General features: G+C 45.6%; 3 protein-coding genes across 4 annotated transcripts; 1 reads left to right on the top strand and 2 right to left on the bottom strand.

Annotated features, from left to right (window-relative positions):
- Positions 1-1010: 1010 nt before the first annotated feature.
- Positions 1011-33252, bottom strand: PPP1CC (protein phosphatase 1 catalytic subunit gamma). The gene is made up of 7 exons (XM_074972482.1): positions 33044-33252; positions 12866-12997; positions 11291-11521; positions 6608-6712; positions 4654-4877; positions 4192-4326; positions 1011-3595 (listed from the first exon to the last, which is right to left on the bottom strand). The coding sequence occupies exons 1-7, from the start codon at positions 33096-33098 to the stop codon at positions 3506-3508; spliced, it is 972 nt and encodes a 323-aa protein (XP_074828583.1). The 5' UTR covers positions 33099-33252; the 3' UTR covers positions 1011-3505.
- Positions 33253-63499: 30247 nt separating this feature from the next.
- On the top strand, positions 63500-77961 carry CCDC63 (coiled-coil domain containing 63). 2 transcript variants are annotated; one of them, XM_074972453.1, is made up of 11 exons: positions 63500-63666; positions 64434-64600; positions 65320-65509; positions 66977-67096; positions 67660-67841; positions 68660-68841; positions 70201-70421; positions 73700-73774; positions 75018-75210; positions 76032-76229; positions 77307-77961. In XM_074972453.1, the coding sequence occupies exons 1-11, from the start codon at positions 63652-63654 to the stop codon at positions 77420-77422; spliced, it is 1659 nt and encodes a 552-aa protein (XP_074828554.1). In that variant the 5' UTR covers positions 63500-63651; the 3' UTR covers positions 77423-77961. The 2 variants fall into 2 exon arrangements, with proteins under 2 accessions (XP_074828554.1, XP_074828555.1); XM_074972454.1 differs by lacking the exon at positions 64434-64600 and having other exon boundaries at positions 77307-77960.
- A 1860-nt stretch (positions 77962-79821) lies between these two features.
- MYL2 (myosin light chain 2) lies at positions 79822-87281 on the bottom strand. The gene is made up of 7 exons (XM_074972346.1): positions 87052-87281; positions 85790-85879; positions 84264-84339; positions 83298-83402; positions 81866-81941; positions 81714-81762; positions 79822-80276 (listed from the first exon to the last, which is right to left on the bottom strand). The coding sequence occupies exons 1-7, from the start codon at positions 87052-87054 to the stop codon at positions 80178-80180; spliced, it is 498 nt and encodes a 165-aa protein (XP_074828447.1). The 5' UTR covers positions 87055-87281; the 3' UTR covers positions 79822-80177.
- Between the last annotated feature and the right edge of the window lie 37336 nt (positions 87282-124617).

The following is a 124617-nucleotide window of genomic DNA, read 5'->3' on the forward strand; positions in this document are numbered from 1 at the left end:
ACTTTTATCAAGCCACCTCAACTTTCTCTTTGCTAAGCTGCATAAATTGAGCTCCTTAAGCCTCACATTCTAAGACTTGTTTTCCAGGTCTTGGATAACATTTGTTATCCTCCTTTGAACTTTCTCCACTATTTCCAGGTTCTTCTTGAAGTCTTCTTGCAGCAGTCCTACCAGTGCTGTCACAGGCCTTCAAGAAGTCCATGTATACAACAATGTAACTACCTCTATCAACCAGACGTGTAATTTTGTCCAAAAAGACAAATGGATTTTCTACTCCCCTATTCAATGTGAGTAGAAAATAAGTTATAAATATTACAAGGTTAAAACACATGGTATGACAGGAACTTCACTGAGATCTTCCTAATCAAATCTCCATTCTGACTTGCGTTAACCCAGAGCTACATGACCCAACTCTACTGGAGGAAATCTGATCAGGCAAATGGTTCCCATCTGTGATGTTGTAAGGCTGTGTCTGATAAATAGGGCACTGTGGGGCCACTTAATGCAAAGATAGGAGCAAGCAGGCAAGAAACCTCCATTCCTGGTTCCCATCTGCTCTAGTAAGAGACGAGCTCACGTCTAAGTAACAAGGACATGCAATATTTAAGACTATATTTTAACTGTTTTAGCTAGTTAGTGCTCACCATATTACTTCAGTATTAACACTTTATCCCATTAGATGGGTGTAAAACAGATAGTGCTGAAGGGCATAACAGGGAGAAGAGATAAGCCTCAGTAGATGCAGATACTTACCATGATGGGCATGGCATAAGAACTGTGTCTTGCTACAAGTTCTCTTATACAAGGTTGATCAGGGAAAAAAAAATCCTTACTGCTTCTTGTTCCTTTTCATATGGAGACGGTATCTGGTACTAAAGCAGTGGTTCTTAACTTGGGGTGCGAGACATGCCAGGTTTTTTTTAGAAGGTAAATATCGAAAACACAAATTAAGTACAACTACTTTGTTTCATCAAACCTATGTATTTATTAACATACATTTTTAAACAATTACTGTAATACACAAACAAAATATATCTAGGTTTAAAGAACTGACCTACTTCAAATGATTTTTTATAAGGGGTGCAAGAAATATTTTGAGAACCAAAGGGGTGCAGGCTGCAGCAAAGGTTAAGAACCACTGTACTAAATGGATTTTTAATCTATCTGTAAGGCAGAACAAGAGCCAATGGCTAGAAGTTACAACCAGACAAATTAAAGTTAAAATCTTTTGCCTTATTGCTAACAGCTAGGGTGATTAGCTATTGGAACAAGCCATCAAGAAAGTGGTGGATGCTCAATCTGTTGTAGTCTTCAAATCAAGATTAGAGGACTCTCAGAGATAACCTGCATTTGAACAAAGCATATTGGGCTCAATGATCCCTTCAGTCCTATCTGAGTCCAGTCCCCTGCTATCACAGCCAACCCCCTCATATAATTCCTTTCATATTGAAGTAACAATGAAATTCTTTAGCCTGTGTTATACAAAAGAGTCAGACTGATGATTTAATGGTTCCTTCTGTCCTTAAAATCTATTAATTTAACATTCACAGTGATGGAGACTTGTTCTGTAATTACAATCAGATAACCATATACTTAGATATGAGATAAGAGTTCTTCCTGACAAAGCTGTTTGAAAGAAGGCTGGACAAACTACTTCATTCTACTTTTAAAATACTACTTTGCAAGGTCTTTCAGAAAAAATGTATAGTATTTTCCCCATTAGCATTCTTATCTGGGAACTTCATCACCAGGAACTTACTATCATTTAAAGCTTTTGGCTTTAAATATAAACTTACATTCCCTCTCACATTATACTGCTACTAAATGGAAGTACCACTATACTAGTAAAGCCTACTGAAGATATGAGACCAAGTTTTGGGTTGCAAAGGTGAAATTGGGGGAGGAGTATCAAAGAGTCTGAATTTTGAGGGGAAAGCAAAATAGCACAGTTCAAGGCTGCAGGAAGATCTTACAGCACATTCTTTCCCCATTCCAGCAGAAAGCAAACAGAACTGTCTAGGAGTTGTGTTGCAGCTATCTTGATATATGGAAGACAAATATTTAAGCTGCTGTATTTTCAGTGACAAATTCAGAACTTAAATTTACTTGTATACTATACTGGATCTACAGGAGTGTCTCTAGCAAGTTAGTCTGACAGCACAACTCTCCCATCTCACTTTTAATGGGGAGGCACTCAAGTTTTACAGGCAAGCATGATGGATCTATATCAAGACCTTCCCTTTAGAAACATACCTCAAGTGTGTGACGCGCCGACATAATTCCAAGATGAGTTTGTGCATTTCCAGATCAATATATTCATCTAATTTGGTCAAATCTTCTGACAATTCAGGTGTGTATTGTGCTGATAAATAGACACTGAGAAGATTTAACAATTTCTTCGTTTAATAAGTGAATTATTTTCACTACATGGTATTGTACACTGTCATCTGTTCAAAAAAAGATTAACAGTTTTGTTTTTAAAAACAAGAGACTTAGATTTGTATAAACTGGTGAACAGAAATAACTCCTGAGCTTGGTTGGCTTATCAAGTTATTGTCTAGCCTTCTTTGCAGAAGCAAGTCTTTAGGCCAGATATGGACAAATTCTCAGGCAGATCTAGAACCATTTCCACAAGTTACTGCTTTCTGGAACTGGCTGCCACAGGACAGCTGCAACTGTAAGAAGGTTCACTCAACAGAATATTGAAATTGTACAAAACATTGTTTACCTTTACCATTAATAGCACAAACAGCACAGCATTACAACTTGCTATTTAAAGTCAAAACTTCCTTTTATCTCCAAGAGAAAGGCTTGAATGTAAAGCCCTGCCAACTCATCTTGATGGGTTGTGTAGATACAGCTTTTTAAACAGAAACTTTGGCTTCAGGAAAGAGACACAAACATTTAAAATAATGGCTTTAATTTTCATTTAAAGCATATGGGAGGGGAAGTGTGCTTTAATTAAATATACATCATACCAGTGATGCTGGTCAGGTTGAGGGTTATTTCTTATGTTGACAGCAATAAAACTAATGTGTACATGACAAGACATTAAAAGAAAAGCAATCCCTTTAAAACAAATTTTTAAAGTAAAAAAAGTTCACAGTGGTTTGTATAAACAGTATGTAACTTCTGACAGTAACAAATTTCTAATCTCACAGCACACTAGTGCCCTCTTTAGTTCCTAAAGAAGAAAACAAGCATTTACACTACTCATTGTACAGATTCAAAAAAGTCAGTTGTACAATTACCCATAATGACAGGATAAGATGCTGTGGAGTGTACAGCTGTAACACCGACATAAGGGAAGTTTTAAAAACTCTTCTTGGGAAGGGAGAAAAGTCTTTCATTTGCTGTTACAACCAGCAAATGCCATTCATTAAATCAAAATGAAAAACCACAAACACATTATCTATTTTGAGCAAGCTGAACAGTACACGTTACAGTTTTAAAAATGGAGGTTATATACTATAATACAAGTCCCAACTAGGCAGTACCAAATTTACTATTTCTTCGCTTGTTTTGTGATCATACCCCTTGGTGGCGTTACAGGTCTGCTAGCATTAGGCTTCTTTTTCTCTGCAGGTTTCAAAATCTGAAAAGACAATTCAGTCATTTACTATGGTGATTTAGCCAGCAAATAAGCCAATCTGCTAATTTGCTTGTAAAAAACATCCTACAGGTGACCATGATGAGTAAAGTCAGCCAGCAGCTCTGCATGCTCAATGCTAGGAGTAGTGTGATCCCTGCCCACCCAGTTATGCTAGTACTAGACCAGACAATCTGGAGTCACGTGACAGTAAGATTCAGGAAAACAGACGAGACTTCAGTTGGAAAATCTAATTCAAGGTGAGAAGTGTGCTCTACTTTATGCCAACGTGGACAGCAACCTAAATCCTTTCTGAGAAGAGAATGAGTGACTGAACTGAATGTAGCCTTTCCAGCCACCTTTCCCATTTGTAAAAGTCTATTTGCAGTGAGAACTATTTCTACAATAGAGTTCAGAGTAGCAGCCGTGTTAGTCTGTATTCGCAAAAAGAAAAGGAGTACTTGTGGCACCTTAGAGACTAACCAATTTATTTGAGCATAAGCTAAGGTGCCACAAGTACTCCTTTTCTTATTTCTACAATAGTATGTTGGGTTTTTTTAAAGAGCAAATTTGTTAAAAATCAAAATCTTAAAATACTGTACCTGAAAAGAACACATGAGAGTTTCATCCACACTCATCATGGCACCAGCATTGTCAAATTCTCCACAGTAATTTGGGGCAGAAAATAGAGTTACCAATTGCCTTTTTGCAAAGAACTCATACCCATCTTCAACCACCTTTAACAGACAAATAGCTCTATTAGAGTGAACAGTTTCTTACTACACAGTCATATAACAGTATTTCTCAAATGACATGCACCTATGTTAGCCCACATACAGCTGTGAGATAGTATGACTGTCTAGCACAGACAGCTGTAGAAGAGCCATTTAAGCCTAGACAACAGACATTCTAAACTAAGTAGATCAAAACAATTAGGAATGGATACAGGGCCCAATCCTGCAGTGTGATCTATTAGCAATGAAGTTAATTGGACTCTGCTGAGGCACTAGGATCCCACTGGAAGGTCCGGACCATGGATTGTACTTGTAAAAAAATTAAAATACCTGATGAGCTCTACATATAAGATCCAAATCATGTTTATGGAGAAACTTTGCAACCACTTCAGCACCAAATGTGAAGGACACTCCTCTGTCATTTTCACCCCATCCTAAGACGTCTTTGTCAGGGTCGGACCATAACAGATCACAAAGAAGACCCTGATCTGGTACATCAGTGGGGCGCATAATTCGCCGAATCTGTTCCATTGACTGAAGGTCTGGCGACAGGCCTATTAGGAGTTTAAAGATGTATAAATGGTTAATGTTTTACTCAAAGTATGTTCCACACATTAACAAACATTTTGACTCATCTATTAAGACACAAAAAGCCTTAAAGTCCACCCTGTTGATTTGCTGGTGGTGATTAGTATTTATAAAGTTTTATGGCGATTCTTAATTTTTATTCACTTTTAAAAGCTTTCTGTAACAGGGTGGTCTCTCACCATCAAGAAGCAGTGGAGCCCACGGCCAGCCAACCCTATTCCATGACATGGCCCCATAAAGGAAAAAGTGCAAAGGAGTGACATGAAAGCTAGCTAATTGAGGGCCAGGTATTATACAGGACCTCTTGAACATGATAAAGCCCAACTCTTGGGGGAGTCGGGGGGGGGAGTGGAGAAGGGAAAAGAGAAAAAGAAGAGGGGAAAAAGCCTGGTGAGGAGAAGCCTGACTGCTGAAATATAGCACAGCTCAACAAGGAGGGTTAAAACCCCTTAATTAAGGGGAAGGAACTGAGTGGCCTACAAGCATGAACTGAAAGCCTCAAGTGGGACAGGTTGGGTCTGAAGGGCTAAGACACTATTGTATAACAACTTAACAAATTAAGACTCCAAGCAAGGGGACATTACTTTAAATACCCCAGGCTATAAATGAATTATGGGAGAATCAGGAAGGAACCGAGTGCATGGTACTCTGAAGGGCCACATCATGCCACAAAGAGGTGTTAGTGACTTGTCTTCACAGTTTTACGATTTAGCAGAAACAGTGGCCTATTGTGGAAGTTCACAAATTTAGGCAGAAGGATGAGAAAGGTCACTTCTGCATTTTACAGAACTGCAATACAACATTCTCACTGCTTAATATTTGTGAACACCTATAAAGTGTGCCTTTAAGACACAAACGGAAAGATATTTAAATAGAAAGAATACTGTACTTGTCTCATTGTTCAGGAATAGTAACATGAAATACTAAGATGGGGAGATACTAAGTTACCGTAACACTGAGGAATATTCATACTATTTTTCACCGTAGTGTCTAGCTAAGCTATAATTGTTGCAAATTATAGACCAATACCAAGAGTTACAATAAGCCACATGTCACTGCTGTGACACTTGGACTGTTTTATACATTAGACCCATTCAGTTACTGAAGTGGTATAAACAGCTGTTAAAAAACTTAACCTAAGTACACTTCAAAAAGGATAAGACTGACTTTTAGGCATAGGCTAACCCCCTGGCATGTCCTAGGGAGGTCCTTGGAATTTATTGTCCTTTTTAGAACCTATGTAAGTCTCTGAGGCCATCTATTTGGCAAATTGCATAGATTCTCTATTTGAAAGGAGATGTGAGTGCAGATGAACGTCTATGGAACAGGAAAAGCAGCCAGCCATATATCCCAAATGGTACTAGACTACTTGCTCAATTAAGTATTTCAATGTCTAAAAATATATGCAGCAAGTTCCAGAGTTTGACAACCCACTTAGGGTTGGTTTATTTAACTTACCCTTCAATATCCAGCTCAACCTCAACCTCAACCTTCAATATCCAGCTCAGTGCATGAATTGAGCCTCCCATATTCCCCCCGGGAGAACAGGTGTTCCAGAACTTCAGCAACGAGGATTAAGCCAACAGGGAGTCATTTTCCAACTATGGAAAATGCATAAACACAAACATGGAACTAGCACACCTAGAGGTAAGGGATTAGCAATCACTTGACTAACCACTAGAGAAGCACCACATACCTCCATGACAGCAGAATATTTTCTCATCCACAATGGCTGCAATTGGTAAACAGTTAAAACAGTCTGTAAAAGTTTTCCACAGCTTAATGTTATATCTTCTTTTACCTACAAAACAGTTTTAGAGGAAAAAAACACATATGGTCTCCAAATGAGAACTAGAAAGGATCCAACAATGTTACAATACTACCATTGCTGTCTTAACTTTGCCACAGTGTAGAAATGAAGTGCGAGCGCACACACACACTATCAGCTCCTCTTAGATGCAATGCATTTTACTGCTGATGAAAAAAAGGTCTGAATGAGTCTCAAACTGTAGCAAATTCAGAAAAGCCAAGTGTCTCTTAAAGGTTTCTTTTGGAGTCGTAGGAGTTTCCATGTGTAGAATGAGACTGACCTTTTACAGGTTAGGGCCAGATTCTCTGGCTTGTTCTACTTCCATTGCATTGCTCATACCTTCTCAAACAGGCACAGAGACAGTTCAACCAACTCCTATCCCCCCTCCCCGCCCACGCAGCCCCAGTACAGGGGCATTTGGGGAGTGTGCTGCACTCTGGAAATACGTAACTAAAAGACTGTCCCTTGGAAACCACTGTTGACTAGTGTTCAGAGCAGCCTTGAGGCGACTCTTAACTTAGCAGGTACTGTAGCAGATATAAGACCAGTCAGAGAATCAGGGAGTGCAACTGTCTCCCTAATACCCAGACTCTACTCAACTGTATCCAGTTGAAACTAAGCTCAGTAGAAAACCCGGACCTAAAATTTAAGCATATTTAAAAAAAAAAGTTGTCTTTATAAAAGTTATCCTAAGCAGCACCAGAGGTGCATGCTGTTTTATATAAAGACATCTATGACTAATCTATGTTGTTCAACAGTGAATATGTAGAAGATTTAGAAGCCTCATTAATTCATCCAAAGAACGTTCTGGATGAATCAATGTGAGATAAAGTTGGAAGAGACCCCCACTCCCATATGAAGTCTACTGTATTTTACATGTTCTCCCCCTATTTTCATTCAACTCTTTAAAAGTGAAGTTAACCAGCGTTAGGATTTTTTTTTTTAATTTCACCCCAGAAGGCTTTTAAACGTAACTTTAAGCACACTGAAGTTATGATTAACTGAGCACTTGTTTAGAGACACTTAGCATAGACCAAATGTATTCAGAGAGAGTGTATTTTGCTTACTGACCCCCCCCTAAAGTTGGGCAACTTGTGTATGGAATTATGTTAAGATTTACACTGTATACTTATGTAGTCTTTGTCCTAAAAGAGCCTAATTAATATAGGAATCAACACTTTCTCCCAGTGGCAAGTGGTAACAGTACATAGCAACACTGTATGTGGCTCAGAGTTTACCAAAAGCTACCCTCAACACCATGGTGGGATAATGGGTTCACACCAACACTCAGGAACAAGGGCCACCTATTGAATCAGCAATGTAATTTCATGGGGGACCTAGGTTTTCCTTTGAGGTCTTCCATCCATACACATACAATCCAAACTGCTCAGCATGCAATATCAAATTAGATCACAGCACAAGATAATATAGGACAAGGTACTAGAGCTATACTAACATTTTGGTATATAAACCTAAATTATCTTTTTCAGAGTTCAGAGGACACCAGTAACCCTCAACTGTATCAAAAATAGAGTGTTCTTTTGACTTTGAAAGTGTTTTAATAATGAAGGGTCATAAGTTATGAAGCCAGCTTTATAAAGTTTGGCAAAACAAAAAACTGTCTTAGTTTTCTGCACAATTCGTATCCTTATTCTCCCCATAGTATAAAAAGGGCTAAGGAATTTTAAAACTTAAAAGGTAATGGTTTTCCAAACAAAGTTTATATTTTGAAATAGCACAGCACTTTAAAAATCAAATGTGTATATTGTGGACAGCACATATGAAAAAAAACTGTCTTTATGCATGCTTTTAGTCCACACACAGCCAACAGTTAAGGTCACAAGGCACAATAACTAGGAAAGCGGCATTCATTTAATCAATTCCATTTGAAAGGTTGTGTAATTACTGATCATGTATTTGAAAAATAACGTTAAAGCAACAAGCGCATCACAGTGGGCTACTGCATGTCAGTTTCTATCCTGCTTTCATATAGTTTACATGAACATTCTTTTAAAGAGTATTATTGCTGGTTGCCAAATTGACTATGAAGACTTAAGTCCTCTTTGTAAAGGATTAGGTTCACCAATGTTTAGAAGACCAGAAGGTCTATGCGTCACAGTAGGGGTAATAGGAATTCAGCACTCTATACTGTATTAGAAGGTAATTCAGTCTTCATGAACCATTCACTCCTTGGCCCCTCTTCTGTCATCCATAGTAGCAACTGAATGATGTGGATACATTTATACTAAGACCACCAAGATCAAATTTACCAGTCTGATAGCTCTGAACAAGACATGAAAGATTCCTCATTCCATTGCCAAACTATGAATATTTAAATCTTAAGAGTTTTCTTTTAATAAGCCAGTAGTGAAGTGGAATCAAAACCATAAATAAGAGTCACTTGTCAGCAAGATTGTTTTTACCAAGAGACAAGAATGCCAGTTACAATTTTAGTTTAGAAGTAAAACTGCAAGCCGAAGTCAATTTTAGTATTTACTGTTCCATTAGGATGCACAAAGATAGCTTTAATTCTCCTCCTGCCCCCAAAATATATATGATATTTGAAATATATCAGGTCCTTACTGTCTTCCCTTTGTTGGAAGACAGTAACGTGATCTTTGGAAGAGATGTAACTGTCAACCCTGTAATCTGAGCTGCCTCTCTGTCTCCTCTAAAGAGTGGGGGCAGCAGAGGGTGGATAAAAGCTGGTAACTTTAAAAAAGTGGACTTATTTGAATTAAATACAAGTTTATTTAAAACCCCTAAAATTACAATTAAAATCATTTACATTAAATACAAAAAAATATTAAATAGTACAACATATTTGTTGCCAAGTTTTAAAGAAAGTCAAACCACTAAAGTGGTGGAAGTCACTGCCTAAGCAACTGGAACCAGATATTGCTGAAGTGCTAAACCAGCTTTTGGACAGCAGTAGCCACTTCTACAGGTGCAGAGAGATTTTTCCCTTCATTTCAGTTTATTCTGCTAATTGAGTTTTATTACTAGTTCATTTGAAATTAAGAAATCAACTGGAAGTTGAAAAAGCAGGGAAGCTTGTTTTGGTCTTCCAATCTATGAAAAAAATAGGCGTGAGGATGAGATCTACTAGGTTGAATCTTGAAAAGCATAGGACAGGATTGGATCCAGTATGTTTTAGCTCCACTGCAATCCACAAAACTTCTGCTGGCTGAACCCTGTAGGTGCCTACATTCATTTGGCTCTTAGGTTTTTGCTGTAAGAGTTCCCTAGGAGCTTACTATTTCTGCCTCTGGGAATGCACACTCCTGCCTTGTTCTCCCCGAGTTATTTATGAACCGGGTATCTGGCCACCTAAGTCATGTATATGGCCCAATCTGGTAGGCATGCTCAGATGCTGTTTACAGCATTGGGACTTATTCAAAATCCAGATGATGGAGGAGAAAATCCAGCCAACTGAGGTGGCACCTACCTTGTAGGTTTTAGCTAAGTAGTTAGAGCACTTGCCTGGGTTGTGGAAAACCCAGATTCAATTCCCCCATCCTGTCAGGACATAGAGGATTTGAACAGGGGTCTCCCACCTCTCAGGAAAATTCTTTAACCAGTGAGCTATGAGATATTCTGATATATGGCTCCCTCAGTCATGCTATTCCACTGTAGATAAATAATGAAAGTGTCTCTGGAGCAAGGGGGGGGGCGCGGCGCGCTAGTACTCTGGGCCAAAAGTTATTAGGTGGGCAGTACCATCACCATGTATGTTAAGTTATATCATTACTTAAATACATTTGTATAGATATAGTGTACCCTACTGGTTCATGAAAGAAAGCATCAAATTTAGTGTAAAGGCTATATTTAGTTACAAATGGTTACCAAAGGGGGAAAAAAACCACCGTTTTAGTTATTTTCCTAAAGAAAGTACAAATGCAAACATGATTAAAATAGACTGATTTAAATCAATGTTTCTTGCTTGTTGATTTAAAACTGCTTTAATTTAAATCAATCCACCCTGGTTAGTTCACATTACATCCTCATGCTATGTCACTATTCAGGTCCTCCTGAAAAGGGGAAGTAAGGATCAGCTATTTCTAATGTAAACAGTTTTGTAAAAAGTCAAATCTTGTATTTATTATCTGGTTAGCGGGGTATAGGATAAAGGACCATTTATTCTCTAAAGGATTTACAATGTAATTATACACACAAGTTTTATACTTCAGAGAAAAGGTAAATATTTTTGTACTGCAATTTAGAATTTCTATCTTATACAAGATTAGATAGGCTTACAATTTGAACTTTAACAGTGTACAGCAGTCAGAGCTGTTAATCACAGCAGTGATCAAACAGCAATAAAATTATACCAGTCATTCTACGCAGTAGTTTCTATTTTGCTGATCAGACCATAACTGGATCATTGAGGGTACAAATTTCACCTGCCAAAACAAGCCAAGAGGCCACCTGAGCTATGCAAGAGAGAAGCTGTAAGTTAGTACACAGTTCAAATAAAACCAGAGACCAGGAGAGAATTTTTGTAAGCTGGCATAATTAAGTGTATAACAACCCTCCTCTCCCATCCACCAAAAAACAAATGTTACTTACATTCGTCATAAAATCCATAAATTCTATTAATGCTGGCACATTCATGGTTCCCTCTAAGAAGGAAAAAATTCTCAGGATATTTGATTTTGTAGGCCAATAAGAGACAAATTGTTTCTAAAGACTGTTTTCCTCTATCAACATAGTCACCAAGAAATAGATAGTTGCTTTCTGGTGGAAAACCTCCATATTCAAAGAGTCGAAGTAAGTCATAGTATTGTCCATGGATGTCACCTTAAAAACAAAGGCATTCATAAGTGGTACATAAGCGAGAACTTCACTAAAATTGCTGATTGACTTACTAGCCAAGTAAAACTTGAGAAAAGTTACATCTAATTCTGATATCTCATGTAAAGCTACATGCTGCCCATCATAGATGTCTGAAGAATCAAACTGTCTCTAGTCTTAGTATGAAAATTATGCACATTCAGCAGTATACAGAGTCACTGAAGTTACATAACCCAGTACATTGTGCTGAATGACCAAAGAATTGCTATCTAAGAATATTCATACATATTTTTTAATACCTCAATCCAAAAGTTAAAGCTCTTTGTGCCCAATCCTGTAGTCTTTACTCAGGTAATCTCCAATTCGACTCCAATGTGAATTTTGCTTGAGAAAAGATTCTATGATCAAGACCCATTATTTTGGTCTTAATGCCTCCAGATGGCATCCATCTGCAGCTTTTCATTTCAGAATGCTGCATACGTAAGAATTAGAAGATCTCTCCCAGATATAAATCTTGAGTACCATTTATGGATGTGTTAAGAAAGTAACAAGATTATTCAAATCCTAGCTGCAAAGTTGGCTTGAAAGTGAATGCTACTTTCACTTCTGGTCTAGATTTTTTTTTTTTTTTTTTTTTTAAAAACAGAGCATGCCTAGCAGTCATACTTATAAAGACTACTAGACTTTAAACCAGCTGTGCAGTTATAAGATATAATGAACAAATTACTCTAAATTGAGGTAATCTTCAGTCTTAGAAAAGGATTTAATAAAACGACCTAATTTAAGAGCTATTTAAAAGAGTTATGTATTCTTACTGGAGTGGTTTCTATTTTGCCTTTCATCACAATATAAATTAGACAGGCTAGGAATCTATGCCCCAAATACCTTGCCTAGTACTACTGTGGGTCTCTGTTCTATCCCTAGATTCAGTCAGGACTGTGCTAAGGGCAGGGCTTGCTTCATACAAGGTCTTCTGTTCTGGGACTCCCCCGCCCGGAAGTAGCCCATCCATCCTTTTTTGGTAGTCTAGTTTCAGCCACCTTATCTTTGTCATTGGGGTTTCTGCTCCTCATCCCCCACTTTTTTACTTCTGTATTTGCTACCCTCTTTATTACTATTCTTTAGATTAACTGGACATTGGTTTGTTTATGCCCTTATGCTACAGCCTTTTGTTTAAATCAGCTGATTACAATTGATGTTTTACATTAGTTCTATTTTAGTTACATTTAAGACACCTATCGATAGGTATGTAAGAAACAAAATATTTCTGCAAAGATATTTCCAAGTTAACGCCTGTTCACTGAAAGTCAAGTGTCAACTGACCAATACACAGTAAGTCACAATACTTACCACATATTTTAAGTGGGGCTTCAAGTTCTAGTAGAATAGGCTGACTGAGAAAGATTTCTCTGGATTTCAAGCACAGTCCTCTAATTTCATTCTCTTGAAGTTGGACGTTTTTACCTGGTTTTGAGCCCCTCACTGTGGGAAGAAGTTAAAAATTGGTTAAATGAATCAAATGACTTGTTAAGTGCCAACCTGCCCCCAACCTCCAAGGTTGCAGTGCTGCTCAAGTTTAGTCTTGTCCCCCTGAGGAGGGAGCCATCCAGGCCAAATCTGTGAGAGTGGCATTGTGACTAGGTTTATGGGACTGTAGCACCACTCACTCAAATTTGACCCAGCCAGCCCTGTCATCATGAGAGGTGTGGCTGGGCCAAACCTGAGTAGCACTGTGACTCTGTGCAGCATGTCACAATGCCCAGAGCAGGGAGCCCAGCCCAGCGGGATTGAAGCCTTTGGAGTCTATGCTGCAGGGAGAGCTCTGCATTCCCCCAGTGTGCCCGCCCCCGCATTCTGGCTACCAAATTTTGATGATCACTTTGCAAAGCCGTAGTTTCATTCTGAACAAGACTGGTTCAAGATTACAAAGAATTGAATTGAATTTGAGAGGGAATCTACTCTACTCTTTTAGACAGCAGATTTTCTAGACTTTCCATTTGAGCTTTTGGGCTACCCGACTGATAGCCAAGAGAAACTCTTAAGATCCTCACTGTAACACAAAAACCAACAAAAAATACAACGCACCATTGTTTTTCCTAGCTTTCACCCTAGCCCTTTTGGATTTGGGTTTCTCACTATCTTGTTTCTTACCACCGGCCCACATATCCCAGCCTCAATTCTTTTCCTGCTTTTCCCCCATCCTCTACCCTTTCTGCTACTAACTGTTGGTATCATCAGTATTTTCTTCAGCCCTTGTATCCCAACATTTCTGCATCCCCACAAATAGCTCCCTCCCAATAATCAATACCAATAATACTGGTCAATGTCAATAATACTGGTACTTCAGTTTTTGAAGGGTGTTAAGTTTTTTTTTTTTTTTTAAATTGTCTCCAACCTTTGCTAAATTGACAGTAAAAACCCCAACTCTGTTCTGAGTAAGTATGCTACCAGTGCAGCTTTCCCCTCAATTTTACTGATCTCATCTCTCTCCCCTCTTTTGCCTCCCAGGGCTCTTTGCAAATAAGCATTAAAATGACACTATGATAGTAAGATCGCTCCTGCTAGGGATATGCCCTGTGCAGTAACAGCAGAGTGGAGACAATATTTGTCTCCTCCTTGCCCTATTAAATAGGAAAAAAGGGTGTGTGTTGTAAATGCCCCTCTTACGCAAAGTGTTTTACCTCAACAGTTGACTCATTACAGGCCCATCCCTCCAGATCTCAAATGGCAGTCCAGCGTGTCCTAGGGATTTTAATACCTTAAATCTAACAGTGGCAGTATCCAAGGCTGTGTCTTCACAAGAAAAGTTTACAAAAATCCCATCCACCATTCAAGCCAGCTCCATAGTGTTCATAAAGCTCAGGTGGTTTCTAAATTTTTAATCACTATTTTAGTCAGCAGGTTTAGCTAAAATATGAGAAGCCAGCAGAACTTGTCTATATTATTGCTCCCCTAGTTCAGCTGAACTAGTGAAAACTGTTGGGATCAACCCCCAAACATAATCAAGATCAAAGAGGTCTGAACTTCATGGACTTCAGTAAATTAAAAGCTATCATCAGTGGCTAGAATGGTGGTGGTGGGAGCTCAGAGACCTAACTTGCCAACTATAATTACAGCCCTGCACATATGAAAATTTATATCCGCAGAACCGCAGGGCTCACGGTGAAAGGAACAGAACATGGGTCCACCACTCCCAGAAGCTAGCACCCCATGCCAGCAGCTCCTCCAGCATGGCTGAACCACCCCCAGCCCTGCTGCCGTCCCTTCCACACTGCTGTCTGCGTGTCCCATCTGGGGGGTGTGCGCACCGCTTGGACAGAAAGGTGAGACCAGTAACAGTTGCCGGTGAGCCTGGTGCCTGCCCCAATGGGTGGGGTTGGGGGCGGTAGAGTCACACTGGAGGAGCTGACAGTACAGGACACTGGCCCCACAGTCTGCTCATTTCACTGCTGCAGTTCCATGGATACTGATTTATATCCACGGATACCCGCATCTGTGGATATAAATTTGTATCTGCACAGGGAGAGAGTTTGAATAAAAGAGGATCTTCACCTGGGCTGCAGCGTGGCCACAGAGAAGTGGGTTTTTAGTAATTGATGTCAAAGACCAATTACAATTCTGAGTTGTGAAGGCAGCTCTAGTAGTCTTCAAATGCTGCTCTCCTATGAGAGCATCTTTGATCACACACTAGATCTCAGTGGTGTTTGAGCAATCAGAGGCGCACCGAGAGAGTTATCTACATCCACTACATAGAAAAGGAAGTAGCTAGAAGCTCTGACAGTCTGCAGAAAAATACATCAGCTGGCAAATGGCCCAAGCTGTATATAATGCTGTCATACCAGGTACAGTCGCAATGGTAGTAGCAATGACCTAGCCACTAGTGTAGACACAGTTCCAGCATATGAGGCTTGCCTACACTTGTGGATTAGTAGTGTCAGTTGATGTCACGGGTACTGTTTTTTCCTAGTGTAGACAAGGCTGCAGAATCACAAATCTAGTTTTTTGAAGTTTTGAAATTGAACTTCAGTTCAAATTACAAAGTGTGAACTGTATGCAAATTAATTGCAGGTCAAAGGTGTAACAACATCACCACTCAAGGAATACATGCTTCACTATCTGTAATATTGTATGCAGCAATGTTGTAGCTCTGTCAGTCCCCGGATATTAGACACATAAGGTGGATGAGGTAATATCTTTCATTGGACCAACTTCTGTCTGTGACAGAGACAAGCTTTTGACGTTATACAGAACTCTTCTTCAGGTCAGGGAAATGTGTTTTTAATCTATTATATTTTGGACTGCCATGGATCACCACATATACCTTCAGAGATCCAGTAACTACCTAAACACTAAGTCTTAAGAAATCTATAGCCAGACACTCAGATAACAGAGTATGATTGGAGGAGTAAGTCTGGGATAAAAACGGTAACACACACACACACACCACACACTTACTTCAAAACAAGGACACTCCACAAGAGAAGTAGATCACATCATGGAACGGGCCACCCAAATATCCCAAGAGAACCTGCTTCACTACAGAAATAAAACCCAGTTGGACAGCACACCCCTAGCTGTCACCTACCACTTGACACAAACTCATATGAGGCATGGAACTACAGCCCATAATTAAGGCTTCAATTTTGTCACAGAGGTCAAGCAAGTCACAGAATCCGTGACTTCCTCCGTGACTTCAGCCCCAGTGGCTGAGAGCTACAGGGTCCCACTGCCTCCCACAGTGGCAGGGAGCTGAGACATACCCTGGCAGCTCCCCTGCTGCCGCCACAGGGCAGGGGGAGCCTGAAGCGCTGAGTCCCCACAGGTGGTGGGGGCTCCAGAGCTCCCAGCTACCCCACCCCTTCCCGTTTTATCATGGATATTTTTAGTAAAAGTCAGGGACAGGTTACAGGCTTCCATGAATTTCTCTTTACAGGGGTCCCCGGTATACGTCGGGGTTGCATTCCTGAAAAGGGTGATTAACACCGAAAAGAAGGATACCAGAGAATTTTTCTCCATAAGAAAGAATGGCCAGCCCCGCCTCCTCCTCCAAGCACACCCCATACTTGCTCTTCCCCCTTCCTTTCCCAACATCACCTGAACGCTGCGGGAAGCACCCAAAGAAAAGCCATGCAAAAGGTGAAGTGACAGATATGCGGATCAGGACTGACTGAATCAGAACACGTTCCCCTATTGATGAGCGATGGATACACGAAACGACAGATGAGGGGGAAACGTGTACCAGGGACCCCCCGGTATTGCCAGCGACCTGTCCAAGCCTTTATACTGCTTCTGAGGGGTGTGTGGAAAACGGTTCTGTACTGTAGTTTAAATGAATTACTCAGAGTTCTGTATGCCTAGTGAGGAATCTATTTGTCAAAAAACATTTCCTGAATCTTTTTTGTTGTCTGTATTGTTACAGGAATACTTGCTGACAGGTATTTTGAAATAAATTACCAAAAATAATTGAAACTGGTGTGATTACGTAGTGTTATTTTGACAAAAAATATGCAGAATTTTAAAATATTGTGCGCATCATTTTTAGGCACAGAATTCCCGCAGGTGTAGCTCTAGGTAAGCTTGAAAGCATTTCTCTCTCACCAACAAAGTTGATCCAATAAAAGATCTGACCTCACCCACAGTGTCTCTAATATCCTGGGACCAATATGGCTATAACACTGCATATCTTAATATCATCATGCATTGACATTACATGGCATTACCGGAATTGCCACCAAATTTCAAGTGTTCCATTAAAATGTTCAAAGCAAGTAATGAAGCATAGAAATGAAAGTTAAATCTTTATTTCATAATAGTTTATTGTGCATGAAGCTACTTAGCCATATAGCAATTTTCTAAACACTTTCTGAGCTGAGCAAGTTGTCCAAAATGCCAAATATCCAGCAGCAACTAACAAATCTATAGAAAAAGTGATCAAAGTTAATTGCATTATACGAGACACTCGAGAAAAATTAACATTTAAATATTAAAGTTAACCTTTGCTTTAAAGATTAACAAGTGTATGGGTTTATCTGTAATTTCTGTGCAGAGGAAAAAGATTTAATCTTGCATTAGTCAGTCTTATTAGGTACCACGACACTGAAACCCTGAATCCCACATTTTAAAAAAGCAAGGAGATTAAATAGGCTTAGAATGAGCAATATTATGCAGTCCACAGGCATTCCGTTATATTTGAAACTAGACCAACCAAAGATGGCACGAGTCTATTTTTCCTAGAAGTGATAATTTGAAGCAGAAATCAGTATTAAACTTTCTGGGATTGTCCTGTAGATGTCCATTGAAATGCCAGAATCTTGTTTTCATGTAAGAACAAGCAATTTCTAGTCCTTTGCATGCTGACAGTCTTGACAATATAAACTGATCGCTCTGTTTCCAGGGCACATTAAACTCATTGCCACAGAATGATAGAAGGAAAGAGAGAAGTACTTTTTTTTTCTTGCATGACTTGAAATGCTTTGATCCAAAGGTGTAACCAGGCCAGAGAATGGAAATTTTAGTTTTCTGTAGTCTTAATGACTCCTAAACTAGCAGATATGCATAATCTGCTTGAATTGCTGATGGAGATATGATACCTCTGTCCTGGTGTGTTGGAAAGGTACCTCCTGGCTTCAGAAATACAAGATGGTCAGCAGGACTGCCTGTGGTGGGAGAACTTGTCTATATTTTTGGAACAAGGATTCTCTCATCCACAATAAGAACTGGCCAGAGAAAGCAGCATATTCAGCCTGAATGAATCCTTAAGAGGCTGCTCTGAGGGATTCTCCAAATAGATCAGTCACACTAAAAGTCACAAATTATGTTACCATAATGATGTAAACTTCTGATTTTTCTTTGAACTTGAAGCAACATAAGGCAGCTTGGGCTGAGATCATGCAGGAAGATACCACCTGGCAGTTTGGCCATGTAATCACCTTTTTTTTTTTCCTTTTAGGTGTGCTTGATAGTATTGTACATATTAATTAATATTTTTCTAGAGGCACTGAAAGCACCATCTCTACATACAAGAACTGAAGTATTCTGGGATTGATAGTGGCTCAGGCTAAGGAGGATTCAGTTGAGAATAGAATAAAATAGTTCATCCCAAGTACTAATTGCACCTGATCTTTAGGGATATATTTATGATGCTGTCTTATTCTCCAATGTCAATAAAATACATTGACAGATTCTTTCCTCTTTTAGACAGAGATTCTCTTATAAAGAAGAAACTTGGATTAAGGCCTCTTGGTATAGTTGTTTCTCTTCGCAAGACAATCTTCTCCATTGTGGGAGATATGAGAAATTATGGAGAAACTCTGTGGCCAGAATGAAAGATATAAGGGAAAGATGATAATCCTCTGGGTCCTGTGCTACACCCCAGCTTTTGAATAGTCCCTTGGAGGAATCCTTTCAGTGTGCCACACCCCCAAGGGATCTCGCTCTTCCTTACAGGTAGGTGATTCAGTCTCCACACTTGAGACTGAGCCTCTGGACCCCAGCAGTGTATCATATGTGAGCTCTGCTCAGCAAGTCCAACTGTGCCAGACTCCTGATCAGAGACTTTTACACTCTTCAGGAACCAATGCACCTCAACAAGTGACACCAGGCAGTCTTTTCAAAAGGCAGGAGGATTTATTAGTCAACTGAAACACAGCACCAGGAAGTCTTTACATTAGCATAGAGAATCAAGGTTAAGACAGTCCATCCTGGCTAAGCTAGCATTCCATACAGCCAAGGAGACATGGAATCCATTTTTTTCCATCTCTCTGTCGTCCCAGGTGAGAGATTCCAAGTCTCTTCCAAAAGCCACACAGTCCTATCACCTCTTAGTCCTTTGTGTTCCTGCAGAGCCAGGTTGAGTTCACAAACTCCACTGCCTGCAGGAGTTTCACTGTTAGATGTTCACTGATCAGTTCTTGGTTGCTCCCATTGTCTTCCCAGATCCTCCATGGATATGGGTCGGTGTCAGCCAGTCCTCTAATGACACATTTGTTCCACCATAGACAGTTATGTAAGAACCCCTCATGTCTCCTGATCTGTCCCAAAAGTAGCTTTAACCCTTTTATACCCCCTGAGTAGCAACCCCTAGTCAAGAAAGTTACTGCCAGGCACATAATTTATGAAAGTATTACAGAAAATTCCCACTTCACCAGATGTCAACATTCTAATGCATGTACTTTTCTAAGGCTGCCTGAATTGGAAGCCACCATCACCTCTACATAGATCTGCTGCTGACGCAACCCAGGGCCATCTTGAAGTCAAATCAGAGGTTGAAGTCACGAGACTAAAAGAGCTAGCCAGAAGCACTAGTCTATTGGCAGTTTCCATGACTCTAAATTGCAATGTGTGAAGATAGCTGTGGGGAGACAAACAGAACCAATGGTGCCTTTGGAACTGTTTTTTCCCTTCATAATAACCTGCTACTGCACGATTGACCTCTGAAGACATGAAGATTCATCACAGAAGCCTCAAGCTGTCATAAAAGAAAGACTGACAGGTTCCAACTACTCAAATTCCCAGAAGTTGAAGGGGAAAAAAATCTCACTCTAAAACCCTGGACAGTAGTCAGCAATGCTTGATTAGAGGGCTGTGCACACAAAGGACAGAACTGCACCCTAAACAGAAAGGTCAGTGTGAGCACATTTTGTCATTGCTATCCCACTGGTTCAATAAGAAGCAGTACAATTCTCTAATGAAGATGGCCCTATGATGATAAAAGCTGCAAGAATAGATTATGTCGCTCAGGAATAAGGTGTAGAGGGAGAATAGGAAGGGACTCATGGACCAAGTCCTTTATACATACATTACTACTCAAAATATTCTTTCAAATATGAAACCAAATTTCTTCTTGTCCTTAGATTAGGTTAAAAGTGACACTTACAGAGCCGACAGCTAAAAAAAATGCTGGACTCATGTTTTCTTTACAAAAGCTTGTGTAAGATCATATCTACACTACAAACATCTGCCAGAACAGTTACGTCAGTCAGGGATATGAGATGTAAGCCCCTACTGACACAGCTGTGCCAGCAATAGCCCCTTCTGTAATGCAGTTACATAAGCAAAAGCACAGTTCACCAGGGCTTTTACCAGCACAGCTATGTTGATCAGGGATCATCTTTCTTACACCAGCAAAACTATGCTTCTGCCAGTATACCTTATTTTGCTCTTATGGCAGAGTTGCTCTCTCCTCCAGTGGAGAAGTTACATCTCCTGCCAAAAGCAAGTTTTGCTAGCATAAGAGGTGTCCACACTAGTACCACGTTGCCAGTACAATATACCGGCACAGCTATAATGGCAAAGCACTTCATGTAGACATGGCCCAAGACAACTTGGTCTAACAGCAACAGTACAGTTCAATACTAGATTAAACGATCTTTCCTGAGTTTTAACATGGTATCCAATAGTAAACAAGTAAGGCCAAACTAAAGGCATTTGCAGATCATTCCTATGACAATTTTATACTTAATTTTGTATCAAGGACATAAAAGGGATAAATAACTTGCGAATGGTTAAAATTCAACTATTAGCTGACTGAGCAGCAGCTATGTTGAGGTGGCCATTTCAGATTCAGAACTGGAACTGAAAAGATACTCCTAGATGCTGGAGCCTCTATGGGTATGTATACACAGCAATTAGACACCAGCTGACTCAGGCTCACAGAGCTTGGGCTAACTAGCTATTTAACTGTCATGCAGGTGTTTTGGATTGGGGTGCAACCCAAATTTAGGGACCCTCCCACCTCACAGGGTCCTAGAGCCCAAGTCAGCTGGCACAGGCCAGCTGTGGGTTTCTAATTGCAGTGTAGGCAACCTAAGGGTATAGCTATACTGCAACATAAACCCAGGATTAGCAGAACTTGAGTTAGCAGACCCTGGGTTTGTTAACCTAGGGCATGAGCATCTAAGCTCATTTGTAATCCCATGTTAGGAACCGCTGAACTGTGGATCCCAGCCTGAGGCTCCAGCATCTACACCACATCATGCAGGTCTAAGTCCAACCATCCATATCCCAGACTTCCTAATGTTATCCCAAAAAAATGTGGCTGCTCTAGCCCTCTGTTCACAGTGCAATGTGGGAAAACTTGACTGCCCAACAAACTTGACTGTCCAGAGCACAAAGTGTCGGCCTGTGGGATCTGTGGAATACTTTTGGCAGACTCCTAGAGCATGAATCCAAGGGGAGGGGAGGGGCATCTCCACTGCAGAACAGTAAGGTTTGAACTCTGGGTTCTGGCCTGACTCAGGCCCGGACCCTCCTCCCCCATGGGGTCCTGAGACCCTTTGTCTGCACACAAATTGCTCAGATATAAAGAGGGTTAGGCTGAGTGAGTTTGAACCCCGGGCTTACACTGCAGTGTATACATACCCCAAGGAGAGAAAACTCTAAGGCTATTAACTTTGATAAGACTAAAACTCACAGTAGCACCACCAAATTGAAAATGTGTACTTCACATATGACTGAAGAACAAAATAGCATTTTGTGTAATATTTACTCAGACTGTTGTAAGTAGTAATGTGCATTCACTGAGGTAGAGGTTATGAGGGGAGCCTGGGGGAACTGGGATTGCTTAGTCTGCGGAAGAGAAAAAGGAGGGCGAATTTGATAGCTGCTTTCAACTACCTGAAAGGGGGTTCCAAAGAGGATGGATCTAGACTGTTCTCAGTGGTAGCAGGTGACAGAACAAGGAGTAATGGTCTCAAGTTGCAGTGGGGGAGGTTTAGGTTGAATATTAGGGAAAAAAATTTCACTAGGAGGGTGGTGAAGCACTGGAAAGTGTTACCTAGGGAGGTGGTGGAATCTCCTTCCTTTGAGGTTTTTAAGGTCAGGCTTGACAAAGCCCTGGCTGGGATGATTTAGTCGGGGATCGGTCATGCTTCGAGCAGGGGGTTGGACTAGATGACCTCCTGAGGTCCCTTCCAACCCTGATATTCTATGACTTGCTCACATCAGTGACAGTGGTAGAAATAAATGTTGGAAGACCTAGATTCTAAGTATCTAATTCTATAAGACATTGCTGTATCCCTGCAGAATGTAGTTGACTAAAGGGTATGACCCATTCCAAACTAGAGGTTTCCAAACTAGTGAGCACTCCTTGTTAATTAGGGACACCATACGTCCCACATGCACCAGGCTTGCCCAATGAGCTTTGAAATAGGGTTACTTAAATAGCTTGTTTAATAAAATGCTCCTACAATTCTGTCAGCAGCATGGGATTTAAAAGAAAGCCAGAGAAGTCTCAGAACAAGCTGTCAGATCTGAGTGCAGTGAACTTTTAAAAAGACAGACGAGTTCATATTCAGCACGTAGCTGTTCAGACAGAGGTCAACATTTGTGCGCTCCATACAGCTGACCTAAATGCTACAAGAACATGTCTCCAAGCCCATTTTCAACAACTTCACCACGCTAGCTCCTTTGTGAAAGGAGGCTGACCATGGAGCAAACATGGAGACACCTCCACACACACACACACACTGTTGCAGTTTCAGTGATCACCACTATCACCTCAACTCACATCTCTGGCATTATGACCAGCTACGGGAGCACATGGGCAGTGGTTCTCCTTACAAGAACATGGTGGAGTGGCTGTATTTGTGAAAGACAACAATGATTGAACTTGGTGGCTTGTTTTGAGGAAGACTGCATTTCCACAACCGCATGAACCCTATAAGGATCTTCACAAAAACAAGGAAATGCTTCAAATGTTAGATGCAAAAGTATTTAGAACATATAGCTCAATTTTTCGAAAAACTATGAAAAATATTTGCATTTACTTCTAGAAAATGAAGGCCTTTTTACCTAAGGAAGAGTTAGGAAATAAGAATTCCATGTAATACTTTTCCTTTCCCACAAAAAGTTTTCTTCCCAAAGCGTACCTCAGAGTGCTTTGTAAGGTTAAAACATTGATTAGTAAGTTATTGTATATATTAGTTGCACCCGGAGGCTCCAATCAGCATCAGGGCCCTATTGTGCTAGGTACTGTACAAACATAGTAAGAAACAGTGCATGCCCTGAACACCTTCTAAACAGACAAAACATGGGAGAGCAGTATTATACATTCAAGCAGAAGGGTGGGAACAAGGCACAGAGAGGGTAAATGACTTGCCCAAGGTCACACAGGAAGTATGTAATAGGAGACTGGGTTCAATTCCTGGCTTTAAGTCCCAGCCCAATGCACTAACCGCTAGAAAATGCTTCCTTAAACTTTTGGTTAGGTAGGAATGAGTGGATGCAGTGTTAATAGGCTGGGGGTATGGGGTGGGGAGGAATTTTTTTTTTTAAAAAAAATCAAATTATTTGCTTTAGGAAAAAGGCAGAAAACTTTATAAACACTGCCTAGGCAAGTTTATCCATATTCCCTCCCACCCAAGGCCTCCCTTTCTAAGGCCCAGGAAATCCTCTTTCCCTATTTACAGAGATCAATAGATGTCTCCCCAAACGAACATGTAAGACGTATTATTACAAGGAACAGAAATCTGGGTGTAGAAAATGTGCATATTTGATTTGGAGTCTTTCTGAAGACTTTCATGTACTAGCCAGGATCTCAGCACTCGCGCTCTTGCGCTCTCAAGATTTTCAGAAACAGATGGTTTATGATAGGTTTAGGAGCCTACCCTTACATACCCATTTAAGATCTTGGTCAGCTATTTTAACATGTCAGTTAATCCTTTTTTCTGTGATTGTTTTCTTTTGCCACCTCAGTAAGCTGAGCAAGTTTCAATCTCATTTTCAAGACATTATTGTGGAGTCCAGCTGCATGAATAACCAATTTCTCAGTTTGCTGACCATTCCATAAAATTTAAAAACTCATTTTAAGTCAACCCAAAGCAATGTTTGGGTTTCTCAGCAAATGAAAGAGTAAAAAGATTTGTTCCAGGTCAAATTAAATGTTTTGTTCAAAAAAAGCAATGTTTCATTTAATCGTTAAGGTGTTTGGCTTTTTAAAATAAAACAAGTACATTCTGAATAAAAATATTGTTGCATTTGATTTAGAAAGTGTCAACACAAACTACCAAGTTCCATTTTTGATCAGCACCTACTCTTATACTGTATATAATAAGGGTAGTGTGATGCACTAAATGCTGGAAGCAGTTAGAAGGCTCAAGTTATAAAAAACAAAATATCAGAAGTGCACAAAGACTGGTATTTCAAAGCCATGCTCCAGCTTTGAAAATCCTGGAATATCTTGATTAAAAATCTCTGGCCCCAAAAATGGGAGTTTAGCCATTTCCTAGAACCCCTTTTCATGGCTATCTGATCACTACTGACTCTTCCCAGTGTAGGGGTCATTCTCTCAGAGGCATCTTTCCTAGCATACTGTTCTTGTAACTAACGCTTTTAATTTTACCAACAGGCAAATGCAATCTTGAAGTGGCCATTTCACAAGCTGACTGCTGCTGACTACATCTCCTTTCTTATTCTTATACAGCTGATATATGCTCAGGTATTGCTACACACATTTTTGTACATCTCATTCTATTACTATGGGGAATTTTAAGAAACTTCATTCTTCCGCGCAGCGTTCCTGTTACTTACTCCCCACTTCAAGTCTCGTTCTTCTATCAATGTATGCTGTGAAAATTACTGGAATATTCTGCAAATGGGAATAAGCAGAAAAAGTATATAAACTGTAAGTGTCCTCAGAACAAGAGAAGAGAAAGGGAGCATCAATTACAGACAGAGTTATCACTAAGTATTATATTTTCATTGAATTGTTCTTTAAGGTTGTGACCAGTCGAATGGCTTTGTACTATAAGAGTTTGAGGAATAAAGGAAGGGTCAAATATTTACATTACAATGAGGAAAGTTTAAAGTATGTCTGCAAGTCTTTAAAATCCAATCATACAGATTCATTTTTTAAAGTGTCAGCTACTTTGAAATGTGGTCTCCATGAAACTACTCAACTGCGGGTGTACAATTTGTTGAAAGATTGTACTCAGAGTAGTTATCAACGGTTTGTTCACGAACTGTAGAGCAATGAATCTAGTAGGGCACCGAAGGGTTCAGTTCTGGGTCCAGCACTATTCAATATTTTCATTAATGGCTTAGATAATAGATTGGAGAGTATGCTTCTAAAATCTGTGGATGACATCAAGCTGAGAGGGTTTGCATGCGCTTTGGAGGACAGGATTAGAATTCAAAAAGATCTTGACTATCTGGAGAATTGGTCTGAAATCAGTAAGACGACATTTAAGACAGACAAGTGAACCACTTGCACAAGGAAGGAAAAACCAAACTACAAAAGGGGGAATAACTGGTTAAGTAGTAGTACTGCTGAAAAGGATCTGGGGGTTATATTGGATCACAAATTGAATGAGTCAGTGTCATGCAGAGGCAAAGTGTATCTATAGAAGTGTTCGCAAAAAGAAAAGGAGTATTTGTGGCACCTTAGAGACTAACCAATTTATTTGAGCATAAGCTTTCGTGAGCTACAGCTCACTTCGTTGGACGCATACTGTGGAAAGTGTAGAAGATCTTTTTATTTAAGATTTTTTTAATCTTTTTATGGTGTGTATAAAAAGATCTTCTACACTTTCCACAGTATGCATCCAACGAAGTGAGCTGTAGCTCACGAAAGCTTATGCTCAAATAAATTGGTTAGTCTCTAAGGTGCCACAAGTACTCCTTTTCTTTTTGCAAATACAGACTAACACGGCTGTTACTCTGAAACCTATAGAAGTGTTGTATGTAAAACACAGGTGGCATTTGTCCCAATCTGTTCAACACTGGAGAAGCCTCAGCAGGAGTATTGTGTCCAATTCTGGGACCCCCTTTAGGAAAGATGTGGACGACCTCGAGTGACTCCAGAAGAGAGGAACAAAAATGACAAAAGATTTAGAAAATCTGCACTATGAGGAAGGTTAAAAAACTGGGGTATGTTTACTCTTGAGAAAAGAAGGGGGATGGGAATGGACCCGATAAGTGTCTTCAAATATGTTAAGGGCTGTTATAAAAAGAAGACTAATCAATTGTTCTCCAAGTTCACCGAAGGTAAGACAAGGCCTTAATCTGCAGCAAGGGAGATGTAGATTAGATATTAGGAAAATTTTTCTAAGCAAGCATAGTCAAACTCTACAATAGACTTCCAAGGAAGGTTGTGGAATCCCCATCACTGGAGGTTTGTAAGAACAGGTTAGACATAAATCTTTCAGGTTTACTTGGTGCTGCCTCAGCACAGAGGGCTGGACTTGATGACTGAGGTCCCTCCCTTCCAGCCCCACATTTCTATAGGTCTATGAACATGGGGTTAGATTATACCCCCTTTTTAAAAAATAAAAATAAAGTATAAGCAACTTTTTTTTTTAAACTGTCTTTAAAAATTTCAGCCCAAGAACTACAAATAATTTGCACTGAAATTAACCATAATCTGTTTAGATTTAAGTTTATTAATTTAACACATTTCACACTGAATCTTTCCTAGGTATCATATTAATGGGACATTTCAAATGGGTATTAAGAGTTGGACAAATTATATTTCTCTTTTACACATGAATCCATGTTTTGTCAACCGTAGTTCTTTCCTTTATATTTTGACGTTAAAAGTTATAGGTAACTGCACAATCACTACATTCAATTTCTACACTCTAAATTTTTAACGTAACTTATCCTTTTCATGAAAGTTCAATTACATTAACATTCTATTATTAAAACAAAGTAATTTACTCTTCACCATTTATTCACTTCATTCTGATTGGACAATGAAAATAGATTTTCTGGTTAGTTTCACTTTGAGTCTCCCGCAAAGAGAGTACAAGACTAAAAAGTATGTTGTAAATACGGAAGCAATGTTTAAATCCCAACACCTTCTCATTGATTTGAAGTGTTTCACAAGGAAATTTCCATTGATATTAGGTTTTGTTAGCTCCAAATTACCTGTCTAGATGCTTAAAATTTTATTAGCAAAACATTTAGAATGACTATTACCTACAAATGCAGGAGTATGTCGTTTCTAAGGACAGGTGTATTGAAATACAAGATAGCTCTAAAGATTAAGCCTTCACTAAAGAGTTTTAAGATTCAGTTTGAGAGATGTCCAGTTACGAAAAGATTTTTTTTTTTTGGTAATGTGCTAGTCCATCAGAGCCAACTTTTAATCAATGGAGAACTCAGTCTGAAGTGTTATTCGTTTGAGGGGAATTTGATTGAGATATAATTATATGAAGTTATGCAACAGTTTCAGACATATGCATAAAGAAAAGGAGTACTTGTGGCACCTTAGAGACTAACAAATCGAATGCATCCGATGAAGTGAGCTGTAGCTCACGAAAGCTTATGCTCAAATAAATTTGTTAGTCTCTAAGGTGCCACAAGTACTCCTTTTCTTTTTGCAAATACAGACTAACATGGCTGCTACTCTGAAACCTGTCATGTAGTTGATGGGGATGTCGGCATTCCCAAGTTTGGAAAAAAGTGTTGAGAAGATGTAAAAACTAAAATAGTTTCCACGGAACGCATCCGATGAAGTGAGCTGTAGCTCACGAAAGCTTATGCTCAAATAAATTTGTTAGTCTCTAAGGTGCCACAAGTCCTCCTTTTCTTTTTGCGGATACAGACTAACACAGCTGCTACTCTGAAACCTAAAATAGTATGGTGGGTTTTACATGTTATTTCCCTTTTAAGCTACACAAATCACAACTTAACACTTCTATTCAAAACACAGCTATTTACTTGAATGCAAGAATGGGTCTTTGGCCTTCGTTTGTAAAAAATGGTATTAAATGCAGAAGGCTACATTAATCCAATATCATTGAGATTTATAACAAAGTTTTTACTCCACATAGCAACTGACTGCTACAGCTCATATTAAAATAGGAGTAAATATATAATACACTAAATACATATAAAGGGGCAGAACTAGCTGATGTGGGAACGCTGTTAATATTTGTAACCAGTGTCATAAGTGATTTAAATCTAGAAAAACAATACCTGCCCCAAGCCGTTTAAAATCCTCTCTTGAATCTCTTGATTTTATATAAAGTTTCCATGTTAAAGCTTTGGCATTTAATCAATGCAACACTAGTTAATATTGCTAATTTTTGTAGTGACAAATACAGTGACTTGGCCATATCCTTTGAGTACCTTGTTAGTTAGTTCTTTAAAGTCCTATTTATGTAGTATTTCAAGTAGGGCTGTTGATTAATCGCAGTTAACTCACATGATTAATTCAAAAAATTTAATCGCAATTAATCTCTGTGACATAGCAGGGAGTGGGGAGTATTGACCTGGGAATGTTGCAGGGGAGTTTTACTGGGACTGTCTGCATTGGGGATGGGAGACTTTCCCTGAGAGAAGATACCTGAGCATGTAACATGAGAGCCCAGGATGGGGGTTGGGGCCATGTGACACCTTCTGCCCTGGAAACTGGACAAAGGCTGGAGGAGGAACCAGGGGGAAGGGGTGCAAGACAGCTGGAGGGGGTTTCAGTTTGGAGCTGGCTGGGGAAACGGAGGGAGCCCCAATACTGGGGTCTGAACTCCCTGCCCCCCAGAAGGAATTGACTGAGGGGTCCTGGTTGTACCTACAAGCCCTGTTTGGGACTGTGTTCCTGTCATCCAATAAATCTTCTATTTTACTGGCTGGCTGAGTGTCACGGTGAATTGCAGGTTAATTCAAAAAAATGAATAGCAATTAATCGCACTGCAAAACAGTAGAATATTAACTGAAATGTATTACATGTTTGGATGGTTTTTAAAAATATATTAATATATCAATTACGACAGAATAAAGTGTACACTGCTCACTTTTTTATTACAAATATTTACATTGTAAAAATGATGAAAAGAAATAGTATGAAGTGAACTGAAAAATACAAGTACTGTAGTGCAATCTCTTTTTTTTGTTACATAACTGCCCTCAAGAACAACAACGCAAAACTTTAGCGCCTACAAGTCCACTCAGTCCTATTCTTGTTCAGCCAATTGCGAAGACAATCAAGTTTGTTTACATTTACAGGACATAATGCTGCCCACTTATTTACAATGTCACCAGAAAGTGAGAACAGGCATTTGCATGGGACTTTTGTAGCTGGCATTGCAAGATATTTACATGCCAGGTATGCTAAACATTCGTATGCCCTTTCATGCTTCAGCCACCATGCCAGAGGACATGCTTCCATGCATCTGATGAAGTGAGCTGTAGCTCACAAAAGCTTAAATGCTCAAATAAATTTGTTAGTCTCTACGGTGCCACAACTACTCCTTTTCTTTTTGCGGATACAGATTAATACTGCTGCTACTCTGAAACCTTCCATGCTGATGACGCTCATTAAAAAAAAAAAAAGCATTAAAGTTGTGACTGAAGTCCTTGGAGGAGAATTGTATGTCTCCGGCTGTTTTACCCGCACTCTGCTATATATTTCATGTTATAGTAGTCTCAGATGACAACTTAGCACGTGTTGTTCATTTTAAGAACATTTTCACTGCAGATCTGACAAAACACAAAGAAGATACCAATGTGAGATTTCTAAAGATAACCACAGCACTTGACCCAAGGTTTAAGAATCTGAAGTACCTTCCAAAACCTGAGAGGGATGAGGTGTGTGGAGCATGCTTTCAGAAGTCTTAAAAGAGCAACACTCCGATGCAAAAACTACAGAACCCAACCAACCAAAAAAGAAAATCAACCTTCTGCTGGTGGCATCCTGACACAGATTACGAAAATGAACATGCGTCAGTCTGCACTGCTTTGGATTGTTATCAAGCAGAACCAGTCATCAGCATGGATGCAGGTCCTCTGGAATGGTGGATGAAACATGAAGGGACATATTTACATGCCAGATGTGCTAAAGATTCATATCTTGCAATTTGCAGAGTAACAGCCGTGTTAGTCTGTATTCACAAAAAGAAAAGGAGTACTTGTGGCACCTTAGAGGCTAACCAATTTGAGTATAAGCTTTCGTGAGCTACAGCTCACTTCATCCGATGCATACATCTTGCAATGCTGACTGCAACAGTGCCACGCGAATGCCTGTTCTCATTTTCAGGTGACATTGTGAACAGGAACCAGGCAGCATTATCTCCTGAAAACATAAACAAACTTGTCTGTCCAACCGATTGGCTGAACAAGAAATAGGACTGAGTGGACTGGTAGGCTCTAAAGTTTTACATTGTCATGAAAATTGAATTTACAAATGTAGAATTATGTACAAAAAATAACTGCATTCAAAAATAAAACAGATTGCAGTACAGTACTTGTATTAGGTGAACTGAAAAATACTATTTCTTTTGTTTTTTTACAGTGAAAATACTTGTAATCAAAAATAATATAAAGTGAGCACTGTACACTTTGTATTCTGTGTTATAATTGAAACAAACATATTTGGAAACTTAGAAAACATCCAAAAATATTTAAATAAATGGTATTCTGTTATTGTTTAACAGTGCGATTAATCACAATTAATGTTTTTAATCGCTTGACAACCCTAATTTCAAGATAGCAACCTTCACATTCCCACCCAATCCCAAAAAGTCTTAGACAGCAAATAAGCATTATATAAAATATCAAATACATCTTACTACTTGTTCTACCTTTTAACATTTCAACTACTTTTTCTTGTTAAAGAACTTTGACATATTTACGTTCTTTTCCTGGAAAATACTACTGACAGTTATGCTATAGCAAGGCAAACAACAACAACAGTAAGTAGCCACTATACAAACAACTTTTAAACTCTATTAAACACCAAACGCACTGAAACAAGGAGCTGACACCTGCAAAAAGCAGCAATTTTTCATGAACACTTCTGCCTAAACTTGTCAAAGACATGCAAAAAAATTTTTTTTCTTCAACACCCCCTAACAAGAGAGACAAGCGCTCTCTCTGTCTCTTTATATATAAGCAGCACAATCACAAACCAAATCCAGTGGATTTGTAAATCCTAATAGTTTCTATAGCAGCAAAATTGTCCCTTTGCCCTGGCCTTTCATTATCCAGGTCAAAGAAATCTCACAAAAAGGAAGAGATTAAAGGCATTTATCTACTATCTGGCTCAAAGTCCTAGATTACTTTGTGCCAAATGGGAAAAAAATTAAAACCCTGGCCAAGCTCTTCCAGGGTAAATCCAGACTTATGAGTGCATGGACAGACTTGAGACAGGCTGGATAAATCCAGTTTTCTTCTTTAAATAAATTATTTTGCTTTCTAGTCCAAGAAGAATATCCACTGGCTACTTCACAACCTTGTACCTTTGCCAAAGAAAAACAAACCATTTTAATCAGATGCTGACCAAATAAAAAAAATGAAACCCACCACAACCCCCATATTTATTTAGAAAAGACTGGACACTGGGTGCACCTCCCTATCTCCCACCCCCAAAGCATTACAGATGGACAGAACAAACCATTTCAATAAAATGGCATTTACAAGTGCAAAAGCAGCCCACTTCCACTTTAAAAAAATCAAATATGAGGCTTTATAAACTAAAACTCATAATTACACACCCACAGTCAGAGGTTTGTATTCCTACAAACAACAGATTACAATGTTCTAATTAAAAATGATAACCCTTCCCACCTGAAGAACCACACAGAAAATCCCACAGATTATTCTAAAAAGGCTACCACAACAGACTCAATCTCTGTCCTTTAGACCAAGGGTTCTCAACCTTTTTCCTTCTGAGCCCTCCTCCCGCTATAAAAATTCCATGGCCCACTTGTGCCACAACAACTGTTTTTCTGCATATAAAAGCCAGGGCATACATTAGTGGGTAGCAAGCAGGGCAACCGCCCACAGCCCCATGCCACAGGGGAAGCCATAAAGCTAAGTTGCTTTGGCTTCAGCCCTGGATGGCGGGGCTCCGGGGTTCAGCCCCACGCGGTTGGGCTTCGGCTTTCTGCCCCGGGCTCGACAAAGTCTAATGCCGGCCCTGCTTGGTGGATCCCCTGAAACCTGGCCGTGGCCCCCCAGGAGGTTGAGAACCACTGCTTTAGACAGAGACAAGCTGCAGCCCCCCCCCGCCCCGCTAACTGCCCAGCCAAGCATTCATCTACTGCGCATGTGTGCGGGGGGCAGGATACTGGACATTCAGCTTCTGAACCTCTCTCTACTCCCCCCCACCCCCCCAATCGCCCCCCGGTTGCAAAGGGGGCGGGGGGAGAGGAAGCGCACCGCAGCGCCGCTCAGGACACTGGTTTTCCACCAGGGCCGGCGCTGAAGGAAACTCCCGGCGTGACCACGCAGAGGCCGGCCAGAGGGGGCGAGACGGCAGGGCGGGCGAAGCCGGGAGGTCACCGGGGCACGGGCAAAGCGCCGCTCCGCGGCGGCCAGCCCTGTCGAGGGGGGCCGGGCACGGGCGAGCGGCGCGTATGGGGCAGGGGCCCCCTCACTGCCCGGCTGCCCCCGGACACACCGCGCCAGCCCCTGCCTTCGCGCCGAGCCCGCCCGCCCCCCTGCCGCCCCCAGGCTCCAGCCCTACCGGACCCTCCCTCGGCTGCAGTCGGCGGGGCCGAGGGCATCCCCTCAGGGACCCCGCGCCGCTCTCCCGCCCGCCGTGCTTACCCCCAGACCCCGCTCCGCCGCCAGGACCCCCCGCTCCCTCACCCTCCAGTAGCCGTTGGATGATGCTGTCGATATTGAGCTTGTCTATATCCGCCATCGCCTCTCAGCGGCAATGCGGGGCCCCGCAGCTCCCTCGCCCGCCTCTCCCTGCTGCCCGCCGGCCCGGCGCTCGCCTGCCTCCCGCCCGCCGCTCTCAGCAGCGACCCAGCACCGAACAAAATGGCCGCCGTCCCCTCTCAGGAAGCTTTGGTGGCGCACGAACACTAAGTGCAACGGCCACGGCGGTCGGGAACCCTTTATAGGCAGAGCGCGAAGAGAGAGTTCGCTTTATCAGCGTCCCGCGCTCGCGAAATCCTTCCGCCGCGAGGGGGCGGGAGCAGGGACATAGATCCGACCGGAGCTTTAAAGCCGGCATGTGCCCGCAGCATTGCAAAGGGGGTGGTGTGTTCGGAAAGCCGCTCGCAGCCAGAGTCCCCAGACGTGCAAGTCTGGCTCCCTAATGGACTAGCTCAAGCCAAAAAGAGCGAAGATTATTATTAATGGCAATCCTGAATAACTAATATCAATAATAATTGTCGATCCATAAATATAATACACATAACTAATTAATATCAATCGTAATTTGCCATTGATAACCGTGCTAACTAAAAAATGATCAATAACTATTTCAAGTGATAATTGTGTTATTAATATATCATATTTTGAGACTATTTGCTCTATTGCTTAAAGGTGCCCACTTTTTTCTTTTAAACAGACCTGACCAGCCACTTAGGACATCTGGCTTTACCCTGGAAAACAACTGTCTGACAACCACAGATGTGGGGAGTTTTTTGAAGAAACGTGGTCTGTTGAGCACAGACTAGAGCTTCTGGAGATTGAAGTCCTGGTCCTGCAAGGTGCCCAACAGGAATAAACCCTTGCACCCAAATGGCGCTCCCAGTGTCTTCAGCAGGGCCCCACGTAGGTTCACGGCTCCCACTGTGCAGAGCATATTGCACAACTGGGTCCACAGATTCTATTCCTGGCTTTGGCAATGACTCACCGTTTAGTGTTGGGGAAGTCAATTTCTCTGTTTCTCAAATGCTTATCCTCCAATGAACTCCATGTGGGTGTAGGGGTTTGGCCATGGGCCTCCCATAGCACAATTGGAGTCTCAGTTGCTCCATCAATAAAATGGGGTAAATCATACTGACCTACCTCCCAGATGTGATCTGAAACTTACTTCAGTAATGGCCCCGATCCTGCCACTACTTTCTGCAGATGAGTAACTATGCATGTGAGTCTCCCTGGGCCTGTAGTTATTTCCAGGATGTTTGTTAAGTGCTTTGAAATTCTTGGAGGAAGGCACAAGAAATGAGCATATCCTTTAAAAAATATTTTATTATTGTAATCCATATTTAAAATTATTTTATTCTACATGTAGTAGAAACACATTGGAGGCAAAGTCAAAAACAATTAAAATCAGCTGAATTTCTGACAAATTAAATTGCATTGGCAGTGAGATGGTCTGTGCTGGCTTTTACTATTGCTCACTGCTTTGCATCTATGCCTGAATATTGTTTAATGGGTTTATTTACTCCTAGTTTAATTTGCAGGGATGTCTCTGCCAACCCAGTTTCCTCCTCCCCTCTCCAAGATAAATTGCTTCCACTGTACACGTGCTGGATTCTTTACACAGCAGTTATATAATAATCATAACAACTCATTATCATGGTCGGGCCAGAGCAAAGTTCAGGCTGATCATGGTGATGAAGCAGGAAACTTGCAGTCTCAGCACATTTTAGAGCCAATAATGAAGAAGCAGTTGAAAGGAGATAGATGTAGAGACAATAGGTAACCACAGGCATTTGCTGATTACAAAATGCACCTTCAAAATTTAGCTCTGGAGTGAATGTCTATTCTAATGGGTACCCCAGAGTCAAATGCTAATCTCAGAACACCTGTGTAAATCCAAAGTAACCCCACACTGATGTAAATCTGAAGTAACTTTATTGTCTTCAGTGTGACTGAGATCCGGATCTTGCCAGCCACGTGTAATGAGTTGCTATGAGAAACTCAACTTTTGTATTTTCAAAAATTGTGTGTTTAAATTCAAACCTTCTCATTTCCACTTCACTCCCTAAACTTCTTGATTCTCCTTACTGTTCCATTTGTCTCCACCTTCAGCTTTGCCTCTGTTTTCATGCTGCCTCTTCCCTTGGAACAACTTCCCAATTCTTGCCCACCAAACACCCTTTCTCTCTTTTAAATCTCTCCTTTAATTCCCTGGGTCAACTTCTCTGCCAGCTAACTCCATTGAACTCAGTAGAGTTACATCAGCAGAGAATCTGGCCCCATGTTTCCAAGGAATCTTTCCTGTCTTGTTCTCCTTGCCAATAAGGTCTCCATCCCCTCTCATATTTCAAGTGCTGTTCCACATCTTGTTTCTCTTAGAGGCCTGATCCTGCAAGGTCCTGAGCACATCCTGTGAGGTGCTGAGTACTTTCAACTCCTGTTGATTTCTGTAGGAGTTGGAAGGGCACAGCACCTTGCAGAATCAGGCCTTTAGCATTCAATCCTGACAGCAAAGATGTCAGTGGGACCATTCACCTATGTGAAGTTACTTGCATGCATGCAGGATTGGCCTTTAGAACATAAACTCTTCAGGGTAGGGAATATGCCTTGCTCTGAATCTGATCATGCAAAGTGCAGAGGACTAACAATTCCCAGTAGCCTCAGCAGGGGTTTAGGATCAGGCCCTTTTTTACAATGCACTAGGTACATTTACAGTGCTACATAAACACTCACTGTTCTAATACTAAACCACAATTAATATCAATAAAATACAGTGTTTGCAAACCACAGTCATTAAAGTGCCATTTTAAAATGAATTTTTCTGAAATCAACTAATTGTTCTTTGCAAAAAATAGCAAGTCTCACTCGGCAACAATGTCATTGATTTAAAAAAGGGGCACAGCCAAAGTATTTTTAATAGTTTTAATTTAATTTTCCCACCACCACCACCAGTTATTTGTTTCAAGGTGTTTGTGGGAGAAATAGCCAGGGAAATCCCTCCATCCTTTAAACAGCTTGCTGGCTTCAAGCATTCAATAACTTTCCAGCCTAGAGAACATATATCTCCCCTCCTCTCTATTTTTCTGAGGTTTGCATTATAGTTTGCTAAATACATGATGACATGCTATTTGTCTTGCTCCACAGCTTCAAGACCTTTGGGTTGCTTCCTCCCTCTCCTCTAGGAACTAAACCAGTGATTTATTTATGGAATAAATAAATCACTGGTTTAGAACTCCTTGGAAGCCTGAATATGAAATGCCTTTTCTTACCCATTTTTCTCCTCCATTACAAGCATATACACTGCGTTATTTGTAGTAGACTATCTCAATCTGGGCTGTTGGAACTAATTTTTTTTAATGAATGCTCTTTTTTTATTGCTGTGAATGGGTTGATCATAAGAAATGTGAATTAGCCAAAGTCCCTATTGACTTAGGTTACATATTTGCTGAACCTATGAAATTCCATGTGTATTAAATGAAGAATTACCTGCATTTTGCAAACATTATAAGAATAAAACTGAATCAATTTTGGCTTTCCCAAGCTCAACTTTCAAATGTGGCTTGTGTGCTTCCATGCCTCCTATTGTTTACAGCTAGTTATCCTGCCATTTCCATCTAGGGAAAATTTCTCCACATTTTATTCAATCTTGATGTCTAAAAAAGTTTGCTGACCCAGAAGCCTGAGATGTTTCTTTATAAATAGTGGCCATTTAAGTCTGACAACGGACAAATTTCTGGGCAATACCACCAGTTGGTGGTAATGTTGCCCCCTTTGGCTGAGCAGTGGGCAAATTTGGGGCCACACAAGTCAGTTTCCTGTTTGGAACAGAAATCAGTTCAATTTTTTCTTAGTGTAATTTGTTTATTTACAAAATAAACACCAGTCTTGTTTCTCTGAACAGCAGTCAGGACAAACTGTACGCAGGCAGCTCCTTGTGCAGAAATCCCAAGTAAGAAACCACTGCCCTGTTCCTAGAACCAACTAGCTTGAGCTTCTGCCCCCTCCATTTAATTGGCGCAAAAGCGGAACGTAGACGAGTCCATAGTCAAACATGTGTAGCCTGCTTCCTTCCAGAAACTACACTAAGTTCTCTCTCCTAACTGCTTAATACATAGTTCTGTTTGCGCCCTCAGCCCCTATGTATGAAACCTAGGGAAGCACATAAGCTCCACATTTTCCTTCTGAACTGAAAGGTCTCACAGTGGGTTGAGGCATCAGCCCTTTCCTTTGCATGCAGTTGTTTTGCACTAGAGAGGACTGAGCTGTTCCTGTCTAGCACTGTGCAGGAACCAGGTTTTTCATGTTGTACGAAATGCCACGTTTTTGACATTTGTTTTGAAATTTCCTACAATGTGACATGTTTAGAAAATATTTGCTTCAGGTCAGTCGAAACATTTCGTTTCAATTTCAACATTTTTTTACTAATATCAAGTCAAAGAAATTTCAAAAAAAAAGTTGTTTCAAAACAGAAAAAGTGAAATGTTCTATTCTGAAAATGTCAGAGGAAGATTTAAAATTAATCGAAAAGCTTTTTTCAATGTTTTCTCTAAATGAAATGTTGTAAAAATTGACATGTTCCCACAGGAAGTTTTGGTTTCAATGAACCAGTATTTTGTGACGGAGAAGCATCCCACTGGAAAATTTTTGACCAATTCTGCTCATGCTGTTGGTCACAAAGGAGAGCATTTTAAGCACACCCCTTCACTTTAACAAGTTGGTCTGTGATCACTTTGCATCCAAGAACTTCTCAAAATATGAACTTACATACTGAATTCCCCCTGTGAAAAGTCCGGATCAGATGCAGAAACAGGAGCAGTGGCAGCTCCAGCTCAGAAATGTAGCTGTGCCACTGTATCTTGCGTTAGTTTCACATGGATTGAAGAAAGCTCTCAGTGAAGTGCCCCTGGACGCTATGGCCTGGTTGTTCAGTAGTGATGTGCTGCTGCTTTGCAGCCCCCTCTTGAAATGTGCACGACGCAGGTAGAACAGTAGAGTGGCTGCCCTGAGACATGACCCAGTTCTCCACTCACACTGATTTTACACCAGTGAACCTAACTAACTTGAATGGACTTATTCCTGATTCACACCAGTGTGAGAGGAAAATCAGACTCTCTGGACATTTGTCTGGAAGGGCTATAAAGAAGAGCAGTGTATAGAATTAGGATGAAGGTAAATTTTACCTTGATTTTTGTTCTCCTGGTTTCAAGGCGGGCAGAGTTCTTTGTACCCTAGAGTGGAAGAAACACCACTTAACAAGAGGAGGCACAAGAATGAAAAAATCAGTCTGGAACAAGCTAGCTGAGGCACTTGAAAGAACAAAACAATGAGTTGCAAGAAACCACAGACCAAAACTGGGGCAACAAAACATTGAGGGGGGAAGAAAAATTCCTAAACATTGAACAAAAGGGCTTAACAATTTGTGAATAAATGCAATGCCAGCCAGAGACACAGTCATGCGTTTAGGCTTCCAAAAAAACAATTGAAAGGGGCCTGACCGTTCACTTCTGTGCATCCAAAATTAGCACTAACTCCAATGGGAGTTTTGAGTATGCATGAAATGCAAGATGGGACTACATGCGCTCACTGAGCTACTGAAGGCAGGAATCTCAATACAGCCAAGCTATTCCCTATGCTGAAGTTAGGTGACCATAGTCCCAGGGATGTGAAATCACTGTTCCCTTTCCCTCCCTTCCTGTCTGTGGACCAGATTCTGATCTCACTCACACTGGTGTCAGTCCATAGTCACTCCATTGACTTCAGTCAGTTACCCTGGATTTCCACTACCATACATGATCTGAGAACCTGGCCTTGTGTAGGTAGCTGCCTTTATTTTATTTGTGCGTGTGTTCATTTGTTTTCATTCGCACCTCCTCCTTTTAGCTCTTCTATTAGTGTAAACTGGCAGATTTTCAGGAGCAAAGCTGTTATTACATAATGTTACACCGAAAGGTATATGAATGAATTCAGAGGAATGTGTGACTCAAGCCAGTTTTGAATCACTGCTCCCTCTGAAGTCATTCAAATGCCTTGGACATGCCATTGCAGGCTGTTTCTTTGCCCTGTAGTTTCCTGCTGCTTTCGGGATTTCCTGGAATCCAGCAATAATGCCATAGGATGACGTCTTTCAGATTTTGGCTCTTGCCTTTTGTAGGATCAGGCTGTCAGAGGTATTGATCAAGTGCAACATGTGCTGTATCTGCCTCCTGAGAGAGCTGCCATGCTCAGCAACCACCAGACTTCACCCCGAATTAAGAGAGTTGGATTTCTCTAATACAGTTAGTTACAAAAGGAAGCATCTCTGCATCCCACTGAGAGAGGTGAAAAATGAAAAAATCTCCAGGGAAATCGCAGGTGACTCAGTAGGCCACACTCTTTCATCTAAATAAGGGTCCTATCAGCTTGCCTGGTCGTTGCAGCTAGGTAAAGCCTGCTGTGATCCATCGGGTGGTACTGCCAAACAGTCCAGCTTCACCCCTGAGGTGGCTTCATTTGAGTTAGGTAAGCTGCAGTAGGCTATACCTCTCTAGTGCCCCCTTGTGGAGAGGGCAGGCAGTGCTCCTGTCTCAGAGTCCTGGGCACAGCCCTCCAGCTGGGCTATTCAGGGCATCTGCACCCATACAGGGTGGAGTTAAAGTAGCCCACACCAGAAGTCAGGATGCTTCTGCTTCCCACAAAAAGTAGTTGTGGGCCTTCGGGAAGCCAAAAAAGAAAGGAAAGTACCAGCCCTTCTCCTTTCTGAGAGGGCCTGGGCAGCTAAGGCTCTCAGGTTGTTTCTCCAGCCAGCACCCCCCAGCTGTGTGGTCGCAATGCCACTGAAATTTGATCTGGCCACCCCTCCCTACTGACAGGGGGGCAGCAGGGCCAAATTTCAGTGAGTGATGTTGCGACCCGGTGCACAGGGTCACAAAGCCACTGAAATTTGACCTGACCACCTCTCTGTCTGGATGGAAGGATGGCCAGGCCAAATGGTGTCACAACCTGCTTCACAGGGAGTCTGTTCCTACACAGCGGAGCACAGGGAAGTCCACTGAGAAGTAGACTCCTGGCAGCATTGTCTCATGCATTGTGTGGGTAAGAGAGAGGGGAGACTCCTGGGGTGAGGGAGACCCAGGGTCCCTGTGGGAGGAGGGGAGATGAGCAGGGACCAGATTGGGGTCCCTGCTGGAGGGAGTGGGGACCAGAATTTTCTCCCCTGAAATATCTGAAATGGCATCACTACAGGGAACGCTGAGTTGCAATCCTGCCACTCTGCACTGGGCGGGGATCCTCCTTTTTCAGGACCTGCCCCTCTCCAGGCTTGACAAACCTCACAGGTGCACAGAACTGAGGCTGACTGTACCCAGATGAGCTCTTTAACGCCTTCCTGACTGAGGTGTGGGATCTGCTCTGCCACATAAAGACAAGGGCTGCAGGATCCTTCTGCGGGAAAGCTGTGATGTTACTGTCATTGGCAGTATGGGCCACATCCCAAAGCCTTCATTACATGTTTACTCTGGGTGGAATTCACTCCTGTGCATAGAGAACACAAATCCCCAACACCACTTACATCCTCACTGGAGGGCTTAAGTGGTGCCTAGCACTGGTTTAGGCCCTCAGCATAGCAGTGAACTTGACCTCCAGTCTGTACTCAGGCTAGTCTCCCACTAATTTCAATCGGAGCAGGACTGGGCCTCTTAAAAAGGGAATTTAATCAAAAAATCCAAGGCAAAACGGACAATGAATAGCGCATCTATTTTGACATGGCAGCTGATAATAAAATAGCAAGGTGTGTACATTCAATTAAAATTCCTTTGTAAACAGGTTTAAGTATTACATTTCCAATGGGTTATTTGTACTAACAGCAAAGGAAAAAGGGCATTAAAAGATATGAGGAAATCCTGACAAAAAGGGGTTTTTAGGACTTTGACAACCATGTTTCAGACCGAGATATTGTAGACTCTGGGGTGAAATGACCATTGTTAGCAACTGCTGATTACATTTTACAATTGTTGACAGCAAATCTCAACTTTACCTAATCGGCGCTGGATAATGCTACAAAACGGGTTGCCAGACTGCACCAATGCTAGGGCAATGCTAGGAGATTTCCCAGAAGAGTGTAACGTAGAGACAGCCATAGTCGGAATGTGCTTCTAGTGGTCTTGGTTATAGTGACAGCCTTGAAACACTTCAGTACATTTCAATGGATTTTCACTCCTTTTAGTAAAGCTGCCTTCTGTTTCCAATGACGTCTCCCTCTGCTATAAATGGATTCCACTCCCCTCACTCTTTTAATTCAACAATTGTGACTAGGCAAGCGTGCTGCATTTCCAAGGGAGCCTTTGGCAGAGCAGTAGAGGAGAAAGAAGTTACCACTACCTCGTGTGGCAATGAAGGAAAAGAAATTCCTAGCGCATAGTCTTGCTGCAGCTGCTCCGAGAAAGATGCAATGTGAAAAGGAACCAGCCTTGCCACAGCTGCTCCCCAATAGGAGAGGAGAAAATAGCAGTTAAGAAGCTCTACCAACAGCTTTCACGGGCCTCTGAGGGTTTATCTAGATTAGAGTTACCAGGGTTTGTCAGCCTTAGAAGTTTGTAACAGGAGTGAATTCATTGCCAATGAACTCAAGATAGTACCATGTATGTAAAGGCAGGTGTTGGTGCTCCCAAAATATTTGAGGTTTATGTTAGGGCTTGGAGGCCTTGTCACACAGTTGCTAGAGTGAAAAGGAGGGGACTTTTTCCTGTTAGGTCCTCTCCTGTTACAATGAAACTCTGTAGGGGTATATTTCACCCTGTGCAGAAGGCCTGAACAAAGTCTATGGACCACTCAGCTCCTATCTTGAACACTTAAGTGGGATCGCACTTGGTCCATAGACCTCATTTTAGCCCTCCACACAGGAATAAATTTCACCCTTATGTTTCCCCACCCTCGCTGTAATAGGAGACACTACGTTAGGGTTGTAAACTTTTTTTTTTTAGTTTACAGTTCCGCAGCTGCTTGGCTGTATCCTTTTGACAGCCGCTTTCACCATGCATGAAGGGGACAATTATTTCAGCAGGATGCAACATACCTGCAGTATTCACCTCTCATACAAACTTACAGGACTCTGCCAATGAATTTCATCCACCTTTGTCACTGTAAGCTACTGTTGTGGGGTTTATCTTCCCCACAGTAGCATGTAGGTCACCAGACAGCCTTAGGGACCCACCAGCAGATAGTCAAGCCTTAATTTTGAATCTGTTTGTGCATCAAGCTTTCTGGAGGCAATAAAAGCAAAGGCTGACTTCTTTTAGCATAGTTGTAATTAAATGTCTTTCCCAGGACAATATTGTTGCCAGTATCGGTTTTCAAAGAAACAAATATGAAAAGGGTTCAACAAGGTCCCACTTGCCTTTTTGTTGTTGTTGTTGAGTGGCTCAGTCAACATTTAAAGAGCCCGTATTCCTCCATTAAAAGGTTATTTATATTTTCAGTTGAAATATCTCTTTTTCTCTGTGTCTGCCACTTAACCTTGCAGATTAACCATCATTAATGTCAGTGCCCATGAGCATGTAGGGGTTATTGCTTTGCGCTCAACGGGTTGCTGAATTTGCTTGCATTGCAGCCATTCCACATGCAAGCCCAGAAAGTCACTCAATGCTCTAGACAATGATTTGGAATAAAATACATACAGGACAAACAAAATGTATATTAAAGCTAATACAAGACAATGTACATTTAGAGCAGGGCAATAGAAAAGTGACTGGCTGAAGGACAAACATCTCAGAAAGGGCTAGAAGACTCCGTACAGGATGTAAAAACGGACCTGTAAGGAGATGGTTTTGTCAGTGACTGAATGTGGAGATGAAGATAATAAAAATAAATAATGAGCATTTCCCAAGTTCCTTCCTTCTGAAATCTCAAAGAATTTAGCAGAAGTTAATACAGTCCCACAGTCCCCCTCTGATGGAGGTAAGTATTACCTTCCCATTTTACAGGCTCATCTGTCTTAATGCATCCATTTTCAACAGTGGTCTTTAATTTTGGGTGTCCCAGTTTTTGCGTGACCAACCTGAGACATTCAGGATCTGATATGCAGAGGTGCTGAGTGCAGCTTCCGGCGGCCACCCAAAAAATGGAGGCAACTGAAATTAAAGCCCACTTTTCAAATATATGCTGCTTGCTGAAATAGTATCTTGTTATGTGCTTTCTGAATCATTTGATCATCATGCTACCTTGGAATCCTTTCTGACACTAAATTGCATGATGTGCCAGTTGGACAATACAGAAAAAAAACAAACATTTTCCCAAATGATTTTGTCTGTGGCTCATTTCGTTGCAGAAGCTACAAGGACCTTTTCTCGCTCTACTTCTCTCCCATGCCCTGTGGCTCCTGGTCCTCTCTGTGCTTTTGCTCAGCTTCCGTCCTGTCCTCGGAGCCTGGTTTGCACATCCCAACACCTCCTTTGCTGCCTTTGTGGCTTCCCTGTTTTTCACAGTGTGTCTCACTTTGGAAAAACCCACCATCTGCCTTAAACAGAGTGGGTATAGAAGGTTCAGTGACTCATCATTCAGTCATATGCACACTGTTTTTTCCAAATATGCTTATTTGGCTTGAACTGAACCTTACAGCTAAAGGAGCTTAGAGATCTCTGCTTGGATCTTGGAATACCTATGCTCTCGTAGTACTGCAAGATCATATCCCAGAAGGGTTCACCCTAGCCTTTATCCTCCTGAAATAATTAACTAAAATGAGCAGCATGCAGTCCTGTGTGTGGGGATCATTATAATAAGATTTAACCCCCCTAAATCCTACCCACTTCATGTAGAGCACCTTTTGTTTAGGAAGAGGTGTCCTGGCCAAATAATTCCTCTGTTCCAGTGTTGGCTGGCTGGCTGCAGCCCTCCACCCCAGAAGTGGCTGCATTTCAATGAGGCTGTATGTACATAATATGTGCAATTCTTTAGGATGAAAGTTACTAAATATCAAATATATGTTAATATAAAGTTCTATGGTATCTTTTGGTTTGATGCATACTGCAGCCACTTGCTACTCATATTTTTTTAAGATAGCTCAGGCCATCTTTGGAGTGCAAGCTTTCTCTAACTGTAGCAAGAATTTTGTTGATGAAAGTTGCATGCAAGTGTAGGAATGTTCCCAGTTAGCTGCAATACAGCAGGTGCCAGCCATAACATTTGCATGAGAAACAGAAAGGTGATGAGGAAATCAAATCTAAAGGCAAAATAGAGTGAGTCACTTGGTGAAACTGTAATAACTCTGCTGTTATTTGCTGTACCCTGAAACCAGGGCAGTAGGAGAGATCTGTAATAATAGTTCGGGTGCAAGCAGCCAGAATAACAAGAACTCGCCCAGTCTCTCATGCAGCAGAAGAGCTGACCAAGTCAGCTAGCCCTCTGCTGTTTGCCTCAGTCATCAGGGCTTTAGCGGCACTATTTGATTAATATAAACATTGTAACATGTGACCGAAATTTGCAACTGAAATGTCTATAATTTTATGTGAGACAAGGTGGGTGACTTCCGTTGGTGAAAGAGACAAGCTTTTGAGCTCCACAGAGCTCTTCTGCAGGTCTGGGAAAGATGTTTTTATGTGACTATTATTATATTTTGGAATTTGACCTTCAGGTTGATGAATTCCTCAGACAAAGCCAGCATGATTTATCTGCAAAGCAGGTGTGGTTCAGAAAAACAGCATTTAATACCTCTCATTATGCTCTGGGTTCACCTGATAAAAGATTTTGAGCACCATATCATGAAGTGATTATTTATGCTATGCTCTTCAGTTTCACCTTTCTTGATGATAAAGTTATGATCTTGTTAGTAAAAAATTAATACACCTCAAAGGATGATGAAAAACGCCTGTATTGAACCATGTTGGATTTAAATTTTTACTGCACTTGCAGTTTTTATACAGGATTTACTGTTTGTGGTGGTTATTTTTCCTGATTCACAGATTAAAACAATCTTGAATTTTTGTTGTGCATTGAACTGGCAGGTTCCTGCAGGGAATTTGGTATTTGACTTTTAAATGGAAAATGAAACAACCACTGAATAACCCTATTTTGTTTGTATATTTCTCAAGATTAAAGGTTGTCAGGCTGGCCACTCTATAACATTATAGTCATGTATTTCAAAGCCAGTTGCATTAGATTTCATCCTTCACTATTTAATGTCTGATTCTGCAGCCTTTACTCACAATACGTAAAGTACTTAGGCAAATAGCCCCACACCAGGACTGTTGGGCTAATTTCGGGCTTTGGGTGGGTCTCCAGAAGCTGGATGTTACAGATAACAACAAAAGTTCTAAGATACTTTGATCCAAACAAAGTCTAAAACAATGCTACATTGCCAGGGGAGGTGCCATACTTCAGGGTTGAAGATAATTTACTAAGAAGGTGCCAGGTCATTATATGATATAAATAGGATTCTTGATTTTAGTTTAAAACTAGTCTGGGCAGTATCAGAGTTTTTCAATACATGTTGATTTCACCATATGCACACAAACTGGTGAACAAATATTTCCAGTAATAATCATCAAAATGCACAGACAGGCAAAGTAGGAAAAATGCTGCTTAAGAACTTATCAAAGTTTGATTTAAGGATAGTTACTTTGTATATTTTGACCTGTGATGATGACAATTTGTGTTTTAATGGTTATAAAGCTTTAACTTTTTGAATCTCTACTATCATTAAATAGTTATTGGCTGTCCCTCTTCCTCCATTATTTCCTGCCACTGTGAAAATTTAAACAGATGAAAATAGAAAAAAGCTTGAAAATAAACATTGATATTATCCGTCAAAATTAGAAAAAAACAATTGAATTCTGCCAAGCCTTGTTAAAAGAAATAAAACACACACACAGCCTGAAAGCAAACATATCAAAATGAAGTTGGTAATGGAAATAATACAGTGAAAATCCCCCTAAGTGCACTGTTTTTGCAATTTTGAAAATGTTTTGCATAGTGGCCAGATGGACCCTAGAAAGCAAGCTGATACTCTGACAACTATGGAAACTGCTTGAGTTTGTAAGGACTTTTCAATATAAGTAAAGCATGCAGAGCCAGGATCATAATTACAGGTTTCAGAGTAACAGCCGTGTTAGTCTGTATTCGCAAAAAGAAAAGGAGTACTTGTGGCACCTTAGAGACTAACCAATTTATTTGAGCATAAGCTTTCGTGAGCTACAGCTCACTTCATCGGTTGCATACTGTGGAAAGTGTAGAAGATCTTTTTATACACACAAAGCATGACATTACAGTTCCTTAGAGTGTAAACAGCAGGCTCATGGAAAATGGAAAACAGGGTTACTTATAAGTCTGACAGAAATTAGTGGCTAAGTATGTCCAAGAAACACAAGGGATTGTAAAACAAGTGTTGAACCATATGTATTCTCAAAAGAGAAGCAAAAACTCTCTCTCTCTCTCTCACACACACACACACACACGCACACTTTCTTGGACAAAAGGGCTCACTTATTCATATCTGCACGTATTACTTATGAAGTTTCACTAGTAGCCTCTCACTGATGCCAAGTTTATTATTCAGAAAGCAGCCTCTTATTATCTGTTCAAGACTTTTGGCCAATTTCCAGGGTTTGCCTTAGCAACAAAGCCCACAGAACTGCGTTTAAATATGGCTCCAATACAGTTGCTCCATAAACAGGTTGTAACGCAGTTGAGCTGCCCTGTGTGGACATAATACAAATTTAACATAAAAAACATAGTGGAGGCTCAGCTTTGCTGCTGTATTTGGTCTATGTTTAAATATAATTTTTCCATGTGTGCTTTTTCTGTCCTGGAGGAGCCCAGCTTTGGATTATGTTACTCAGAAAAGTGTTCTCTCTCTCTCTGTCACTGCCGCCTCCACAAACATCTTTTGATGTGGCTTCCATCTTTACTTTCCAAACAGCAGGTGAGAATAGCCACACACCCTGCCAATCTGGCTCCCGCTCTGTGCTTCCACCCCAAGGACCAGCACATCTTGAGGATTCCTGTGGTGCAGTGAAGTCTGGAAGTTGACAGCTACCAAAAGATGCCTTGAATGTGCCTATGTAAGAACCCCCTGTTCAGCGTGTGTTACGTGATCCGCTCTGTGTTTGGTGCACAAAGGATGTGAATAGAGGCCAGAGGACTTAAAACCAGATTTTCAAAGGAGCTCAGGGCCAAGTTTTTAAGTGACCAGCCCCCACAACTTCGGTCAGATTTTCAAAAGTGTTCAGCATCCAACGTGCACCCAGCACGCTGAGAACTTTTAGCAACATGGGGCACTTATTTGGGTGCCTAAATCGGAGCTGAGCCTTTTGAAAAATCTGTATTTTAGTGCTTTAGCTCTGGATGTCACATGCTATGGTGGTGAGGGTGGTGTAAAAATCTATATCGACTAGAAAAGAATAGGTTCTCGGTTCAATCCCTGGTAAAAACCAAGATACACATGCTGGAGTTAACCTTGGAGATGCGAGGCCAAGTGCAGTCCTGGTATAACTTCACTGGCTTTGGTGGAGTTACACAAGGGCTGAACAGGGTGCACTGTGTAAAAATCTCTGCACTGGGAGAGCAGAGAAGAAATTGTTGTTGTAAATGCAAGCTCTACAGAAGCAGAAACACCCAACTTGCTTGAGGCATAGAGAGGGAGTGCACTAGATCTGGTTCTTATGCAACCGTACTCTTTACAATACCCTAGAATGTTCCTGTACAAACAGGTGTATCTGTGCTTAATTGTTCCCATCAGTCACAGAAAGAAGGCATGTGTATTCAGGAGAGAGGACCTCCCCCTGGTAAAATGGTGCCCTCCAAAAACATCAAGCGCTTTCTGCTATTAAATCCTTTAATGCATACATTGCTCTCCGGTGCTGAACTGCAGAACTAGATTCCGAGAAGACAAGACAAGCTGTCAGAAGCTCTGCACATCAAAGCCACGGCACTGCTGCTGGGGCTTTTTTCTTTGCAGCATTACAACACGGTGGATTAGGCTCTGATCTCTGCAGCAGAATCCTTCCAAGCTGAAGCTCTGTGGCCTTAGTGCTGCACAAAATACTGTACCATTGGGCTTTCCATCTGACAAGGCTTATTTTGCCCTTGGATGCTCATGAGTAAGTCCCAGTGTAGTCAACAGAATCAAGACCCAAGGGCAGAATTTGACCCACTGTGCTTAGCAGGGAGACTGAGTTTTAGATGAAAAGGTGGGATCCCTTTCACAGAATGACTGAGACGCAGTGCATGGTAGAGCACTAGCCCCCCATGGAGAGTTGGGGCAGGGATATAGTGTTTAGCACTGTTGCTGGTGCTATGACTACCCAAGCCAGTGGGCCAAATTCATCTGTGCACCAATGCAGGGACAGAGGAGAGGTGGCTTATATCTCCCCTACTTAGGGACTGCTGCAGGCTGGATTGGCTCTCAGCACAGGCTGCCTTAATTTGTACCTAATTCACCCTTCCTTCTTGGGCCCAGTCAGCCCCCAGTCTTCTCTGCAGAGGGAATGCTAACCTGGTGCAAAGGGCCACAGTGAAGTAGTAAATTCCCTTGATTGTGTTCAGGGTGCTCGAATGTCATATGGTTGCCCCCTACACAGGTGTGCAAGTTGGGAAGGGCCCTCTTGCTGCTCCCTTCCTCCCCCTGCCTGTAATTTAGGCAGCTGGAATGATTCTTTCATTGTAACCATGATTAACAGGCATCTATCTTCATTTGCTAAAAGTTCCGGCAGTCAGACAGCTGCACTTCTCACACCATGTCATGATGCAGCAGTTTCTTTCATTTGGGGAAAGCACAGAGGTTCATAGCAATGTGTGACTTGGAGACCCAGCTGCTTAATTATGGCTGAAATATGGAGCTCTGCATAATGTACAGTTACCAGGACTGCAGCCAAGTGCAGGTAGCTCATACGTGGATGTTGGTAACACAAGGCTTTCTGACTCTGAGAAGTGCCATCCTGGGGCTTCCCTCTTCATGTCTTCTTCGTGATTTCAGAGGTCACTTGATCAGCTTCCCATCCAAAAGAGGATTTTTTTATCTGCCAAAGCTACAAGCTCCCTGGGAGAACAGAATGTTCAATTGACTCTTCTGTCTCTTGCAGCACTGTCAATACTAATGGTTCTACAGTTAGAATTTAGCTGACAATGGTGCTAATAGCAGGAGAGATGGAATAACCGGGGGTTTGTAGCTGGTATGTACAGAAAGATACACGACTGCCCAGTGCAAGCTCGTTATCTGATCAAAGGGAAACAAGAGGAATTTGGGCAGTGCAATGGAATAAACTCCAAAGGAGTGTTTCTAGAAGCATCACAAGTAGACCTTGTAAATTATAAAACGCCATACTTCAGGGATGTTATATAATGTCTCTTTACAGTACTTGGTAGCTAAATATAAAAGAGAAAGTGATTGTGCGCTAATATAAAATGATGCTACAGGATTGCTTTGCTTGGGAGGGTGTATGAGAGCGAGAGACTTGGCTTCAGCACCACTGGATTCTATTTCCATCTCTCCCACTAATTTGCTGTGTGACTTTGGGAAATTCATTTAATCTCTCCCTCTGCCTCAGTTTTTGCCTCTCTTTAAAATGGGGACAATAATATTTCATTCTCCTACAGCTGTGTTGTAAAGGTTAATGAATATTTGCAAAGTAACCTTAGATTCTCTAGAAGTGCCAGATAATATACTATTATCCTGATCTACGCTTCATTGTATAGCATCAGTGAGCCAGATTCTCCTCTCACACTGGAGCAATCCCACTGTGGTAGATCAGGTTGTATCAGTGTAATCCGGAGGAAAATTTTGCCCAGTACCTCTGAGAAAAATCTATAGGGAAAAAAAGCCGAGACCACTGTCATCATGTTCTTTATGTCTCACTTTCTACAAATCAAGACATGGTGAAAATTCAGTCCTTGATTAGCTCCAACTAAAATGAACAGTGCTAGTTCCGAGTAACTGACAAATCAGCTCATTGCAAAATATGCAGTAGCCCAGCAGAGATTTTTGCTCATTCCTTTGCTTTCCCCTCTGGAAATATTCACACCTATAACAAACCTGATGAATTGAGACTTTGGAACTTTGGCTGTTTACAGGAGCAGCAGGAACTGCTTTCAGGTTTTTAGCTAAACATCTCAGAACATAATGCCAATAAGTTGCTATTTGGCAAGTGTGCTGCTATGAAAACACAAGGTGCATTGAAACAAGTGAAGCATAAACCTAGAGCGACATTGTATGTTAAAAAAAAAAAGGAGTACTTGTGGCACCTTAGAGACTAACAAATTTAAATCTCTAAGGTGCCACAAGTACTCCTTTTCTTTTGCGGATACAAACTAACGCGGCTGCTACTCAGACACCTGCTGAATGCTAGAGAATGGTTTGTACAGAGCCAATTTGCACTTCCTTGGTCTCCTTCCTTGAACTGTGTTTCTGTACACAATGACCTGCACAAAGCCAGACGGGTTAATCAAAGTGAGTTCTGATCCCAACAGTATTCCATTCCATATATATCTCCTGTTCTGTTTTCCATGTAAAGGGATGAGACTGAGATTCAGATTTCAATCTTCTTTGTTCCAGTGGTGTATTATGATTATTCATTATTAATATTGTCATGACCCTAGGAACCCCAACCATGGACGCGGACCCATTGTGGTAAGCGCTGTACAAACACAGAACAAAGACAGATCCCGGCCCCAAAATCTGGAGTAACTCCACTGTGGTCAATGGAGTCAGCTACAAATCCTGATCCCAATTAATTTAATGGAAAAATCCTATTAGCTTAATTTAAACCAGGATATTTGCTCTTACTCCGGACTTACCGTAGTTTGAGTGAGATCAGATTCTGACCCAGAGTTTGTAAAACAAGTTATTGGATACCAGGGATTTAGTTAGAAAAGAGCTAAAATAAACCATCCTCACTTGCACTCATTTCCTGACCAATTTCCAGCTGGCATTTGACTTACACCCCTGTTTACATCCTCCCTGAAAATGGTCCAAAGACCTCCGTGGAGCTGCAGCTGCTTGAATCAGGTCTGCACCTGCTTGTTTGTGTCTATGAGAGAGCAGCCCCAAATGTAATAAATGTAAGGCATAAAACAGTCTGGATATAGACTGAGGGCCTGATCCAAAGCCTATTTATTGAAGTCAATGGAAAGACTGGCATTGATATCAATGGGGTTTGGATCAGGCCCAAGTTAAGTCAAAATGTTTGTGACCATATGATGACAGTGGTGGTTTCTCAGAAGACACAAATATGAGTCGACTGTTTCCCCACACAGATCAAGGGTGATGTGGTTTCTTTTCTGATGCACAGCGGCAGCTGTAAACGTACAGTCAGTTCAAAACGGAGTTTAAATGTGCTCTCTTCGATTGAGGAAGGCTCGCCAGGAAAGCTCTAGCACTTCAGTTAATACACGTGGGCCAGTTCCGACTTCTGCTTGATTGAATTGCCAGCAGTGTCACTCAGAGCTGATCCATGACAACCACCCTATAGTTGCGGTGCCAGCCTAATTAAGATGTAACAGAAAAAGAGAGAGAGAATAGCAGATAATTGATACAGCTTTCCAAACAGCAAAGGCATCCGGTTCACTCCGATTGCACAGAGATTTTTCACTTGCAGAAATCACTCTTCTCCTGCAGCTGTAGCTGCTTAGGTTATGATCTTGTCAGATTCCCAAAAACTAAACAGGGCTGGGAGACCAGGCTTTGGGTGCTGCAAACACTGGTGATGAAGTAGGAGACCTTCTGTCCTCTGAATCAGTAGTGAATCAACACTGCTGGCTCCACTCTGTTTCTGGAGATGCCAACTTTCTGACGGGGATATGGCAGACATGACTACCTAGGATCAATAAAGGCCTGATGGCACTTTTCTCAAGAGTAGAAGTGTTAACCCCTGTGTCCTTTTGGCCACCAGTCCCATTTGGGTAATTACTTCCAGACTACCGAAAGTTCCAGCTGGATACAGCACTGGTCACTTCCCATTCTAAACAATTGCATACTGTTGCTGAGCACTAGCAGCTGCTGCGTTCCACCCCAGAAGCGGCTACGTTTCAATTGTAAGTGGGTAAATAAATACCTAGTGAGGACCAATGGAGTTGTGTGGAGTTACACCAACTGAGGATCTGGCCCGTAATGTAACAAATCTATGGCCACATAGGACTTCATGGTTGTCATTATGACACACACCAAGGCCCCTGAGAACTCCACAAAGCTCAGTGGTATCTCAGCTTCTCTTCCACAAAAGCACCCTTGAGTTAAAGGAGAATCTCCTTAGCTGTGAGCCATATAGGGCCTAAGACGCAGATTAGCAGTTCTGCTTTTGTCCAGCAGGCTGCAGCAGTATACCTACACACCAGCTAGTTAATTCTATACTGAAGTGCTCTGAAGTCCTGTTGGATGAAAGGTGGTTATGTCAATGTGAGTCTTTGCTGTTTTTCTGCAGTCAGCTAGGAAATATGGCCCTCTCATCCAGAAAGTCATGATTTAGTCTAAATTTCCTTTCAGTACAAGCATCAAGTAATTTCTTCAAACTTCTGTATGTGCCATATGGAGTTGCATACACGTGACAAATATTGTTCAGGGCTAAATAATTCCAAACAAGTCAAATGCCATACCGCCTTGTGTTCTTTTGGGCATGTCACCATGAGTATTGCTCCTCTGTTTTGTTTAATTTGTTATAATGGCATATACTTCAGAGTTTGTTTCAAAGGAACAGACCACAGCCATGGGATAATTGTCACCTGCTATGTCCAAAGTGCTAAGGCCATGGCTGTTTGTTTTCAGATACAGAGATGGCGATACCATACCAACGATCCGCCCCCGGATGTCATTTTGTAATGCAAAATGACAGGTGTGCATTTAATCATTTTAACCGATAGAGAAATAAACCAGGAGAGAGTCAATTACAAGGCTAGTGGCGTGCACACTTTCGGTGTGTGGTGAGGCACAGGGCTTTCAGTCTCTTGCCTACAGCCATTCAAAAATGGCCATGTTCAGCCTTCCTTTGCAACTGTGGATTTGCCAGCCAGCTGCTGCCCCTTGAGCAGGAAGAAGAGCAGGGAGCTCACAGGGGTGGTGCTCCCCCTTCTGTGCCGCTGGCCCTGCAGATCCATCACACAAAGATAGAGGAGACAATTCAACCCTAAATCTAGGATAATGAAGCACTCCCAGTTCAATTTTTACTCTGGTAAGTGGATTCAAAGTGTCTGGAGGTCCCCAAACTGCTGCTGAAAGGGTCTTCTAGGAGGGTTGTTGTCATGGCCACAAGAACAAAGGGTTGTTATTCCTTTTGGCTGAGATTTTCAAAGCCACCTAGGGGATTTAGATGCACAGCTTCCATCACTGGGAACTGTGTCAAAATCCCCAGGGCACTTCAAAAATCTCAACCTCAGCCTTTATGAATTAATGAAATTCTGGCAGACCCTTCACTTCTCAGAGATGGCTGAAATCCTCGCCCCACTCCAGGGCACTTTTTGTCTTCATTCTCCAAACCAGTCCTCCCGGTGGTTTGCCTCTCCATCCATTCACCCCTAACTGCTGCCTTTTTTAGTTTGGTCTGTTTGTGCAGCCCTGTGGATGGCAGCTTTCCTGAAGACCAGATAAATTAGATCCAGAGCCCCCCTAGGTTGTGTGTGTTATTTTTTTAAACCATCTGATGAGCTAGGCCTGATACTCCTTTCGTGAATCTAGTCCAAGTTGCTGAAAGAAATGTTTTGTGACAGGATGAACATTTGCATTAAGTTGCTAGGCAACTGCTACAGTTCTGATGCCTATTGAACTTGTCTATGTGGCCAATAGAAAGTAGGGTGAAGTACCTTTCCATACCACCCTGCCAGCGATCCAAAACCTGATCTGTATGTTTTGTACAGGAGGCCCTAAACTGAAGGTAAAATAGAAGATCGTTAATGATATTTAATACATGTAATTGATGAGGAAAAGGATGGTCTTGTGGTTTCTTCACTGCCCTGGGACTCTGGAGATTGGGCCCCTGTTGCTGACTATGCTACAGACTTCTTGTGTGACCTTGGTCAAGTCACTTAACTGATTTACCCATGGACATGAAGCCAATCAGTGGAAAAAACAGGATTAGAATTCAGGTCTTTGTTTCCCAGCCCTGTGTTATTCCTTCAGCTCATGCAGCCTCCCTTTGAGCTAGTCACCAGAAACATGCATACTAACATGTCAAACAAAACATACAATAATCCTGATTACAATCCCACTTTCACTGGAGTTATACTTGTGTCTCTATGGAGTGATTACGGATTTACACTGATATAAATTAGATCAGAACTGGGTTCAAGCTGTCCAGAGAAATATGCATCTCAAACCCTTGGAATTTTTTAAAGCTTTTATTTAATGAAATTATTGAGTAACACCAGACAATTGCCAACAAACAGCAACCGCACACTTGAAATTCTTGCAGCTGAAAGGAGAGGGCAAAACCCAAAGGATTATGGGAGAAGAGGTGACCAATAATTGTGATCTTGCATAAGCTCAGTGGCTGAGCATGTGGTGACAAACAGCAAATCCAGCCAGCAAGCGTAAACAGCAAATGGACCAGAATGTTCTGAACAATCTGTTCCTTGTATCAGGGAGGAATAACATGTTAAAAGGAAGCTGGGAAAACTCCTGTTCTTTGGAATGAAAAACTGAAATGTCTGTTCAGAAAAATGGAAGCGGGAGTAAAATTCCAAAGTGAAGATGGTCCAATTATTTGATGACTCAAAAAAATGCATGAGTTGTTCACTTCAATAGAGTCACTTATCTCTAAGTTCCCTGATGGCTTTGTTGTGTTCTTTGCTCTTTACACAATAAATGTAATACGAAGGAACCCCACAGGCACAGTGGGGTCCAAATGATTGTGTGTATTAACTGTATACAACATACATATTGTTTCCTCTTTGGACCAAGTGGTTAGCTGGGACTTTACAGGGTTGTTTCTGTTGGGAGGAGAAATTGAGGCCACAAGTCAAGGGAATTCTCGGTCTAATCTTGTTTATTTAAAAAAATGTGTACCCAAAGTCCTGTTTCCCTGAACACAGTAGAAGCAAACAGGCAGTTTCCTTGCTCAGAAATCCCCAAGTCTGCCATTCTAGTGAGCTCTGTGCTCAAGGAGCTCTCTTACCGCTGCTTCTCTGGCTTTCTGCTGCAACATACACAAGCAGCAACCAATCTCTTAGCCCCTGCATTTTCGCCTGGTGAAAGCACTGTTAATCTTACCCGGGTTAGCTCTGCTCAGGCCTGGCCATGCAGTATAGTGCCTCATGGGGAAGTCTCCATTGTCTATGGTTGTTTCACTCCTATTAAGCCTGAAGGAGAGTGCTTGGCAAGGTGGGCACCAACAAGTCTTGGCCACTATATTTGTACTGCTTTCAATGTTGTAAGTTAGAACAATTCGGTAAACATAATCTGGGCCTGGTTCTGATCGCACAGCAATATAAAACAGGAGAAACTCCATTTATATCAGTGGAACCACACATGCAAAAGTGAAACCAATGTGGGGTTAGAATTTGGCTCATGGTGTTCAGATAACTTTTGGGGGGATGGGGGGCTTAAACACCATTGGTCAAATTCAGTGTTGGCAGAAATGGGCACAACTCCATTGACTTCAATGGAGTTAAGCCTACTTACACAGCAATGAATTTGGCCCTCTGACTGTTAAACATGTTGGTGAGGAAACAAGAGCATAGGAGTTGCCATCCCAGGTCAGGCCATGGTCAATCTAACTGTAATCTTTCCTTCAGCAGTGGCCAATAGCTGATGCTTCAAAGGAAAGTGAAATATTCCCCATCTCCATCTGCCCATCTAATGCATGGAGCCAACTGTGTATTGGGGGTAGAGGGAGAGATTTTCCTTTCTGACACCCATAGCAATTAGTTTACTTCTCTGATACAAGACAACATCCCACTGGTGTTCTTGATGCTATACATTGGATAGGACCAGCATTTTTAAGACAGATAGAGATATGGGGCCTGATCCAGAGATCTAAACCCTTTCCTCTGCTGTATTAGCTAATTCAATTCTATTATGAAAAGTGCTATGTAAGATATTAATTATTATTATTTTATTATTATTAAAACTGTACTTATTGTTAACATTTCTAGCCAAGTGCCATCACTTTACACTCAGACACATTGCACTTCATATTCTACCTCTGGGCTGGTTTGCCTAATCTGCCAATGTTATCCTGTAAAACAGCTACATCCCTCTGAGACTTAACCACTCTCTCTCTTTTGGTATCATCAACCCACTGATAGTGTTATGTTCTTACAGCTTTGTCTAAATCATGAAGAAAAACATTTTAAATATACAACCTTGCAGGACCTCATGACTCCTCAGCTTCCACAAAAAGTTCCTGCCTTTAATTCCAGTCTGCTCTCTGTCTGTCTGTTTCTCTGTATGTCTAAATATTTATCTGGCCTCTATCACTGCCATGTCTGAGTGCCTACTGCTATCTAACCAGGGCCCTGATCCTAAGCCCACTGACGTCAATGGGCATCTTTCTATGGACTTCAAATGGCTCTGGATCAGGCCCCATATCTGTATCTGTCTTAAAAATGAATTACCTAATCCATATTTACAGTGTTCATACAGTAATTCAACATGTGAAACCTTACACTTGGTTTAACTTTCTGAATATCCAGGCATATTAAATCTTAATGTTTCCCTTTTTCTAGACCAACAGCTATTCCCTAAAAAAGGAATCAAGTTTGCCTGACATGATTTCCCTTTCACAAATCCCTGCTGACTCACACCAGTTCAATTCCACATCATAAGCCGAATATCTGTCACAGCCTAAGTAGCATGTAAGTTAGCAGAATGGGACAAAACTAATTTATACCAGCTGGTTCACACTGCCTGATGGAGGTCTGAAGACTATAGGATGAGTCCCTAAATGTTCCTTTTAAAAATACCACATCAGACCCAAAGGAGACCCAAATCATCAGACCGAAAGGAGTCTGTCCACTGCATGAAATTCCATCTTGTTGGTTATTAATAATTCAGAGGAAACCTGTTTGTAAGGAATTGACAATTAGAAATTCAGAGGCAGATAAGTGGAGATTTCAAGGGAAAAGGAATTACTGCTGCACAACAAGAAGAGATCCAGAAAAGCTTCTCAGTAAAAATTACTCCTAAGATGTGAAATGTAACCTCCTTGGCAGAGAAGTATCTATCCGTTTCTGATATCTGAAGCATAGTGTCAGCTGCTGTTATAGACTGTCTAGGAAAACCTCCAGAGAGGAGGAAGTTAAGCATTGGTTTTCTGGTTTGGTAATACGCCTGCTAAATCGATGCTTGTTACTTCTCATCCTGTACGTTTTGGGGTAAGGCCTGCCTTCCTTTATGCACCGACTGGGGGGTCCAGGTGCTATTGTCATAATTAACTAATGAAAATAATAATAGCTGCTTGCACCACGTGTCTACTTAGCATCTTTTATGAACCCAGGAAGGACACAGAGAAGAACTGCACTGGAATTTCATGCAGTGGGTTTTTCAACATTTGTGGGTTTTGTGCGGTATTTTTATAAAGCACCATTTTGGCTTTTACACAGCAGGCACAAGGGGCAAAATTCAGCCCACTATAAAAGCATGCCAATCCAGCGATGTTTTTGGAGTAGCACCCACTTAAATCAGGCTAAAATTGGCCGATGGAGACCAGCTTAGCTTGTGCGCACAAGCCAGAGAACTAATTAAGCCATTGACTGTAGGCCCAAAATATAAATCTACATGTACTGTGTCTCTGGCATGAGCACAGGAGCAGACTTGTCAGGCTACCTCAGTACCTGATGAATATCTCAGATCAGAACTTTACTTTTAGGTTTTGCCTTTTGACTCTTAGCTGGGAATATTCCTCCCACCATAGCGTATGCCTTACTGGTTGTCAGTTTTTACATGCATCGCCCGGGGATGCTGCGGGAGTTGATCTGAGTTTGAATATGATTTAACCTCAGCAAAAAAGAAACTTCTGACAGTTCCATATATAGCCCTCTGACTCACAGATTTCATGTGTCAAAGACTGAAGATTGGTTAAGTAGAATTAAGTTTTGGATTTGTTATAAATAGGGATTAAGTAACATTAATTTATTACATTTGCATTAAAAACATGGGCCTGATTCTCTTCTCACTTGGACTAATGTAAATCGGAAGCAATCTCCTTTGAAGCAAGTACAGTTACACCAGTGCACATGAGACCAGAATCAGGCCTAGTATCACTGGTGGTCACAGCCCTCTGTAGACACCATCTAGATAGGCTAGACGGTGCTCTCAGGTAAACTGGTGTAATGCTGGAGTAATTTTGTTGAAATCCGTGAGTTGCTCTGGATTTACACCAGAGTTACTGAGTTCAGAATCTGGTCCCCAAAGTAGCAAAAGTAATTTTAATTAGTCTAAATAGCTGCAGTTGAAATAATTCCTCCATGTCAATCAGCTGTATGTGTATCTGCTAAATCAGGGCACATAGCTTTAAAGAGGATTAAAACAGCACTCGAGAGGGCTAGATAACATGGAAATTCTATACAGATTAATTCCTTTTCTGGAGGCACCAGTAAATAGAGGCAGCGCTGCTGCTGGATTCAGATGTTACTGATGATCTTTTCCCACTCTGATTACCGTTTTGCTGAGCAGCAGCATAAGAGTCCGTTCAGACAATAAAGTCACATTCATCCAAGAAAAGCCTGACAGTTGTTCATTGTTTGGGTAAAAACATATGTCCCTTTTGGTAAGTAGAGTGACAGACACACTCTACCAAATCAATTCCCTTCTCAACAATTTAACGCACCGCCTTGGTGGCTGCTAAACAATTGAGAATAGGTCCATGGAATATGGGTTCAAGGAACAATATGACCAGCATTTTTAAGCTGAAGTGTACTCTGTGTAGCAGGACCAGTCCAAGGAAATCCAGGGCCTCTTAGATTGGGTCTTCCAACTACGACTTTTATGAGACGTTAGGCCCAAACACTGCAGTAGCACCAGCTGCAGGTACTGCTCCTACTTCCATGGATGGGAAGAATGGATGAAGTTGCCTGTTAAACAGGAGGAAGGGGGACCAGCAACGTGCCCCAGGCAGGATTGTCTAAGAAGGAGAGAGCCCAGTTCCAGAGCTCTCAGTCAATAGGAAGCAGCTCAGACTCTGCACCACACAGCACTGAAACCAAGACCAGCAAATCTCTCATTAGCCTTGGTGGCAATCCAGGATCAAATGTGGCTTCAGGTTTGGCTGCTTTGTTGAGATCATCCCTCCCCGAGGCTCATTATTTTCTGCTGGCGTTTATCTATTGCCATATTTCATTTTCCTCAGCAAAGGTAGTTTTCAATTAAATACATTATCAGCGTGTATCTGGCTTAGCATTAGCTTGAAACTTGATCATTTGGTCTTTAGATCATTAAGGTCTTTCGAGTAACTGGGCAAACCAGACCTAAGAGTAATGAATTTTTTGTGGGTTTTTTCCTTCGCTTTCTCGAACTAACTGTGCTAACCTTGGCCATATGAAATAGAGTGTAAATGCCCTTGTCTTGCCAGCAGTGAACTGGTATTTCCATTTAGTCCAGAGCAAAGTAAGCAATACAACTAGTACAAAATAGAGACTTCATAGGGACTGGAGTACTATTCAGGTACTGCAGCGTCTCACTGTAGGCCAGTGAGGTTATTTAATTATGGTACTTTGCCTTTTTATAGCACCTCTCACACAAGGAGGTCAAAACATTTCACAAACATTAATGAACTGATCCTCTCAAACCCCCTGCGAGACAGGTCAGTGTCTCTAGGGGGTTGGGTGGGCTTGAGCTCATGTGGCCAGGCTGAATATCTGCCAGCGTTGCAATGTCAGCACCACTATTTTAGCATGCTAGGGTGAGTCTATCGATCCGGGCGGGGAGACGTACCCAGCGTGACCTATCCAAGAACACAGCAAGTTAATGGCCGAACTGGGAAAAGAACCCAGAAACTTGCTTGACTCCCTGGCCTCTTCTGCTAGCAACCACTGGAACAGAGTCCTTCACTTTTTACTTTCTAAGGCTGCAGTAAGCAGTACCAGTCTTGCGCTAGTATGTGGGGGATGGATTCTCGACAAAGACTGAAACTACATTTTCAAATGCAACATTTGAAATGACATTAGCTATAAGCCAAATGAATGTGCATCAAGTTTGTTTGCAGTATTGTAGCCGTGTTAGTTGCAGGGTATTAGAGAGACAAGGTGGGTGAGGTCGTATCTTTTATTGGACCAGCTTCTGTTGGTGAGAGAAGAACTCTGTGTGACCTGGAAAACTTGTCTCTTTCACCAACAGAAGTTAGTCCAATGGAAGATATTACCTCACCCGCTCGGTGCAAAAAGGTACCATTGTAAATAAGGGAAGTGAACTCAAGCAGATGTTATGTCAGGGTTATCATCGTAGACAGCCTTAGTGGTGAATATCTGAACGGGAAAACATGCATCAGCTACCTCTGGGCTCTGTAATCAAGTCATCATTATCCCAGTGCATCCATCCACCCATATATATACAGTGTGCTAGCTTATATAACTGGAGCTGGCTTCTGAACTCAGAAATAAAATCCAAATTTCCAGCTATACCAGTCTGAGCTAAATAGAATGCTGCGAATAAAGGTATCTAACCACCATCGTTCCCCCCAAATCTAACAGAGCAAGGATGCAGGCAAATCAGTCAACCTCTTCAAGCCCAGTGTGATGTATCATCCTCCTGCGAAACAAGAAACACATGAGGACAAAACCCCATTTGTGCCAATCAAAGCCCTTCGGAATCACAAAATGTGCGGGGCCATTAATATGCCCGCCAGGCCAGGCCGTTGAGAGTGGACCAGAGACGAGGCCGGGCTAGCATCGAAGCGCTCTGCGCTGAGGGTCGATGCAGTAGCTCAGGAGTGACCTGGGGGGGGGAGGGCTCCAGGAAATCCTGTCTTCCCACCAGCCATCTTGACGCCTTTGAGGAGCAGTGGGCACTGGCCGGGGTTCTCTGCTCGGTGTCCCCCTCCGGTTCCCTTCGTTTGACCCTTTGACCGCACTCCTGTCCCTGTTATTTCATTAGTTGTCCCCCGGATTTATTTGGTGTCCAGGTCCTGTGCATCCCCCTCTTAGGCTGTGGGGGGGGGGGTGTCCTTTAGTTCCTTTCCCGGATCCCAATAGGGAGGCACTTTGCAGCGAGCTGTGCCCTGGAGAGCAGGGCTCAGATCCCAGCGAGCTGGGAGCGGCCGGGGGGCAGCGGGAAAGCGGAGGGGGGAGGAGGGGAAGGGAAGCATAAAACGGGGGGAGAGCGGGGCTGGAGCCTGCAGACCCCGGGGAGTGTCCCCGCCCCTCCCCGGGGCAGCCAATGGCAGGCGGCCGCCTCACAGAGGGGCCCCGGGCGTGGCGGGAACCCCCGGCCCGGCGCGTTCTGTTTCGCGCTGCGGGGCGCAGGAGAGCGGCGTCCCGGCCCGGCTCCCGCCGCCCGCCCTCCGCGTAGGCGCTCCGTGCCCGGCCGGGGCGTGGGGGCCCTGCCTAGGCTGGCTGCCAGCTGGGGCGGCCCCTGCAGGGCCGGGGAGACGCACCGGGCGGCGGGTCGGGGACGGGGCCTCTTTCTTTCTTTCCCCTTCCCTCCCTCGGCCAATCGGCTGGCCCCGGCTCAGAAAGCAGGAGCTGATGTTCCCCTGTGGAATACACCCCCTGTCTCTAAATGTCATCTATTAAAAACCGCTTTCCTGGGGGAGGAAACCTTTGCCCCCCTTACAGAGGCTGGACAGCCCGCCGCCTCCTCCCATTCGCACCTGCTCTGAAGCCCTGGGGCTGTATACAGAGAACATGGTATCTGACGAGGGAAGTGTCGGGATCTGATCCAAAGCCCACGAAAGTCTCCCTTTGACTCCTGTGGGCTTTGGGGCTGGCCTTTAATTTGAGAGTTTATGGATAAACCAAGCTTTAATGGGTAGTTTTTTAAGCCCTTTCTGCAAGGACTGGACTTGATTTTTAGGAGATTTATGACAAGTTTCCTCTACTAGTGGGGTGTGAAGTTGTCAGTGTGGGGGTGCGTGTGTGCCTGTATCCCAAAGACAAAAAGTGTGTAAATACTGAAACGACTTTAATCCACAACTGGTCAAAGAGTTCTACCTTGCTGGAGGTTTTTACCAAGTTATTGGACAAATAGTTTCTAATGACTTCAATTTTCTTTAGCAGGTTCACTCTATTTTTAACTGTAAAACCCACCAATGAAGTTACGGGTTAAGTGTAAAGGCTTGTCTACACATGGAGCTATTCAGGAATAGCTATTGAGCTCTAAATTTACACCTACCTTAATCTGAATTAACTCTCAAGTATAGACAAGTTTTAACTATTGCTGGGTATCTGTAAAAGAGCCGAGTATAGATAGAGGCTTCCAGTTTCCACAATATACTTACAGTCCTTGCACAGAGCAAACAGTAGTGGACAGAAAGGGTGTGTTGGATACTGACACGTTGCTGTTTAGGGGTCCCTCATGAGCACTGATTTGTTTGCCAGGCTCAGATTTTCAAAAGAGTTCAGGGTCAGGTTTTCAAGTGCTTAGCACCCACAAATGGCGACAGATTTCTCCAGCTGCCCAGCTCCCGTTTAGGCACCCTGATCCAGGCCAGATTTTCAAAGGCACTCAGCATCCAATGTGCCTGAGTTCTTTGAAAAATCTGGCCCTAATTGCATGCCCTGTGGGCTTCTATAGCAACACCATTTAGTAGCCCAGAAGAAGGGGCAGACAGAGCTGTCCCACTCAGCACAAGCCCTCGGAAGCAGATGGCATCCATGACCTGAACTTGTTGGGGAAGTGTTCCTTATATGCCATCTCTTATACAGACAGCCACCTGCAACCCTGTCGTGTGGAGTGGGGGGCAGATTCATGGCCCTACCTCCTCCCTGTCCCCTTTGGGTGACCCTGGAGGAGTAGGGAGGGAGCAGACTGCAGGGTCGGGCCCTAATGCAGATGCCACAAGGGAAGGGAGAGAAGGTCCCTTGTACCTCGGCTCCTTTGCACCCCTGCAGAAAGGTCAGGCTCAATCTGGCCTTCAGTCCTGGCACAGTGGAAACTCTCATTGCAGCCAGTGGTAGAGGAAGGATGGCAGGATTCATCCCATACTGATGACTAATGACTATCCGGGCTGTATTTGAAGAGGGGTTGGAAATCTTAGGGCTAATTTCTGTCCTCACGTCCACCATCACTTCTCCTGCTGAAGTTCTGTGCCCATAGCTGAGGGCAGAATCTGATTCCCCAATCTTCTTTTAACCCCTTCGTCCCCATGTCTGCTGTATGGTTCATGCAGCTGCTCTGCAAACATGAGCCCTTTCTATGATTTCTATGGAAACTCAGATACTGAATGGGTTGGAATAGGCTTGAACCATCTGTTCTTCCCCTAATTATAAACTGGATAGGAGGAACATGTTTCACAGTGACATCACTACAAATGTTCTTCTTTTATTCAGCATGCAGCCATCTGTGATTATTTGCTCATGTGCCAAAGATAATAAAGGGGTTTGGGGCTGGGGCGGGGAGACAGACTGAATCCCGAGTCAGTGCAGGGAATCTGCTGACATAGCCGGTTAGTTCTCTATTTTTTCTTTAAGAACAGAGCTTCTCTGGAGGAGGGTTCGCTACGTTTACCTTATCGCAGTATCTGCCCAGAACTGAAGGCTGACGTCAACAGGAAACAATGAAGGATTCGCAGGTAAAAAATCCCCAAAGCCAACATCAGAGACTGTAGGGAGGGTTATGAGCAAAACTGCACAAACTGTCTCCCACGGCTGTCAAGAAGATCGTGGGTGAGACTCTTGCCTCATTGAAGTCAGTGGCAGAACTCCCAGGAGCCAGGATTTCAACTCGTATGAATAAATGCTGGCTTTAGTGGGGAGGATTGTCTAGTGATTGGAGCAGTGGCCTGATCCTTTCTCATTGAGTTGTTGTGGTAGCTTTGTGGAGCCGGGGGAAGAAGGTGCTGTGAGTCCTCGCCCCACATCTTTGTGCTCCTGTCCTGGGGGCCGCCAGCTTCCTGAGATTCGGACTTCCAGGTGCAAAGCGGTGTTCGTGCCTGCTGTGGTGTTCGGCAGGCAGCCCATGGGGGATATCGCAGCCATGACCACATCCTACTCCTGTACACAATAACTGCTAACGTCAGGCGTGCGGGCAATGCTGCACCCTTTACAAGAGTGTAGCAATTGCTGCTCCTGCATGTGCTTCCCAAGAGACCCTGCAGACTTTTTCTTCTGTCAGCTGCAGGACACCCCCTAATGCTGTTGTGGAGCCCTCTCTGTCCCTCAGTTTCCCCTCTGTAACACAGGGGTCGGACTACTTCCCCAGCTCTCAGCATGGCTATGAGGCTGAACTAGGAAATGCTAGTTAATAGAAGGTGTTGTTGTATATAGGCACTAAGTGTTAGGACTTGAACTTTCGTAAGCGACTTATTAAGATGTTGGCAAAAATGTACCATTTCCCCAGCGGTGGAAAGAGTCCCAGTCCAGAAGTGACCCTTCGGAATTCACCGAGAAGGAGAAGGAAATGATGGCTGAGATCGAGCTCCGGAAGCTGCAGCAGCAATTTCGGATGATGGTAGAAAGACGGAAGTCTTTTGGTGTCAAGGCTCAACAGCAAATGTACCATCAGGAGTAAGGGCAGCTTCATTTTGCTAGTCCGTGGCTGAAAAAGAAAAGACACCTTCAAATCCGGGCTGCATGTGTCCTCTGTGGGCCTGATTCTGCTCTTACTTATGCCAGGAGCAGTTACATTAAAACCACTCTGAGCCAGATCCTCAGCTAGTGTAAAACAGCGTAAATGCTCTGACTGCAGCAGAACTATGCCACTGTGCCCCAGCAGGGAATATGACCCTCTGTGTTTTGCATACTACATGATATTGGTAGTCCGAAAAGCACACATTTATGGGCTTTGGGCCCAATCCTTCAGCCCAGGTTCATCCACTGGGAATATTGGATGCACAAAAAATATAGGATTGGGTTCTTTATATGATACTATTCTCTTGATAACCTTTTGAATTTCCTGCTTTCACAAAACTAATCTATTTGCTTAGAATAATTAGAGACCCTTTATTTAGGTCTTGATCCTTCCTTATGCAGAACTCCCTTTGAAATCAGTGGGAGTTTTAAATGCAAGAGGACAGGATTAGGCTATGAAGCGTATACATTTTTTGAAAAACTTTTAATTTTCTTGGTTGAGGGGAATGTCTTTTATACATTTTTAAAATAATTTGTCTAAACTAATTTCTCCCTCGCTAGAAGCTTGAAGCTAAAATTGCAAGGGTTGAATAATGTTTGCACAGTGCTTTGAAGATGCTAAGTGCCAAATATTATTTTTATCATTTTTTCTACAGAAAAGAAATATATTCACTGAAGCAGGAACATGAAGAGATTGCATTACTCTTGAGCCTTACAAAGTCACAGAGAAATATGATGCTAGATGACAGAAATTGTATGGAGCTTAAATTTCTTTTGCAGACCAAAGAGGAATATGATTCTCTGATTAAAGCAACAAAAGCCCTGATAGCTGAACTTGATGATAAGGTAGAGTATCTGAACAGTTAAATGGATAAACATGAAATACATTAGCAAAGCCACAAAACAAGCGACGCCCTCCTATCTGTCACTACTGGGATGGTAGCTCTTTCTTTGCTTTGCAGCTTCAGGTGTCTTCACATTTCATAGCTTGTTAAAAGAGCAATTCACTGATTGTTACCCGGGTTCTATTACTGCATCCATTACACACCTGAGTAGTGCCAGCGAAGTAAGTGGGACTTCTTGCATAAGTAAGGACTACTCAGATAAGTGTCTGTGGGATCAGACCCTAAATTGGCTATAAGTTTTCAGGTTTCTGCTGTAATTGATAATGTAACCCAAAGGATTGTGACCTAATTAGTTGGAACACCACAATGGCAATATCATGGCATGAAATAGCCAAAGGGAATAAAGCTCTGAATCAAATAATTAAAGTCTTAGGGGAAAAAACCTGGCCTGTCTGCAGTTTGTTTGAAGGGGAATCTTGTGTTTGAAGCATTTGTATATAAAATGTGTCAGCTCAGGCCTTGGAATATAATGTCACCTCTCGAGCAAAAGACCACATGATTTGAAGACATTATGGACCACCTAATCTGTTCCTATTACAGTCAGTGGAAGTTTGCCCAGTGACTTTGGGGCTGACTCAGGTCCCTGTGTTCCGATACACCACTATGGTTTGAGGTGGTGGTCTGGATGGGGAAAAGGGAGTGTGGGATTTGCTGGGGAATATTCCCTACCCCACGCTTGCTCTCATTGTTTTTCTTGGAAAAGAGGCAAAAACAGTGTGTTTTTTGTTACATTCATTTATGTGCCCTGAGACTTGACATTTAAAAAAACCAACCAAATACTTACAATAAAAATATCCTCAGCTCTCATAGGCTGAGCAGAGTTGGGTCTGGCCAGTATTTTTAGAGGAGACCAAGGAACACCCAAATGCTGCAGAAGTGATCTGGGAGATTCAGTAGGTGGCACCTTCCCTTGTGAGTCAATATGGAATCATTGCCCATCGTGCTGGTAGGGGGTCAGTTTCAGGGGTCCTCCAACTGTTTCATTCTTCTGACCACTTTGTGTTGGGAGATTCTTCCAATTCCCCATTTCTCCAAACATTTCATTATACGCACCTTCAGGAAGTGCTCCACAGACAGTAGGTGGACATGGACCACGGCACAAGAGGTACCATGATAAAATATTCTTCTTTTTCTGTTCTACTCTGTTGCATAGTGTTATTGTGCCCTAAACAGCTGCTGTTTCACCCCAGAGGTAGCCATATTTCAGTGGTGACATAAAAATAAAGTGACTCCTGTTTGTAGTTCAGTGTCTGTAAAGAGGGATCGTTTGAGATAAAAGCTGCACTCTAAATTTAAGATAATTACTGACGTGGGTTACTGTAGTTCAGGTCAACACATGGGTATTTACAATGGCTAAGCACACTGACAAAAATCCAGAATGTAAAGATAGATTTTTATTTTTTTTTAGGTAATGGAGATGGAAAAAAAGATCAAAACTCAAAAACTGATTGTAGCAAAGGTGAAACAAGCGAATGATAGCAAATGGCTGCAAAAGCAGATTCAGATGCTGGAGAATCGCCTAAACCATGTAAGCAATTGCTTGACCGAGCTGTTGATATATTTTGCACTGCAACTCCTTGACTAGCTGGCTACCTGAATGTGGAGTGTTTGGAAGATGTTTTTCTGTTATCAAGATAATTTAAAAATTCAGGCACTGCTGGTTCACCCAAGCAATACAAAGGACTTTTCCTGTCTTCGCTGACCCGATCGCTCTTGCTGTATATTGCACATCCAAGGCTCTTTCAAGCTTGTCCATCCAAGGGCAATGTTTGCAATTTCCCAGGAGCTCCGAGGGCTACACCTACTTTGCAGCAAAATGAAGTTGATTGCAGCCAATCATCTGTGATACAGGGCAGGTGGATTTCAATAGCAAAAGATCCCAGCTCTGTCCTGATCCAAGTGTCCTCTCCTGTAGGCTCAGTGGGCTGCGCTGCAGTATTAAAGACAAGGGTAGCCAGAGGGCCCACTTAAGACTTCTCTGGGCTGTGTTTGTCCTAGCCCTGTTGTATGTTGTTTGACCCATAATAGCTGGGCTCTTCTTTCCTGTTCTGCCTCCCTTACAGACTTTTCATTTGCAACCTGTCTTCCCAGACCACTGTCCATTTCGATACCATCCTGACCACGAATGCCACACTCAGAGAAGAGATTGAAAACCTGCGATTTCAGAAAGCTATTTTTGACAACTTCTATTCAAAACTCCATAAAAGACTAGATCAGCAGAGGAAAACAATGGACGCCGCAATTGATCAGTCCAGCCAAGCATACGAACAAAGGTAAACGGGAGAGGAAAAGGCACAGGCCACACTAGCTCTTAGCAGTACATCTGGTATTGCTTTCCAGGGCACAAATGCCCATTTCATTCATTAATAAATATCCACCTAAGATCAGATTTTAAGAAGTGCCCACTGATTCTGGGCGCTCAATGTTAAATACTCGGGACTTGATTTTCAGAAGGGTTGATCTCTGGCAGCTCCCATTGACTTCAGCGGGAGCTATGGGTGCACAGCACCTGTGAAAATCAGGCCCTTGATGTCCGAAGCTGTCACCAAAAGCGAAGTGAAAATGTGGGCCTAGACGAGTTTTCTAGTGCCCAGGAAAGATGCCTGATTGGTGGGCCTGGAATCTGAGCTCCTCTGCTCATCCATAGGACAGGCAGAATGGGGTGGTCTTCACCCACACTGCCCACTACCAGTGCGCCTCAGCCAGGACCGTGTAGAGACGGCCCAGTCAAACACTTGGCCTCTTAGCTAAGACGGGGGGGTGGGGGTCTATCCGTGCCCATTGCAGTGGTGATTTATGGGGTGGTAAACTTCTGTCCTACGGAAACTGAACCACACCAACTCATTTCCCAAACAGCAGCTAAGCTGGCACAACGCTTGGTGACTACTAACCTGGGCCGTAGTCTAGCCAATGTCCTTAAGGAGAAAGACTCTGGACCCCATTCTCCTGAGTTGTGCTGTTCAGGAGCCACAGTCTGTCCATGCTGCTAGTTAATTGTTGAACCAGTGTCTGGAACGATACATGTGGATTGTCACACAGGAAAGACTAACTAGTTAACGGGGCGCGTTGTGTGCTTTCTGGCTGGGTCTAGGGTGGAGGCACTGGCACGAGTTTCCGCCATGAAGGAAAGGCGCTTGAAAGACATCGCACAGTATAATGTGGAATTCAGGGAACTGGAGCGTGTCTTTGACCACGAGACCAAGCTGAAAGCCTTTATGCTCATCAAATTAGTGGATCGCTCAGACTTTGAGGAACAGGCCAAAAGGGAAGAAGGTACCATATGGGATAACAAACCTCCCCCCTCCCCTCCCCAATATGGAAGCTGGTGTGACTCAGCATAAAACTTCATGGTCACAGTCAGCTGGGTCTTGTCCTCTGAGGAGAATGTCCATAACAGGAAGACAGAACACTCTCAGATTGGGGTCCATCCTGGTCTTGACCTTCCCAGAGAGGTTCTCACCCCTGTGTCTCTCACTCCGATAACCCCAGCACTGAATCTGGTTGTGAGGGGATGGGGATGCTGAGCTGGGGTTTACCCCCTGCTCACAGGGGACCAGGGAGTGCCCCTTACCCTCTCCCACAGAATGGGTGGCATTATCCATAAAAGTAATGATGATGTGAAAGGTCATTTGGGCTTTTGTCAACAGAGGACTAAATCCTGCTATTGCTGAAGTCATTGGCAAAAATCCCATTGGAGTTAGGGAAGCTAGGATAAGGACCCAATAGAGAGACACCCTGGTCTGGATTCTCCACTCACTCCGGGATAACTTCATTGACTTCCGTGGTGTTACTCTGGATTTAAACCAAGCAACCCTCAGTGAGCTGTGTACCTGGGCAGCCGGTGTCCTGGGTCCCTTCCAGGCCTACATCTCTGTGATTCTCTGGGAGCTTGCGGCAATAGGAGGGAGAGAGGCACTGGAGAGAGGTGTTGGCAGGGGAGGGGAAATGGGCTCTACTTTCAGGTACACTAGAGGGGGCTAATCATTTATTATTGCGCCTCAGCTGAGTTCAGTGAGGTGGCACCAATGGGACTGAGGGCAGAAGTCATTTCTCCTGCCATCCTCAGGGAGAAATTCCCATCCTCCACTTGTCCTGTTACCTGGCAGGTGCTTATGGGCCACGTGCTCCACCCTGGGTTTCCTTATTCTATGTCTACACAGCAGCTGGGAGGTGTAATCCCAGGTCGGGTAGATGTATGTGTGCTAGGTCTGCTCAGGACATAGCAGTGTGGCCACGGCGGCCCGGCTAGTGGCTTGGGCTAGCCACCCTAGGTATGTAGCCAGGGTGTCTGGCAGGAGTTCACCCAAGGTGTCCAACCACACTGCTATCTTTAAGTGCTATGACAACTCTCAGCTGCCATGTAGATGTATCCTTAGCCTCTTTAAATCCTCTCCTTTGGTCTCTGGGGCATGTCCCATTCTCCAGCCCTGCTGTCGGTTTTGTGGGCCTTCTTGAGTTTGCATTCCATGCCCCAACCTTTCCCCGCTCCCCCTGGGGGGGCATGAATTTAATCCCCAGTGTTTTCAGGTGAATTCTTTTGAGTTTGCCCAGTGATGGGCATGAACGAAATGACAAGAAACAGAGGTAGTTCGCTGCCCCAGCAGTTTTTGCATTGCCATTGATCTCTTCCAGCCCTCAAGTCAAGCAAGCGGGCCAGAAAGAGCAAAGGCGAAAGCTTTGAGAGCTACGAGGTGGCTTATATGCGCCTGCTGAAGCTGAGCGAGGACGGGGACATTGGCCAGCTGGTGGCAAATTTCATCAAGAAAGAGGAGAAGAACTTTGCGTATTTCAGCTATGTCACCGAGCTGAACAACGAAATGGAGAGGCTGCAGAAGAAGACACAGGACATTCAGGTTAGTTCCGGTTGCTTTTCTGCACCCTTCACGCTGCCGTTTCGCTTTTAGACGGAGGTTTTCTTCTTTCCGCTCTTGCAGCTGTTGCCGCCCACGCTAGGGCCTCAGCTGCCGATCCCACCGCAGGCGTGTGACTTTTAGAACATAAATGGGTATCCAAAGAAAGGAACTCTCGTCTAGGAGACAGAATCAACGTCTCACTGCTGCCACCTTGTACCCAGAGGAGATACTGCAAGAGAGTGATGCTCAGTAGCTGTGCGGAGCTGGGGGAGTTTGCTGCATGAGATGTTGACCAAACCCGATCTGATGTTATTTTTAGTGGCCGTCACTGGAAATGTGCACAGAAATGTGACATCAAATGGTGCAGAAAATTCTACTGGGTGGGATCAAGCCTGGAAACTCTTCCTAGGGTTTTGCCTGGGGCGAGACTCCCATTGAGTGTTGTGGGAGACATGAGTGCCGGAGGACTTCAGGATTTTGGGCCCTGGTTTGAGGTTTTGGTGGTAGAGAGAAGTATTTTTACCTCTGTCAGTGGAAAGGTATTTCTGTCCTGCCTGGGAACCTGGCTCCCCACCTGCCATAAAATTTTCATCAAATCCAAACTCGAACTGAATAGACGCTACACTCCAGCCCCTAGTGACGGGATCCCCAGATCTTACTTTACCCACTGTCTAAGCTCTGGTTTGTTTGATGGGTAAATGGAGTGTTCTCTAGCCTCCTTGCAGCTGTGGGATGATGCTCTAATTCATATGCTTTAACTGCTGTCTGTTACTGCTGCGGACTGCAGCCTCCCCATGCATTCTGGTTAAATAAAAGCAGGATCAGCTGGAAGGGATTCCATGTTGCACTCTCTCAGCCTACTGAGGACTGGGAGCTGGGGAGGGACCCATCAAATGGACAGGTTAGGCGTGGCAGGAGGGTGGAAGCATGAAGCCTTTCAGAGAAAGTTTTACTTTGCTACAAAAGATTGTTTTCTGGAGAAAATGGGGCCCCATACTGCACATAGCTGGTCAGGGGTCTCCCAGAGACTCAAGACATGCCTTAACACTCAGCTGTTCAGGTTTTCCCCAGTGGCTATGGCGTCTCCTGTTAGTAGAGATGCATGGCTGAGAATAGCTGGCCAAATGCTCCCCAGTGCAGCCATATTGACTTCTGTGCCGCCCAGAGGCACATGGCCCAGCGTATCTGGACCTCTAAAATATGGTGAGAAAACCAGTGGGGCTCTGTTACTCTCTGGCCTGTGTTTGAGCAGAATGGGCCTAGAATTATTATTCCACCAGGCTCTGCTGCTGAGATCTTTAGGGGAAGGGTGCTGGTGGGTCCATCTTCTGCACAGCCAAAGAGAATGGGACTGTAGGGAGAGGCTGCTGCTGGTCTGTGTTTGGACACAGCAGAATTGGCAAAGCAGCCAATCTCTTCTGCTTCCTTTCTCTGCAGAAGATGGGCTTTAAAATATATCTTCTGTGGGGATTTAGTGCTTGGGAGGGTGTTAGGATGACAGCAAAGAAGAGGTGTGTTCCCCTGCTGAACAGGGTACAGCATAGGCAGTGCAGCGGCTCTGCCAGTTTGCCTTCTCCCAGATCTGGAGGGACCACTCTTGCGGGGGAGAAGGATTTCTGTCCTCAAGGCCAATTAGTCCTTCACTGCTCTGTGGAAACTTCCACAATGGAGTCAGTCTAGTGGAGAATTTGGTGTTACGGACACTTGTTCCCCTGGGGGTTTGGACTGATGTCACCTTTCAGTTACTGCTGACCTGGATGTGAACCAGTGACCTAGAGATAGTGGTCTCTGTGTTAGCTGTCAGTGATAGTTAATTGTCCCCGGGATGAAGGGATTAGTTCCAAGGCTTTACCTCCCAATACTTCCTCTTGTTTGTGTGGCACTAAAGAAGAAAACACTTTTTCAGCCCTGATACTTGTGCCTGGGAGCTGGGAGATAAGGGAAGCCTTGTGGTGGGAAAGAAATATCTTGGCTACTAACCAAAAATGTTTCCTTTATTGCCTTCTAACTAGGAAGCAGTTATATCCCAGTGACTGTGATCTGATTGTTTGGAAACGTGTCCTAAGCAGTGGCTAATTCATGCAGCCAATGCAAGAACAAATGTATCCGTAGCGGGTGAAAATTGAACATTAGGGACTCACACTCTGCTTAACTTTATGATGCATAACATGTGCTTGGCAGCTATACTCTGTGCTTTCCAGGTGCGGAACACTTCCATCAGGCATTGGGTGGTTGGTCTAGTCACCCGTCAGACTGGCAGTTGAAAGCAATTAACACAAATCCATTATGCTGACTTTGTAACACTCGTTTCACTCTTGGAGTTGAACAGCACAATGAGGCTGTTTATGATCTCTTGTGATTTTATTCTCCAGTTTAAATTTTTCAGCTGGTTCCAGCTGGTCACTACATTTTGGAGCAGAGCCACGGGTGTACTGGTCCTACTGGATCCTAGGACTACTGGTCCTCCAGTTCAATCCAACAGACACGAATATAGATGGGTTGAAACATTCCAAGGGAGTGCACTGGCATTTCCACTAGGGGTATAGCACTGGGGTGGAAGCACTTTTTTATTATATATTATTTGTATAACTGTAGTGCCTAGGAGGTGTCAGGTGCTGTACAAACGTGCCCTTGTGCTAGGGGCTGTACAAACACAGAACAAAAAGATGGTCGTGCCCCAAAGTGTTTCCAATCACTTGGATCCTAAGGTGATAGATACCTTGCAGAGAATGATTGATGACCGATCCCTTGAGCTTCAGGCCCTCCAGCAAAGACAAGATCTTCAGCTGGGGTAAATCAGCAGTGCCCCACTGATTTACACCAGCTGATGAGGAACTGGCCCACATTTTTCAAGCTGCAGTGATATGAGCTCAGAATAATGGTATTTGCAGCGATTAGTAGAACTTGTCTCCCCTTTGTTCTTCCCACACCCAGGGAGGGAATACTGCTAGGACTTGCTGCTGCTTTCAGAAAATCCTGCTTGATTTTGGAAGGGACTATTTTAACAGAAGGTGGAAAAAGACAAGGAGCCGTACTCTGGTCTGTCTTGTTCCCACGCAAGCCCATTGGCAGTCAGGGTTAATGAGAGCAGGAAGTGAACTTTGCAGGAAGCAGCCCCTACGTGTAATCAGCCCTGCTGAGGGTGTAACACAGACACTGCCATTGGTAGTGTACAGATGGATCCATGACACTACTACCTACAAAGTCCCAGGATGTGGTTTGCTCAGCAGTGTGGGGCAGCCCTCATTATTAGTCTTATGTGCTTATATTTTATGCAGAATGAAATTCTTGACTTAAAATCCCAACAGAAGTTTGCTGATGACAAAAGCAACACCAGTCTCAAGGAGATGGAGGTAAGGAGCTGTCCTGGGAGAGCCTCGCTAGCCCGTGACTTACCTCCTGGCAGTACGCTATGTACTCTGTGGGCCAGATTCTGGGCCCTTGGATGCTGTCTGCATGGCCTGGCCATGCACTGGGATTTATCTGCATGGGCATTGGCAGAAGGAGTTATTTCACTGCCAGTGCTGCAGCCTCTGAAGCCGAATGCTACCCCCCCGATGGAGGAGAATGGCCATTGCCCTCCATTGGTCCTGCTCTGCCCCTTTGCCTCCAGGCCACCCCTGAAAACCTCTCCCTAGTGGGGTTCAGAGCTCTGTAGTGTGCAGGGGTGCAGACCCACTGTTCAGGGTCCTCCGGTCCAGCCCCTGCCCCTTCCAGTGCCCTTAGTTCTAGACCCTCCTTGACGACAATGGGCGTCGCTTCCCTCCCCTGCTGTCAGCTCTGATACCCGTGTGTGCCGAGGGGGCAGGGATCGGCTGAGCCCAGCAGAGGACCCTGCTTTGGCTTTTGCCAGCCCTTTCCTTCAGCCCCTGTCTGAAACCCCTCTGGCTCAGCATGCTGGAGCGGGCTCTGTGAGCGCAGGCTTCACCTTGTGACTGGGAACTGCACACCAACCCTGACCACCCTCCAAGTCAGATGGGCTCAGGGTGTAGCCCTGTCAGTCACCCCAGGCCCCCAGTCTATGCAATTCATGGAGCCCTTGGCTCATTCTTCCCCGCAAGTGGCCCTTCCCAGCCACCTGGGGCCTCCCAACTTATTGAGATTACTTGGGGCAAATGGGGCATTGTTAGCCTGACTCCTAAGTGCTGAGTATCTCCTGCTCCATGATCTTTCAGGGAACACTTGGTGGTGATGTCCTGCATACTTAGTCCTCCCTGGAGAGCAGGGGACTGGACTAGAAGACCTCTCAAGTTCCCTTCCAGTCCTATGATTCTGTCATCCTCAAGGGGCTGCCAGGAGAGGGCTATTTCCCCCAGACACTTGGCATCAGTAGAATTACAGCGGGGACGAGATCAATCCAAAACCTTTCCACACTGGTTTGTGCTCAGTGTCTTTCACACTCACCTTCTGTGTGGAGATGCTCCTCGAACCCTTCAACCCTAAACTGAAATTGGGCCTTAGTGAGCTGCAAACAGAGTGGGGGGGGTTCGGATGGGGCACAGTTTTGGGGGCGTTCGCTTTGGGCCCGTGTCTTGTACCTGGTACAAGCCCTGTAGCCTAGATAACTCTTAGGATGGCTTTGCTTTGTGCTGATAGGAGAAGCTGAAGAAAACCACCGAAGAGGCCAACCTGTACGAGTACACCTGTAAAGAGAGCAGCAAGGTCCTGGACCAGCTCAAATCTGCTGTGGACTTTCTGTTTAAACAAATACAGTGCAAGGACACCAAGATAATGGAGCAGCTTGGCGAGAGTGGGGAGATCACGGATCTGAACCTGATGCAGTATTTTGGTGAGTTGTTAGTGGTTTTTCCTTTGCCCAAATTTTAGTAAAGCTCCAAAAAAAACCCCAAAACCAACCCCAGAGTATTTCAGAGAAACTCACTGATAGAGAAGTGAGTCACTCACGCATTTATGGTGGGAGTGAGTGTGGGTCTAGTAGCTAGAACAAGGGGCTCTTGGACTTCTGAGTTCTCTTCTTGGCTCTAGAGGGGAATGTAGGCTCTTGGGGTTGGAGCAGGGTCTGGGGATCAGGACTGCTGAGTTTTATTCTTGACTCTAGCAGGGGAATGTGGGACCTGGTCTCTTTTGTATAGCACTCCAGTGGTTGGAGTGGGCCTGGGGAGCCTGGATTCTGTTCTCCGCTCTGGGAAGAAGTGTTGCCTACCAGTTAGAGCAGAAGCCTGGGGACCAGGACTCCTGAGTTCTATTCTTGTCTCTAGGGGGGGACCATAGGGCCTAGTCTGTTTTGTATAGGGCTCCACAAACCCAAGGTCTCACCTACCCAGTGATAACCGATGTCACACAAGAGCTTGAAATAGAACCCAGGCTCCTGCCTCCCAGTGGGGCTTTTGCCAGAAGTGGGCTCGGAATGAACAGTATCTTATGCCTGGGTCTGGGGTAGGGTTGCCAATTGTCCAATTTTCGACTGGAACGCCCGGTCAAAAAGAAACCCTGGCAGCTCCGGCTGACACTGCCAACTAGGCCGTTAAAAGTCCGGTCGGTGGCACAAAGGGGGCCCGGGGCTAAGGCAGGCTGTCTTTGTTTTTGTGCGATTAGAAAGTTGGCAACCCTAATCTGGGGGGGTCATCAGTTTTAACTTGTCCCACACAGGTATCATAGAAAAGAAAACCAACGATCTCCTGCTCATTGAATCCTTCCTGCGCTATAAGGAGGTCGAGGGAGAACAGGATTCGCTCCCTTTATTGAATCCATTTTTGGGTGGCACCGGACTCCTTAAAAGTACAGATGCAGCGAAATTACCCCCATCTTCCCCTACCATAGAGCATGTAGTAGAGAACGTAGAGGATGGTAAGTACTCACATCTTCTCTCCCAGACGCTACCTATCACACATGGGAACAGAACCATAGAGGCCTGGCTGGGGCAGAAGCAAGGAGACTGCAAAAGGAACAAAATGGGGAATGTGAATCAAATGGCAGGATCGTAGCAGTCAGAGGTGGAAAAGGCTCCCGGGATTATAACTGTCTCCTCCCACCCACTTGCCAATACGTTCACATCTTGGCTAATGCTCCATCTATCCTGGCTTGAAATGGCTTTAGTGATGGGGTTTTCACGACTTCCCTTGGGAGCCTGTTCTAAAAGATCTAGCTGGGCCTGATTCTCAACTACGCCAAGGCCCTTCTACATTGCCCTGGCATAAAGAAGCCTTAAAGCAGGTGGAAAGGATGCTATGATAATATCCCCTGTGGAGGGGGCTGCCCTGCTGGGCATAAGGGCTCTGCACCAGCCCTGCTCCCAGCTCCTGTGATGGGATGGCTGGAGTGCACTGCACTATGGCTGTTCTCTGTTTCCCAGGGCTCACAGTGGCCAGGGGAAGTGAAGCATAAGAGCAGCCCTGGGACTGCTCTAAATTAAACCAGGGACGAAATGGGATCCTTTATAGCCCCAAAATATAGGGAAGCAAAGGTGGCTAAAAGTCACCTCCACCCCTGCCTCTAGTGGAGGAATGGAGTCACAGAATCAGGCCCCATAGTTTCTAAGATGGGGCCAAATGCTGGGAGTTCCCTAGTGCCTGCAGTTCCTGCTGGAGTCAATGGGAGATGTATGCGCTCATTGCCTACCCAGGATTTGGTTCACTGCTTTATTGGCGTGGGCAAATTTCTGACAGTCTGGGGACTTAGAACCCTTATACTCAGATGGCCATGGGAATGAAATGCAATAGCAGAGCCGGGGCGATATTTAACACTAATGTGAGTGGGTGAAACTCCATGGGCCCCTGGATTTGCATAGTATTAATGAGATTAGCAGCCTTCTGATACAGTTATCAGAAAGTGTGGGTTTGCAGCAAGCGCAGTGACAAGTTAGGACTTTAACTGAAGCTCTGGAGAGATTTTTCACCCTAATAATCCCAATTTCTTTTGAAACAGTTGATTGGCCTTTGGACCATGGCAGTTTGCGCAGCCTGATTATTGGGAACTTGGAGAAGGACGAGTCCAGTAGGATCTCACTGGACAAAGAGAAGAAGAGAGGGATAATTTTATAGACTGGGAAAAGCAAATACACTGGGTATAAATAATAGGTTCTTAATTCACTTGAAATCAAAATCTGATTCTGTGCTTAATTTAAACAAAGCTAACTTTAAGTCTCAGGAATGCTAGTACTGTCTTGTATTTACAATAGGCTTTGCCATCCGACAGGATCCCAAAGCCTTTTACAAACTTAAAACGAAGCTCTACCAATTATAGGCAGGCATCACATATAAAGAAATGCAACCATTTCTGGGGTGGAAAGGAGGGCAGCAGTTGTCTAACAATCATTCACAACAGTTTGGCCGTGGCACTGGGACTAACGTCCCCTGTGTTGCAAAATGCTGGTGCACTAAGTACATCAGCATTTAATGGCGACAGGTGGGCATGACCTCACTTCTCCATCTCCTCTGCCTGTGCAAATTGCCATGGGCTCGTCAATATCCGCACAGAGCAGGCAGGCCCCTGTTTAAAGTCCCCACAGATTAAACCAAAGGATGGAGGCCTGAGTTGATGTTGCACTTCCAAGTGTTTCAGACCTGAGATGATTCTTCTATTGGACCGTGGCTGCCTCTCACTTCTTAGTACGTGGGGCTGGATCCTCGGCTGGTGTAAATCAGTAGAGCACCATTGAATTCAATAGAGCTGATTTACCCCAGCTTTCGATCTGGTCCATGATTTTTAACATCTCTGTGGGTTTTTTTTTTAATTAACAAATATTCTGTCTGTAGACAAACACTGGCGAGAATCCCAGAGAACTAGATGTAAGGGGGGAAACTAGAAAGCAGGAGAGACACTGTTGTCTAGTGGATCAACCATTTGAGTGGGACTCTGGACAGCTGGGCTCTAATCCTAGCTCTGCCACTGGCCTGCTGGGTGACCTTAGGCAACTCACATCCAGGTCTCTGTGCCTCGGTTTCCCCATCTGTTAAATCGGGATACGGATACTGACCTCCTTTGTAAAGTGCTTTGAGATCTACTCATGAAAAGCTCTGTATAAGAACTATGTGGTCTTATTATTACTGTAGAAAAGCTCAAAAGTGGAAGCAACCAGCTTGACTGCTAGCTACTGCCTGATCTTCCAGTCTGAAACAGACATTGATCGCTTAGTGCACAGAGCAAGGAGATTTCCCTTTCTGCAATACCCTTCAGCCATAGTTGCTCAAATGGAAAGCACATGATGATCAAGTATCAGAGGGGTAGCCGTGTTAGTCTGGATCTGTAAAAGTGGCAAAGAGTCCTGTGGCACCCTATAGACTAACAGACATATTGGAGCATAAGCTTTCGTGGGTGAATACCCACTTCGTCAGATGATAATCACGGTTTGCCTCCCCCTGGAATCAGAGAAGCCAGCAGGAAGGATAAAGTAAATGCTATAATAAATGGACCTAAAGTTTTGCTCAAGATCCCAACTGGACTCCAAAGGCAGATGGGACAAAGGTTTTTCAGCCAAATCCTGATCTGAGTTGGCTGCGGCATAAATCCACTGACTTCAGGGGAATGACTCCAAATTTACTTGGGGGAAAGCGAGATCGGAATCCCTGGTTGCTAGTGGGATGCCTGGCACTGTGCACGAAGAAATCCCAAATCATGTGGGATTTGCAAAAGCGCCTAAGTGATTGAGGAGCACAGTGGTGCCATTGAACATCAGCGGGAGGGGGACTTGAGCTCCTAAGCCTCTTAGATGCTTTTGAACATCTCACTCACAGTTCCTGTTCCAAGGACAGATGAGACTCTGACAAGATGCCTGGGAGATCCAGAGAGATGGCGGTAGCTTGGAAAGATTTCTCACTTCGGATGGTGATGGTTTTGTAGCCACGTGGGACAGCAGTATTGTGCGCTTTGCAGAAGCAGGGGGTTTCCCAGAGGGGTGTGAATGAAGGGAGCCTGCACCAGTGGGTTTGAGAGGATAAAATAGCTGCATGTCTTTGTGCTCTCAAGGCAGCAACTTTGTCATAACAGCTGTAGTCGTAGCTGTTGGAAAAGGAGGCAGGGTAGCCCTGCTTTGCCATCAAAAGCACAATTGAGCCTTAGTTATTTTGTCTTTTAAGCACCCCATACCTTACATGATACCCATCACAGAGAGAGAAAGAGAAGCTTTAGTGGTCTGCGCATGCTGCCCAGTAAGAGAAGTTTACTAATGCCGGTGATGTACCGTGCATCATTAGATTAGTGGCAGTTTGACAGCAAGCCACGCAGAATGATCCCATTTCCTCCCTGCTGGGCTTCTGCTGTTTGATGTTTGCAAACTGCACAACCCACCTCGGACCAGCCTTCGCCACCTTCCCTGTAACTGAGTCTCGTCGTCAGAAGTTCAGTCGCAGGGATTTTTCGGTGGTGACCTTGTCTAGCTGTGGCTCAGTGAGTCTTGTGTGACTCAGCCCACAGCTGGGGAGATCTCTCTCTCTCTCTCTCTCTCTCTCTCTCTCTCTCTCTCATATATATATATATCCCACTTTTCCTCAGAGCTCTGCAGGGTTGTGTTTGCCCCAGACAGAAGCATTTATTTTACAGACCCTTTTCACTCTTGACATAGGCAGCTGGATTTCCTCCTGCAAAATGTATAATTTAATTTGGACACAGTTCAGATATGCATTTCCCCAGTGACAGTAAGCTTTTCCCTGCAGAGAAAAACAGGCAAGAGTGGGACCACGTACAAACGACTGCACTGAAACCAGTCAGGCCAAACCCAGCTAGAAGCGTAGGGGGAGGCAAGCGTTACAAGGGGCCATCCCCATCACTGTGCTTGAGGAACTAGCACCATCCCGGCTCTTAATCCTTCTCTTCCCCGTGGGTGATGATGTGGACGAGGTTTTTGTAGTCTAAATTTCCAGTGATGTCTGGGGGGAAAGCGGCAAACATCTGGTCGACCTGCAATGTAAATGGGCCCAGATGGGAAAGGGTTAAACAGATTGGTTGGGTATTCAGGTGAGCAGAAGTGAAGGAGGGGGCTGGGAGCTGTTTGAAATCACAGGAAGTCCTTGGCGTCAATGGGAGCAGGCTGGGACGTGGAGACTGCCCTTTGTGGCGGCCTGCCCGTATTTCGCTCGCTTGTTAACCAAGCAATGGAAATATGGGAAGTAAAGGAAAGTCTCTAGCGCACCTCTAACTGCAAGGCCACTGATCTACACGAATCCTGTGCCCTGACCCCCAGCTCCGCTGAAGGCGCTGGCCAGTGCAGTCCTATCCAGCGATGCGCGGTGCCCTGTGACGCTCTGATGGGATTCCATCGCTCATCACTATCGCGGAGTGGTTGGGTCCACGCCCAGCCCTGGGTGCTGCTTGCCAACCCCCACACAATTCAGAGATGGCTTGGTCCCGGCCATCACAGAGATGGTGACATGTGGATCCGGGCTGTTTGAATTCTCACCTTTTGGGGGTGTTTGTATCCAGGGCCTTGGGTTTGACTGGTTATGGAAAGAGAGGCCTGCTGTGAAATTTAGCTCCCAGGCTCCCCCAAAGCCCAGTGCTATTGGACCCCAGGATGTAGGATGGGACAGGCTGTGGGAGATGGGCTCTGTTGCAATAGACTGATTTGCTTCATTTAGTTGGTACTTTGTGCAATGGCCTGATGCGATGGACCCCCAGCACCCCGGAGCCCTATGTCATGGCTCTGACCTGGGCTCGGTACCCCCAGCCCCCACATCACGTGAGGGCTGGACAATTGAAGGACTGTCTGTGGACAATGTGAGAGCAGCCAGGGACACGGCAAGACTTGGAATAGGGGAGCTGGGGGGCTGCCCAGGAGGGCCGTGGTGAACAGTGCGAGGACCCTGAGGAGAAGTAAGAATTGGGCTGTAGAGGGCTTTTTGGTGAGCCCTGGAGAGAATTTGTATGGGTAGTGGTCGGAAGTGGCAATGGGAATTGTGCCGCAGGATGATCTTGGGATTGCAGCAGGGTCCCAGGGCTGGGTCCCAGCGTAGAGGCCGGGCATGGGCTCCCCTATCATCGCCGTGAGGTGAGGAGAATTCTCTATGGGAAACACTGAGGCACTGCTCAGTCCAGGGCAGGGGAAGGACGGTTTCATTTGAACTCTTGTGGTTGCCCCATAGGGCAGGCTCTTGCTTTGTCTCTCTGTCCAAAGCACTAGATCACCCCGCCACAAATGGGAGACAGCAGACCAATGGGGAAACTGAGTCACAACAGGGAAACTGAGGCACGGACTTGTGCTCTACCCTGGAAAGGTAAGCCAACCTGTTACAGCCTGAGCCTGCTGCCCACGCATGCGCAGTAAACAGATCAGTGTTAGGCATTGCTGAATGGTGCAGCCTGTATAAGGATGGAAGTGAAAAGGAGCCCTGTGCATACCTCTTCCTGGGAGAACCTCTCTCCCTGCGTCATCAGCATTTCTTTAATGCTGCAAATAAAAGAGCATGTTGTCAGAAAGAGGGAGGGACGGTGAGAAAACCAGAACAACTCCCCCTGCCCCATGCACACCCCAATTGCTGCTCTGCACTTACTAGTCAGATTTCAGGCCTTTGCCCTCGGGGTCAAACACCTTGAACGCGTTCAGGATTGTCTCCTCTGGATCGGCACCTGCAATGGGGAGCACACGCAACCGCTGCTGGCACAGAGCAGGGATTATGCCTGCCGCGGGCAGCGCCGGGGAGTGGCATTCCCTTCGGGGAGGGGGATCGCAGATCCTGTGCCATCTCCCAGGAAACAGGGGCTGTGTGGTCGAGCAGGCTCATTCCCTGCAGGGAGGGGCCTGCAGATGGACGTGCCCTGCCCTACCACCACCCTGCACAGCAACGGCTGGCATCTCTCTACCCACCCCCTGCTGTCGGGGCCATGTGCATCCCATGGCATGGAGAGGAACAGATGCACATTCATGTTGCCCCTCCCTGCCCCCAATATGTAGCTAATCTACCCACTGTATTTATAGCATGCTAGTCTCATAGGAGCTGGGGGCTCGGTGGGCTTAAGGAATTCTGCACCAGTGTCACATAGCTTGGGTTGCACAATGGGTGAGGGGATATGGCTGCTGAGCAGGAGGGACTCTGAGTCACAGAGAAGCTGCTGCTCTACGCAACATCCTCTCCTGAAAACCTGTCAGGACGTAGGCAGCAAAGAGCCACAATAGTTCACATCGGCACAGCTGGAGTCCGTGGCACCAAACCCCTCTGAGGGGTGTGGGCAGCTGTTAGAGAGCGTGTCTCATCTAGAGGCCCCAGGGTGCTGCACAACGATGTAAGCATTGCTATCTCTGTTTTGTAGCTGGGGAAACTGAGGCACAGAGCAGTGGCGACTTGCTTAAGGTCACCCAGCAGGCTAGGGGCAGAACTGAGAAGAGTGCAGGGGAGGCTGAGAACGAATAGGAGCGATTGCTGTGTGCATTAGACCAAGATGCACGGTTTCTGGGAATATCCTGTGTATGAGCCTTTGACTGGCAACACCCCGTCACCCTGTCTTTGCCATTTCCTGCCCCACCATGCTGGGGGAAAGATGCAGGAGAAACCCCAGGGAATGGCATTGGGACATTTTCACCTTCTGCACTTTTCTGGGGGGAAGAGGGTGATTTGACTCCTAGGTCCTGAGCCAAAGCCCCCTTAAGTGCACGCAAAGGCGCCCATTGAGTGCAGGATCAGGTCCTTGGGGCGAAACTGCAGATAAAGTTACTTTATGTTTTAATATACATTGCCGTTTCCTAGCATCTTCACTTTGAGGATCTCAAAGTGCTAAGTCTTAGCACCCCTTGTGAGGTCGGGCAGGGTCATTATCCCTGTTTTGCAGATGGGCCACTGCGGCACAGAAAGGTTAAGTGACTTGCCCAAGTCACACAGGGAGTCTGTGGCACAGACAGGTATACAGCCTAGATCTCTTGCCCCCACAAGCGCTGTAACAGCCACCAGACCATCCTTCCACTCATTTCGTCCCCCTGCCTTATCTTACCCTTGAGCTTCTCTCCAAACATGCTCAGGAATACGGTAAAGTTAATTGCTCCAGGGGCCTCCTTTATCATTTCATCGAGTTCTTCGTTTTTTACATTCAAACGACCTAGACAAGAAACAAAAAGACAAATCACCTGGGACATGGATTAAACTTTATGCAGATTTTCAGGTACATGAGCCCATTTTATACACAAACAAGCCTATGGATGAGTTAAAAGACATAGAAAAGGTGCATTTTTTACCATGGGAATAGTCTCCCCAGGGAAGTGGTAGAAGCTCCATCCTTGGAGAGAAAGAGAACTGGACCAGACAAAGCACTAGAAAGTGTATCGTAGGGAAGAATTCTGCACTGACTGAGGTATCTCCAACTCTGATTTCTATGAGTCTAGAGAACATCACAGAATTGCACCATGATTAGTTTCCACCTACATTTTGTCAGTAAAACGAACAGAACCAAACGTCTGCCTATTGTCATCCATAGAGCTACAAAAACAGGGCCTGATCCTCTTTGGATTACAATGCAGTCACAACTGATTTGCACCCTTCTAAGTGAGGTGATAACTGGGCCTTATGTTTCTCCAAGGATGTACATAAGCCCCATAAATCACATAATCCAGCAAGACTACTCATAGAGTAAGGTATTACTCAGCAGGAGTAAGGCTGGCAGAATTGGGCCCTAATTAATTTAATAACCATTTTCTCTAGCCAGGGCCTAAATTATTTCACAACATCAGCCTCAAAAATGATCCACACTGACCAAAAATGTTCAGAAAGTAAAATAATCTGCTCTTTGTAATAGAAATGATTTTGGGTCCCGTAGTTTTCAGCAGAGGAAATGGAAGATCCATTTAACCAGGGATTGAATGAAATGGAAAGCAGAGTCGTTGATTTCTCATCTAATAATTAGTCTAACACGATCAAAGCCTTTTCTGGGGGGAAGGAGGGGCGTTGTAAGATGCAGGCTTACCCACTGCAGCAAACGTATCTCTCAGATCTGCCTTGTCAATAAAGCCGTCCCGGTTCTGATCCATGATGGTGAAGGCCTAGAAAGGGGAGAAAGGGGAATGGCAGCAGGCAGAACAATAACCCACAGCTCCCCGAGAGTGTAATATCGCTCCCTCTGTTTAGCCATGTACATTTCAGCCTGGCTAGGAACTGTGGTGTGTCAAGGGACGTAACTGTCTTTGTTCACAGCTGTTCTTGCACCTTCCTCTCACAGTGATTTACGTCAGTGGGAGCAGAGGCGAGGGCTTCCAGCAGCGTTCAGGATCGGGCCCAAAGAGCCCCTGTTGTTCAGCAGTGCAGCAGCATTTGTTAGGCTCCCTGGTGGTGCAGGGCTGGAGGCTGCTGCCCGATCCCCTCTGGGAGTGGCTGCGTGATGCGGGCTGAGGCATTCCTCAGCTGCCCAAGACTGCATCCCTTCCAGAGCAGGTGTCTCCACCCAACTGCCTCACCCTATGTGACCAATTGCTAATGTCCTGGGAGCCCAGCTGACCACGGTGCTCATAAGAATGACATTAGAAGATGCACTGAGAATGCTAGCAAGGGATGGGCCTCGCTGATTGATGGACATTACAGCCAATCAGCTAGAAGAGAGCAGATGTCCCTGTCCAAAAGCTCAGTCAGGGCGCAGGACCCATGGGGCGGGAGATTATCCCTAAGGTATCACTAGAGGTAGGAGAATTCCTTCTGTAGGAGTCCTGGGCGGGGGGAAAGGGGGTGTGACAGATGTTCTCTCCCACATGGTAGCTATTCTCTAGTTTTGTAAAGCTCATCAGTAGGCCTGGAGTTGTCTAACCAGTAACCGCTCTGTCTGCAGCCCAGGGCTAGAGTAACTATGACAGTGTTTACAAGCCCAGGGAGTGGGGCGGGCGGGAGGACTCAGCCAGGAGAAGGCGTTGTGGAGCACAGGGGTTGGGGAGTTCACTTGCATGAGGTCTCCTGCCCCACGGCTCCCATGGTCCCCAGCATGCAGGAGTTCAGTTTTGGCCACTGCCTTGTCCTCAGTTATTGTACTCGGAGGAACATGGATACACTCGGCTAGAGAAGGCCCCATGTTATCACCCTGTCCAAAGACTCTCTGTGGGTAACTTTGAAGACCTGAAAATGTGTAACCATGTGACACCCATGAAAGGGTTAACCAGTTCTCGGTAATAATGCCCTGCCTCATGGTCACAGCTCAGCTAATGAGAATTTGCTCGGATTATACAGGGCTGTCTTGTGTGCCATTGGCTGAGTGTCTTGTCACTCACTCTTCTGCTGGGAGTGCAGTGTCATGAAGTTGAGAGAAGACCCCCGTATTTGATTATGTAGTTGAATTATGTTTGTTTTTTCCCCCCAGTAAAGCAGTTGTCTTTTAAATGAGCTTCTAGGACTCTTGTTCCAAATCCAACATCACCGAACCTAAAAGCATTTAGGAAAAGTTTGACGATACCACCATATAGGTGGTTCTTGGCTTTACCCTTCATGGTCATTGCAACAAAGGCCACTTACCTCTTTGAATTCTTGGATCTGTGTTTGTTCAAACATAGAGAAGACGTTGGAATTAGCTCCCTCTGATCTCTTCTTAGCTTTCTTGGGTGCCTTGGAAAATTCAAGCATGCTATCATTAACTCACTGTATTTTTCAATGTGGAATAAATTTAAACTACCCTGAATTTATTCCTAAATCTTTATGAATAGCTAGGGTCTGCTGCATGCTGGTGCACTTTAGTTCTTGAAATGATCCGCTCTTTCTCAGCTCAGAAGTGTGGGGTAACGTACATGCTGTTCTGTAACAATGGGAGTTGTTATTTCTTCTCACAAGGTAGGGTAGAGCTCAGTTTCTTGGGCTCCTGATGCATTTGACCAAATTGATTAGTGGGGAAGCGACATGAAAAATGACTAGCCACACTACAGTGTGACATCTGCTGTGGTTCAAATGACATTTGGCTGAGAAGTAAAAGCAAAGAAATCTCCCCTTGTAACAATAGACATTCAGGAGTGGAAAAGATAATTAAGCACGTCTCGGAGATTTCATGCAATAGCTGTCACTATTATGAGCTTTATCACGGTTTTGCACTTTTTATTAAGAATGATGTTACTGCAATGGCTACACATTAAAACGCTCTAAAATCTGCCCTTTCCTACACCAAAGAAGATGAAACCCAGAATTGAGTTGATTGCGATTCTTGTGGTTTAAACAGGAAATCTTTCAACACACGTGCTAAAGTTTCTACCTTCTTGAGAACTTCTGGTCCCTCTACCTTAGCTGCACACATGTGATCTGCTATGATCTTTTCCTTTTAAATAAAAATCACAGATTTGTAAGCGACCCCATTGAGAGGGTCTGTGTCTGGTATTCCTAGGTACTACAAAATACAAATAATAAGATTTAAATGTGCCAGTTCGAGGGATAGAGATGTACTTCCTAGAAGGTGCATGGATGAAGGGAAAGAATTCCAATTTGACCTTAAAATGTGCTCAGTCCCATTTTGCAAGCTCTGTTTAGTTCTTGATTTGAAGACAGGGCAGCAGTTAACCTAGAAGACAAAACCCACTTTGCTGCTGCTATTTGTATGCCACCAGTGTATTAAATACCCCTAGACTGCTTACCTTGTTTCAGGAGCTATAAGGCATGTGTGTGCCATTAGGGCACTAAAGCGTCTCTCTCTCTCTCTCTCTCACTGATCGCTAGAGATGCTCCTAGTAAAGAATCCTACTGCTGACAAGCTCATCTCACTGTCATTCCCGCAGCTGCCCACTCTCGTTACTCACCATCACCGGAGTTGCTTTGCAAGGCCCCTGATGTTCCTGCAAGAGGAATTCAAAAGACAATCCCCGAGGCCGCTCTGCGCTGAAACAATAAATACAGCCCAGGGCAGTTTAAAAATAAACGCATGCCCACTTTTGGCTGTAATAGGTAAGTTAGCCGCCACCTCCGCCACCCCCAGCTCTGTTGTCTCTCCGTCTTTGTCTTGCTCTCATCTTGAATAACAGCTTGTTGTCACTGTGACATGTGAGACACAGAGGTTTTCAAGGTTAGAGAAATGCCAGCAGGCTGTGTGGCTGCCACTTTGAAGATGTTGACACGAGTCATGCTGCACAGCTTGTGCGGAATGAGTGACACCTGCATTTGTCAGTGGATTGGTGGGGGCGAGACAAGCATGCTAGAAAGGATATATCCTGGTAGCTAGGGATGTCTGTCTATACAGACGTACAGAGCCAGCTCTTGGAGCTGTGCTGATTTACAGCAGCTGAAGATCTGGCCCGCAGATCAAGGAGGTTCTGTGCAGTGAATGTCAGAACTGAACCAGGATTTGAACTTCATCCCCCTCTCCCCGTCCAGGGGTATTCAGATGGAGGGTTTTGTTTTGCCTCATTATAGAGCTAGGGGTGACTTCCATGTACAGTGAGATACATCTATCTATCACCCAGATCTGCCTCTGAGATAGCACCTTCCATCCTGGGAGATCCCAGAGTGCTTCACCAACCACACAGATATTGGGATTCGCAGCACTCACCACACAAATGCAGCCTCCTCTGGGATGGAATGTGGCAGCTGTCACAACATAGCAATCACACAACCCTATCCACGTCTACCCAAAGGCCCCTATGGTCCAGGTGGTGTGAGCTGCCACCGTGCCAGGGCTGATGTAGCCCTTTGCATGGCACCAGCAGGGCTTGGTGGGTCAGAACCCTTTGTCTGGGGTGGTGGGGTAGGTGCTTTTTCAACTGGATCCTTGTTGAGGGGCTGAGGAGCTCCTGCCCCACCCATCTGCCTGGTGGTAATGCGGGACCCAAGTCTCCAGCAGCTGCTGTCTCCAGTCTCCCTGATGGAAGGGGACCTGCTCCCTCCTCCTCCTCCTCCAGTTGCCCCCAGGGATCACTGGCCCGATAGGCCCCATCTCATGGTCCTATTTTGGAGCTGCTGAGGTCAGTGCGTGGCTGTCAGTGAGGGTGGAGCTTGGCCCAGCCAGTGCAGCTGGGATTATGCTGCTCGCTGGGCTGCAGAACCATGAGCAGGCGCTGCTGCAGTGAAGGGACATTGCAAAGCAGCCCCACATCCAAAGAGCCACTGGGCCAGATTCAGCCCTGCACAGGTGCCTGGCATAAGATCCTGAGGAGGCGGCTCATGCCTCCCCCATCCTGGGGCTGCTGGGGGTTGGTCTGGCCCCACACAGGTCAGGGTGGACCTCCTGAGGCTGTGCAGCACTATCCCTCCAAGCCATGAATGGGACAATGCCCTCCCCCCACACCCATACCCTCTTACTGATCCTTACTGATGGGCACCCACCTGCTACCCAGTTATGCCACACGCCTACTATGGCTTTAGCTCCAATATGCTGCAGTGCAGTTGTTAACTCTCTGCCTTCTGTCCATTTTCAGCTAGCGTTGCACTGGGCTGTTGAATAGCTGCTCTGTTTCACCCCAGACGTGGCTGCACTTTCACCAGGCAGCCACTGCTGCTGCAATTGATTTGTCCTGGAAGAACAGACAACTGTAGCAGAGGTTACTGAAAGAGAGAGATGATGGATCCTCCTCCCAGCTGGACAGGTTACATCTCATCTGGGTCGCACTAACCCAAGGAGCCATCGACTCACAAAGCTGAACTCACTGGTAAACTTTTTTTCCCCTCTTCATATATTTAGCCTGTTAATTTGATCCCCCCCACCCCCACCCCCTGAAGTCTAACATGTAGACATACTTGTCCAATGGAGTTGGACCGACACTCCTGGTTAAACAATGCCCTGAGTATCCCCTCCCGGCTCTCAGCTGTCTTCGCTGCCCCGGCAGATTCTTGTCTTACAGGGTCTAAGATGCAAACAACAGCTGCTACTCCGGTGTCCCCTTTGCCACCCTGTGGAAATGGCCTTGTTATAGCTGAACCTGTTTGTGCTCAGACCTAGGAGCTATATAAAGGCCAGACCTCTTCATATTGCCATCCACTGGACGCAAGACACCCGGGCAAAGTTGCTTTCAACACTCCTCAGTTTGCTGGAGACGTTGTTAATAGGGAAGGACGGGAGAAATGGGGGGCTGTGCTTCTCATGGTGGGCCAGACCCCCTCTGGGAGTGCCTAAAGTCAGTCATATTTAGGCAGCTGCAGCTGGGACCTCAGAGCTTGCCCAGCTCCGGCTGGAATCGCCTGAATAGGGAGCGCTGCCTTTGGCCCGTTGGGCCCCATGGAGAGGGAGTTTGGAGCTGGGTGGCTATTTTACCCAAGCTGTTTGTGAGGTGCATGTAGAACATATGGCTATAGTGTGAGAAAGGGGCCGAGGGGGAGCCCGGGGCCGCAGAGAGAGAAGCGCCCAAGCTAGTGTCTGGCCAGCCTCAAAGACATGGAGGTTCAGGTCTGTTTGGTTGTTGCTCTCAGATCACTCAAAAGTCTCTGAATGAACAGGGGCACCAGTGTCAAGAGAGAGGTTCTTGGTGGGTTTCCAGGGCTTCATGGGGTCAGCCTCTCCTGTTGAGTCTGCATGTGCGGAGTGCAAACTAGAGCAAGTTAACTAAAGATTCCCCAACCCCCCAGAATCGGGGTTTGGACAGGGTGCCAGTTGGTTCTTATTTTATCCAGATACCTGCACACATATATGTGGATGTGCTCACACACACACACACACACTAAGAAACCCAAACCTGAGTGATCAATTCAGACAATTATCAGAAGTCTCTGATTTTGTTGTTTTCCACAGGAAAGAATATAGAGCTATCTAGCAAACCTGGTTTTATTGCATTCTGAGATATTCCCCAGAGCGCGGGGAATTCCTTATTTTCCTTCATTTTATGAACATTTAACAGGGAATTTTCTAGGTGTCTCAGGATTTAGGACTCCATAGACATTAGGAACAAGCTCCCTGCCTTTAAAAATAAACGTATTTTGTAATACAGCACAATACATTGAAATCCACATCCTCCCAATTAGCTGTGCTACAAATGTGAATTGCGGCGGCAGAATGTTGCAGCTGAAATTCCCTTTCCGCTGCTGGCAAATGCAGGGTCAAGGCAGGGATCTTCCAGGGTGTAGCTCAAGGGCCAGATGTGGCCTGTAGTGTACGAAAATGCAGGCTATGCCCACCTGCTCTTTCCCCTGCAACCTCAGAGTGAGGACAGAGCTGATCAATTGCAGGTCTCATTGCTTGGGAAACTGACCAGCAAGCAATTTCTCTTCCTCTGTCAAGTACCAGCGGCTATCAAAATGATGGGCATTCAGTTTTCGTTAAATAATGTATCAATATTTATGTGTAAAAGTAGGTGACACCCTGGGTCTCCGGGCAAGCTGCCCGGGCTGTTCTTGGTGTGACAAGGTTTTGGCAGCCCAGAGAGTAAGCGAGATGAGAGAGAAGAATTCGGCAGTCAGAGAAGAGTTGAATTGTTTCTATTGTTCAAGAAATGGCTGTTTTGGTGGCTAGGGCGTGATTCAAGATTAAAATGCTGTTTGAATGTCATGTTAAAATGAGGTGTCACTAGGTGTCCCACTGTGACAACTTTCCTGTACATTTCCTGACACATGCCCTACTCCAGCCAGGTACACGGAGGGAGGGAGTGGGGCGGAAGGGATAAGCTTCTGTATTTAAATCTTTAACAACATGATGACTATGCTCTGTGATACCAGGGAACGAATAATGTTCTTCCCAGATAATTATGTTTCAGAACTTGCATTGAGTATATATTAGTGACACATGGTATGGGACACTATCAGGCCTTCTGGTGAAAAAGATGAGAGAGCTGGACACTTTTTTATGGTGGGTTGCATTTCAATTGGGGGATGTGCTAGGGAACTGATCTAAGCCTAAAGATTCTTATCAGCAATGACTGTTGCTTAATGAGAACAAAAAGAAAAGGAGTACTTGTGGCACCTTAGAGACTAACCAATTTATTTGAGCATAAGCTTTCGTGAGCTACAGCTCACTTCATCGGATGCATAGCGTTTCCACGATATGCTATGCATCCGATGAAGTGAGCTGTAGCTCACGAAAGCTTATGCTCAAATAAATTGGTTAGTCTCTAAGGTGCCACAAGTACTCCTTTTCTTTTTGCGAATACAGACTAACACGGCTGTTACTCTGAAACCTGTCTTAATGAGAACAGTAATTCCATGTAATGGGGGCACCTTTCAGGTGACTTAACGGAGTTGAAGTTCACCAACTTCAGTGACATTATTTATTACCTACCCTGATGGGAGACCTCGTCTAGTTACATCGAGATCTCCAGAGGCGATAGGTGGTACGGTAGCCTTCCCTCCCAGTAGCATAGGGCTTAGGGAACACTCCTCCCCCAGGGAAGCTAGAAGGTTACAACGCTTTTGGAAACAAAAGGGAACAGTGTTTAATAAGCACTTGGGAAACCAGATCCCCTGGAGTTCAAGGACTGTGGTAAGATGAGTTAGCTTCTTGATTGCAAGATTGTCCTAGTTTGCCAAGAGGCTTTGAATATCGTTTTTAATACCCTGACAGCCGCTTCTCAATGACACCTTCCTCTGCCTGGCTGCCTCTGCAAGCTAGCTCACAATGCACATGGGCTTTAAAGGCCTTGCATGCTATTCCACTTATTCCAAGATGGCATTTGTTATAGGGTCAGCTGACAGAGCCAAACATGATGAAGGGCTCAGAAAAGACCCGGGAAAGAAGCTGGGTGTGTACAGGTGAAATCTGGTCCCCACCGTGGTGAACAGGAGAAAACCAGAAGGCAGAACTGCATTCCAGGAGAAAAGTCAAATGGCTAAAGCAAAATGGACAGTGTCCCCTTTCCTTCATGGAATAGGGGGTTTGTGAACTGAAGAGGAGTGCTAGCATGGGAGCTATTCTGGCCCTGAGCCAGGGCGTTGGAAAAGAGATTTAAATAGCTAAGAGGCTAAACAAGTAAGACAAAGAGATGGTATAAGAATAAACTCTTGAACAGGGTGTTTGAGCCAAGTCCTGAAGTCGATATTCAGCCCTTACTTGGGCAGAACTCCCACCAAAGTCTGATCGTGTGTAAGGATTTAACGACTTGCCCTGGGGTTTTTTGGGGTGACTGTGAGGATGAAAGAGAAACAGGGAGACAGATCAGACTTTAGAGCAAAGTCTACAAAGTGTCTGCAGCTGGCATAGTACAAGTCACGGAGGAGCAGGGCAAATTCAGGGCCCTCATTAAAGCAAAACTATCAGGAAAATTCACTATCACAGGTCCCAGACCTGCGCCCCCAACCTCTGCTCTGATAATGATGAGAATTTATAAAAGAACAAACTCTTGCCAGCTGTTGTAGATTCACTCATTCCAAACAAAGCCTCTTGTGAAGAAGCTTGCAGTTTAGAGGACAGTTCATCTGCTTCTGTGTGACTCACCCACATGCAAATGTGTCAGGCTCACCATTACAGTAGTATAATGACAGGTTTCAAATAAATTGGTTAGTCTCTAAGGTGCCACAAGTATTCCTTTTCTTTTTGCCATTACAGTAGTAGTTGAACCTCTCACAGCCTTTAACATATTTATCCTCACAACACCTCCTTGAGGTAGGGCAATGCTATTATCCCCATTTTATAGATGGGAAAACTGAGGCAGAGAATTACGAAGTGTCTTGCCCATGATCACACAAGAAGTCTGTGGCAGAGATGGGAACTGAACCTGGGTTTTTCAAATCCCAAACCTTAATGACTGGACCATCCTTCATCTTCTGGCTGTGATCTGTGAGATTTTATAAGCTAAGTAGGATTGGGAGACCAATAGGGGAAAGCTAGTGTGCTACCGGAAGTGGTACTGGGGATCCAGAAGGTGGAGATCTTCTCTTTGACTTGGTACTGAACTAATACCCCTGTGTGGTGAGAGGGGTTGTTGTGCTGTTCAAGGGGCGATGCCACGTCCAACCGAGGACTTGCAGCTGCTGAAGTTTCGGTTTCACTTTTTGCCAGAATCAGCCCATGTCCTGGGCAGCAGAGCCTGACCTGAGGATCTGAACACACTGACCCACCCGTGTCTTCTCGCAGTGAATTGCAGAGAGTCAGATTCCTCTGACACTCAACAAGGAGCCAATTCAGAAAAAGCGGAAAAGTAGCAGCCCTAAGGCTCCTATTTCTCTCTGCATCCCTGCAGAGTCCCTGCCTAGAACCACCTCTCCCCTCCCGAAGAGCGGTGCACATGTCCTGCCAATGTGTGCCCGCGCACTCCCTGGGAAGGCCTACGAGAAACACAGTGAACCATTTTCAGCTCCTCGCTAATACTGGCAAGTGCATTTTCCACTGTCTCTGTGGAGTCAGTGGCATTTTGCACAGTCCCAAGGGCAATGCAGCTCACCGCTCTCTCTGCCTCCCTAAATTCCCCTCTTTGTGAAGTGACTTCTGGTGAGCCCTGCGGTTGCTGGAGGAACTGGTGTGGTTCTTGGCCTTGCCAGCACCACCTGGGTTGTGATCGGTGGGCTCTGGGCAAGTTTCTAGGGTTGCTTGAATCTCCATCGATGCAAAAAATCTCCTCAGCCAGGTTTCGAGTTTACAAATATCTAACTTTTCGGGTGAGGCTGGGGGAGTTCGGCTCTGAGTCCCATTTCATTCAAACCCCTGCAATGTGAGAGGTTTGGGGAAAGGCTTCCAGGCTGTGGCCCCTCCGGGCACGCATCTAGGGTGTGAATGACCTGTAGGAAAATGCCACATGGAACTTGCCTCGCTTTTGGAACACTGGGGTCTCTCAGCTTCAGCAGGAAGCCCCAGCACCAGCCTTTGGGCTGTATTACCCCTGAAGCCCAGGAGAGGGCAGCATTATGTTACCGTTTCTCACTAGAGCTAACCAACAGGTGCATGCATGGCATATATGTGGTGATTTCATTTTGCCCATCAGGTGTTAGAAACTGACATTCTTGTCTCCTCCGATCAGCTAGTGCACAGGGCAAATAACCCCTCTGTGGCAAGAGGAATGCATTTACAGTGCAGGCGGGGGCTGGGGTGCCAGCGAAGGTCAGGAGTCAGAACACAGGGTGCAGAAACTTTACGCAAGGAGGTGAATTATTTAAAATGTAACATTTGCCTGTTTGCTCTGTCCAGAAACTCTCTTTAAAATGACCTTGGCCCTCCGAGGATTCTGAACTGATGTTTTCCTTTCTGGAGTTAGTCTGTGTGTTTGTAAAAAGAAAAAAGAAAAGGAGTACTTGTGGCACCTTAGAGACTAACCAGTTTATTTGAGCATGAGCTTTCGTGAGCTACAGCTCACTTCATCGGATGCATGTGTGTTTGATGACTCCAGCAGGAATAGGTTAATAAAAACCAGTTCATAGCCCGACCGTTTCAAATAACAACAGTAGAGAAATCATGTGAAGACACAGCCTGGCTCAAGGCGGGAGAATAGTTCCTAACGCGGTGCTGGATTCTGTCTCTTTTCCTTGTTAGTACATATGCACCTGGCTCAAAGCTTCGGGCCAAGAGCAGACTCTCCCGAGATAAGTAGGTTGGAGTTCAGAACCTTCAGGTTATTTATTGTCAGGATTTTAGTGTAGAAAGAGAGAGGAGAGACAGAGACGGGTTCTGGCTACTGCAGAGCTGGGCACAGGACAGGGTAATGCTCCTGTGCTCATAACACACTAAAGGCTCTGAGCTAGCTGTGCTGTCACTCCCACCTCTGCACTTTGTGTTCAAGAAGCGGTTAAATTCCCAGGGCTAGAATGAATCTCAGCGGTGCTAGCAGAAGGGCAGGACTATCTATATTCCCAGCAAACGCTCGACAGCAAAAGCAAATTCTTGATCCCATCCCTGCTCTTTGGGGGCCCTCTGTTGGTTGAAACATAACGCGAGCTCCATTGCGTTGAACATGGAGGCACTTCCTGGGAGGCAGACTGGTTGGCTGTGTGCAGCGAGCTGTCTGCCAAGGCTCCGTGTCAATGGCAGGCATGATCCCGGGCCCGGGGGAGGCTGGTGCTGAGGCTTGGCTGCTGGCAAGCAGGGACTCAGTGTCCCAGGGGACCAGCCTTTGCTCAGGGTTCGATCATGGCTGGGCTTGTTAACCTTCCAGCTATTCCGCAGTCAGGGCCCCACTCAGCCATTGTACCCATGCCATGGGCCTGCTCCCCCTGCCTATGATACAGCCCACAGGAGGGGTGAGGTCCTTCCCCTGGGTGTATTGAGTGGGGAGGGTTTCTAAGGATTGCAGCCTGGAGAGCCTGTGGAATAGGGGCCAAGCCGCCCTGCAGCTCCTGGCAGTGTAAGGTGGAGAGGTGGAGGATCTCTCGTCTCCTCTTTGCCCAGTGACAACACAGCTGCCTCGGTAGATGAGCTGCCATTGGCTCAGGCTCCCCCCACCCCAGCACCGAGTCACCCCACTCCCTCCCAGCAGGTACAGTGCTCAGCTTGTTAACTCCCAGGCAGGCTTCTGCTGAGGCTCGGAGGCTGTTTTCCTGACTCAGCCCCATCATGCTGCCTCCAAGCATCCCCAGGCATTTGTGGAGGGGCCTCTGTGGATGCTGGGGAGTAGTTGGTTCCCTCCCCATTCTGCACCCCCTGTCCCGTTCGGCTGGGTTTTGCTCTCCTCCCCTCTGAAACTGTGTCCCAGGCCCTGACATGGACCAGTCATCTTGGAAACATCCATGTGTAGCAGCCTCTGCCCAGCTCCAAGCAGAGGATCTTGATGCAATTTACAAAGCCTAATGAATTCAGTCTCCACGTGACTCTCTGAGGCCAGGGTCATTAACCCCAGATGACAGATGGGGAACCAGAGGCAGAGAAAGGGACAGGGACTACTTGGCCAGGTCACTCAGTGAGTCAGTGGCAGAGTCAGGAATAGAACCCAGGAGTCCTGATTCCTAGCCCTGTGCTATCTCATCTAGTAACAGTACTGGGCAGGAAATGACTTTTCATTTAGAATTTGAAAGTTAATTTAAGGTTAAGGCAATGTCTAAAGGGACTAAATCGAATCAAACATGTTGATTGACCTGATCGGAAATGGTCTTCAGATTTTGAGATCATGGACATTTTTGAGATTTCGACTCTTCGTCTTGATTCGGGTCAGGAAAATTTAAAATCTCAAATTCCCATGGGACAGGAAAACCATTTCTCATTCTCACCCCACTCTAACAGTGAGCCTGGTATTCAGGCTCCAGCCCAGCTTCTGCTGCTTCATAGGAGGGCAAACCCCAGCTCCCATGTTAGGCTGGCAATACTGAGTGGGTGGTAAAAGTCCTTCTTCTACTTAAACTCGCTTTGCCTCAGTTTCCCCACTTGTCAAGTGTGATACTAGCCCTTCTCTTTCTACCTCACAGAGTGTTGTGGGGCTCCATTGGCCAACACTGAGGCTCGCAAAAGGCTTACATTTTTTCTATGCACAAAGAGCTGCTGCAGACTTTCATTCAGAATGGCTTGGATTTTAGCACAAGGCAAACAGCAAAAAGGAACTGAGCCCGTTCTCCAGGAGCGAGTGCAGTGTGTTCAACTCCCTGCAGCATGCTGCACCTACCGTGCCTGGTTAAATGGCAGCTGCATTGCAGATGGACAGATTCCCTCAGAAATTTAACGGCATGATGCACAGAAAACAGTCATCACAGTTACGTGCCCCCCAGCTGGTGGGAAGGTGCTGGGACGTGTAAAGTGCTACCTGAAAGCTAAGTTACCATGGCTCAGGCACACGGACTGCTGAGTCCCGCAGGAATGCTCCTACACCATCCGGGCTTCCACTGTCTTCATCTCAAGTGGGTTTTTGGCTTCTTTTTCCTGGGTTGAAGGGCTTGGTCTTTCCCTGAGCTGGGCAGTTAGTTCTTGTGAGCCCCACTTTTCTGGTGCGAGGGGGAGACCCCTTTGCAGTCCGGTGTGAATAGGTGCTGGGCTAGAAACTGGAGCCGGAGCGTTTCAGTCTGGATTTGGATCCAAACCAGCCTTCGCCAAAGTATGGGGGAGGGTTGGTTTTCAGTCTTGGGCTTCTGGATCAAGCCTGTTCCAGGGAGAACCCCCAGCGGTGAAGTCTGGATCTACAGCTGAGCAGGCTGACCATGCACCTGGCTAAACATCCCATGCAGTGTGAGCATTGGGCTCTGTCTTTAATCCCCCCGCCCCATGCCTGCTGTTCAACACACCACAGTGTATGCTGCCACAAGGAAATGCATTGGTTTGCCTCTGGCCTGAAGACTGGGTGATGAGAAGGCTCAATCCAAAGGGCTCGGTCCCTTATCGCTCCCCTCTCTTTGCAGGGAACCGGATGAGCAGGTAGAACTGGGTGCAGACTGAGCTGCCCTATGCTGGTACCCAGGAGCAGAATTCCTCATTGCAAATGGGGCCATGGCTAGCAGGCACAGACGAAGCCAGAGCGACTGTCTGGGCCTGCTGCACTGTGCGTTTAACAGTCCATGGGCGTTTTCTCCTGCTTAGTGACCGTCCAGGCAGCCGAGCAGCTGGCAGCCTGCAGAAGAGAGAGCTGGAGAATCCATTGATGCTAGTTGTTACAGAGGTCTAGGATTATGCCAAAGTTGCCTCAAACCTCCCAGCTGCAGCATGGAGAGAAAAAGAGGGTGGGGGGGGGGCATTGCTCGATATGGGCTGTGGACCATGGTGTGTTCCAGGGGTGAGAGCAGAAGTGTGGAGAGCAGAACTCCAGGGCTGTTTACTTGGGACCGGGGCAAATCACTTGTTTTCGGCGCCTGTAGAATGGCCACTGGCCAGGAAGATCCTGCGGTGAACGATGGCAGGGAAGTGCAAGGGAGTGATACTGTATTATCTGAGCTGTCTCCAGACGGGAAAGGTAAAGCCATTCCGATGTGTGGAGCACATCCTGAGAAAATCATCACAATCTTCTGTGGTGGGGTTGGTCCCTTCACACCTGGCCTGGGGGCCCTTTGCATCAGCGCAAGGCTTGACTCTGCCCCTTTCAGAGTGAGTCGGAAGCTTTGCTGAACATTGGTGCTTCCGTCAATGTGCCGGTCAGTTTACAGCTCTCAAAATTCAGTTCTCTTTTGTGCTTTGTTTACTGACGCCTGCCCCGTTCCCTTCCCCACAAACCCCTTTCTCCTTGGGAGGTGGGGTCTATAGGGGTGGAACTGATAGGGCTGGCATTCTGTTTTCTGTCTAGTGTACCTTTGAATATGGAAGACTTCCCCTCCTCCTCCAAATCTTTCTGCAGAGGCAGGTGCTATTTGCATTTTCCCTCAGCTGTAGAATGTTAGAATGAGTCACTGCATGCTCTCTCTCTCCTCCCCCCCCCCAAGGAAACTTGACACTCGTTCTTTCTTGTTTCCTGAAATAAATCTCATCCAGACTGGAAATACATGGTGTGCTCTCTGTGTATGGAAAATGTACAAGCAACCTGGGATGGGGTGTAAACCCCACACTGGGACTGGAAGCATTAAGGAGCACAGACCCAGAGCTGCGGGCTGAAGACCCGATGTAACGACATTGTACTATTTTTGGCGGGCCTTACTCAGAAGCGCCTGGGGGGTGGGACTATAAATGGCCTGGCTGGGGGCTGAACCACAAGTAGAGAGAGGTTGTTGCAGGGCTGGAACAGTTGTCAGCACGGGGCTGACACGCCCAGCCACAAGAGGGCACTCCAATGATGAGCCAACTCTTGTCTAGAATACATCTGTTCTCCTTTCATTACTGTAGGTGGCTAAGGCATCCAAACACAGTAATCTCACAGAAGTAAATCCCAAAAGTTGGCCACTAGCCCAGGACTTCAGAATCAGTTTAGTTCCCTGCTCTGCTCTGGAGTCTCTGCGTGGCCTTGGGCAAGTCCCTTAGCTTCTCTGTGCCCCATCTGTACAATGGGGATCATAGCACTGCCCTGCCTTGCAGGGATGTTGGGAAGGTAAATGCACTACATGATTGTGAGGTGCTGTATAAGTACCTGAGATGGATAGATCTCCTGTGCCTGGATTCAAAGGAAATACCCCTGTGTGACGTTACTGACATAACCTCTGACCGTATAGATCATTGTTGCAACCACTGTTATATATCTGCAGCAAATATTGTACAAAGGTGTCAAATAAGGTGTCTAAGACAAGGTTATGGTTTGCTGGTTATGATTATGCTATCTGTATGCATGTATCATTTTTGTATTTAAAGTTATAAGTATTGGCTCTATACTGTCTGTATTTCAAACTTGTGCTATGCTTCTGGGTGACACCCTAGAGTCAGACAATGTGGCATCAGCACTGCCTAGCCTGCTTGATGGCCCATTAAGGAACATCAGCTATACAACTGACCCACTGAGAGAAGGCAGGTACACCTTTGACTCAGCAAGGTATTCAGGGACCTGCCTATGGACAGAACTCTAAGGTTTTTTATGCCATGTGCTGGATAGCGTGTCTTTGGGACAAAGAAAGCAGAGATCATGTGGCAAGAGACTATAAAAGGCTGATGCATCTCCTCCATCTTGTCTTCAGTCCTGCTTCTTGCCTCTGAAGGAACTTTGCTACGAACTGAAGCTCTGAACAAAGGACTGAATGACCCATCCCAGCTCTGGATGTTCTCCAGAGTCTTGATTTGAACCTGCAGCTTATTCCGTCACTGCTACAAGCCTGAACCAAGAACTTTGCCATTACTGTATGTAATTGATTCCAGTTAACCAATTCTAGCTCTCATCTATATCTTTTTCCTTTTATGAATAAATCTTTAGATTTTAGATTCTAAAGGATTGGCAACAGCATGATTTGTGGGTAAGATCTGATTTGTATATTGACATGGGTCTGGGGCTTGGTCCTTTGGGATCAGGAGAACCTTTTTTCTTTTACTGGGGTATTGGTTTTCATAACCATTTGTCCCCATAACGAGTGGCACTGGTGGAGATACTGGGAAACTGGAGTGTCTAAGGGCATTGCTTGTGTGACTTATGGTTAGCCAGTGGGGTAAAACCAAAGTCTTCTCTGTTTGGCTGGTTTGGTTTGCTTGGTGTGCAAAGGAACCCCAGCCTTGGGTTGTAACTGCCCTGCTCTAAGCAATGTGTCCTGAATTGGTACTATCCGTTGGGTCCCGCCAAAGCCAGCATCGTTACACCCTGCCACATGCAAATCAGTTCAAAGAGTCTCGGGCTGAATGGTGAGAATGGGCTTGTGCAGGCAGGAGCCGGAGAAGCTCCTATTGCCAGAATAAAGCTCTGGGAAAGGTCCTGGGCAATGACAACCCATCACAGGGGGAGGATTTTAAAGGCCCAGTCCTGCTCTCACTGAAGGTAATGAGAGTTTTGACCTGACTTCAGTGGCAGCATGACTGGGGAGAAATAGGGTTGAAGAAGCATGGGCTTGAGCTGTGGCATCACCTGCAGGCTACAGCAGGAAACTCTGCATTACTGCAGCTGTAACCATCAGGAGAGGTGCCGTTCGGAGTAACCAAGATCCTCGTGGTGTGGGGCAGCTGAACCACGGACTCTTCTGCGGGTGCTTCAAAGAGAAACTGGCAACTGGCTTTAAGCGGAAAATATTTGTATTTTGGGGGGGAAGGATGTTACAATCCGCAGTAGCTGCAACGTTCTATTCTATTGTCTCTTTCCCAATGCCCCTGTGTGATGGTGCATGGGCCCCATACTGGCCTATCAGGGGTTAATAGATCCAGGTTTTCTCCCCTCCCCCCCCACCTGGATTTGTGCTGGAAATGGCCCACCTTGATTATCATACACATTGTAAGGAGAGTGATCACTTTAGATAAGCTATTACCAGCAGGAGAGTGGGGTGGGGGGAGAGAAAACCTTTTGTAGTGATAAACACCCATTTTTTCTTGGTCTGTGTGTATAAAAACATCGTCTGTATTTTCCACAGTATGCATCCGATGAAGTGAGCTGTAGCTCACGAAAGCTTATGCTCAAATAAATTGGTTAGTCTCTAAGGTGCCACAAGTACTCCTTTTCTTTTTGCGAATACAGACTAACACGGCTGTTACTCTGAAACCTGTCACTAGGCAAAAGACACTCTGTCGAGATGGCTGGCTGGGAAGGGCCTATTCAGATCAATGAGCCATTAGGAGAAAACAACAGGTCTTCGAAGATGCTAATCTCCCACCAGGCAGCCTCCCTGAAGACTCTGTAAACAGCTTCTGACTCATGACTGCTAGTACCCTATGGGGTCATGTGACCAGGTCACCTGGTACTGGACTCCATCTTGGAATACCAGTGTTTACCCACTGGCTAGCGTGGGAACCAAGCTTGGAGACAAAGGGTTCCCACCATATGCAAAAGCTATTTAAGGCAGGAAAGTGACATCATTGGGGTTTTTCATGGACTCCCTGCCCAAAGGACACTCTGGGAAACACCTGAGGAACAAGGACTGAACTGGGGGGGAGTGCTGGACCCAGGCTAAAGGAATCTTTAGCCTGTGAAAGGAACACCTGGGGTTTTTAAGCTGCAAGCAAGTGTAGCTGGCCCTTTAAGAATCTCTGCAGCCTACTTAAATCCTCATTTAGGGTGAGAATTTGCTACTCCTATCCAATCTCTTTAGTATATTAAGCTTAGATTGCATTTTTGTTTATTTGCTAGGTAATTTGCTTTGATCTTTGCTATCCCTTATCATTTAATATGTATCTTTTGTAGCTAATACAGTTTTTGCTTTATTACAAACCAGTGTGTGGGAGTCATAACTTAGACAACAGCTTATTGCCCCATTGCCTCTCCACATTAAGAGAGGCAGGTGAATTTCATGAGTTTACACTGTACAGATCTCTGTGCAGCGCAAGATGGTATAATTTGTGGTTTACGCTGTGGGGGGGATGTGCACTAGAGGAGCTGGGCAGTTCCTTAGTTGTAGCCTCCCCAGGCAGAGCTGATCCTAGCATCTGTATGTGACTGCAGCTGGATGTCCCTACCTGCATGTGTGCTGGAGCCTGACACAGGGCTTGGCAGGCTAGTCACAGCAGTAGAGTGCAAAGGGAGATCAGGCTGGTGGGTTGGAGGGGCTCAGTGGAACCCATCACAGGGTGGGCCTGGGTCACCTCCCCCCCCCCCTCCGGCCACTCACCACTGGGGGAAGCGGCTGGCCAATTGGCTGCAGTTGCCACTGGGGAAGTGGCTTGACAGCTGACTGCAGGGCCCCCAGAAGGGGGGAGCACAGATTGTGACATGGATGGAGGGCTGCGTCATGAAGAGGATGCCGTGGTCCTTGGAATGATATGGGTCCAAGAGCAGAAGTGACGGTGGGCAAGGCACCACCGGGAGAGGGCGTACCAACCTGTGAGCTCTTAAATTGGGCCCTAGTTAGAACTCCCTCCTTAGTGCTTAAGCCCGTCTTCCCATGCCCTCCTTTGCTTTTTCCTAAGGGTAATGACAGCTGTACGATCAAGGCCCCATCTGGTGGGTGGATCCCTGTGCCGTGTGGGTGCAGCCATTGCCCTGCTGGGATCAGCTGGCAGAATGAGGGCCAGAGGAATTGTACATTGTGATTGGTGACACAGGTGAGGATTTTAGGTGACTCTCTCCAGACTTTACCTGCTCTGTGCTAGGCACCGACTGGAGTCAGTTGTATCACTTCTCTGGGGCCAGATGAGGATGGCCTCTGGTGAGGCCAGTTTGTTGCCAGAGCAGCCAGTAAGCTGTAAATCTGCAGCGTGTAGCCTGTAAGGCTGGGTTTGTGGCCGTTGCCTAAGACTGGCTGTAGCACTGAATGAACTGGGTGGGTGGCTGTCCCGCTAGGGTGACAGACCTGGGGCTGAATCCCTTTCCTTGGGCTGGGCTTGGCATGGGCATTGCAAGCTTCCCGCATCGTGGCTTGACTCTGTGGGAGGAGCACCAGGAGGGAGTTGAATCTCCAGGGTTCTTGGTCTCTGGTGAGGCTGCAGCACCTTCCGCTGAGAGCTGACTGGCGGCTCAGGCCATCAGCTGAGACGGCACAAAGCCTAGAGCCGGCCCTGCCAACAGTGTGGGGCAGGGAGTAGCAGTACTTGCTGTATCCCTATTGTATTAACCCATCTCATAGCTTCCATGCTGCCTGAGCTGCCCATCCCTCGCCACACAATTCTTGTGACTTGTATTACAACTCACACAGGGCCCCATTGTGCTAGGGGCTGCATTTACCAAGAGACAGCCCCTGCCCTGCAGAGCTTCTGGCGTATCTAGACAGGGCAGGGGGGAGCAGAGGTCCAGAGAAGGGAAGTGACGTGTCAGGGTCACGCAGTAGGTCCATGGTAGAGTGGGGAGGTGAACCCAGGTGTCCTAACTCCATCTACTTCCCTATCCACTAGGCTACACTGCCTCCTCTCTTACATGGAGAGAGTAGTGAAATGCCACAGATGCTATGAATGGAATGCACTCTCCTTCTCTGCCCATCTTGGCCACTGAGCCAGCCCCAGCAGGACTCGGCAACCTCGCAGAAGGTGTTGGTCCCTATCTTAGACAGGGAAGCTTTCCATAGCTCTGCCCAGGACTAATGACCTGCCTGCTTTGGGGCGTGGTGGGAGCCTTAGTCCTGCTAGGGAGCTATTGGTCCATTACCCCGGCGTGGGGATGCTGGAGTTAAATGACTCTCTCTCCATCAAGGAGAGACCAGCCACCCAACATGCGGGTAGCGGTTTTGAAATTTGAGCCCATGATCTTTTCTGCGCTAACTGGGGTTTCCTGCCTGCCCTCCCCATCCTGCTCTGTGGCTCCTTCCCAGCCAAGTGCCCCAGGAAATGGGAGTGTCGCCCGTCCTCTACGTCCCAACCCGGTATTGGATTCTTAGCTGGGAAATAGCCAGTGCTGGAGAGAGCTCTGCAGCCTGAGTGCCCAGGCATTTGGGGCAGGAGATTTAACTGAGCTGTGCTAATGGTCTCCTTTCACCGCAGGGTAACCAGACATGCAACAGGTGCCCTCTGCGCCCCTGCCCCTCCTTCAACCATGCATGGCAGCCCCACTTGCCATGACGTGCTTCTGCCCCGTTGCCTCGCCCGGGGATGGATTTGAGTATCTGCTGTATCGCACCCAGGAGACAAAGGGGACCAAATACCTGCACCGTGGTCAGCCACGCAGGGCCAGCTCCCCCCGGTCTCCGACCACTCGGTACCCTGCAGTATTAGTGGCCCTGTCCGGGCCCTCAGAGGGAGCTAGCTGCAGCAGCTCTGACCTACCAGTGGAAGTGAGCTGGTGCCTGGCAGCAGTGGAAGGGGTTGATACAAGACTCTAAAAGCGGATTTAGAAAAAGGCAAGTGGAAGTGCCAGACTGGGAAACTGGATTATCTGAGACTACAGGCTAAGTGTGCGGTGGGCATTTGAACAGTCTGTGGCTAATAAGCTGGGGTGGGAGGGCAGGGAGAGTTAACACACAATTGCCACTAACTTACTGACCACTTCCCCAGGCAGGTCATTCAGCAGCCACTTCTAACTGGTGTCTCCTAGAGGTGCTGGGGGCATTGTAAAAAGCACAGAGGACCAGAGTTCAGGGAACTTGGGCTGCTTATTTGAACGATCAGGACCCTGCTGGCCTGTCCTTGGGTCTCTGGAACTTTGCCATGGTGACAGTCCTGGAGCCCACAGCAGGTTGGTAGTTGCTCTTTGCACGGTCCCAGTGGCTGCTGATGGCAGCATGGTCTATTGTTTACGTGATTCATGTTAGCCAAGTGAGTCTGACCCCTCTCTAGCGGAATGGAGGTTTATGGAGCTGCTACAGCCTCTGAGCTAATGGACCTGGTCCCCTAGGTAAAGCCATAGAGGCTCATGCTTTTTGATTCTGAGGTTTGGGGCCCGTGGACGACTTGCCGGGGCACTCTTACATATAAGAATACTTCCCATTTCTTTAGAAATGGCTTATCAATAGATCTCAAAGCACATCACAATCTTCAATGAACTTGTGATACCCTGGGAGGCAGTGCTGTTCTCCCCATTGTATAGATGGTGAAACTGAGGCACAGTGAAGTGACTTGCTCAAGGTTGCACAGGGAGTTGGTGGCAGCTACGGACTGGCAGGCTGAACTCCTGGGGTCTGATTGCAATATGAGTGAGCAGTCGACTTCAGGAGGGGCTGTGTGCGCATCGGTGGAGACAATCAGGCCTGTGGCTTCTAGCCTCTGCTCTGCCACACGTACCGTGACACCTTGGGCAAGACCTGTTGCTGCCTTGTGCCTCAGTTTCCCTCTGAGGCTGTATTGGTTGGCATTTGTAAAATGCATGGAGTCAGAGGATGAAAGATGCTCTCAAAGTGCAGAGCACCCTGTTACCCTCTTATCAGAAACAGATGCCTATGGCAGCACTGCATTTGTGGCCTCGAATCTCTCCTATGTAATCCATGACGGATTACAAGATGTTGACAGGATGGTTCCGATCCTAAAAACATATGACTACATATGGAGAGCCCTGGTGCAGCATTACGATTCTGGCGGGCGGTAGGGTGCAGATGGCGATGTATAATTCTGTGGTAATTTGTAAGACTGTACATCTGCTCCGTTGCTCATTTCTCAGTAGTCAGACAGCAGCCTGAGTGTTGTGTTGTTGTGCTGGGTGGAGAAGTGAGGCTGGGTGCCAGGGAGCTAAGAAATCTCTCTGGGGGAGTGTTAGGGAGGCTGGAGCAGGGTGAGGAGTGTGCGTTGGTCCCGGTGGGTCTCTGCAGCAGAGACCTGCACTAGTACTTCCGACAGCAACTGGAGTGCTCCCACACCGTTCCCTGTGGTCTCCTCTCTGCTTCACAGATGTAGGCCTTTCACTTAGTCCCACCCGGGGGAGTTTCTTTCCGGCCTTCTCTTGATCTGCTAAGCCCCTCCAGCGTGGACAGGACTGGGGCAGCATGGAGAAGCTTGCACCACAACCCACTCCAAGCTATGCAGAGGTGATTTGGGTCTCCATGGCCCATTCAGTCCTGGGCCTGAGCAATGTGGCTATTAGACCTGATGTGGCAGCTCAGGAGAATCTGACTCCTGGGAGCTCAGATGGTAAGAATTTCCCAGTCCTTATTGGCTTGGGGTCTTGCTCAAATCCAGCCCCAGAGGCAGACAGCTCCGTAGCCCATTCCAAATCCTGGAGCCACCCAGCTCCAGGTCTTCAGCAACCAGCTGCAGACAAGGTGAAACCAATTCGAGGGCAGGGGCCCCTTAGGGTGTGTCTACACTGCGGCTGGGAGCAAGGCTCAGGCGCCTGCTAGCTCTAGCCCTGCTAGCAGGTTACAAATAGCGGCGTGGACATTGTGGCTGCAGCAGAGCCATGGGCTAGTCCTGAGCTCAGGGTCAAGTGGGCTTGAGAGTCTGAGTTGCGGCCTGGGCCGTGACAGCCACACAGGGATTGGTAGCACAAGTCTCTGTGTATCCAGGCTGGGAGGCTCAGTCCCATCTGCAGTGTAGACAGCCTGGCAATCCCTTGGTCTGTCTTCACTGCAGTGATCTGGGGCTCTTAGTTGTGTGTTGCCCCTAAATCCCCCTCCTATCCCCACACAGACACCCCCTCACCAAGAGTGGTGATGCTATCAACCTGGGCTAGCTGGCCCAGCTGGGGGTGTGGGTTAAACCCAGGTTCCACTGTGCAGTGAGGACACAGGCAAAATCACTCGAGTGCTGATAGTCCTCAAGTCCCAGAAGGACAGAAAATGTTCTCCCACAATCACTGGCAAAGGATCCTAAGGAGGCTCAGCAAGGGGTTGCCACCTTTCTAATTGCTGGCAACCAGATCCCTGAGGCCCCACCCCTGCCCTGCCTTCCCCCTCATTCCTGCATCATTCAGCAGCCTGGCCTGGGGATTAATACCTGTTTGGAGGGGAGGGCAGGTTTGCAAGGGCTCCTATTCCAGATGGGTAAATGGCCCCCACGCTCGTTCCCCTTGCGGCCGGCGTGTGCAGGCTCGGTGTGGATTCCCTCTCCGCCGAGGCAGAGGGCTAAGCTGCCATGTAACAAAGGGCAGAACGTTATCGCCCCGCGCCAGGCCGAGCCGGGCTTCGCGCCGTTGCAGGCCACACGTCTCGCTCAAGCAGAACACGCCAAATTGAAAAGAGCGCAGGTTAATCCAACCCCTTTGACTGCGTTTTTATCACACTCGAGAGGGGCCGGCCTATTAATTAGAAAGGCTTTTTCATGTAAAACACAGGCTCCCCTGCAGATAAGGGGGGAAGACACTTGATTCTGCAGTTCCAGTGCTGCTCCGTTATTCCCTTCCATCCAGTCGCTGTGCTGCAGCCGTGCGTCCTCAAGCCTCTGTTTGCCTGACAGTTTCCTTTGTTTAAAGGAGCCCAGGTTTTCCAGCGTCTCCCCAAGTTTCCAGGTTCATCTGCTCGTGCAGGCTGGGCTGGTCCTGAGACCACGCCCGCTCCCAGCACTCCAGCTTTGCTCGGCATTGTTGCTGTTGTCCTTGGAATCGGAAGCTGGCCTGTCTAATTGCTGGGCATCTGCCCTGCTTCACTGTATTGTAACCCCTGTATGTTGGTGAAGTTGGAGGCTAGAGGCAGGGGAAGCCAGGACTCCTGGGTTCTGTCCCCAGCGCCTCCACTGACTTGGGTGAATGCGGGCAAGTTGCAAACTCTTCTGGCCCAGGATCTATATTTGCTTCTGCTTTGCAGACCCTGGAGGAAATCCCTAGGGGTGGAAACCCTGCGAGGGGGAGGGAGCGGGGAGATGCTGGTGGAGGAAAACATTGGGCAGCTCCCCTCTGCATTGCCCCAAAAGTGAGCGGTGCTGACTGGACAGGGCAATGCACCCCAGAGCATCATGGGTCCGGAAAGAATCTCTAAGACCGGGACTTGCAGATGCTGAGGGATTTCAAGATGGCGGCAGTTCAGTCCCAGAAGTGACTGGAGGCAGCTGTTAAAGACCCAGATGCGGTTACTATAAAACACCCCCTCACCCCCAAGAATTCCAGTGCTTAGCATCTGGAGGCTGCAGCGGCTACACGGGCCTGATGTGGCCATGGCCCCATTAGGAGAGAACGCAGAAGAGCACGCCCATACTGTAGGGGTCTGAGATGAGATCAGAAAACCAAAGGGTGACTAATTCTCACCCTGAAGAGCTCTGGGATCGTCATTGAGACAGGGCCTCTCAGGCCGTGCTGCGTGAGTGATAGGAGGGGATTCTCTCCCTCTCCCGCAGCCAGTTACGTCTTCTCTCGGCTCTGAATCTCAGTGGGCAGATTGGACCTCCTGCTTGAGCTGCTCCTTGGAAGAGATGAGCCCAAGGAGCAAGGCCTGGCTCTGAACTGCCCTGAGTGTAGGCGTGTCTGATTCAGCTGTAAAGTGTGGCTCTGGCTCCAGATTTTCGGGGACATTTGGCGCCATGATTTTCAACCCACTCTGGTTTTTGTATGTGCATCGTCTCTGTGAGACGCACCTCAGCTGCCAGGGGCACAGGGCACCTGGTGTGTACAATGCCAAAGCAAAATCAGACTCTCAATACCATGGAAGGCAGGATCAGGCCCTGGAGCACCAGGAGACCCAGTTGAATGCAACGGAGTTGCTGTTCCAATAAAATTGGGTGCAACTAGGCCCATCTGGGTCTAAACAGAAGCTGAAATCAGATAGTCCATGCTCAGCCCAAGGTATTTTATTAGAATTAACCATTTTGTTGGTCTAACACTAGATTCAACAGGATTTTTCTGAAACTAGCCTATGGGGTGTTTATTCAAAACCAGTGTGTTTTTACTTTTTATGAATAGTATTTTCTCTAACCAACATATAGATTATTATCTTTTTACAATCCGATACATTTGACTAAACTAATTATGTATAGAAACTTATCCATTCCCATTCAAACCAATGTAAATTACCTTTAACCAATGCACTTTCCCTGGAAATCAATGCGTTTTAACACTGGATAATATTTATGAAATTGAATGGTTTTATTGAAGCTAATGCAATTCTATTCTGTGCTTTTTTAAAAAAACAAGCTTCATGCATTTTAAACTAAACAGGTGTATATTAACTACAACAGATGCTGGTACTTACAGTAAAATGTTTGCTGAAATCAATATATATTCCAGACCCAGGATTTTCAGTTAACCAAGCTACATCAGATATAACAAATGCATGTAGCTACTTAATTTGGTGCTTATATACCTTGGCTAGTGTTTTTTTTAATTTTTTTTATTGGTAATGATTATTTTTAAAAGGAAAAAGCTGCTTCGAAGGTGGATTTCTATACTGTGTTGTGTGCTACTCTTGTGATTTGAGTGCTGGTTATGGCTGAATCTCTATCTACACAATACAGACAGGTCTCATAACCTCCCCACCCCTGGGGTTAGAGATTTTTACAGAATTACTCTGAATTTCCTCCACCGTACAAGAGCAGAATTTGGCCCTTCAATTCTATTAAAAAAAGAGAAAATTCCCACTTGCTAGGGTTGGTAGAGCCAGTGAGATCCAGTGGGTAGGATACTGGACTGGGAGTCAGGAGCTAGGTTCTATACCTGACTCTGGCACTGAACAGCTATGTTACTTTGACCAGGTCCAGTTGCCTCTCTGTGCCTCAGTTTCCCCTTCTGTAAATTGGGAATAACGATAGTTGCCTTTCTTGGTGAAGCGCTTGGAGTTCAATGGATATGGGGTGCTGGTGTCTAAAGCAGTGTCCTGTGGTTCTAATCGCCTGTTTTGGGGGAGATGATGAAATCCAAGTCTGAAAGTTGCATCTCTGGGAAGGCCTAGCCAGTCTTCCCACAGCTGTGGACTTCAGAAGAGACCGGATCTCATCCTGATTGGGCAGGAAGCTCTCTGGGGGCAGAGAGTGGGGTGGGTGGAGTCACTGGGGCCCTGGTACTAAGTGGAACCCCTGGACACTACAGCAATAGGAGACTAGCTTCACATCAGCCTGGAGTCAGTTGCCATCCTTCCAGCTCATTGTCTGCTGCTCACTCTCCATCTATATAATATGGACGAACAGAGTGAATGTGAGATCATGATCATCAGGTCTCTCTAGACCAGTGGACCCCAAATACTTTACCTCATGCCCCTTACCCCGGTCCATGGCCAGCCCCAGGGCCAGGAGTAGGGATCCAGCTCTGAGAGGGTGGGATGCGGTCAGGAGTAAGGGGGCTGAGGCTGGTGGGGGCAGGGCCAGGAGTGGGGAGCCCAGGGTCCTGGGCACAGAGCTGGGTGATGCTTCCTCCCTGCTCCCCCTGGGGGCTGGCCTGGTCCCCAGCTGCACCCCCCCAAACTTTCCTCCACTCCCCTGTAAGAGGGCACACCCCACAGTTTGGGGACAACTGCTCTAGAGACCAAGATTGAGCAAGAGCTCCCACAGGGGGATGAGGTCCAGGAACAGCAGAAGGTCCCTAAAACTGTGGGGGCCATTGGCGCCCAAATCATGGCCCCGCCCATCCACCCTGCCTCTTCCCCTGAGGTCCTGCCTCCTACTCACTCCTCTGCCCCCTTCCCCATTGCTCACCCTTTATGGCAATGGCCCCCTTCAACCTCCCCCTGTTCTGGCACCCTGATGAAGTCTCATCTTTCCAAGAGAAAAGCTGGAGAAAGCTTTACAGGCCAAAACTGACCAGCCTCCAGGAAGGCAAGGGTTAACTTTCATCTGGGTACTTGGGGGCAACCCCATTGCAGATGTGGGTGGACGATGTGCCTGCAGGGCAAGGGCATGAACAAGCCCCCTGGTTTATTCCTTTCAGCATTTTGTCTTTACTCCATTTATCACAGCTTCATTTAGAGATTTGCATCAGCAGCTTGTGTCAGCGGGAGCTTGTGGTCAAGGGTACCCAGCTCCCTGGTGCTGAGACATTGCCTGGGAGGGGCCAATGCTGGGTCGCCAAATGCTGCTTCCGAGCTGAATTGCGGAAGAAAGACTTGGTGTGTGCTGCGTTAGTTAGTTACTGCTCCAGCATTAATAATTCTTAATAGTAGCTGAGGTTCTTACAGTTAATGACTCTCTCAAAGCTGCAAATCCAGGCTCCTGCTCCGATGAGTAGGGTAGTTCTGTCCAGGCCACTGCCAGGTGACCAGAGACCCCACCTGCTTACAAACACCCTTTGGGAAGCACAAAACTAGAAAACAGGGAGCGGCTCTGTCTGGGGCAAAGGAAGGGGCAGTGTTTGCTGGGACAGTTATCCTTTTTAAAACTCCATCTGAATGTGTTTTCCAAATACAGACAGAACTGGCAATATCCCCCTGCCTTGGCACTTGTCTTTTGCTTCAATTCCTTATTCTACCTGCTCTTCCATTGCCCATGAAACTTCATTCGGCCCCAGGAGGATTTTTCAGGCTCCTCTGCCCAATTCTGTGCACAAAGCCCCAGCAGCTGCCCTGGAAGTTCTGTCCCTTGAAGGCCCCCAGGATCAGGCCCTCGCTCTGTGTTTTAATAGCAGTCAGAGCATTGCTTTTTCTTCTAGGGTCTGATGGCACACTCTCACTGCCAGGAGGTAAAGCTCCCCTTGACTGACCTTCACAGAGTTCTTTGCTTCCAAGTGGATCTTTTCTTTAACTTGTCCTCTCTCTGATTTTATACCAGATTCAATAGCATTATTGCAGCCCAAATGCTGCTCCGCAATATGTGCAAACTAGACTTTAACCCCCCATCCCAATTCACAAAGCTTATTTGCACCAAATGCACGTACGCTCTTGAGCAGGCCCAGTTTAGCCATGCAAACCCCAGGCTGGATGTGCGCCAGCTGCCCACGACCATCCACATCGCCACACGAGCCTGACTTTCACAGATCTCTCCATGTAGGTGCATAGTCTAAAGCAGCTTACACACAGGGCCTGATCCCAAAGCCCTCTGGAGTCAATGAGACTGATTTAGCTGACTTTGGAGCCAGTGCAAAATGAGCGTGAGTGTTTGCATGGCAATACTTGTGAATCTCTGCATAGTTGAGTACAGAGCCGCATGCTGTAGACTGAATTCTAAGCTCATTCTCCCGAGATTGGAGCTGTTTAGCAGCCCTGCTCCTCTTGTCATCGGTTTCCCTGAAAACAAATACACTGATTGCCGTAGGCTCTCGGGCCTGGTGGGCGGGTTGCTGCTGGCTAAGGGGCAGATGGTTTTTGCAGGGACTGCTCAGAAGTGCTGGGTTTTTCTGGATCCCTCATGTGTACGTTTGGACCCTTCCCCTGCCTCTTGGAGAATTAAGGTCCTGTTTCAGGCCCAGCCACCTTGGCAGCATCCCGTGCAATGTAAAATGTGTCTTTCAGTCCATTTCCATCAGGTGGCAGTGTTACCACAGCTCACCTGGGGCTAAAGGCAGCTATGCCTGGCTGAGTTCCATTGTCATGCAAACTAAGATCACCCCGGGTAGTGAAAAGGAATATTTGCATCTCCCGAGGAGTCCTCTGAGCAAATTCTAACTCTGCTCTCCAGCGTGAGTTGGGAAATGGCTGGGGCCAAATTCCCACCGTGGTTGGGTGGGTGTAATTCCTCTGCTATTAAGGGAGGGGAGTCCCCTTCCCGCAGGTGCTAGGAGTTTGGGCTGTGGAAGGAATGCAGCATTGGGCCCATCGAAGAGAGGGCTGAATGCTCTCTGCTCCTATGGACAATGCCACGCAGGATCAGGCCCTGCGGTCATCTTAATAAAATTATTAGATTTGGGCTCCTCCAGTGGCAGGCGCCCTTAGCCGGGGGGGACCTGTGAGGTGGGAGGGTCCCAGAGATCTGGCTGCAGCCTAGAATCTCTACACAGCAGTTAACCAGCCCCATGGCCCGAGCCTGAGTCCGCTGGCACGGGCCAGCCACGTGTGTCTAATTGCACTGGAGTTATATCCTAAATATCATCCAGATGCCCCTACATTGAGCCCAGAGATGTCACTTAGACTTCAGCATTTCATTCCTCGGGAGACTCGACCATCATGTGCTTCAGCCAGGACCAATGTGCTACCCATCCTCGAGGCCCCTGGAGTGATTAGGTGAGACATGCCCCTGGTTAGGGAGCAGAATGTTTGCCCAGAAACCTGAGAGCAGGTGATGCTCATGACCCATTCAAGCAGTCAGCGACCTTTCAACTTTCTGGGGGGGGAAGACCCTGGCAACCTTCAGAACCCAGGGCAAGGCTCTCTACTCTTTGGGTGGGTGTTCCTTGTCTGTCAAGTGGGGGTCGCTTGTCTCCTCTTGGAACTGGACCCTTCTGGTTAGAGGCCCAGTTGGTGGAGGAAAAGGAACGTGGGCTAGTTCTGTTCATGGGCGGTTATAGGCAGTAGTATGAGTGAGGGCATCTCACCAGTGACACTGCTCTGCTCTTGGCCCTTCAAGAAGCGAGCCCCGTGTTGTTGTATCAGATGCAGGCGCTGATTTTTGGCTCTGGAACACAAGAATTCATAAAAAGGGACAATATCAGTTCCCCCAGATCACAGCCCCTGAACCACAGAGAGTGACAGGTTGCAGCATACCCTCACAGTTAACAAACTCTTCCTTTGTCAGACTGCAGGAAGGGAGTGAATCCAAATCAGTGCCTGCCACTAACTAGGCCTTGAACCAAGCCCCCTGGCCTGCAGTCTGGGGGCAGCTTGCTTGTGTGTCCTAGTTAGACTCCAACTGTCTGGGGGATGTATAGACGAGACTTCTCTTAGCTACCTGGGATCCAGTAGGAAGAACCTATTGAAACAGCTGCATTTGCTTCCATATCCCCATCGTTTTTTTCTAATAAAATCAGATGGGCAGCTGATTGTGTATCCCACAAGTGTTTTATTGTGATGGAATCTCCTCATCCATACTGGGCAGGAAAGCAGTGACTCAATCCTCCCTGCCTGGAAGGATGCCTAACGTGTAAACTCCTAGCACCTGATACCCAATCCGCTGACTCAGGAAGAAAATAAGCTTCTCCAATCTTGGGATCTGAGACCATGCATCCTGTTTGGTCCCTAAGGTTTTAGTCTATTACGTTCTGTTATACAATTATAATACAACAGAAAAGAGCTGCAACATTAAGAAATATTTTCTGTGTTGGAAAATTATGGAATCAGAAGGATTTCGCTGGAATAGAAAACGCCTGATTTGAGGAGTACCTTTGACACAAGCCCTGCATGCCTGCGGAGCAAAGCACCCACCCGATAAAAGTTCATGGGACTCCAGTATCCCAGAAAACTGCCAATGCAGTACTGCAGAATTTTGCCCCTTTGCTGTAATGAATGTAACAGTCGCGTGCTAGGTTTCAGAGTGGTAGCCGTGTTAGTCTATCAGCAAAAAGAACAAGGAGTGTGCTGTGCAATCACTGTATTTCCCCTTTATGTCCACCAGGTGGTGCCTTTGTCCAATGTGCCATATTAGTTGTAATAATGCCTAGGAAGACAGGCACCTGTATTAAATTATTTGTGTAGTTCTTGAAGTTATGAATTTATGTGGAGGGGAAGAAACTCAACTTGCAGACATGAGTGGAGCCTGAAGATGTAAACTAAATCACCTGCTGTAATAGGTTTAGACATTAACAAGCAACCGTTTAAATCATTAATGAGAATGTGAAAAACAGATTTAAATCATTTAATAACCCTGGCAGGGCAATGGTTTGTGTTTTCCTGGGCTATCTGGTATCATTGAATCCCACGGAGTCTCTCAGATGGAGCCCAACTTTGCCCTGCTCCTTCCAAAAAAGGAATGATTGTTTTCCCCCTGGTGAAATAGAAGCATTAAAAGTTGTCAGGACTGTGACCAGGTTGCTAGAGATGAGATTAGGATGGGGAAATTAAATGGGCTGCAGTTGAAATTGACTTATGCCAATGTTTGCAACCCCAGGTGTCTTAAAAACAGTCCCTCAAGTCTATAATTTAGCCTGCTAGATGAAGGGCCTGTGGGTGGTTTTTTTTAAACCCAGTGGTAGAGTACATTGGCCACTGCCCTTGGCTCTGTAAATCCAGGCACTTTAGTATGAGGAACCCAGCTTTGGAAATATTAGTCACATACTCTATAGCAGAGCAGGTCTCCAAAATGGCAGTGTGCCCCATTTAGATCTCCCCGCCTTCTAGCGGAGTCTGAGTTCTTCCCGTGAAGTCAGCACAGGGAGGAGGCTGGGAGAGAAAAGTTGGGCCCCCTGTCCTTTAAATACTTTGCAGTCTCCTCTAGCATAGGCAGCGATGGGCTGGAGTCAGCTGGCTTGGATACCCCTGGGTAAAATTCTACCCCCAAAATGAATAGGAGTTTGGGGTGATCCACATCCCTGATTCTCTAGTTTCAGCTAAATCAGCCCGGCCCAAGAAGATGTCAAAAACTCCTTCTGACCAGAAAACCCGGGGCTATTCCACTGTCATTCAGGACAATGACAAGCTGGGCTCAGATTCTCAGCGGGAGCAAACTGACTTTACACCAGCTGAGAATTTGGCTCCAAATATTTTTGCCTTGGGCATGAGCAGATTGCATCCAATGACCAGTATTTCCAAAGAATCCCCCAGGAGGATTCTTCTCTCTCTCTCTCCCCCACCCCATGCAATTGACAAGGTTTGTGTTGTGCTATTCTGTGGGCTCCGGCCAAGCTCCAGGTCCAAAGCACAGGATTCCCCTACACAGCCCCTCCCAGCTGTTTGCTTAGCTAGTGGTGCTGCCCCTTTCCTGGGCTCTGTGCAAGCAGGTGCTGTTTACCTGGGGAGGCAAATGACCAGATGCCCATGGCTCTTCTTACCCTCCCTTCTGCAGCACCTGCCCCAGGAATCTCCAGGGTTTAGTGCAGGCTCATGGAGCTGGAGCTGGCAGCCCTTGTGGGAGCACCGGCTCTGGCACATCTCCCTTCTTGAGCCCAAAACTCTGCTTGGTGTGGGTGTTTTGTTTTGGGGGGGTTGGCAGAGGTTTGGGATTGGACAGTGCGAGCGTCACTTATGGTGGAAAGGCGTTCTCAGAGAGGAAGGTTTTTGCGACGGTTCCTAACACTGGTCAGACTGGATCCACCTGATCTTCTCCAGAAGTTTGTTCTATCGCAGGATCCCCTCGATGGAGCATGCTCTGCCCATCTCATCTTCTTGTCCTGCTCTCCTAGTCCGAGTTTCCCACTGTTGCTGATCACAGGCAACTGCTGCCGTGCAGAAAGTTCCTAAATTGCAGGCAATCTCCTGCTGCGTGGTTCATCGGGTTAGGGCACAATCTGTTTTGAAATCCTAATTCTCTGCCAGGCAAGCACCTGTGATGTCTCAGCCAGGAGACTGAATTATTTAATGAAGTGGGCAGATGTGACCGGACTAAAGCACAGTACCATTCTCTGCTCTTCCCCAGCCCCTCTCAAAGTGCTCTTCAGACACTAAACAATTTAGCCTCCCAGCACCCTTAGGAAACACCTTTGTTCTGATGGGGAAACTGAGGCACAGAGCAGGGCTGTGACTTGCCCAAGGGCATGTAGCCAATCAGGGACAAAGCTGGGCTCAGGAGGCAGCTGATCTGACTCCCAGCCCTGTGCTACGGCCTCTAGCCTGAGAAATGCACTCAGGGGCGACTGTCCACTTACATACCAGCAGAATGGGAAGGAGAGAATTGGCACCATAGCAGTCCATGGTTTGAACGTACCCGTAAGAGGAAGGAGCAGTGTTCATATGAAGGCTGCACCATTGTATAAAAACTGTAGGGAGACCCTGGGGAGCACAGACCTAATGGGTGCCGAAGTCCGCTCTTGGTGTGAATGGGTGCTGCTGTGCAGATAGCAGTGGGGTGTTGTCCACCTGCACCCAGGACTGAATTTGGCCCTGTACTTTGTCGTGGTACCAGCACTGTGGCTTGATCCCTTGCTGGGCTGCCATTCAACCTTTGCCAGGATCTGTCAGTTTCACACCTTCCCCTTAGGCAGATCACGGACGGTTTGGGCGGGGTGCCTGTGGTGCACATCCCACGGCTCTGGCTGGCTGACTTTGCCCACCCTGCTCATGACCCCACCTTCACTTCAGCAGCAAGTGACACTGTTCCAGATGCCCTGTGCTGCTGCCCCCTGCAGAGTTCTACCTGAGGGGCACGCAGGCCTTTGTAAGCTGCAGGGGGAGGTCTGTCTCTGGCTTTTTAGGCACCTCCTACAAACCGCTCCCTTCCGTATCCTAGGAAGGGACTTGATCCTTCTCCAAAGGAAGAGTTATTGGGTGGATCGCCAGTACCAGGGAAGGGAGAATAAATTAATGCCGTACATGGGAGCCGGGAACATTTGTTTAAATCGGGCAGAAAAGTCCCTTCCATATTTTAATAAAAAGCCTTTCAAAAGTGAAGGCAAAGGGTTGCCAGTTACAATGGGCCATTGTCAGTGACACAAAGAGGATCAGTCTGGAGACAGACTGATTTATTAACTTGTATGTTGCAGCGTTCTTTTGAGCAGGGTTAGAATCTGCTTTGTCTGAAATGAGTGTTTTTGTGCATTCCATTGTTTAGATTGCTACTTGTCGAGCAACCATTATCCACAGAGTCCAAAGCTGGGTTGGTAAGCATCGCTAGGTGTGATCAACTGATGGGGAAACTGAGGCACAGAGACAATGGACAACTTGCCCAGGGACTGGCAGCAATTTGCTGGTGGAGTTGGGAATGGAACTCAAGCCTCCTGCTTCCCAGTTCTACAGCCCTCTCCCAGGACCCGTGCTGGTCCTCTAAACTAAGTACCATCAGCCCTACATCTTATGGCGACTGCTGATTTACTGTGACTTGGCCAAACAAACGTTCCTCTGCGCGCACGGAGAAGGCCAGGTAGTTAGTCAGTTGTGATTAGCATGCGGCTTCAGTGTCTCTCATTCCTGGAATGAGCCTTGAGTGTTTGCGATACTGGGGAGATGGTTTATTTATATAGGAGTGGTTGGTTCTTAAGTGGAACATGGGAGGATTTCCCACTGGCTCCTAGTCAATGGCAACACTGCGGACTGATCTCCTGGGGGGACTTTCTTCCCTCCCCACCCCCTGCCACAGACTGACCATGAATTCTAAATACCACATCCTGCAGGGCTCACTGGGGCTAAATGCAGCTTCCCCAGCAGTCAGTGGGAGCGCAGGGCACAATCCCAAAGGCGTGCCAACTTCAAGAGACGTCTTGTCTGGCCATAGGATTTGGCTCCGAAGCCTTGTCGACAGCCAGATTTGCCTCGGTTTGACTGAATTGACTCCAGACCGCCCCATGAACTAGTGTCCATTTGTGTGTCCATGAGGCCTACGTTCCAGGAAAGCCAAGACCCAGTCCACTTGCTGGACTGTACGTTGCTGCTTTTGACAAGCTCTTCGCTGCTCATCAACGCGGTGTTCCCCTACCCATGTGTACTACTTTTTCCCTGGCGCAAGTTGATCCAAAACCTCACCCGGGCTTTAAATCTACCAGCAGCCCATGATGTGGAAGTCGGGCCCCGGGGTCCTCAGAGTACAGGGTGCAGCCATTGCTCTGCTTGTTCGAGTGACACTCAGATCTCCTCCCTGAATTTTACAGGTGGACGGCCACTCAGGGTGGGGAGAGGCTCCTGGCACCTGTATCTCCACCCTCTGGCCTTGCCCTGCTGGAAGGACTGGGTTTTCCTTCACTATGTGGAGGGAACTGCTGATCTTTGTCAAGTGCAGACTTTTTGAGGAACAAAGAATTTTGCTGCATGCGACTCCAAGGGTTCCACCTAGCTAAGGGCCTGCACCACGTGGGGTGAGACTCCCCCCCCCGCCTTGGGGTTGAAGGGAGAAATCGGCAGATGCTGCAGCTCAGAAGAGGGACTGTGGTTTACAAAAACAAAAACCTCCTTTGTAAGGCTTCCGTGCTGTCTCCCCCTCCTGCAAGCCAGGATCAAACGTGCTCCGTTACCCGTCAGATGACGCTGTTTGTTTCTGACAGCCGGCACTGCAGACGCCACCAGGGATCTGAGAATCAAGCTGGGCACTGGCTACATCTTCAGTCACCACCGGGCTTTGCTGTTTGTTTTTAACTCTATCTTGCTAATGACTAGAATCCCACCTGCTCTCTCAGAGCTGAGCTGGCTCTGTGGGGCTGCAGGAGGCGCAGTTTGGTGTTGGTCAGTCAAGTAAATGTAGGACTCGAAGGCACATAGAGATCACACTGAGTTAGGACATGTCACTTCTCTAATCATAACTGCACTCAAGGCCTGATCTACACTGGGAAACTCACTTCAGCCCCAGTTCCACACTTGGATCTGCATAGGCAAAGCCCTGAACCTGTATCCAGACCCAGTGTGGGCAGAGTTCTGTCCACACAGGCCCTGGGGTCTGTCTGTGTGGATCTGATTACAGAATTAGGGCCTGTGTTCTGAAATCCTTGTTATGCAGGAAAAATAGGGTAGGAGACACTTTGCAATGCCTGTTTGAACATCAGCGTCTTGCTAATCTTCCACCAACTCTTGGGCAGAGTTTATGCCCTGTCTAGTGCTACAGTTTTACTAGGAACTATTTTAGGCTAAGTTAACAAAATAGTCAATTTTCTGGGGCTTTTAAGGTTTATACAAGCAATGGGGGTAGGGGAGGAAATGTATTCCCCTGGCCTTTCAATGACGGCACTAAGAAAATCTTTACTGAGTCTGGAATCACCTAGTGCCCCTAACCAAGACCCAGGGGACTAGTACTGGACACAGATGTAGTAAGAGTCCCTGCAGGGGAGCACTGACATTCTAAAGGCAGAGGCTGGGAAATTATTCTCTTCGTTTTGCTGATTGGGGGACCCAAGGCGCAGAGCAGGACAGTGACTTGTCCAAGGTCACCCAGGGAGCCGAAGAATCTGTGGGACTCTGACCCAGGCCTGTGGGATTGGGGCTAGCTGATGTTTCCACATTGCCACTGTGGGGAGGGGGAAGGGGAGGGTGGATGGAGAACTACTTCCAAGGAGCACTGTGGAGATTAGGAACCACAGGAAGTACTGCCCAAAGGGTCCAGAGTGACCGCATGCTGTGGCCTTCTGATTGGCCCATGCTCACTATTTAAGCTTGGAGAGTGGCCCAGGAAGTTTTATGGGCAACCGTGCAGAATTCTGGCTTGTGGTGACTCCAGACATTGTTCTGATCTCCAGTCTCTGACCCCAGCCTTAGTCTGACCTGATTCTGGCCTCCTGACTCCAGCCTGGTCACTTCCTCCAGTCTTTCACCCCAACTGATGCTTGCATGTTGATCCCGGCTCTAGCAATTTCTCTGATCCCAGCTCGCTGACTGCCGCCTCGTAGCCATCCTAGACTTGTGGCCACCTGCCCAGCTTTGACTGCTAGGCCAGACTGCCTGTGTCCTGCTCCCTTACAGTGAGGGTGCTAGATCTGGCAGTGGAATCAAGAATCATGTGCCTAAGCAATGCATCCTCTCTACCTCATCAGAGAGGGAATCTATGGCTGGGGGAAATGCAGGACCGTATGATGGTGGAAGGCCGTATTTAGGAGCATAGACATTGCCAGACTGGACCAGACCCAAAGCCCATCTAGGCCAGTGTCCTGTCTCTGTTAGTGGCCAGCTCCAGATGTGTCTGAGGAAGGTGTCAGAATGCTGCGGTAGGCAGATGAAGGACTCCTCCTTACCCCTAATAGTAAGTGATGGGCTTATAAGGTATCGAAGAGGGCAGGGGGGCAAGGGGTTGGACGTGGCCTGGGTCTGCCATGGCTGGGATAGCCCTGGCCTAACCAAAACCATGAACATGAAAGAATGGGCATGCTGGGTCAGACCAATGGTTCATCTCGCCCAGTGTCCTGTCTCCGGCAGTGGCAGATGCTTCAAAGGGAATGAACAGTACAGGGTAATTTCAAGTGATCCATCCCCTGTTGTCCAGTCCCAGTGTCTGGCAGTTGGAGATCTAGGGACACCTGGAGCATGGGGTTGTGTCCCTGACCATCTTGGCTAATAGTCATCGGTGGATCTATCTTTCATGAACTTATCTAATTTTTTTTTTTTAACCCAGTTATATATATTTATATTTTTTTTGGCTTTCACAACATCCCTTGGCAAGGAGTTCCACAGGTTGACTGTGCTATGTGAAGAAATACTTCCCTTTTTTTTAAACCTGCTGCCTATTTATTTTGTTGAGTGACGCCTGGTTCTTGTGTTATGTGCAGGGGTAAATAACACTTTTTCTCAACACCATTCATGAGTTGATAGACCTCCATCATGTCACGTCTCTCCCCCCCCCCCCCCCGTTGTCTCTTTTCTAAAAGGAACATTCCCAGTCCCTCCAATTTTTCCTTGGATGGAAGATGTTCCATATCTCTATTTTCATTGCCTGTCTCTGCAGCTTTTTCAACTCTAATGTATCTTTTTTTGAGATGAGGCAACCAGAACTGCACACAGTATTCAAGATGTGGGCGTACCATGGATTTATATAGTAGCATTGTATTTTCTGTCTCATCCATCCCTTTCCTAATGGTTCCTAACAACACTGTTCGCTTTTTTTGACTGACTGCCACTGCACATTGAGTGGATGTTTTCAGAGAACTATCCAGAATGATGCCAAGATCTTTCTTGAGTGGTAACAGCTACGTTAGACCCTGTCATTTTGTATATGTAACTGGGATTGTTTTCCAATGTGCATCACTTTGCACTTAACAACATTGAATTTCGTCTGCCATTTTGTCACCCAGTTTTGTGAGGTCCCTTTGCAACTCCTCAGTCAGCTTTGGCCTTCACCGTCTTGAGTAATTTTGTATTGTTGGCAAATTTGGCCACCTGACTGTTCACCCCTTTTTCCAGCTCACTTATGAGTATGTTGAACTGCACAGGTCCCAGTACAGATCCTTGGGGACCCCCACTATTGACCCCTCCCCATTGTGGAAATGGACCGGAGGCAACTGAAATCTACATTGGGTTCTCCTCTAGCTGCCATCCCCAATGTTTGTGGTGCCTGGCTGCTGTGGCCATAAGCTAGGATGTAAAAGAGGGCAGGAGCCAGCGCCAGCCCTGTGGGGCGAGGGACCAGAAGGTGACTGGGCAGAAAAAAACAAGTTGCCCCTGAGGGGAGATAGATATATATATATATATATATATTTTTTTTGCAAAAGACTGAAAGGAAAAACAAACCAACCTAATTGCACTAGCTTGCATGTAGGGCCCGATTCTGTAGGCCTTACTCCTACAAAACTCCTGTTGCCTCCAGTTACCATCCACTCGCCTCTGCTTGCTAGGATGGGAGGGAAGCAAAGCTGTTGCCAGTGCTGTGTGCTATCTGAAAGCCATGGTGTCGAGTGTGATATAAACATGTAGTGCTAGATCCTCAGCTGGTGTAAATCCAAGTAGGTGCTTGGACTGCAGTAGAGGGAGGTTGATTTACAGCCACTGAGGATCTGGCCCCTTAAGGCCTTTGGTTGTACTGGTGGACTGAGGTCAATGGCAGGCGTAAAGGAGAGAAAAGTGGCCCCTAAGTGGAGAGATCTAAGCTGTGCTGACTTGCATCTGTCTGATATTCCTAGGGCACCTATTCACCTCCGATGGAAGTACCATTAGCATCTAGCTTGACCTCATTAACATGACAGCAGGGGGCGAATGGAACCAAATCTTTTACATTTAAAACGACACAAAACCCCAAACCCTTAATTGGGGTGATGGTACAGATACTCTCTGGCTCACTCCCTCCTCCTCCCCCGGTTTATTTCCAGACTCTCCTAAAGCTCTGGGGTGCAACTTCCACCACTTTCACTACAAGTTTTCAGGGCTAAGTGGGACACAAACAGGATCTAGAATTAGTTTGGGTGGAGATGCACTTATTACTTGCACGTGACGCGCTCTGATTTAGGTCCAAGTTACCTTCCTTAAGCACCTCACTGCGTGATCAGGGCTTGGGGTTTTTTTCTGCCCCCCCCCCATTAAGTCAATGACAAATCTCCCATGTGGTGTTGCTAACTTGCATGACTTTATCATGAGTCTTGTGATATTTGGTCGCACTTGTGTTGCTGGTGAGTCGCCTTGTGTAAGTGGTGTAACAGGAAAGAGGAAAAACGTGAGGGTAAAACCACAAAAATTGGTCAGGGGCTGGGGGGGGGGAGTGGAGGGTCGAAAACTACATTTAACTCCTTTTAAAAAATGGACTCTGTTTCAAGTTGTCCCTTTTAATTTAAACCATCACTTTTCAATGGAAATGTAATTGAAAATCCTGCTTTTCACATCAAGCAGAACCCCTTGAAATGCAAATGAAAACAACTCTGGCCTGACAGTAATTCCTGCACCGCTGCTGGGGCGACCAGGTGGAATAAAACTAACCTCGTAAATTCTATAGCAGCCTAGAACTCCCCTTTCTTGCCAGAGCCAAATGGAACACGAAACTCCAAAAGCTGGGAGTTCTGCTCTAGAGCGAGAAGCTCAGTGGGTTCTAAGTTGGGAAGGTGAATTCTCCACTCTCGGGTGTTTGGCATCTAGATACTTCAGTGACTCTTTGTGTAGTTCAAGGTGCATAGTGTGTTCTACTGCTTAGAGGCCACACGCTGAAGTACTAACTCATGCAAAGCTTCCTATATACATCTTCCCTGTTTAGGGGAAAAAAATGTCACCTTACAAGCTCACCAGGGTGGGGAAGGCAGAGCCTAGTGGGCGATACCACAGCAGAACTTGCAATTAGGCATGGCATACCATCAGATGGGAGGGGTGGACGAAGGATCCCAGAACAAAACAAGGCTGCAGCTATTATTTCTTTGTGATGTTTATTTTCAGCTTCTACTTCTTGCTCCAAATCATATACATAATTGTCACACCCTCATCTTTAGACAGCAGCTGTCTGAGGCATACCTGCATGTCATCATATGGAAAATACACTTCCATTCTGGTCTTGTGACTTCACAGTGAATTCAGTTGGAGGCTTAGGCGTTGTCTATCATGTAGCCAGGCTTCTGGTGGCCTGTCTGGGGCTGTATAGTGTTCCTGGGTGACATTTTCTTTTGTTTCGGCTTTGATGCAGGGGAATTCGCATATCATTATCTGTTTGTGGTTAAGGACCTGCCATTATCTCTCAGAACATCTTTGTGCAAGCCTATGAATTTCTAAAGGCATGTTTACTTAAGCCTATATACGTTTTCTGGATAAAGCTACACTCTATCCTTAGTATTCCTCCCTATCTTGTTCATGCCTCATTTTTGCCCCAAATTTTCTTTGTAACTTAGAAAAAAATCATTAGACTTATTTTTTTTTCATATACATTGTTACCTGTGTGTGTGGATGCTTAGGATCTGTATCTATTTTTAAGAGAACTATGTCTCAGGCAGAAACTAGTGCCCTTGGATACTAAAAACTGTTCACTTAACGTCACAGGAAAAATATTCTAATAAAATAACCATTTAGCACTTTCTTTACACATGCAAACAATCTTCCTGACACAACCAACATCAATAATATCTTTTCAGTATGAAGATGGGTATGTTTTCCTAGAACTTTAATTTATTATTTACACATAGTGAAACAGAAATGTAATGTTCAAAGAATCTTCACATGCAATACCGTTCAGCATAACAAGCTGCTGTACAATTGTATTTGTACTAAAATATCTGGAGCAGATATTTGAAAATCCTCTAACACCAACAAAAAAAGGCAATAAACAAACAAACAAAAAAAAAGAAATCAGTATGAATCTGCTTTAGCTGCAGTACCACTTTCTGGCATTAAAGTTGTTTGAATTCTTCGGAGAATAGCTGCATTAAGGTGTTTTAAAAATATCAGTCTTAAAACAATCTGAATTATTGGATTTTTCTTGTTGCTGTGCTGTAAGCATGTTTGCTGTTGCAATTCCTATTAGGGTCAAA

The sequence above is a fragment of the Natator depressus genome, chromosome 15, assembly GCF_965152275.1.
Source record: "Natator depressus isolate rNatDep1 chromosome 15, rNatDep2.hap1, whole genome shotgun sequence".
Classification (NCBI taxonomy): Eukaryota; Metazoa; Chordata; order Testudines; family Cheloniidae; genus Natator; species Natator depressus.

Bases quoted from the DNA above. Each gene is read 5' to 3' on its own strand.
- CCDC63 (XM_074972453.1), top strand. The intron at 68,842-70,200 runs GTACCATATGGG...GATCTCTTCCAG, and splicing joins ACAGGCCAAAAGGGAAGAAG to CCCTCAAGTCAAGCAAGCGG. The intron at 70,422-73,699 runs GTTAGTTCCGGT...TATTTTATGCAG, and splicing joins AGAAGACACAGGACATTCAG to AATGAAATTCTTGACTTAAA.
- MYL2 (XM_074972346.1), bottom strand. The intron at 81,763-81,865 runs GTAAGTGCAGAG...TTTTATTTGCAG, and splicing joins AAAGGCCTGAAATCTGACTA to CATTAAAGAAATGCTGATGA. The intron at 80,277-81,713 runs GTATGCACAGGG...TTTACATTGCAG, and splicing joins AGAGGTTCTCCCAGGAAGAG to GTCGACCAGATGTTTGCCGC.
- PPP1CC (XM_074972482.1), bottom strand. From the start codon at position 33,098: ATGGCGGATATAGACAAGCTCAATATCGACAGCATCATCCAACGGCTA. The intron at 12,998-33,043 runs GTGAGGGAGCGG...TTCTTCCCACAG, and splicing joins CATCCAACGGCTACTGGAGG to TGAGGGGCTCAAAACCAGGT. The intron at 4,878-6,607 runs GTATGTGGTGCT...AACTCCTAATAG, and splicing joins AATATTCTGCTGTCATGGAG to GCCTGTCGCCAGACCTTCAG.